The sequence below is a fragment of the Bombina bombina genome, chromosome 8 (genome assembly GCF_027579735.1).
Source record: "Bombina bombina isolate aBomBom1 chromosome 8, aBomBom1.pri, whole genome shotgun sequence".
Classification (NCBI taxonomy): Eukaryota; Metazoa; Chordata; class Amphibia; order Anura; family Bombinatoridae; genus Bombina; species Bombina bombina.
This window is the reverse complement of record NC_069506.1, coordinates 342,932,959-343,077,137: the sequence shown is the minus strand read 5'-3', so window position 1 is coordinate 343,077,137 and position 144,179 is coordinate 342,932,959.

Here is a 144,179-nt window from a genome sequence, read left to right as displayed (position 1 = left end):
GCTGGTGAATTTGGTCTGTATATTTTGCTGGGAAGGTGCCGTTCTGTCACTTTTCTATCAAAAGTGTATTAAAGGCCGGAACAGATATCATAATGTGGTTTCTGTGGATGGTTTGTGGCTGATTACACTTATAACATTTAGTCATGTGTGACTGGTGAATTTGGTGTATCTGGTTTGCTGGTAAGGTGCCGTTCCGTCACTTTTCATGAAAAAGCATTTTTCAGGCCGGAACGGGTATTGGAACGTGGTTTTTGTGGATGGTTTGTGGTTGATTACACTTATCACATCTAGTTATGTGTGGCTAGTGAATTTGGTGCATCTGGTTTGCTGGTAAGGTGCCGTTCCGTCACTTTTCAAGAAAAAGCGCTTTACAGGCCGGAACGGGTATTGGAACGTGTTTTCTGTGGATGGTTTGTGGTTGATTACACTTATCACATCTAGTTATGTGTGGCTGGTGAATTTGGTCTGTATATTTTGCTGGGGAGGTGCCGTTGCATCACTTATTATAAAAAAGTGTATTAAAGGCCGGAACAGATATCATAATGTGGTTTCTGTGGATGGTTTGTGGCTGATTACATTTATAACATTTACTCATGTGTGACTGGTGAATTTGGTGTATCTGGTTTGCTGGTAAGGTGCCGTTCCATCACTTTTCATGAAAAAGCATTTTACAGGCCGGAACGGGTATTGGAACGTGGTTTCTGTGGATGGTTTGTGGTTGATTACACTTATCACATCTAGTTATGTGTGGCTGGTGAATTTGGTCTGTATATTTTTCTGGGGAGGTGCCGGTCCATCACTTTTTATAAAAAAAGTGTATTAAAGACCGGAACAGATATCATAATGTGGTTTCTGTGGATGGTTTGTGGCTGATTACACTTATAACATTTAGTTATGTGTGACTGGTGAATTTGGTGTATCTGGTTTGCTGGTAAAGTGCCGTTCCGTCACTTTTCATGAAAAAGCGTTTTACAGGCCGGAACGGGTATTGGAACGTGGTTTCTGTGGATGGTTTGTGGTTGATTACACTTATCACATCTAGTTATGTGTGGCTGGTGAATTTGGTCTGTATATTTTGCTGGGAAGGTGCCGTTCCGTCACTTTTTATAAAAAGTGTATTAAAGGCGGAACAGATATCATAATGTGGTTTCTGTGGATGGTTTGTGGCTGATTACACTTATAACATTTAGTCATGTGTGACTGGTGAATTTGGTGTATCTGGTTTGCTGGTAAGGTGCCGTTCCATCACTTTTCATGAAAAAGCATTTTGCAGGCCGGAACGGGTATTGGAACGTGGTTTCTGTGGATGGTTTGTGGTTGATTACACTTATCACATCTAGTTATGTGTGGCTAGTGAATTTGGTCTGTATATTTTGCTGGGAAGGTGCCGTTCCGTCACTTTTTATAAAAAGTGTATTAAAGGCCGGAACAGATAATATAATGTGGTTTCTGTGGATGGTTTATGGCTGATTACACATATTACATTTAGTCACATGTGACTTGTGAATTTGGTGTATCTGGTTTTCTGGGAAGGTGCTGTTCCGGGCTGTTATGTTTGGTTCCGGACACTATTTTGGTAGTTAAAGGGTTAATTAATTATTATATCACAAATATTCTTGTTCCTAAAATTGTTCTCAAGAGTCTCTAACACATGCCATTATATTTTAAATCAATTTCCTACATAAAAGGCCTGTTCCGGCCTGTTCCGTTCCGGCTTTTACACCGTTCCTAGTTTATATACATAACACAGAACAACAAATAAAGTGGGTGTAATTAAACATATGCATTGACTATTCAGACTACTAATCAGACGTTTCTCCATTTTTATGTGCAGCACAAAAGATTTTTCTCTTAAAAGCAAAACAATACATTTCAGAATTTCCCATCACATTCTTAGAGATGTTAATCAGCTCTTGAGCATAAGATGAGTGTTTGGAAATACAGATGGATAATATAATCTGTTCTAATGATATGACATCAACACTCTCCAACATATAGAGATGGATGCTCTTATACATCAATGGGATAAAAAAAGCTGGCACATTATCTGACTAATTGGCTATCCGTTGTTAAGTACAATGATTCCCAAGGGACCATGCTGAAAGATTAAAGTGGAATAATTTGTTTTTGCATTGCCATCACCTGCTAGATTCTATTCATATCACCAAAGTGGTAACAATAGGCTCAAGAGATGATTGTGTTTCATTCTGTCTCTGCTCTAATTAGAGGTTATTATAAGTATCGGTATGCTGATAAAAGTCACTTGAAAGCATACAGATCTATGCCTCATGGGTGGGGGAACGGAAAAGTACTTTTATGAGGAGTCTTAGGTTTCAAACCATTTCTTATCACCAGTCAACTGTTTATCCTGAAGCAGTCAAGAGAGGCATTACACCATATTAAAAGGGGTCAAGTCCCTCCAAAAAAATCTCTAGTGACTTCTGTGCTGAGTATCTTTTGCTTGGTGTATAATTAAATCTGAGTACAATCAGGCTGGCTTGATATCTTAATGCATCACGTCTAGAAATGTTGTGACCAATACACGGCTGGAAACAATTCTTTGTATTAAACTATGCCTGCTCTGAGAATGTTTTGCATTATTAGTGATTTACCATCAGTTATAATGTTTAGATAAACAAAGTTCATTGACCAGAGATTAATACAGTAAAGGCTGGAAATGTTATGTATTCATATTTTTATGTTGCTGTTATACTGTATAAGCTATAAGCAGTTTTATATATTACTGACTGCTATTCTAATCAAATAATGTTTGCCAAGCAAAATAACGTATTCCTACTGGATGATTTTGTTTTCTGTCTCTTTTCAATCACTTGCAAATGCTGCCACTTATAGGCTAAAGTGATAGTAAATCCTATTGTTTGTGAAACGCTAGCATTTACCAGTGCAGCAAATAAATGGGACTTTCAATCATGAAGTATAAAATACTTCATGCTGAGAGTTCCTTTATTTGTCTGCAGCGTTCGCCCCACTGAGCACCTCAGGCCGCCCACGGCAGAACTCTATTTTATCACTGAGGTGATATTAGCCAATAGCGTGCTAGCTAACTGGTATAATGCCATCTGGGGCACACAGCTATTGGCTAAGAGGTGTAATTGTCACCTCATTGAAAAAATAGTGCTCTGCTGCGGGCAGCCTGAGGTGCTCAGCGCGGCGAATGCTGCAGACAAATAAAGGAACTTTAAGCAGGAAGTATTTTATGCTTCATGACTTAATGTCTCGTTTATTTGCTGCACTGGTAAATCCTATTGTTTCACAAACTCTAGGATTTACTATCACTTTAAACTGCCTGAATTACAAACACAGGCCTAGTTTACATTGAAGTGGAAAAGTTTGGAAACTGGTGGTAAAAACATTTATCTCCATTAAAGTATATGGATAATTTTTATGTTACCACCAGTTTCCAAACTTTACCACCTGAATGGAAACTAGGCAACAGTATATCCAGGTGATAAGCATAGTTTGGTGTCTGATTAGGTTAACAAAAAATAAGGATGAGGGGCATATTTATCAATGTGCGTGCAGACATGATACAAAGTAGCGAATCATGTCCGCTGCACATCGATAAATTCCGACAGCATACGCTCTCTGCATTTATCATTGCACCAGCAGTTCTTGTGAACTGCTGGTGCAATGCCGCCCCCTGCAGATTCGTGGCCGCTAGCAGGGGGAGTCAATCAACCCGATCGTATTCAATCAGGTTAATTTCTGTCCGCCTCAGAGCAGGCGGACAAGTTATGGAGCAGTGGTCCGGAAACAAGGGGCCTCAAGCTCCATACGCAACTTGATAAATATGCCCCTTGGTGTTAATTTCATTTTTAAGGGCTTTTTGTTCACTTTCTAAGTATTTTTTTGTAGATTTCACAAACCTTTATAAAAAATTACACAACATCCCTTACTTGCTGCGGGAAGTATCAACCGCAAGTATTCCTGGCTGATTACAGGAACATCTGTATCAGTTAGGGGACTCAATAAGGGGATACCTAGTTATAAAAAATAGTGTGCGCTACACTGACTCTTACGTGATTGACTTGTGTATCAGCTTATCCTTATAGAGGTGTGGGGTCTGTTGGCTTACTTATGCTACACAAGTAAGAGTATTTAACTGCAGGTAAACACCTCACTGGGGTACCTGGCACTGAAAAGGACAAAATGCATCTGCAGAATAGCCTTTTAACTGCTTTATCCTTTATTCGCTGTTTTTACTCCTGGTACCGAAGTTCCTGTAATCGGCAAGGAATACTTTAGGGAGATACTTTATACAGCAACACATTCAATAGAAAGTAAGAGAAGGTGTGTCATTTTTGTTTTCTTCCCCCTTTTCTATATATGCAGTAAATTCTCAGATTTTAAATTTAATAATAAAAGTAAAAGGGACATTAAACACATACACCTAGATTTAGAGTTTTGCGACCAAAGGGGTGCATTAGCTACGCGTCTTTTTTTTCTAGCGCTGCTTCTAAACAATGCTGGTATTGAAAGATCTCTGAAGGGCTGCGTTAGGCTCCAAAAAGGGAGCATTGAGCTGAATTTACCGCCACTTCAACCCTCAATACCAGCGTTGCTTACGGTAGTGGCTAGCTGGAAAAACGTGCTCCTGCACGATTCCCCCATAGGAAACAATGGGGCAGTTTGGGCTGAAAAAAACCTAACACCTGCAAAAAAGCAGCGTTTAGCTCCTAACGCAGCCCCATTGTTTCCTATGGGGAAACAGTTTCTAAGTCTGCACCTAACACCCTAACATGAACACCGAGTCTAAACACCCCTAACCTTACACTTATTAACCCCTAATCTGCCGCCCCCGCTATCGCTGACACCTGCATTACACAATTAACCCCTAATCTGCCGCTCCGTACACCGCCGCCACCTACATTATCCCTATGTACCCCTAATCTGCTGTCCCTAACATTGCCAACACCTACATAATATTTATTAACCACTAATCTGCCCCCCCCCCCACCGTCACTGCTACCTTACCTACACTTATTAACCCCTAATCTGCTAACCGGACCTCGCCGCTACTCTAATAAATGTATTAACCCCTAAACCGCCGCACACCCGCCTCACAAACACTATAATAATTATTATTAACCCCTAATCTGCCCTCCCTAACATCGCCGCCACCTAACTTCAAGTATTAACCCCTAATCTGCCGACCGGACCTCGCCGCTGCTATAATAAATGTATTAACCCCTAAAGCTAAGTCTAACCCTAACCCTAACACCCCCCTGAGTTAAATATACTTTTAATCTAACGAAATAAATTAAATCTTATTAACTAAAGTCTTCCTATTTAAAACTAAATACTTACCTGTAAAATAAACCCTAATATAGCTACAATAAAACAAATAATTATATTGTAGCTATTTTAGGATTTATATTTATTTTACAGGCAACTTTGTATTTATTTTAACTAGGTACAATTGCTATTAAATAGTTATTAACTATTTAATAGCTACCTAGTTAAAATAATTACCAAATTACCTGTAAAATAAATCCTAACCTAAGTTACAATTAAACCTAACACTACACTATCAATAAATAAATTAAATAAATTAACTACAAGTACCTACAATTACCTACAATTAAATAAACTAAACTAAATTACAAAAACACCCACTAAATTACAAAAAATAAAAAAGATTACAAGAATTTTAAGCTAATTACACCTACTCTAAGCCCCCTAATAAAATAATAAAGCCCCCCAAAATAAAAAAATTCCCTACCCTAATCTAAATTTAAAAAGTTAACAGCTCTATTACCAGCCCTTAAAAGGGCTTTTTGCGGCCATGCCCCAAATAAATCAGCTCTTTTGCCTGTAAAAAAACCACAATACCACCCCCCAACATTACAACCCACCACCCACATACCCCTACTCTAACCCAAACCCCCCTTACATAAACCTAACACTACCCCCCTGAAGATCTCCCTACCTTGAGCCGTGTTCACCCAGCCGGGCATCGATGGACCAAAAGAGGACATCCGGAGCGGCAGAAGTCTTCATCCTATCGGGTAGAGGAGGACATACGGACCGGCAGACATCTTCATCCAAGCGGCATCTTCTATCTTCATCCATCCGGAGCGGAGCGGAGCCATCTTCTTCCAGCCGACGTGGATCCATCCTTCTTCCCCAATGTCTACTCGCCGAATGAAGGTTCCTTTAAATTATGTCATCCAAGATGGCGTCCCTAAAAATCCGATTGGCTGATAGGATTCTATCAGCCAATCGGAATTAAGGTAGGAAAAATCTGATTGGCTGATTGAATCAGCCAATCAGATTCAAGTTCAATCGGATTGGCTGATCCAATCAGCAGATCAGATTGAGCTTGCATTCTATTGGCTAATTGGAGACAAAAAATAAATCTAAATACATCCCTCCGAATAACTTATCCCCACAAATACAGATATTCAATGAAGTAGTTTGCCAAAAAATAGAACAGCTACCTGAATTAAAGACAAAGTCTAATTTAACCAAAAAAGAACAAAAAGCTTTACAAGAAATCCAAACATGGCAAGATACCATAATTAAAACATCTGATAAGGGCGGAAATTTTGTCCTCTGGGAAAAAGATATGTATCTGGAAGAAGCAAAGAAACTAGAAAATCAACAATGCTATAAAAAAACTCTTCAGCAATCCAACTCAAATGTACTTGGAAAAATACATTAAAATAATTGAGAGAGCATATAAAGACAAAACTTTTTCTCATACAGCCACATCCAACTGTGGCAACATTTTATCTTATTCCCAAGATACATAAGGACATACACAAACCTCCAGGACGCCCAATCATCTCTGGAAATAACAGTCTCACAGAGAAACCAAGTCAGTACATTGATCAAAGATTGAGAGAATACCTGTATACCTTACCATCCTATGTAAAAGACACCATGGAGGTACTTCAGAAGTTCCAAAACTTATCATTGTCTCCAAAATCAATTTTAGTAACGGCAGATGTGGAATCTCTCTACACAAGTATTAAACACCATCTGGGAGAAAAAGCAATATCGTATTTTCTTGCAACAAATGCAACTGACAATCAGGATCACAATCAGTTGATAAAACAATTGTTACATTTTGTTTTACATCATAACTATTTTACATTCAAAGACCACTTCTACTTACAAACCCAGGGCACGGCCATGGGTACGGCATGTGCATTGTGCACCCACATATGCAAATCTATTTTTGCGATGGTGGGAGAACAATACTGTCTTCTCGGATACCAACGACATGTATATGTAATACATCCCACTATGGATTAGCTACATAGACGACATCCTGTTCATCTGGGAAGGACCCATGGAGATGCTGGAAAAATTTATGACCATCCTAAATGATAATAACATAAACCTGAAATTAACTTATGAATACAGCTACCACAATTTTCTGGACCTTGAGATACAAATAAACCAACTTGGAGAAGTCAGTACAAAGTTATACAGGAAAGCCACAGCTACAAATATCCTCTTACATCAAACAAGTGCACATGCCCCTAGTACCCTAAAAGCAATTCAAAAAGGCGAATTTATACGTCTCAGGAGAAAATGCTCGGACATGACAGTATACAAACAAGAAGCTAAAAAAACTTAGCAGCAGATTAGAAGACACAGGCTATAGTAAACGCTCAATCAAAAGAGCGAACACACAAGTAACTAAAATGGACCGGAATACCCTGTTGAAACCACATAAAAAAAAAGCTGATAACAAACCACGTCTAATTACAACATAAAATCCACAAATAAAACAAGTAACTAAAATAATAGATGACAATTGGCATATTCTACTAAACGATCCTCTGCTAGCTAGTCAAATAGGTGAAAAATATCAATTGGGTATAAAAGACCTTAAAACCTAAAAGACACTTTAGTTCAGAGTCATTATGTTCACAGACCTAGAAAGGAAAATCAATCTAAGGGCAGGTTCCAATGTGTCACATGCAGTACTTTCTGAAAAGTATGGAGAATCACTGAAATCCAAGATAAATACTACAAAAAACATCAACTCTCAGCTCACTATTCCTGTACCACAATAGGAGTAGTGTATGTCCTTCAATGCCCATGTAAAATGTTCTATGTAGGTATGACTACAAGACAAATAAGAACAAGAATAATGGTGCATAGTCGGAACATCTGCAATGTCAAGAAAGATCTAGAAAAGGGAAGAACCATAACAAGTGTGGCAAAACACTTTTCCCTGAGACACAATAGCAATGACCAATTGCTAAGGTTTGCAGTGTTACAAAAAGCAAAGCTTGGAATAAGAGGAGGAAATATAGAACAAAGTCTCCTTAAGATGGAGTGTAAATGGATACATCTCCTACAAAGCGTAAAACCATACGGACTGAATGATTACAATAACTTCAATGTATATCTCTAAATAAATAAACAATCAAAATATGATCCAATTAATCAAAATATATATACAAATAAAATATATTAACAAAAATTTTTAAATTGTATACCTATTATACATCAAAATTCATAAGCTAAGTTACAATTACTTAACAAATTAACACTATAAACAACCTGTACACAATTTATTATTCGAGCTCATAAAGGCACAGCCTAACTTATACTTCATTTGATACACTGATAGACTTCATTTTATCTTTATAGGTGGTAATATAAAAATCAAACCTAATCTCAACTTAATCCCAGTTAATATTAATCTATACAGGTATATAGTTTAAATAATAATCTAGCAACTATGTAATCCTAGTTAATATTAATCTATACAGATATATAGTTTGAATTATAATCTAGTAACTATATAGATAAAGATCCAATAACAATTTTAATTTAATACCACTAACAATGTTTTGGTACCCATTTACAAACAGTAAAATAGCATTTTCAGTAGCCTTCTATTTCAAAGAATTCCAGTTAATCGTTGCATTACACTTATGATTTGTTATACAATTCATCTTTTAATTCTCTGTTGATAACTATGCAACAAAGTAGGCAAAACATTGATCTTACAATGAGCAACAATAAGTAACACTCATCTCCACTACTATTGCTGAAAGATATTAACACTATACAATCTAGTAGAAGCGACACTTTGCCTTCACACAAGAATGCACATTTAGAACTTATTCCCATCACTATTTCTGAATATCAAGACACAATATAATCTAGTAGAAGCAACACTTTGTTTCCCAACATGTATGCCAACAAGTGTACTTATTCACATTTCACGATAATTTTAATATAAATACACACCTAGCCCGAGGTTCTGATAATAGATTTTATGTACAACTTTATAATATTCATCATCCCTTGATTTTATATTTTATTTAATGCTTTTATTTCACATAATCATTTTCACATTTTCTAACTTAACGTTCCTGGTTCATACTCCTTTGCTTAGATCACCTTACACTTTAACAATATTCACATACTTTTTCACGTAATAATTTTTTATTAAAACCAACAGGCAACCCCTTTTTTTTGTTAAACATTTAATATACCAGCTTCATCCAGTGTGAACAGTCATACTGCTAATGCGAGATACACATAAATATAATATTAAACAATGACAACTAAAATATCGCAATCCCAAGTCTGGATCCCCAAAATAGATAAGAGCATAAACAACAGATGTTGCGCTCGTAACACTGCAAAAAAATCTGCATTGTACAGTACCAAGCCTTGCCAATGATACGTATTGCCACCAATAAGATAAAAGGAATCAACCCGGCTTTTAGATTGACACCTGGTCTAACCAATGACAGAACTTATTCACATCCAATTTGAAAAAATAGGCGTGTACATTGAACCAATAAAAACTAGCATATTTGCCGCCTTGCCTAACCCCCTCTGAGGAAGCGTATGTGAAACGCAGCGTCAGGAGTTTCCAATTTTTTAATGTGCTCTCCTTAAGTTGTTAAATAAATAGTACTATATAATTATAAGTTGTTAAATAAATAGTACTATATAATTATAGGTTGTTAAATAAATAGTACTGTATAATTATAGGTTGTTAAATAAATAGTACTATATAATTATAAGTTGTTAAATAAATAGTACTATATAATTATAAGTTGTTAAATAAATAGTACTATATAATTATAAGTTGTTAAATAAATAGTACTATATAATTATAGGTTGTTAAATAAATAGTACTGTATAATTATAGGATGTTAAATAAATAGTACTGTATAATTATAGGTTGTTAAATAAATAGTACTGTATAATTATAAGTTGTTAAATAAATAGTACTATATAATTATAAGTTGTTAAATAAATAGTACTATATAATTATAAGTTGGTAGCATATAGAAAGATATGTTAAGTGCTTACGGTAAAAATTAAATAATGTGGAACAGTAATAGTTAAAGGCACAGATGTGCCCAGAGCTTGATAAGCAGTAAATGTGCATAGAAAAAGGGAAAAAAAGCAGCTTATAAAACAAGTGAATAGATTTAATGCAATTGAGTGGTAATCGCTAATGCAAACTAATATTCTCTTTGCAAACCGCTCAGAGCAAAGACAGTTTAAGTGATACTACTGAAGTTGCATTAGACAGAGAGTCATCAAGATAAAGCTGGTAATAGTTCAGAGTATCACACGCTTTAAGCCATCTTTAAAATAACACGAGCTATCTTGCTAATAATCAATACGAGTGAAGTAAATAAGGTTACTTTGTCAAGTTATATATTCTTCTAGCAAGTATAAAGCAAGTGAAGTATTTAAGGTTACTTTCTCAAGTTATAAATTCTTCTAGCAAGTATAAAGCAAGTGAAGTATTTAAGGTTACTTTCTCAAGTTATAAATTCTTCTAGCAAGTATAAAGCAAGTGAAGTATTTAAGGTTACTTTCTCAAGTTATATATTCTTCTAGCAAGTATAAAGCAAGTGAAGTAAATAAGGTTACTTTGTCAAGTTATACTGTATATTCTTCTAGCAAGTATAAAGCAAGTGAAATAAATAAGGTTACTTTCTCAAGTTATATATTCTTCTAGCAAGTATAAAGCAAGTGAAGTATTTAAGGTTACTTTCTCAAGTTATATATTCTTCTAGCAAGTATAAAGCAAGTGAAGTATTTAAGGTTACTTTCTCAAGTTATATATTCTTCTAGCAAGTATAAAGCAAGTGAAGTAAATAAGGTTACTTTGTCAAGTTATACTGTATATTCTTCTAGCAAGTATAAAGCAAGTGAAATAAATAAGGTTACTTTCTCAAGTTATATATTCTTCTAGCAAGTATAAAGCAAGTGAAGTAAATAAGGTTACTTTGTCAAGTTATATATTCTTCTAGCAAGTATAAAGCAAGTGAAGTAAATAAGGTTACTTTGTCAAGTTATACTGTATATTCTTCTAGCAAGTATAAAGCAAGTGAAGTAAATAAGGTTACTTTCTCAAGTTATATATTCTTCTAGCAAGTATAAAGCAAGTGAAGTAAATAAGGTTACTTTGTCAAGTTATACTGTATATTCTTCTAGCAAGTATAAAGCAAGTGAAGTATTTAAGGTTACTTTCTCAAGTTATATATTCTTCTAGCAAGTATAAAGCAAGTGAAGTAAATAAGGTTACTTTGTCAAGTTATACTGTATATTCTTCTAGCAAGTATAAAGCAAGTGAAGTAAATAAGGTTACTTTCTCAAGTTATATATTCTTCTAGCAAGTATAAAGCAAGTGAAGTAAATAAGGTTACTTTCTCAAGTTATATATTCTTCTAGCAAGTATAAAGCAAGTGAAGTAAATAAGGTTACTTTCTCAAGTTATACTGTATATTCTTCTAGCAAGTATAAAGCAAGTGAAGTATTTAAGGTTACTTTCTCAAGTTATATATTCTTCTAGCAAGTATAAAGCAAGTGAAGTAAATAAGGTTACTTTGTCAAGTTATACTGTATATTCTTCTAGCAAGTATAAAGCAAGTGAAATAAATAAGGTTACTTTCTCAAGTTATATATTCTTCTAGCAAGTATAAAGCAAGTGAAGTATTTAAGGTTACTTTCTCAAGTTATATATTCTTCTAGCAAGTATAAAGCAAGTGAAGTATTTAAGGTTACTTTCTCAAGTTATATATTCTTCTAGCAAGTATAAAGCAAGTGAAGTAAATAAGGTTACTTTGTCAAGTTATACTGTATATTCTTCTAGCAAGTATAAAGCAAGTGAAATAAATAAGGTTACTTTCTCAAGTTATATATTCTTCTAGCAAGTATAAAGCAAGTGAAGTAAATAAGGTTACTTTGTCAAGTTATATATTCTTCTAGCAAGTATAAAGCAAGTGAAGTAAATAAGGTTACTTTGTCAAGTTATACTGTATATTCTTCTAGCAAGTATAAAGCAAGTGAAGTAAATAAGGTTACTTTCTCAAGTTATATATTCTTCTAGCAAGTATAAAGCAAGTGAAGTAAATAAGGTTACTTTGTCAAGTTATACTGTATATTCTTCTAGCAAGTATAAAGCAAGTGAAGTATTTAAGGTTACTTTCTCAAGTTATATATTCTTCTAGCAAGTATAAAGCAAGTGAAGTAAATAAGGTTACTTTCTCAAGTTATACTGTATATTCTTCTAGCAAGTATAAAGCAAGTGAAGTATTTAAGGTTACTTTCTCAAGTTATATATTCTTCTAGCAAGTATAAAGCAAGTGAAGTATTTAAGGTTACTTTCTCAAGTTATATATTCTTCTAGCAAGTATAAAGCAAGTGAAGTAAATAAGGTTACTTTCTCAAGTTATATATTCTTCTAGCAAGTATAAAGCAAGTGAAGTATTTAAGGTTACTTTCTCAAGTTATAAATTCTTCTAGCAAGTATAAAGCAAGTGAAGTATTTAAGGTTACTTTCTCAAGTTATATATTCTTCTAGCAAGTATAAAGCAAGTGAAGTATTTAAGGTTACTTTCTCAAGTTATAAATTCTTCTAGCAAGTATAAAGCAAGTGAAGTATTTAAGGTTACTTTCTCAAGTTATATATTCTTCTAGCAAGTATAAAGCTAGTGAAGTATTTAAGGTTACTTTCTCAAGTTATATATTCTTCTAGCAAGTATAAAGCAAGTGAAGTAAATAAGGTTACTTTGTCAAGTTATACTGTATATTCTTCTAGCAAGTATAAAGCAAGTGAAGTAAATAAGGTTACTTTCTCAAGTTATATATTCTTCTAGCAAGTATAAAGCAAGTGAAGTATTTAAGGTTACTTTCTCAAGTTATATATTCTTCTAGCAAGTATAAAGCAAGTGAAGTATTTAAGGTTACTTTCTCAAGTTATATATTCTTCTAGCAAGTATAAAGCAAGTGAAGTAAATAAGGTTACTTTCTCAAGTTATATATTCTTCTAGCAAGTATAAAGCAAGTGAAGTAAATAAGGTTACTTTCTCAAGTTATATATTCTTCTAGCAAGTATAAAGCAAGTGAAGTAAATAAGGTTACTTTGTCAAGTTATACTGTATATTCTTCTAGCAAGTATAAAGCAAGTGAAGTATTTAAGGTTACTTTCTCAAGTTATATATTCTTCTAGCAAGTATAAAGCAAGTGAAGTAAATAAGGTTACTTTGTCAAGTTATACTGTATATTCTTCTAGCAATTATAAAGCAAGTGAAGTAAATAAGGTTACTTTCTCAAGTTATATATTCTTCTAGCAAGTATAAGGCAAGTGAAGTAAATAAGGTTACTTTCTCAAGTTATATATTCTTCTAGCAAGTATAAAGCAAGTGAAGTAAATAAGGTTACTTTCTCAAGTTATATATTCTTCTAGCAAGTATAAAGCAAGTGAAGTATTTAAGGTTACTTTCTAAAGTTATATATTCTTCTAGCAAGTATAAAGCAAGTGAAGTATTTAAGGTTACTTTCTCAAGTTATATATTCTTCTAGCAAGTATAAAGCAAGTGAAGTATTTAAGGTTACTTTCTCAAGTTATATATTCTTCTAGCAAATATAAAGCAAGTGAAGTATTTAAGGTTACTTTCTCAAGTTATAGATTCTTCTAGCAAGTATAAAGCAAGTGAAGTATTTAAGGTTACTTTCTCAAGATATATATTCTTCTAGCAAGTATAAAGCAAGTGAAGTATTTAAGATTACTTTCTCAAGTTATATATTCTTCTAGCAAGTATAAAGCAAGTAAAGTATTTAAGGTTACTTTCTCAAGTTATATATTCTTCTAGCAAGTATAAAGCAAGTGAAGTATTTAAGGTTACTTTCTCAAGTTATATATTCTTCTAGCAAATATAAAGCAAGTGAAGTATTTAAGGTTACTTTCTCAAGTTATAGATTCTTCTAGCAAGTATAAAGCAAGTGAAGTATTTAAGGTTACTTTCTCAAGATATATATTCTTCTAGCAAGTATAAAGCAAGTGAAGTATTTAAGATTACTTTCTCAAGTTATATATTCTTCTAGCAAGTATAAAGCAAGTAAAGTATTTAAGGTTACTTTCTCAAGTTATATATTCTTCTAGCAAGTATAAAGCAAGTGAAGTATTTAAGCTTAAAGCGGATACAACAACTTATACACTACAGAATTGTGAAGCAGAACATTCTGTTTCCTTTAAGTATTGAAGCAACAAATGTAGCAATATAATGAATTAATTAGACAAACAAAACCAGCTATCTAATAGTCACTTGTGTTGTGCAAATATTCCACTAGGTCTAAATACAAAAGGCTTTAATTCAATAAGCCTACATTCGATCCAAATATAACACCAATTGAGTGTAAGAGATACTATAGGGAGTAAATATTTAAAGTACAACAGTGGCCTAAAACAGGAGCATATCTCTCCCTGTCACATAATGTGACCAACATATCACATCAATTTATGCTGAATTTATGCTGAACTTATAGGTATGCACTTATAATCAAATCCTTCACAGGTTACTTTAATAATTATGTAACAAAGTGTGCACAAACATTATACCATAAGCATAATTCAAGTTGAGTTTATTATAAAAACCCAAGAACTCCCTGGTATTAGCTCTCTAGTGAATACTAACTTATAGGTATGTGCTTATAATCACAGGTTACTGTAATAATTATGTAACAAAGTGTGCACAAACATTATACCATAAGCATAATTCAATTTGAGTTTATTGTAATTCACTGCCTTTTTCTACAGCCACATTAGCCACATTATCAGTTATCATCCTCTAATTTATAAATCATGCTAATGATAAAAGTATGATACAGAAATTTCAAACTTATTTATAAAGTCTATAGCCAACATAGGCCTCGCTTCCATTGAGTCGTTAAAAATGGAGCCGTAAGCTACCGAAGCGGCCGACAGCTAAAAGTAATTTACGGCTGCATTTTAGTACCAGGTTTCCATTGAAAAGATTAGCGTGTTGCGCGCAGTCGCTCTTTTCGTGTAGCTGTAAGTTAACGTTGTGTTAACGCTTCCATCTGACGTCGGATTTCTTGAAAATTAATTAGTTGCTAAGGTAACCCGACCTTACGCTATAGAATTTACGTTTAACGTCCGTGCTTCTTACCTGTGATCGCCTCTCAAGAAAAATAAAAAAACACTTATCCATATTTTTAATAATCAAATACTATTTTCTAATATAATTATATTTAACACTTCATAAATATAAGTAATATTTATTGCTGCCCTAGGCATAGGTCTAGTTTGCATTCTGTAGATATGTTCTTGCATATATTATTATATTTAAATATATACTGATATTTCTATTAGAATATAAGTTCAACTATTTCTATACATGAGACAACAATAAATATTACTTATAACAATTTATTTCTACATTAAAACACTTGCATTATTTGCAAGTTTTATAATTTCAATAGAAAATAGGTCTCAAAAAGCACAATTTTCCTCTTTTACACCTAGTTGAGCTGGGGGTAATATTTCTCAATGTATCGACAGCCTCCGACAATGTATTAACGGTTAGCGCTTTCATTGGAAACCTGGTATAATTTATCGATTAACGGCTTCTATTACTTTCTATGGGACGCGAAGATCTTTTCGGCAGCCGAAGTCCGGCTGCCGATATTGAGGTATAATGCGCCATTGGAAACAATCGATAAACGATATTGCTTCCGACAGCATATTTATCGGTTTGTGAGTGCACGCAAACTGAATTACGACTCAATGGAAGCGAGGCCATTCTGTAATTTCTAAAACAAGCCATGTATTAGGCTAATAACCATTTAGAAAATACAACTCAGTAATTAATAGGCTTTAGATATTATATCTTACAGTTTCTATCACTGCACCCAACTTAAGAGTTACACAACAATATATGTCAATTTAAGGAGAAGTGTTTTTAACAAAAAGTGAGGACAGCAATATACTAAAATATATAAGCTGTCTCTTTTAATCAATAAGAATAAAAGTTATATTTTACAACTCAATCCAATTTTTTGATACTTGAGATAATTATATTACAGTGTATAAAAGCATACCCTTTCTAACATAACTCATATACCTGTGACTTATGTCATCCCAGTATGAACTTGAATCTGATTGGCTGATTCAATCAGATAATCAGATTTTTCCTACCTTAATTCCGATTGGCTGATAGAATCCTATCAGCCAATCGGAATTCGAGGGACGCCATCTTGAATGATGTCATTTAAAGGAACCTTCATTCGGCGAGTAGGCGTTAAGGAAGAAGGATGGATCCGCGTTGGCTGGAAGAAGATGGCTCCGCTCCGGATGGAAGAAGATGGCTCCACTCAGGATGGATGAAGATAGAAGATGCCGCTTGGATGAAGATGTCTGCCGGTCCCGATGTTCTCTTCTCCCCGGATAGGATGAAGACTTCTGCCGCTCCGGATGTCCTCTTTTGGTCCATCGATGCCCGGCTGTGTGAACATGGCTCAAGGTAGGGAGATCTTCAGGGGGGTAGTGTTAGGTTTATTTAAGGGGGGTTTGGGTTAGAGTAGGGGTATGTGGGTGGTTGGTTGTAATGTTGGGGGGTGGCATTGTGGGGTTTTTTTACAGGCAAAAGAGCTGATTTCTTTGGGGCATGCCCCGCAAAAAGCCCTTTAAAGGTCTGGTAATAGAGCTGTTAACTTTTTAAATTTAGATTAGGGTAGGGAATTTTTTTTATTTTGGGAGGCTTTGTTATTTTATTAGGGGGCTTAGAGTAGGTGTAATTAGCTTAAAATTCTTGCAATCTTTTTTTTATTTTTTGTAATTTAGTGTTTGTTTGTTTTTGTAATTTAGTTTAGTTTATTTAATTGTAGGTAATTGTAGATAATTTATGTAATTAATTTAATGATAGTGTAGTGTTAGGTTTAATTGTAACTTAGGTTAGGATTTATTTTACAGGTAATTTGGTAATTATTTTAACTAGGTAGCTATTAAATAGTTAATAACTATTTAATAGCTATTGTACCTAGTTAAAATAAATACAAAGTTGCCTGTAAAATAAATATAAATCCTAAAATAGATACAATATAATTATTCATTATATTGTAGCTATATTAGGGTTTATTTTACAGGTAAGTATTTAGTTTTAAATAGGAAGACTTTAGTTAATAAGATTTAATTTATTTTGTTAGATTAAAATTATATTTAATTTAGGGGGGTGTTAGGGTTAGGGTTATACTTAGCTTTAGGGGTTAATACATTTATTATAGTAGCGGCGAGGTCTGGTCGGCAGATTAGGGGTTAATACTTGAAGTTAGGTGGCGGCGATGTTAGGGAGGGCATATTAGGGGTTAATACTATTTATTATAGGGTTTGCAAGGTGGGAGTGCGGCGGTTTAGGGGTTAATACATTATTAGAGTAGCGGCAAGGTCCGGTTGGCAGATTAGGGGTTAAATACCAGCGGTCGGCCAAAAGCAGCGTTAGGAGCCCTTAACGCTGCTTTTGACGGCTACCGCAGAACTCTAAATCTAGGCGTAAATAAATGCTAGATAGAATGATGCATTCAAAGAAAAGATTAGGCAGAGAATAACATGCAGATGTATTTTTTAAATGTTCATTAGTTGTTTGAATATTGACAAAATAAGTGTAAATTTAAAGGGATAGATTTATTAAGTGTTGAGTGGACATGATTCGCTATAGGGAATCATATCCATTCAACATTGTTAAATGCAGACAGCAAACACTGTCCGAATTTATAATTGCACAAGCATTTCTGGTGTGGCTATGATGTATTACTTTATTGTACGTTTCGGCATATACATACTTTTTTTCAGGGCTATCATGTGTGCATTCTCGTCTCCAATTTATAATCTGCGTCCTATTACTGTACGGACATTTTGGAACTGGTAATCTCCCCATTCTTTGTAAATCCACATTGCTATCTTGCCATCTTGGAAATGGGCAACCAGTTTTTGCTATTGAAACATTTATTCTAGTGATCGTATTTATAATAGATATTATTATCACAAAGATTATCTTGAACACTCTTTAATTTAGTAGGGGGGGGGGTTATTTCTAGAAAATTATCCAATCTGAATACAATTGGCTAGATTACGAGTTTTTCTCGGTAATGGTGTGCGTGGCTAATGCACAGTTTTTCCTTACCGCTCACTTAAAGTAACGCTGGTATTACGGGGTTTTTTAAACCTGCCGTTAGCTGCAAAAAAGGTGAACGTAGAGCAGAATTTTGCTCCACATCTCACCTCAATACTAGCGCTGCTTACGGTAGCGATAAGATGGCAAAACGTGCTCGTGCATGATTTCCCCATAGGAATCAATCGGGCAGAGCCGGCTGAAAAAAACCTAACACCTGCAAAAAAGCAGCGTTCAGCTCCTAACGCAGCCCCATTGATTCCTATGGGGAAAAACATTTATGTCTACACCTAACACCCTAACATGAACCCCGAGTCTAAACACCCCTAAGCTTACACTTATTAACCCCTAATCTGCTGCCCCCGACATTGCAGACACCTACATTATATTGATTAACTCCTAATCTGCCACTCCGGACACCACCGCCACCTACATTATCCCTATGAACCCCTAATCTGCTGCCCCCAACATCGCTGACACCTACTTTTTATTTATTAACCCCTACTCTGCCGCCCCCAAACTACACTTATTAACCCCTAATCTGCCGCCGCCAACGTCGCCGCCACTATAATAAAGTTATTAACCCCTAAATCTAAGTCTAACCCTAACACCCCCTAACTTAAATATAATTTAAATAAATCAAAATAAAATGACTATTATTAACTAAATTGTTCCTATTTAAAACTAAATACTTACCTATAAAATAAACCCTAAGATAGCTGCAATATAACTAATAGTTACATTGTAGCTAGTTTAGGATTTATTTTTATTTTGCAGGCAAGTTTGTATTTATTTTAACTAGGTAGAATAGTTACTAAATAGTTATTAACTATTTACTAACTACATAGCTAAAATAAATACAAAAGTACCTGTAAAATAAACCCTAACCTAAATTACAATTACACCTAACACTACACTATAATTAAATTAATTACCTAAACTAACTACAATTAATTACAATTAAATTAAATAAACTAAAGTACGAAAAAAACACTAAATTACAGAAAATAATAAAATAATTACAAGATTTTTAAACTAATTACACCTAATCTAATCCCCCTAGTAAAATAAAAAAGCCCCCCAAAATAATAAAAATCCCTACCCTATACTAAATTACAAATAGCCCTTAAAAGGGCTTTTTGTGGGGCATTGCCCCAAAGTAATCAGCTCTTTTACCTTGAAAAAAAAATACAATACCGCCCCAACATTACAAACCACCACCCACACACCCAACCCTACTCTAAAACCCACCCAATCCCCCCTAATAAAACCTTACACTAAACCCTTGAAGATCACCCTACCTTGAGACGTCTTCACCCAACCGGGCAGAAGTGGTCCTCCAGACGGCCAGAAGTCTTCATCCGATCCGGGCAGAAGAGGACCTCCAGACGGGCAGAAGTCTTCATCCAGGCGGCATCTTCTATCTTCATCCATCCGGAGCGGAGCGGAGCGGGTCCATCTTCAAGTCATCCGACGCGGAGCATCCTCATCCATCCGACTACTAACACTAAATGACGGTACCTTTAAGTGATGTCATCCAAGATGGCGTCGCTTCAATTCCAATTGGCTGATAGAATTCTATCAGCCAATCGGAATTAAGGTAGAAAATTCCTATTGGCTGATCCAATCAGCCAATAGGATTGAGCTTGCATTCTATTGTCTGTTCCAATCAGCCAACAGAATGCAAGCTCAATCCTATTGGCTGATTGGATCAGGCAATAGGATTGAACTTCAATCCTATTGGCTGATTGCATCAGCCAATAGGATTTTTTCTACCTTAATTCCGATTGGCTGATAGAATTCTAAGGGACGCCATCTTAAATTTAATTGTAATTAATTGTAGTTAGTTTATGAAATTAATTTAATTATAGTGTAGTGTTAGGTGTAATTGTAACTTAGGTTAGGGTTTATTTTACAGGTACTTTTGTACTTATTTTAACTAGGTAGCTATTAAATAGTTAATAACTATTTAATAACTATTGCACCTAGTTAAAATAAATACAAAATTGCCTGTAAAATAAAAATAAATCATAAGATAGCTACAATGTAACTATTAGTTATATTGTAGCAATTTTAGGGTTTATTTTATAGGTAAGTATTTAGTTTTAAATAGGAATAATTTAGTTAATAATAGTAATTTTATTTAGATGTATTTAAATTATATTTAAGTTAGGGTTAGACTTAGATTTTGTGGTTAATAAATTTAATATAGTTGCGGCGACGTTGGGGGCGGCAGATTAGGAGTTAATAAATGTAGGTAGTTGTCTGCGATGTTATGGACAGCAGATTAGGGGTTAATAAAATGTAACTAATGTTTGCGAGGCGGGAGTGCGGCGGTTTAGGGGTTAATATATTTATTGAAGTGGCGGCGATGTCCGGTCGGCAGATTAGGGGTTAAAAAAATGTATTTAAGTGTTTGCGATGTGGGGGGATTTAGGGGTTAATAGGTAGTTTATGGGTGTTAGTGTACTTTTTAGCACTTTAGTTAAGAGTTTTATGTTACGGTGTTAGCCCATAAAACTCTAAACTACTGACTTTTAAATGCGGTAGGAGTCTTGACAGGAGAGGGTGTACCGCTCACTCTTTCCAAGACTCGTAATACCAGCATTAGGCAAATCCCATTAAAAAGATAGGATACGCAATTGAAGTAAGAAAAAAAGTGAGCGGTACCTGTACCTGCCAGACTCGTAATACCAGCGGACATTAAAACGCAGCGTTGGGACCTCTCAACGCTGCTTTTTAAGGCTAACGCAAGACTCGTAATCTAGGCGAATGTTAAGGTTTGTAAGCAATAAAAATGTATCTATCAGGTTGTTACATCTTCACATGCATTTGTTATACATAATAACCTTATACTAGAATGAGGAGATCTTTCTCTGTTACATATACATTTTTTTTTAAATGTCATTAAAAAAATAATTGAAAAATTCTCCAATTTGTATTGTGCAAAAACACTTTACACAGCACACATCTGCGTCTATGTGTAAAAGTCTGAGAAAAAAAACTTTGTTTAAACCATTTGGAATAAGTGTATCCAAAATAAAAATCCACTTTATGTCCCAAATTATTATTCCTATCTCTTTCCCTCCAAAGTGGATTTGCTTTTCTAATCCCTATAAATTCCAAATGAGAGGGATCCCTGACCATATCAAAATGAGCAGATACAGTATGTTTTTTTTAAAACCGCAGTTAATATGTATGTAAATGGTTATATACACATATAAATACATAAATACATATGTACACATATAAATACATATGTACACACATAAATTCATAAATACATATATAAACATATAAATACAGAAATACATATGTACACATATAAATACATAAATGCATATATACACATATAACTACATAAATACATATATACACATATAAATACATAAATACATATATAAATACATATGTACACACATAAATACATATATACACACATAAATACATATATACACATATAAATACATATATACACATATAAATACATAAATACATATGTACACACATAAATACATATATACACATATAAATACATATATACACATATAAATACATAAATACATATGTACACACATAAATACAGTACATATATATACATATACATATATATATATATATATATACACACATATAAATGCATAAACACATATATACACATATAAATACATAAATACATATATACACATATAAATACATATATACACATATAAATGCATAAATACATATGTACACACATAAATACATATATAAACATATAAATTCATATGTACACATATAAATACATACATACACATAAATTCATAAATACAAATATAAACATAAATACATAAATGCATATATACACATATAACTACATAAATACATATATACACATATAAATACAAAAATACATATGTACACACATAAATACATATATACACATATAAATACATATATACACATATAAAAACATAAATACATATATAAATACATAAATACACATATAAATACATATATACACATATAAACACATATATACACATATAAATACATATATACATATATATATATATATATATATATACACACATATAAATGCATAAATACATATATACACATATAAATACATAAATACATATATACACATATAAATACATATATACACATATAAATACATATGTACACATATATAGACATTTATATATACATACAAAGAGTTATGTGCGCTATAGGGAATTTAACAAATGCAACAAAAGTTGCATTATTTCACCCTCTATAGCGCAACTATTACAAGTTTTGAAACAGCCTATTTATGCGTGCAATATGATGGTTTTAAGCTCCATAGCGCACAAAATACAAGCGTTGTTTTGACGTGCTCGTGCATGCTTTCCCGATAGACATCAATGGGGTGAGAGTGTCAGAAAAAAACAACACATGAGTGAGGGAAAGACACTCTGGATAGGCTGGACTATTAGCACTCTCATCCTGGACTATTAAGTGGAGAGAAAACAACAAACAATTAAAATATAACTTTTATTAGGATTAAGCTAAAAATGGGGACCCAGTGTAGAAACGTATTAAAAACAACGGAAGACCAGTTGACATTGTTCCTGTTATTACATTAATGTTGTCTTTGTGATATAATAAATATCGACAGTAATTCACACAGTGCGGTAGCTACTTATATAAAGCCACCAATTGTATGATTGGATATGGAGAATACAAACTTGAAGGGTAAAAAATATATAATTCCAACTCTAATTTGTGGTGGGAGTATAGGAAGGTACTGTTGATATGGGTACATGTAGTATGTAATGTTTCAACATATGATTTGTGTATTAAACACACATACTTATCAAAATATTACTCATAAAAATATTAGCCAAATTATGTTGTTATCCCGCAACTTGTACACACCATTCTATCATTTCACACACTTTTTATACTGTACATATGTATTGCTCTATTGTTAGATAAAGAGAATGTTTAGTCAGGATTGGTTTTGTGTATTGCTCTATGCATATTATAATTCACACAACCCACGCATGATTCACAAGAGAACCCTTTTTTATATTTTTACATTTTCATATTTTTCACATGCTCATAACACTTAAATTAGTATTAATTAATATTAATATTTTACAATTTGGAATTTTTTGACTAGATCTATACCCCTATTCAACCACATTATATAGTAGAACTTGGTAATCGAACAGGATACTACCCCATGGATCATATGTAAATAACTTAGGGATATTCTACGAATATATTTGTGTGTATTATACAAACTGAAGATACAATTTCATAACAAGGACCATTACGTTATTCAAGCTCCGAAACAATAATACTAAAGGGGCCGTACATTAGCTCCTATGTAAAACTCCAATCTAATGTACAATTGGAAGAGCATCCTCTGTGAATGATAATTGTGATAATAATGGCAACTGTTAGATGAGTGATAGATCTATAGGCTAACATGAAACCACACACTAGATGGTTAACTATTTCTACCAGCGCAATCAGTCCTCTTCAAGCTCAGTGATAATTGCACATGACACAAATTCTTTTCGCTTCTCTCATTGAGCAAGCACATCTGATTGACAGGTAGCTCATCTGATTGACAGGTAGCTCATCTGATTGACAGGTAGCTCATCTGATTGACAGGTAGCTCATCTGATTGACAGGTAGCTCATCCAATCATCATGGAGAGAGTAACCCCTTACCGGGTTCAATCCATACCCGGTGGCTCGCCGCCTTTGAAAAGCCCTATATGGGCGAAACGCATCGGGGTTGGGAGCTAATGGGAGTTCCATAGTTTTAAAAAGTTTTTCTTTAGACCTGTTGACCACAGTGGCAGTAACTTAACAATAATTTAATGATAATTTTTACTTTATTATTTACATCTTATGCCTCCATTATGGGTGGTATTAGTAACTAGTTTGGAACGACCATTTAAATGCACGCTAGATTTACCAGTATCACACTGCCCAGCAATTACATTTGTGGCAGCTACGACTGAGCAGCTGTTAGCGTGATATTACACACGGCTGGGTAATGTGTGGTAGCACCCTTTAGGCTCGGAGAAACACTCTGACTATATAATACTGGCACATTATATAATTCATTATATTATATACAGCACCCTTTAGGATCGGAGAAACACTCTGACTATAATACTGGCACATTATATACTGCATTATATTATATACAGCACCCTTTAGGATCGGAGAAACACTCTGACTATAATACTGGCACATTATATAATTCATTATATTATATACAGCACCATTTAGGATCGGAGAAACACTCTGACTATAATACTGGCACATTATATACTGCATTATATTATATACAGCACCATTTAGGATTTTATGTGTTGGTGATTTGAAGCATTACCATACTAGTAACATACTACCATCAGACTACACTATAGTGTAACACTCTATTACTTTCAAGGTATAACATACGCTGCTAGTAACATACTACCATCAGACTACACTATAGTGTAACACTCTATTACTTTCAAGGTATAACATACACTGCTAGTAACATACTACCGTCACACTACACTATAGTGTAACACTCTATTACTTTCAAGGTATAACATACGCTGCTAGTAACATACTACCATCAGACTACACTATAGTGTAACACTCTATTACTTTCAAGGTATAACATACGCTGCTAGTAACATACTACCATCAGACTACACTATAGTGTAACACTCTATTACTTTCAAGGTATAACATACGCTGCTAGTAACATACTACCATCAGACTACACTATAGTGTAACACTCTATTACTTTCAAGGTATAACATACGCTGCTAGTAACATACTACCATCAGACTACACTCTATTACTTTCAAGGTATAACATACGCTGCTAGTAACATACTACCATCAGACTACACTATAGTGTAACACTCTATTACTTTCAAGGTATAACATACGCTGCTAGTAACATACTACCATCAGACTACACTATAGTGTAACACTCTATTACTTTCAAGGTATAACATACGCTGCTAGTAACATACTACCATCAGACTACACTATAGTGTAACACTCTATTACTTTCAAGGTATAACATACGCTGCTAGTAACATACTACCATCAGACTACACTCTATTACTTTCAAGGTATAACATACGCTGCTAGTAACATACTACCATCAGACTACACTATAGTGTAACATTGTATTACTTTCAAGGTATAACATACGCTGCTAGTAACATACTACCATCAGACTACACTATAGTGTAACACTGTATTACTTTCAAGGTATAACATACGCTGCTAGTAACATACTACCGTCAGACTACACTATAGTGTAACACTCTATTACTTTCAAGGTATAACATAAGCTGCTAGTAACATACTACCATCAGACTACACTATAGTGTAACATTGTATTACTTTCAAGGTATAACATACGCTGCTAGTAACATACTACCATCAGACTACACTATAGTGTAACATTGTATTACTTTCAAGGTATAACATACGCTGCTAGTAACATACTACCATCAGACTACACTATAGTGTAACACTGTATTACTTTCAAGGTATAACATATGCTGCTAGTAACATACTACCATCAGACTACACTATAGTGTAACACTCTATTACTTTCAAGGTATAACATACGCTGCTAGTAACATACTACCGTCAGACTACACTATAGTGTAACACTCTATTACTTTCAAGGTATAACATACTCTGCTAGTAACATACTACCATCAGACTACACTATAGTGTAACACTCTATTACTTTCAAGGTATAACATACGCTGCTAGTAACATACTACCGTCAGACTACACTATAGTGTAACACTCTATTACTTTCAAGGTATAACATACGCTGCTAGTAACATACTACCATCAGACTACACTATAGTGTAACATTGTATTACTTTCAAGGTATAACATACGCTGCTAGTAACATACTACCATCAGACTACACTTTAGTGTAACACTCTATTACTTTCAAGGTATAACATAAGCTGCTAGTAACATACTACCATCAGACTATACTATAGTGTAACATTCCATTACTTTCAAGGTATAACATACGCTGCTAGTAACATACTACCGTCAGTCTACACTATACAGGGAGTGCAGAATTATTAGGCAAGTTGTATTTTTGAGGATTAATTTTATTATTGAACAACAACCATGTTCTCAATGAACCCAAAAAACTCATTAATATCAAAGCTGAATAGTTTTGGAAGTAGTTTTTAGTTTGTTTTTAGTTATAGCTATTTTAGGGGGATATCTGTGTGTGCAGGTGACTATTACTGTGCATAATTATTAGGCAACTTAACAAAAAAACAAATATATACCCATTTCAATTATTTATTTTTACCAGTGAAACCAATATAACATCTCAACATTCACAAATATACATTTCTGACATTCAAAAACAAAAAAAAACAAAAAATCAGTGACCAATATAGCCACCTTTCTTTGCAAGGACACTCAAAAGCCTGCAATCCATGGATTCTGTCAGTGTTTTGATATGTTCACCATCAACATTGCGTGCAGCAGAAACCACAGCCTCCCAGACACTGTTCAGAGAGGTGTACTGTTTTCCCTCCTTGTAAATCTCACATTTGATGATGGACCACAGGTTCTCAATGGGGTTCAGATCAGGTGAACAAGGAGGCCATGTCATTAGATTTTCTTCTTTTATACTCTTTCTTGCCAGCCACGCTGTGGAGTACTTGGACGCGTGTGATGGAGCATTGTCCTGCATGAAAATCATGTTTTTCTTGAAGGATGCAGACTTCTTCCTGTACCACTACTTGAAGAAGGTGTCTTCCAGAAACTGGCAGGAGGACTGGTAGTTGAGCTTGACTCCATCCTCAACCCGAAAAGGCCCCACAAGCTCATCTTTGATGATACCAGCCCAAATCAGTACTCCACCTCCACCTTGCTGGCATCTGAGTCGGACTGGAGCTCTCTGCCCTTTACCAATCCAGCCACGGGCCCATCCATCTGGCCCATCAAGACTCACTCTCATTTCATCAGTCCATAAAACCTTAGAAAAATCAGTCTTGAGATATTTCTTGGCCCAGTCTTGACGTTTCAGCTTGTGTGTCTTGTTCAGTGGTGGTCGTCTTTCAGCCTTTCTTACCTTGGCCATGTCTCTGAGTATTGCACACCTTGTGCTTTTGGGCACTCCAGTGATGTTGCAGCTCTGAAATATGGCCAAACTGGTGGCATGTGGCATCTTGGCAGCTGCACGCTTGACTTTTCTCAGTTCATGGGCAGTTATTTTGCACCTTGGTTTTTCCACACGCTTCTTGCGACCCTGTTGACTATTTTGAATAAAACGCTTGATTGTTCGATGATCACGCTTCAGAAGCTTTGCAAGATATCTCACTATTTTTGACTTTTCTGAGCCTGTCAAGTCCTTCTTTTGACCCATTTTGCCAAAGGAAAGGAAGTTGCCTAATAATTATGCACACCTGATATAGGGTGTTGATGTCATTAGACCACACCCCTTCTCATTACAGAGATGCACATCACCTAATATGCTTAATTGGTAGTAGGCTTTCGAGCCTATACAGCTTGGAGTAAGACAACATGCATAAAGAGGATGATGTGGTCAAAATACTCATTTGCCTAATAATTCTGCACTCCCGTAGTGTAACACTCTATTACTTTCAAGGTATAACATACGCTGCTAGTAACATACTACCATCAGACTACACTACAGGGAGTGCAGAATTATTAGGCAAATGAGTATTTTGACCACATCATCCTCTTTATGCATGTTGTCTTACTCCAAGCTGTATAGGCTCGAAAGCCTACTACCAATTAAGCATATTAGGTGATGTGCATCTCTGTAATGAGAAGGGGTGTGGTCTAATGACATCAACACCCTATATCAGGTGTGCATAATTATTAGGCAACCTCTTTTCCTTTGGCAAAATTGGTCAAAAGAAGGACTTGACAGGCTCAGAAAAGTCAAAAATAGTGAGATATCTTGCAGAGGGATGCAGCACTCTTAAAATTGCAAAGCTTCTGAAGCGTGATCAGTCGAACAATCAAGCGTTTCATTCAAAATAGTCAACAGGGTCGCAAGAAGCGTGTGGAAAAACCAAGGCGCAAAATAACTGCCCATGAACTGAGAAAAGTCAAGCGTGCAGCTGCCAAGATGCCACTTGCCACCAGTTTGGCCATATTTCAGAGCTGCAACATCACTGGAGTGCCCAAAAGCACAAGGTGTGCAATACTCAGAGACATGGCCAAGGTAAGAAAGGCTGAAAGACGACCACCACTGAACAAGACACACAAGCTGAAACGTCAAGACTGGGCCAAGAAATATCTCAAGACTGATTTTTCTAAGGTTTTATGGACTGATGAAATGAGAGTGAGTCTTGATGGGCCAGATGGATGGGCCCGTGGCTGGATTGGTAAAGGGCAGAGAGCTCCAGTCCGACTCAGACGCCAGCAAGGTGGAGGTGGAGTACTGGTTTGGGCTGGTATCATCAAAGATGAGCTTGTGGGGCCTTTTCGGGTTGAGGATGGAGTCAAGCTCAACTCCCAGTCCTACTGCCAGTTTCTGGAAGACACCTTCTTCAAGCAGTGGTACAGGAAGAAGTCTGCATCCTTCAAGGAAAACATGATTTTCATGCAGGACAGTGCTCCATCACACGCGTCCAAGTACTCCACAGCGTGGCTGGCAAGAAAGGGTATAAAAGAAGAAAATCTAATGGCATGGCCTCCTTGTTCACCTGATCTGAACCCCATTGAGAACCTGTGGTCCATCATCAAATGTGAGATTTACAAGGAGGGAAAACGGTACACCTCTCTGAACAGTGTCTGGGAGGCTGTGGTTGCTGCTGCATGCAATGTTGATGGTGAACAGATCAAAACACTGACAGAATCCATGGATGGCAGGCTTTTGAGTGTCCTTGCAAAGAAAGGTGACTATATTGGTAACTGATTTTTTTTTTTTTTGTTTTGAATGTCAGAAATGTATATTTGTGAATGTTGAGATGTTATATTGGTTTCACTGGTAAAAATAAATAATTGAAATGGGTATATACTCTAAGTGGGTGTAACACTCTATTACTTTCAAGGTATAACATACGCTGCTAGTAACATACTACCGTCAGACTACACTATAGTGTAACACTCTATTACTTTCAAGGTATAACATACGCTGCTAGTAACATACTACCGTCAGACTACACTATAGTGTAACACTCTATTACTTTCAAGGTATAACATACACTGCTAGTAACATACTACCGTCAGACTACACTATAGTGTAACACTCTATTACTTTCAAGGTATAACATACGCTGCTAGTAACATACTACCGTCAGACTACACTATAGTGTAACACTCTATTTCTTTCAAGGTATAACATACGCTGCTAGTAACATACTACCGTCAGACTACACTATAGTGTAACACTCTATTACTTTCAAGGTATAACATACACTGCTAGTAACATACTACCGTCAGACTACACTATAGTGTAACACTCTATTACTTTCAAGGTATAACATACGCTGCTAGTAACATACTACCGTCAGACTACACTATAGTGTAACACTCTATTACTTTCAAGGTATAACATACGCTGCTAGTAACATACTACCATCAGACTACACTATAGTGTAACACTCTATTACTTTCAAGGTATAACATACGCTGCTAGTAACATACTACCGTCAGACTACACTATAGTGTAACAATCCATTACTTTCAAGGTATAACATACGCTGCTAGTAACATACTACCATCAGACTATACTATAGTGTAACACTCTATTACTTTCAAGGTATAACATACGCTGCTAGTAACATACTACCGTCAGACTACACTATAGTGTAACATTCCATTACTTTCAAGGTATAACATACGCTGCTAGTAACATACTACCGTCAGACTACACTATAGTGTAACACTCTATTACTTTCAAGGTATAACATACGCTGCTAGCAACATACTACCGTCAGACTACACTATAGTGTAACACTCTATTACTTTCAAGGTATAACATACGCTGCTAGTAACATACTACCATCAGACTACACTATAGTGTAACATTGTATTACTTTCAAGGTATAACATACGCTGCTAGTAACATACTACCGTCAGACTACACTATAGTGTAACACTCTATTACTTTCAAGGTATAACATACGCTGCTAGTAACATACTACCATCAGACTACACTATAGTGTAACACTCTATTACTTTCAAGGTATAACATACGCTGCTAGTAACATACTACCATCAGACTACACTATAGTGTAACACTCTATTACTTTCAGGTATAACATACGCTGCTAGTAACATACTACCATCAGACTACACTATAGTGTAACACTCTATTACTTTCAAGGTATAACATACGCTGCTAGTAACATACTACCGTCAGACTACACTATAGTGTAACACTCTATTACTTTCAAGGTATAACATACGCTGCTAGTAACATACTACCGTCAGACTACACTATAGTGTAACACTCTATTACTTTCAAGGTATAACATACGCTGCTGTGAAAATTGTTCCAGCAACATTCAGAAATATTAGGGGAAGGTGTTCCTTTACAAGATTAAATAGAGGGACTTATTATTATGATCATTATTATTTAGTTTGTTATATGTATCAGAAGCTGAACAGATACCATACTATAACGTTGTAAAAACAACTGATACTCAGAGTACTCCTGTTTACTAGCTATAATTTTTATTCACATATTAAATTTATCACTCTATTAATTATTATGGCTGTGAAATTGGTTCCAGCAATCTAAGAACATAAGTTATATCTATAATAACAGTTACTTAAACTTGAATATTAATTTGCTATGCCACAATGATGGCCGGTAGATAGCAGTCATAAATAGTACTGTTCACATAATCTGCCACACATTTTTAGCCTGCTTGGTATACAGTGGTGAACAACAATTTATTTGTTACAATTAATCGAAGCTGAATAGATACAATGTTATAACGTTGTGGAAACAACTGGATACATGGGGGCCTATCTATCAAGCTCTGAATGGAACTTTATGCCCCGTGTTTCTGGTGAGCCTGCAGACTCGCCAGAAACAGCAGTTATGAAGCAGCGGTCACAAAGACCGCTTCTCCATAACCCTGTCCGCCTGCTCTGAGCAGACGGACAGACATCGCTGGAATTCAACCTGATCGGGTTGATTGACACCTCCCTGCTGTCGGCCCATTGGCCGCGGGTCTGCAGGGGGCGACGTTGCACCAGCAGCTCTTGTGAGCTGCTGGTGCAATGCTGAATACGGAGAGCGTATTGCTCTCTGTATTCAGCGAGGTCTGGCGGACCTGATCCGCACTGTCGGATCAGGTCTGCCAGACTTTGTTAAATAGAGGCCATAGACTGTATTCGTGATTACACTCACACATTTAGTCTACTAATAAAATAACTGTTCCAGCTATTGGATGAAATTTATTTCAGCTCTAAGGTCATATATATGACCACAATAAGGCAAATAGGTCTTATGAATGCAAGAATTACACATTTGATGAGTATGTGTGTTTAATACACAAATCATAGGTTGAAACATTACATACTACATGTACCCATATCAACAGTCTGTAGTAGGGAAAAGGAAGGCGCCAATAGGGTAATAACGCTAAAACCCAGATAAAAATATAGAGATGGAAGAGACCAATACTCACAAATTATTATGTATATTAGTATTGGTCTCTTCCATCTCTATATTTTTATCTGGGTTTTAGCGTTATTACCCTATTGGCGCCTTCCTTTTCCCTACTACAGATTCTTTCACCGTGGACACACGTTACAGAAGAGCGGCCCTTCTATTGGATTACTCGGACAGACCTCCATTATTACTACCCTGGGCGCACCGCCGTCAGGAATAGCATCTTTGACTTTCTTCCATATCAACAGTACCTTCCTATATTCCCACCGAAATCAAGTGCTGCTTTGATGTGCTCGTGCACAATTTCCCCATAGACATCAATGGGGAGAGCCAGCAAAAAAAAGCCTAACACCTGCGATCGCGGAAACAAAAGCTCCGTAACGCAGCCCCATTGATGTCTAAGGGGAAAGAAAAAGTTACGTTTAACACCCTAACATAAACCCCGAGTTTAAAAACCCCTAATCTGCTGTCCCTAACATCACCCCCACCTACATTACAGTTATTAACCCCTAATCTGCTTCCCCCAATATCTCTGCCTCCTACATACAGTTATTAACCCCTAATCTGCTGCCCCTAACATCTTACAATAAAAACTAACATTACAATAAAATAAAATACATTAAATTATTAAAATACAATTTCCTAACTAAACCCCCCCCCACTAAATTACAAAAAATAAAAGAACCACATGATCAAAAATAAAAAATGAATTACCTCCTAATCTAATAGCCCTATCAAAATACCCCCCCCCCCCCCCACCAAAATAAAAAAAACCTAGCCTACATTAAACTGCCAATGGCCCTTAAAAGGGCCTTTTGCGGGGCATTGCCACAAATAAATCAGCTCTTTTACCTGTAATAAAAAATACAAACACCCCCCCCAACAGTAAAACCCACCACCCACCCAACCAAACTCCCCAAATAAAAACCTTTCTAAATAAACCTAAGCTAAACATTGTCCTGAAAAGGGCATTTGGATGGACATTGCCCTTAATAGGGCATTTAGCTCTTTTACATTGCCTAAAACCCTAAAAAAAACACCCAAAAAACCCTTAAAAAACCTAACACTAACCCCCGACGATCCACTTACAGTTATCGAAATCCGGACATCCATCCTTATCCAGCCGGTGAAGTCCTCCTCCAAGTGGCAAGAAATCTTCATCCATGCGGCCTCTTCCATCTTCATCCACCCGGTGAAGTCCTCATTCCAGCGGAAAGAAGTCTTTATCCAGACGGCATCTTCTATCTTCATCCATTCGGCGCGGAGCGGGTCCATCTTCAGGACATCCGGCGCGGAGCATCTTCTTCTTACAGTATTCGCTGGAAAATGAAGGTTCCCTTTAAGTGACGTCATCCAAGATGGCATCCCTTACATTCCTATTGACTGAAATATTTCTATCAGCCATTAGAAATTAAAGGGGGAAAAATCATATTGGCTGTTGCAATCAGCCAATAGGATTGAGTTTTCATCCTATATTTTTGGTAATTTAGTGTTTATTTTTTTGTAATTTAGTAAATTGTATTTTATTAATTTAATTTATTTCATTTTATCGCAATGTTAGTTTTTAGCGTAAGAGAGGTTAGGTTTTATTTTACAGTTAACTTTGTATTTATTTTAACTAGGAAGTTAGCAAATAGTTAATAACTATTTACTACCTAGTTAAAAATAAATACAAACTTACCTGTGAAAAAAAAAAAGTATGTATTTTGTTTTAAATAGGAATTATTTAGTTAATAATTGTATGGTTTATTTATATTTATTTTAATTATATAAGTTAGGGGGTGTTAGGTTTAAGGTTACGGTAGGGTTAGACTTAGGGTTAGGGTTACGTTAGGGTTAGGATTAGGGGTTAATATATTTATGTAGAGTTAATGATGTGGGAGGTCAGAGGTTTAGGGGTTAATTTATTTTAGTATATTTCATTGAGGGGGCTTGCAGTTTAGTGGTTAATAGGTTTATTATAGCGGTGGTGTTAGCGGACGGCAGATTAGGGGTTAATAATTTTATTTTAGTGTTTGCGATGTGGAAGGGCCTCGGTTTAATGGTTAATAGGTAGTTTATGGGTGTTAGTGTACTTTGTAACACTTTAGTTATGAGTTTTATGCTACAGCTTTGTAACGTAAAACTCATAACTACTGACTTTTAGATGGCCGTACGGATCTTGTCAGTATAGGGTGTACCCCTCACTTTTTGGCCTCCCAGGCAAACTCGTAATACCGGCACTGTGGGAGTCCCATTGAAAAAAGACTTTTTAAAAGTGCGGTATTTTCTGTATCTTTGTGTTAAAAAGATTTAAAAAGCCTGTGATAAGAGGCAACCCTCAAGGGCTTAGAAATTAGCATATGAGCCTACCTAGGTTTAGTTTAAACTAAGAATACCAAGAGAAAAAAGCAAATTTGATGATAACAGTAAATTGGAAAGTTCATTAAAATTAAAAGTCCTCTCTGAATAATGAAAGTTTAATTTATACTAGACTGTCCCTTTAATCCTAATAAAAGTTATATTTAAATTTTTCGTTGTTTTCTTTCCACTTAATAGTCCAGGCTGAGAGTGCTAATATTGCAGCCTATACAGTCTTTCCCTCACCCATGTGTTGTGTTTGATTGCTGCACAGCACTACTCCCCTTTCTGTATTATATATATGAGGCTATCTATGTCATAGTCCCAAAATATTTGAATAACAGGGGAGCTAGCCGCGTTGGTGCCACTGTATACGTAGTCGATCTCTGAAGTGTCAGAAATGATGTACAGTAAAGCACACGGACTTAGCGTCTATAATGGATAGCCAATGGGAAAAGGATAGACAGGCCAGACAACAAAAAAGAACCGCAGACTTGAATGATATATTTGATAGTAATAACACCTCATCTAATTCGGTAAACTATTCATCCCTAGACTCTATTTTAAAAGCTGTACATAAAACAATGTACAAACAGGATAAGGTCTGGTGGAACAGACATTTTTTTGAAAAATATATTGAGAAAGAATTGATACCTAGGGGCCTCCAAATACAACTCTTCCCGGCATTTGAGTTTAAAGATCATAACTTAACAATAGAATGGGAAAACAGGGGAGCTTGCCGGGTTGGTGCCACTGTACATTGGTGTGTATAAGTGTCAGAAAAAAACCTAACACCTGCGATCGCAGAATGAAAAGCTCCGTAACGCAGCCCCATTGGTGTCTATGGGGAAAAAAAAGTATGTTTAAACTTAACACCCTAACATAAACCCTAAGTCTAAACACCCCTAATCTGCTGCCCCGACATCACCGACACCTACATTATGTTATTAACCCCTAATATGCCGCTCCCGATATTGTCACTACCTAAATAAATCTATTAACCCCTAAGCTGCCGCTCCTGATATCGCCACTATACTAAAGTTATTAACCCCTATTCCTTCGCACCCCAACATCGCCCACACTATACTAAATCTATTAACCCCTATTCCACCGCTCCCGACATCACCGACACTAAATAAAGTTGTTAACCCCTAAACCGCTGGCCTCCACATCACTACCACTAAATAAACCTATTAACCCCTAAACCACCAGCCCCCCACATCGCACAACCTAAATTAAACTATATTAACCCCTAAACCTAACCCTAACGTAACCCTAACCCAAACACCCCCCTAACTTTAACATAATTAAAATAGAGCTAAATTAACTTTACAGTTATGAACTAAATAATAAGTATTTAAAACCAAATACAAGCTTACCTGTGAAATAAAACCTAACTAATAGTATAACTAATAGTTATATTGTAGCTAACTTAGGTTTTATTTTTATTTCACAGGTACATTTGTACTTATTTTAACTAGGTAGACTAGTTAGTAAATAATTATTAGCTATTTACTAACTACCTAGTTAAAATAAATACAAACTTACCTGTGAAATAAAATCTAAGCCGCCTTACACTAACACCTACCATTACAAAAAATAAAAAACACTAAAATTAAAAAAAATTAAAAACACTAAAATTACAAAAAATATAAAAACCTACCAAAATTACAAAAAATAAACGAAATTATCCAAAACAATAAAAATTATTCCTATTCTAATACCCTTTAAAAAAAAAAACTCCAAAATAAAAAACCCTAATCTATAATACACTAACAAGGGCCCCATAAAAGGCCTTTTGTGGGCTCTTAAAAGGGCCTTTTGTAGGGCCCTAAATATATCAGCTCTTTTTCTACAAAAGAAAGACAAACCATCCCCTTACAGTATACAAACCCCCAACTCCCCAAACCCACAAAATAAAAATAAAGTAAACCTAATCTACCCATTACTCTGAAAAGGGCATTTCTTTGGGCAGTGAGTGTAAATGTGTGTGTAGTGTGATTTAGTTGTGAGGATGGCAGGGAGAGGTAGGGCGAAGGGGGAGGAGGGGAGAGGAGTGGCAGGGAGAGGAGTATTGGAGAGGACAGGAGTAGCAGTGGGGTCCCGGTCAGGGAGTAAGTGGAGTGGGGAGAGGGAGAGCTAGAAGGGATGATGGGAGGGGAGATGCCTGAGAGCCCCAGAGACTAGGCACATCTAGGAGAGGGACAGAGGGTGCACATGTGGACAGAAGGGGGGAGGAGGGAGAGGATAAGGAGAAACCCATACCAGGGACATCACAGGGAGCAAGCCAGGTGTAAATGGAGGATGAGAGACTGAGATGTCCCAACTTCTCATTTGAGGAAAATGTTGCCCTAGTCCAGGGCCATCAGGGACAATTACAGTTCCCTCTTCAGGCCGGAGAAGGGCAAAGGCAGTGCCAAAAGGAGAAAAAACGGCATGGTTGGCGGTAGACAATGCCGTCAACAGTGTGGCCCACCACAGAGGAGACTGTTGAGGGCCTGAAAAAAGCGGTGGAATGACTGCAAGAGGCGGGTCAAAGAAAAGATGGGGCAGGAAGCTATGCACCAGAGGGGAACATGCGGTGGTCCATTCCTGGATATTGAGTATAACACCTGGCAGGAGATGATATGCAGGTCCCTGAGTATCACAGCAGTCCGTGGAATTCCAGGGGCTCGTAAATCAGGGGGCTGCCACCACAAGCACATCATGCTGGTGAGTAACATCCCACACATTTGAGATATAGCATCCTTTAATATAACACATTCATGCACACAATGAGGAGCATGGTATTTGGCCTACTAACAAAAACATCTACAATTATATTTGACATTAATGCTACTTAACACAATGCAATTCATGATATGAGGTGGAATAGTGCAATACTAACATGTCTCAGAGTAACAGAGGTCACAAGCCACATGTAGAGTTTTCAGTAAATGGACACTATAGCCATCACTATACTTTTAGCTCAATAAAACAGGTTCTGTGCCTACATCAGGCTAAAGTAAATTGGTGTGACCATAGTGTCACTTAAGAACACAGTTTTTTCCATCATTGACAATAATATAATATATTATAATAAGACCTGTGTGGAAATGGCAAAAAAAAGGTAATATTATCATGTTTATGAAATATTCATGTTCTATAACCCACATCACATAGTTGTGTATGAAGGGTACATATAGTAAATATTCACTTATAAGATGTAAATCAAGGGTTTCTCACATGCAATATAAATCGACACATGGGTATAATATATATATAAATAATAATGTATTTACAGAAGGTGTGAACATAAGGTATAAACATTCATTTTCATTCTTATTAATGATAGTCAATAAATCATAGTGACCTAAACATGAATTAAACAAATGAGACATTTTCAGTAATTAGGGTGGGTTAAGGGAAGCGGGGGTGGGATGTAGTAGTTTCCCTTACATGCAGTGGAAATCCGTTAGTATGTAATTCTGCACGACATGATATAATACACATGCAATGGTTGGTGAGGTACAGTCAAAAATCATAATACATGTGAATGTTACGGTTTACTGTATTTATGAACAAGTAACTTACAGGTGAAGATTCACGGATGACAAAGTCCCTCACTTCATTCCCCCCTCAGTGTCCCCCTGTCCACATCCTCAGTTTACAGGAACCAGCTGCAGATCTTGGTTTGGTTCTATGTCCCCCAATGTACGTGTGTCCACAGCAATGTTATGTAGAATACAGCATGCATTGACAATGGAACACACGGATGGGGGGGTAGTTTATCAAGCCGTCTACTTTCTGGCTTCGCCGGCCCAATACGCCCGCCTAAGCTCGCCTCAAATCGCCGCCGCAGGACCTGAAAAAATACGCCTAAGTTATCATATAAAGCTGTCAAAAAGCCGCGGGGCGATGAGCAGCGGACTGTGAGAGTTATCACTCATCCGATCTTGCTGCCCTTCGGCTTTTTCCCAGCTTTATTGCTAGCCTGTCACTAAGCACTCACTCACACTAATCTACACTGTTCTACCCCCTATAACCGGCGCCCCCGGGAGCCTCCCGCAACTAAATAAAGTTACTAACCCCTAAACCGCCGCTCCTAGACCCTGCCGCAACTCTTATAAATGTCGTAACCCCTAAACCCGCCGCTCCCTGAAACCCGCCGCAACCTATATTAAACCTATTAACCCCTATCCTGCCCCCCTACCAACCGTCGGCCACCTATTAATAAATTTATTAACCCCTAATCTGCCCCCCACTATACCGCCGCCACTGTAATAAAATTATTAACCCCTAAACCTAAGTCTAAACCTAACCCTAACGCCCCCCTAACTTAAATATTAATTAAATAAATCTAAATAAATTAACTCTTATTAACTAAATGAATCCTATTTAAAACTAAATACTTACCTTTAAAATAAACCCTAATATAGCTACAATATAAATAATAATTATATTCTAGCTATCTTAGGATTTATTTTTATTTTACAGGTACCTTTCAATTTATTTTAACCAGGTACAATAGCTATTAAATAGTTATTAACTATTTAATAGCTTACCTAGCTAAAATAAAGAGAAATGTACCTGTTAAATAAATCCTAACCTAAGTTACAATTACACCTAACACTACACTATACTTTAATAAATTATTCCTATTTAAAAATAAATACTTACCTGTAAAATAAACCCGAAGATAGCTACAATATAATTAATAATTATATTGTAGCTATCTTAGGATTTATATTTATTTTACAGGTAACTTTGTATTTATTTTAGCTAGTTAGAATAGTTATTAAATAGTTATTAACTATTTAATAACTACCTAGCTAAAAGAAATACAAAATTACCTGTAAAATAAATCCTAACCTAAGTTACAATTAAACCTAATACTACACTATCATTAAATTAATTAAATAAACTACCTACAAATAACTACAATTAAATACAATTACATAAACTAACTAAAGTACAAAAAATAAAAAAAGCTTAAGTTACAAAAAATAAAAAAATAAGTTACAAACATGTTAAAAATATTACAACAATTTTAAGCTACTTACACCTAATCTAAGCCCCCTAATAAAATAACAAACCCCCCAAAATAAAAAAATGCCCTACCCTATTCTAAATTAAATAAATTTCAAAGCTCTTTTACCTTACCAGCCCTTAAAAGGGCCATTTGTGGGGGCATGCCCCAAAGAAAACAGCTCTTTTGCCTGTAAAAGAAAAATACAACCCCCCCCAACATTAAAACCCACCACCCACATACCCCTAATCTAACCCAAACCCCCCCTTACAAAAACCTAACACTAATCCCCTGAAGATCATCCTACCTTTAGTTGTCTTCACTCAGCCGAGCCACCAATGGAACCGAAGTGGACATCCAGAGCGGAAGAAGTTAATCCTTTAAGGGACGTCATCCAAGATGGCGTCCCCTCAATTCCGATAGGATTCTATCAGCCAATCGGAATTAAGGTAGGAAAAATCTGATTGGCTGATGGAATCAGCCAATCAGATTGAGCTCGCATTCTATTGGCTGTTCCGATCAGCCAATAGAATGCGAGCTCAATCTGATTGGCTGATTGGATCAGCCAATCGGATTGAACTTGAATCTGATTGGCTGATTCCATCAGCCAATCAGAATTTTCCTACCTTAATTCCGATTGGCTGATAGAATCCTATCAGCCAATCGGAATTGAGGGGACGCCATCTTGGATGACGTCCCTTAAAGGAGCCGTCATTCGTCGTAGTCCATCGGTGAAGAAGGTGGTTCCGCGTCGGCGGAAGGAAGATTCAAGACCCGGCTTGGAAGATGACTTCGCCCGGATAGAAGACCTCTTCAGCGCCTCTTTGAAGATGACATTGGCCGGATCAAAGACTTTTCTTCAGCGCCGCCTGGATGATGACTTCATCGGATGGAAGATTTCTTCAGCGCCGCTTGGAGGATTAACTTCTTCCGCTCCGGATGTCCACTTCGGTTCCATCGGTGGCTCGGCTGAGTGAAGACAACTAAAGGTAGGATGATCTTCAGGGGATTAGTGTTAGGTTTTTGTAAGGGGGGTTTGGGTTAGATTAGGGGTATGTGGGTGGTGGGTTTTAATGTTGGGGGGGGTTGTATTTTTCTTTTACAGGCAAAAGAGCTGTTTTCTTTGGGGCATGCCCCCACAAATGGCCCTTTTAAGGGCTGGTAAGGTAAAAGAGCTTTGAAATTTATTTAATTTAGAATAGGGTAGGGCATTTTTTTTTATTTTGGGGGGGTTTGTTATTTTATTAGGGGGCTTAGATTAGGTGTAAGTAGCTTAAAATTGTTGTAATATTTTTAACATGTAACTTATTTTTTTATTTTTTGTAACTTAGCTTTTTTTATTTTTTGTACTTTAGTTAGTTTATGTAATTGTATTTAATTGTAGTTATTTGTAGGTAGTTTATTTAATTAATTTAATGATAGTGTAGTATTAGGTTTAATTGTAACTTAGGTTAGGATTTATTTTACACGTAATTTTGTATTTCTTTTAGCTAGGTAGTTATTAAATAGTGAATAACTATTTAATAACTATTCTAACTAGCTAAAATAAATACAAAGTTACCTGTAAAATAAATATAAATCCTAAGATAGCTACAATATAATCAGTGGCGTCACTAGGGTTGGTGTCACCCGGTGCGGTAAGTCATGGTGTCACCCCCCCCCCCAGAAAGCAGACACACACAAAAACACAGGCAAACACACGTACAAACACTCAGACACACTTAAAAACATACTCAGATGCACACACAAACACTCGGAAACACACTCAGACACACACACAAAAACACACACACAAAAACACTGAGACACACAAAAACTCAGACACACACATACAAAATATGTAAACTGCACTGCATTAATTAGGAAGCTCATGCCTAGAGCTGCTCCCTGGCTCAGCAGAACATCAAATGAAAGATAAACAGAGCACTCTAAAATAAATCACTGAAGAAAAGGTTTAGGCACGCAACCTATGAAAATTCTGCTCTCTGACTCTGTTCCAAGTCTGTCAGTGCACAACCCTGGGCCGCATGTCACTGAGCAGTGAGCACAGATAGGCAGGCAGGTTTAGGCTAGCAGCGCAACTTTGCAAGCCCCACGGGACACCCACAACATTCATAGTGAAATTGGGCAGGGGAGGAGCAAAGTACAAACAAGCAAAAGCAGCCGGGAAAACTATTTGTTTGAAATTGCAGCACTGGCTCAAGGGGCAAAAAAATTGTGTGTCTACAACTTCCCCAGTCCCACTAATGTTCACAAATGCCAGCCTCTAATAAAATAATCTATGCATCTCAACATTGTATTTCTTTGAATTTCAATAAAATTTAAAAAAAAAAAAAAAAAAAAAAAAAAATTTTTTTTTTTTTTTTTTTTGGTGTCACCCCCCTGGAGGGTGTCCACCCGGGTGCGGCCCGCCCCCCCCCCGCCCCCCCCTAGTGACGCCACTGAATATAATTATTAATTACATTGTAGCTATCTTCGGGTTTATTTTACAGGTAAGTATTTATTTTTAAATAGGAATAATTTATTAAAGTATAGTGTAGTGTTAGGTGTAATTGTAACTTAGGTTAGGATTTATTTAACAGGTACATTTCTCTTTATTTTAGCTAGGTAAGCTATTAAATAGTTAATAACTATTTAATAGCTATTGTACCTAGTTAAAATAAATTGAAAGGTACCTGTAAAATAAATATAAATCCTAAGATAGCTAGAATATAATTATTATTTATATTGTAGCTATATTAGGGTTTATTTTAAAGGTAAGTATTTAGTTTTAAATAGGATTCATTTAGTTAATAAGAGTTAATTTATTTAGATTTATTTAATTAATATTTAAGTTAGGGGGGCGTTAGGGTTAGACTTAGGTTTAGGGGTTAATAATTTTATTACAGTGGCGGCGGCGTAGTGGGGGGCAGGATAGGGGTTAATACATTTATTATAGGTGGCGACGGTGTAGGGGGCAGATTAGGGGTTAATAAATTTATTATAGGTGGCGACGGTGTAGGGGGGGCAGGATAGGGGTTAATAAATTTATTATAGGTGGCGACGGTGTAGGGGGGGCAGATTAGGGGTTAATACATTTAATATAGGTTGCGGCGGGTTCAGGGAGCGGCGGTTTAGGGGGTTAATACATTTATTATAGTTGCGGTGGGCTCCGGGAGCGGCGGTTTAGGGGTTAATATGTATAGAGTAGCTTGCGGTGGGCTCCGGGAGCGGCGGTTTAGGGGGTAATAACTTTATTTAGTTGCGGCGGTGTAGGGGGGGACAGATTAGTGGTGTTTAGACTCGGGGTACATGTTAGGGTGTTAGGTGTAGACAGCTCCCATAGAAATCAATGGGATGTCTGTCAGCAGCGAACTGTACTTTCGTTATGGTCAGACTCCCATTGATTCCTATGGGATCCGCTGCCTCCAGGGGTGGCGGATTGAAAACCAGGTACGCTGGGCCGTAAAAGTGCCGAGCGTACCTGCTAGTTTTTTGATAACTAGCAAAAGTAGTGAGAATGTGCCGCACTTGTGTGCGGAACATCTGGAGTGACGTAAGAATCGATCTGTGTCGGACTGAGTCCGGCGGATCGATGCTTACGTCACAAAATTCTACTTTTGCCGGTCTCGAGCCTTTGATAACTAAGGCGAACCAGCCTCGCTACAAATACGCTGCGGAATTCCAGCGTATTTGAGGTTGACGGCTTGATAACTAGGCCCCTATGTTGGGGTTATACTGTAAAGCTCCATCTGTCATATCCAGACACCTGAATCTGGATTTGAGTAGGCCAAAGCTCCTTTCTATGACATTTCTGGTACATATGTGGGCCTCCTGGTACCTGAGTTGGGGCTCTGTAAGGGGGTGCACCAAGGGGGTTAACAGCCATGGTATGCAGCCGTACCCTGCGTCACCTGTCATGTAACATATGTATTATGATTACTACAGGTTCATCATGTGCTTAAAGGGACATAACATGGATTTCATTTAAAATATATATTTTACAAAAACATTAAATTGGTGCATTGTAAGCAATCTACTTTTATGCCAGGATTAGTCTAGAAAAAATTCTATTTTCATGAGTCAGATAGAACATGCCATTTTAAGAAAATGTCCTTTTAAGTGAAAAACTATTTATAGTATTACTATCCCTTTAAAAGGAGATGAAAAACACATTTCATATTTCATGAGTTAAAAAGAACCTGCAATTTTATTCAACTTTAAAATTTACTTCTATTATGTAATTTGTTCCATTCTATTGATATCATTTGCTGACAAGTATATTAGATATGCTCATTAGCTGCTGATTGGTGGCTGCACATAAATGCCTCATATGATTGGCTCATCTATGTGCATTGCTATTTCTTAAACAAAGGATATCTAAAGAATAAATCAAATGAGATAATAGAAGTAAATTGTAATGTTGTTTAACATTGTATTCTCTATCTGAAACATGACATAATTATTTTGTGTTTAGTGTCCCTTTAGTAGAAATATACAGATAGAATGAAGGTAGTGCATACTCACCAAGCAGCCAACCTCCCAAGAGTGTTCCAGATTCAAAAAGCTGGAATAAGGAGGTCTGGCGCAGGATGTAGGAACCATGGGCACTCCCTGGAAAGCCTGCATACACATGTGTGAGTTTCAGAGTAGTATCGCAGACCATCTGGCAATTCAAGGAGTAAAAACCTTTCCTGTTAATATAGAGGAATGACTCCTCATGTGGGGCCACGATACCCATATGTGTGCAATCAATTGCCCCCATGACATTGGGAATACCCCCCAGTCGATAGAAGCCTTGTTTAAGACTGTTCCATTCCTGGGGGGGTACAGGGGAAATTAATGTATTGCTGTGTCTGGTTATCTAGTGCAGTCAAAACCTCCCCTAGGAGCCTGGAGAAGGACTGCGCTAGGCCAGACACAAGGCCCTCTGTTGACTGGAATGAGCCGGTTGCCAGGAAGTGTACAACACACAACAACTTCTGCATACCAGTCAGAGCTCGGTTCCTATTCGCTTGAGGGTCAATATCATCCTTCAAGACCTCATATAGGTCAATGAGGCTTGCAGAAGTCAAACAATACTTTTCCCTGACCTCCCCTTCTGTCATTCCAAACAGGGTGACCCTAGCCCTGTGCATCCTTGGTGCCCTTGCTCTTCCCCTCTGCTGATGCCGACGTCTTATATGCACAGCTGCCTCAACAACAGTAGCAGGGGCAGCACCAGGAACAGGGACAGCAGCGTGAGGAGCAGGGACAGCAGCAGCAGGAACAGGGACGGCTACAGAACCATAACCAGGGACCCCAGCAGCAACTATAGCATCAGCAGGTATATCCTGAACAACAGGGGCTTGTAGAGCTTCCAGCACCCCTTGTGCCCCTCGATGCTGTCTCTCTACGTATTGTAGGTAAAGCAGGAGAAACATGGTGGCTAATGAGGGTGTGCATAGCCAGGTGTTTTAAGGCTGCAGGTGAGAGGTTGTGCTGTTTGTGATTGGTTTGACACACTTGCAGGGGCAGGAATAATAAATGCTTAGAAGAGGTTTAACTGTTTGAGATTTGCGGCTGATATGTATGTGATTACGCATGCGTTTGTTAGGCCTTCAGGGAGTTACGTTGCTTTTTTAGTCAGTACAAGGGTTACTGCGCCTGCAATATGTGGCGAGATAAGAATGGAGTAGATTCTCTGAATTCTGCGTGCGTAAGTCCTTACGCTGTATATTGGATACCAAATTGCGCGGCTGTTCTATGTTAGTCTATGGGTAAAAAAAATACGTCCGGAGGGTGAAATATACGCACGTAACTTGTATGCTATGCCGTATATGTAATACCAAAATCGCTTAAAATCTGGCGGAGGAGGATTTTGCGGGCGACACTGCATATGTAATGGAGGCCTTAAAGAGGATAAAAATGCTAAGGAACAGGTACTGAGTACACAACTGTCTGAGCACTGAGTGCAAACAGCATGGAGGATTTAAAGCCCTAATGTCTGAGCATGTATGGTTTAAAGGGACAGGTTCCTGCATCAGAGAAGGGCACAGTACTATTTGTTCTACAATGCAAACTGCACTTTCTCCACATTTGCCCATCCCTAACTGCGCGCTAAACTATAGGAGCCACTACTTTTCCTTTTTGTTATTCTTTTTATATTCTAATAATTCTGTTCCATTTTATCTATTTCTTCTATTGCTTATGTGGCTTTAGAACCTCTGTCTGTAGTTTGTATTCTTCATTTTATTATTATTTTTTTACTCTCATTAATTGGATTTTTGGGCTATTTGTTAACCAGCATTTTTGGTTACAACTATTTATATTTATGAAATTATTAACATCCACTTTTTTTAAAAAAAAATCCTGTTTTCGATTAAAGTATTCTCTACATTTACAGTATGTCTAAATCAAGGAATTCCTTTTGCTACCTATAGTTTCATGAAAAACCAATATTAAACATAAACTGCATAAGTTGTATTTCAGTCCCTGAGCAGACAAAAAATAAGTCACCTATGTAATGGTGACAGGAAACCAGATACTGTGCCCATGTGAGTTAAACACATAAAGATCTTCCCAGTGTGCCATAAATAAATTCACATAAGTGGGTGCACCCTGCCATATTAACGGTTGATTCTGCCACTAAATACAATAAGTGATCAAATACCTGAGCAACTATATTTTGGGAGCAATATTGTAGCTATTTTTAAATTGTTTTTAATAAATATATATTTGATACATCACAAACAAAGAGTATTGCTGGGTGAACACCGGTTGCCTAGCAGTATAAAACCAGGTGTGCCCCATCTCCACAACCAATAAGGGTCATTTATACATGAGTTGCCCTTTGGCAGTTTAGGGTGAATTTGCATGTGTATATAGTACTTCACTATTATAAATATTTTTTCTTTGGGGCACGGATATTGCACATTGGACTACATACAAAAGTGTTTATAGATATACTCTCTTATTCATGGATCTACATAGAATTATCACATATCCTTATTGTATTTGGTTTTCAGCATTTTAGTTTGTATTATTCACTTTTTAAGTTATTTAATATCAAATTAATTAGCTTAAACCTGAACTTTTCTCATGAAATATTTTTTTCTTAACATCTAAAAAATGCTCCTTCCAAAGCATAATATATTTTTTATTGTTAAATGACCCTTTACAGTTAATGCATCACCTCTGTATAGTTTAACAAAAGCAGTAACTATGTCAGATATCTTTTTAGTTAAAAAGCAGCATAGGTATAATGATGTGAATCAATAGTATATTAAAGGTAATGAGTGTGCTGATCTACTGTACAAAGGAAGCACATTTCTTTCATTTAAGTATTTGAAATAGCAGTTAGAGCTATGTAATTTTTATTCATTTATTTCATATTAAACCTTATTCAAAATTTGTGAATTATGTTACAGATATACTCCAAAACTGTTCTTTATTGGAGGGGGTCATTCTTTCAAAATAACACAAACATAATTGGGTAGCTAAATGATATAATTTGCTTTAGAAATGCATTATTAATATGAAGACTAAGGAAATGATGTGTGAGAAAAATGTAGACAAAAACTGTTCCACTGCTTGATCAGTTCCTACCACTTAGGAGAGTAAAACAGGTCTCTGATCATATAAATGTTTGGAAAGTTATTATAAATTGCTTTTTAGATGGCATTTGATTCCCACTATACTTTCCAATATGTGTAATAATGTATCATGTATTGCTAGAAATGTAATAAAGAGAAAGGCACTTTAAGCAGATACAGTGGGACTGTTGACCTCTCAGAATATTTTTGTGGATGATTTTGCAGAACTGATGGGTAAATCCTTTCCTAATAAATGTGAGCTGCATCAGTTGTACATGAACTAAATTCCTTAAATTCAGAGTTTTTGTTAATAACTCACTTGCATTTTGATGATATATCACTAGATAAGTCATATATATACTGTATACAGTCGTCCTTCATTTTATTGTGCTTCGCTTTATTGTGTTTCGCAGATATTGCGTTTTTTACAAATTGAAGGTTTGTGGAAAACCTGCATCAAGTCTTTTGGCTCAATTTTTCAAACATATATATATATACACAAATATAAACACATAAATACTCATGTATAGACATATATGTATATATATATATATATATATATATATATATATATATATACACACACACAAACACACACACACGCACCATCAGAAAAGAGATTACCACTTGCTGTAAACGCAGATTATAGTTAGCATTTTTTTCAATAAAGTATTTTTTAATTAAGGTATGTACATTGTTTTTTAGACATATTGCTATTTAACATTTAATTGACTACTGTATAGTGTAAACATAACTTTTATATTCACGGAGAAACTGCGATATTGTAATATTCGCTTTATTGTGGTGGTTTGGAACCGAATCCACAAAATCTTTGAAATATGCCTGTATATATATATATATAAATAAATAAATAAGCAAAAAATCTTGCACTCACTGGATTTTTTAAGCCAAAATTTTGGCTTAAAAAATCCAGTGAGTGCAAGTTTTTTCGCTTATTTATTTATTACACTTCACTAGCACCATGGTAGCTGGACTTAAGTGAGAGTGCACTTCTTTTCTAATCTTATATATATATATATATATATATATATATATATATATATATAGCTCCAACAGGATTTTTCAAATGAAAGAGTTAAATTTATTGACGTTTCGGGGAATAAAACTCCCCTTCCTCAGAACATACTGTGTACACACAAAACCGTGCTTAAATACAGTGAAATAACAAATAGTTACCTCCTTCTTCCTGTTCAAAAAAAGCGCCAAACATACATCATTTCCGGTATAGCTTAAAGTGAACTCGGAAGTTAACAACATTCACTTCCGGAGTTAATATATATCCTAATACTCAGTCAAAAATACATCACTTCCGATTCCGGTCTTGTCGGAAATAGGTCATGTATGACGTTACTTCTGTAATGTTTGTTTTACAAACCTACACATGCTTACTAGTATTAAAGATTTCTCAAACATTGCGTCTATACCTAGACGATGCACATACAGAAAAACAGGTAGCTAGTAAATACAGAACAAACTCGTGAACAATATGGCGTGATAGAAACATATAAAATTACAAGGACAACATAGTGAAAATACAATTCAATTAAAACATAGAGGATGGGCTACAGCATAATATATCAAAGCTCATATATGTAGCTATAACAGTGACAAGAGGTCTAATGAACCAAATGGACATATCTCATAAAGCAATATAGTATAGGCAATACATACATCGATCAGAAACTGAGATAAAATCTTTTGAGGAGGTACATAAACAAACACTTGTAGAGGACACTAGAGAGGATTGGTTACACAAACTGGGTACAAAAATAGACACCTACAAAAACGAGTTGATAGTATTTAAAAATAGAAATTTTTTGACACTGTAAAATCTGATTACGAAAGGGGCCTGGTATATAAGTGGCTCACCAATTCTAGTGAGAGTTGACCACAGAGAAGAAATAGATCAAGATGGGTCAATTTCAATACAGTGGATTCTAGTGGAGCGGATTCATCTGATACAGAAAGAGAAACCATAGTTGGGGAGATTGATATCCCTGAGACACATTCTTTTAACCTTAGAACCAAAATTGATAATAGATCTTTTTTTAAGGGGTTCAAACCAGATTCCAGGAGGCAGGAGGTGGAAACGTCCACTTCTCAGGATGCAGAAGAGTCGGCCACAGATCTCCACGCAGGGACAGATAACTGAGGACTGCAGCATAATCATCAACTTAAGTTCACACATTCTCAATGAACATGAAAGTAGCCTGTTGAACAAAGGCCTTTCTTTTGTCCCCAATAAGAAGATGGGTGAACTTAACTTCATGATTGATATTAATAGGTTTTCAAGACAGCTGAAAGTTAAAGAATTCTTCCAACACCAGGAGAGGGAAATGGGAAGGGGGTTTCACATTTCAGGACGAGAAACTAAGTTTAATCCTGTCAATTACAGCCCAAGTATTAAAACATTTGTTAGAATGGTACAGGAGCAAGAATTGGATAGATTTCCCAAAATTAAATTATTTATTTATAAAATATTTTACCAGTTAAGATACTTTGAGATTTCTCTCGTTTTCAAGTATGTCCCAAAATTAAATGGAGGGATAACCTGACTAGAAACCAACATGATGCCATTAAGAGTCAGCAAGACGATAAAACCATAGTAATCTGCCCTGCAGATAAGGACGGAGCTATTATTCTACATGACTATGTTGACTATCGTGATGAGATTATGTTGCAATTGAATGACCCCAACACATATGAAAAATTAACCTTTGACCCAACTGATAAATTCACGAAACATTTGGAGGGGTTGGTTAACTTTGGAGTCTCACAGTGATATTTGACGGAATGATTGGGCAGGCAAATGATTACCAATTCTCCTTTGATTCCAATTTTATATTCAATACCCAAAATACATAAAACCCTGGACAAGCCACCAGGCCGTCCCATTGCTTCCTCTCATGATTCACTCTTACAATCAGTAGCACAATATGTTGATTTTTTTTTTTGCTACAACCGGTGGTACAAGACAATAGAGCATTCCTACTAGATTCCAGTAAATTATTAAGACTTGCCTGCAGGAGTGGTTCCAAGAATTCAATAATACTGACACTACTGTCAGGTTTAAGATGTCATTTAGTGATCATCAAATTTAATTTTTGGACCTACTGATTACAAAAGGACAGACGGGATTGGAAACAACTTTGTACTCCAAACCCACAGATCGCAACTCCCTACTAATGTCCAACAGTTGCCACGCCTCTTCCCTTGTTAAAGGGAAATCACAGTATATCAGAGCTATCACAAACAATTCTAACAGAAAGAAGGGGGAGTCACAAGTACGGGACATGCAAGATAGATTTGCACAAAGAGGGTACTCACCCACTGCCTTGAAGGGGTTAAAGAACAAATCAAGGATGCCACACAAGAGACACTACTACACAGGAAAGGTAAACAGCAAAACTCTGAGAATAATATTATCTTCACAACCACCTATGCCCCTAATACTTCCAAAGTTGGACAATCCATTAGAGAACATTGGCACATCCTACTCTCGGATCCGAAACTGAAATATCTCATCCTATAGTTGGATATAGACGCAATACTAATTTAAGAGACCTGTTGGTCATTTCAGACCCCATTAAATGCTATGCAGATGAAGATCGAAAGACCAGATGTAAGGGATGCTTTTGATGCCCTAATTGTACTACATGTAATGCTATGATAGCCACTAAAAAGTTCAACCACCATGGCAATCAAAAATACACCATCAACCATCCTATTACGTGTACTACAACACATGTTGTGTACATGATAATTTGTCCATGTGGCCTACATTATGTAGGAAAGATGCAAGGAACTTTCTGTGAAAGAATGGCTAACCATCAAGCCGCAATTAGACTGGCCATAAAGAAAGGGAATCCGACCAACCAGTGGCACATCACTGGTTGGTAGCAAAACATCCAGTATCTGCCATCAAAGTAATTCTCATTGACCACATCCCCAAATTACCCCTTGGTAGGGATAGGAAAAAACTACTTACAAGAAGAGAAGCAGAATGGATGTTTTATTGGAGACCATACACCCCAAGGGACTGAATTCTCTACCTGATTTTGGAGCATTGTCATAACGCAGTGTAGTTAAGTGTCATTGTAGAATGGAACACTACCAGGTTATGGATGGGGACTGGGTGGCCTTCCGCCTTTAGATGGCATACTTAGCCCACAACATAGTCGTTGATAGCATTGTGTGATTGCGTGGATTACTTGTAGTTCACGTGATCACTTTAATTACCCCCTAGACCTTGATAAGTGGTTTCCCTTTTCTACTAGTGATGCTCACATACACTATTGATAATGGACTGCACCATGTACTAAGTTGGGGTATCGTTATGTCCTAATTGGTAACAATGTAACAAGTGTGGAATTCTGATCGATGTATGTATTGCCTATACTATATTGCTTTATGAGATATGTCCATTTGGTTCATTAGACCTCTTTTCACTGGTATATCTACATATATGAGCTTTGATATATTATGCTGTAGCCCATCCATGTTTTTGCTATGTTGTCCTTGTAATCTGATGTATGTCTATCACGCCATGTTGTTCATGAGTTTGTTCTGTATTTACCAGCTACCTGTTTTTCTGGATGTACATCATCTAGGTATAGACACAATGCTTGAGAAATCTTTAATACTAGGAAGTATTATAATATCTCTCAGCGCTCAAATAAGGTTTCCTATGGCTCCTGGATAAAAGGGTACCTAGCTACCCCTAGATATGAGCAACTTATAACTAAAGTATCCAAGAAGCGCCTAACTAGAGAGGAAAACAGGTCTTAACAATTTACCCCAGAAAAAATAATACTCAATTAATAAAAATTGGTAAAAATTAACTGTATAATCGATATTAGGCAATATTTAATAACATATTAAACTGTGTGATTATATATGACAATTTCATTTAAAAAGACAATATGATTTTAAAAGGACAATATGATTTTAAAAACATGGATCCATGTAGCATACAATCGAAAAAATAAAAATAAAATTATAGTAACAACAATAGAAAAATAACAATAGCAATGAAATTACTTTGAAATTAGTTCAATATAGCAACATGTGGTATCACCAATTGTTTAGTGAGTGGATTGGGATAAGAATAAAGTGTTTGAAGTCCCTTAGTTTATGCGTTTCCTCTTCTTAATGTAAACTCTTCTTAGTGAAAAAATTAAATGAAAAAATTGATAAAAAATGAGAAAAAAATGAGAAAATATATATATTTTTGAATGTGAAAAATGGAGTTAAAAAATTGAATAAAAAACTGTGAAAAAAAAATGAAAAAATGATTCCAACATTCTGTGAAAAAACTTAAAATATGTGATATATCAATTGAGTGAAAAATAATTTCCAAAAAAATCAAAAATCAAAAGATAAAAAATGAAATATGTGAAAAATGTGAAAAATGTGGTAAACAAAAAGTTAGATATTTCAGAAGTTTAGTTGTATCCAAACATAAAGGTGGTGCAAATAATAAGTGCACAATGTGATGTGCTGGAAATGTTAGTGAATGAAAGCGTTTCCTTAGAGGTATATCCTTAGTGTGTAAATTGTAGCAATGTTTTGTTACTATTTGTAATTCTGTTTCATTATATAAGAAAGTGCTTTATATAAGTTCTTTTCACTGTTAGGTTGCTTGTAATAATCACCATAAGACTCTTTCGGTGGTTATCTTTGGGAGCGTAAAACCGGAAGTGACGTAATAATGTTCTACGGCATTTCCGGTATCAATGACGCTATGTCATTTCCGGTTTCGATGTTAAAAGATCATTCCGCTCCTTCCGGTTTCACATGATAGCGGTTAGCACATGCTCGCTTCATTGGGAACATCGATGTGATCTATTTCATATGATGTTGTGATTTATCTCAGCAAAGGATAAAATGAAATTCTTAGGCAATGGTAGCTATAAGTTAATTTAAAATAAATAACATTTTAAAAAATTAAATACTTTATAATTTTACAAAATAGCAATATAAATGGGGTTATAATACCTTCAAAATAAATGATAATTGTAAGTCGTAATCCTTATCATTTGTTTTAAAATTCTATAAATTTACATTAGTACAAAAGACAATGTAGGTGGAGTTATAATAACTTCAAATTCGATAATAGGGATTATATATACTAATTCATACTGACTGATTTAAAATTTTAAAATTTAAATTTTTTAAATTTTAAAATTCCAAAATTTCAAAAGAATATTATTAAAATATATGAGATTATATAAATTTAATGGTTGGTTATAATCCATAGTAAACTTAGATGAAATAAGTAAAGGAAAGGTTCTAAATGCAATCTTATACCTCTTATGGGTAGCCATATAGTCAGGGGATCCTAAATTTATTTTGGATCTAAATAAAATAGGCTGAAGTATGACTAGATAAAGAAATATACACACGGAAGGGAACTGCACTCTCATACCGGACCGGGTACACATCCTATGACCCTGCAACATGCTCAGCCCTGGGTGCCATTGGCACTCACAGGAAGCTGTGCTGTCCCCAGAGCCACAAGCAGTTAACCCCAGACAGGTCTGGGTGCAAGAACCATAGGGAAAATTACAAAACAAAATAATACAACACACAGAGAAAACCCAGCACTCACTTACAAGCTCTCAGCTAAGATTTAAAAGCAAAACTGGAAAGGTTAGTCACCGCATCTGGCCAAATTGGACAAGCTCAGGTACCACGTCAAGGTCCTCTCCAATACCTGAGACCCAAAAACAGCCACACAATGCAAGCTTTCAAATCCAAACAAACTGAAAACAAAAAAAAGGGTGCACAGGAATATGTAATCACCCTAGACATATACAAAACACGGTCCGGTATGAGAGTGCAGTTCCCTTCCGTGTTTTGTATATGTCTAGGGTGATTACATATTCCTGTGCACCCTTTTTTTGTTTTCAGTTTGTTTGGATTTGAAAGCTTGCATTGTGTGGCTGTTTTAGGGTCTCAGGTATTGGAGAGGACCTTGACGTGGTACCTGAGCTTGTCCCCATTTGGCCAGATGCGGTGACTAACCTTTCCAGTTTTGCTTTTAAATCTTAGCTGAGAGCTTGTAAGTGAGTGCTGGGTTTTCTCTGTGTGTTGTATTATTTTGTTTTGTAATTTTCCTATGGTTCTTGCACCCAGACCTGTCTGGGGTTAACTGCTTGTGGCTCTGGGGACAGCACAGCTTCCTGTGAGTGCCAGTGGCACCCAGGGCTGAGCATGTTGCAGGGTCATAGGATGTGTACCCGGTCCGGTATGAGAGTGCAGTTCCCTTCCGTGTTTTGTATATGTCTAGGGTGATTACATATTCCTGTGCACCCTTTTTTTTGTTTTCAGTTTGTTTGGATTTGAAAGCTTGCATTGTGTGGCTGTTTTAGGGTCTCAGGTATTGGAGAGGACCTTGACGTGGTACCTGAGCTTGTCCCATTTGGCCAGATGCGGTGACTAACCTTTCCAGTTTTGCTTTTAAATCTTAGCTGAGAGCTTGTAAGTGAGTGCTGGGTTTTCTCTGTGTGTTGTATTATTTTGTTTTGTAATTTTCCCTATGGTTCTTGCACCCAGACCTGTCTGGGGTTAACTGCTTGTGGCTCTGGGGACAGCACAGCTTCCTGTGAGTGCCAGTGGCACCCAGGGCTGAGCATGTTGCAGGGTCATAGGATGTGTAGCCGGTCCGGTATGAGAGTTCAGTTCCCTTCCGTGTTTTATATATATATATATATATATATATATATATATATATGTGTGTGTGTGTGTGTGAAGATAATTTAAAAATATCTAAAATGTATTTAAAACTATCTAAAAAATCTAAAAAAATTCCCAAAAAATTACAAAAAAACTTCAAAATTCAACGAGGACCTGGGTATCACATAGGACAATGAATAAGGTTGGGGGGATATATCCTTAAAGTACTAAACCTGTATCTGTGTGAACGACTAATATATAAGAGATTGAGGAAGGGATGGGGGACCCTATGTAGCCTATAATAATAAATAATTCATTCTTCATAGGTCTGACTAAAGGGGCAAATCACTAAATAGGCTAGTATGAAAATACATGCAGATTTGTTAGATGTCCTCTTAAACAGACTAGAGAATCAATAGTTATTTGAGACTTAATAGGTGTGAGAGATCCTCTCTATTATTCAGACCCCTAGGGTATATACAATCTACATTAAAAATCCATTTGGATTCCGCAGTTAGTAGACGTTTCTCGTAATCTCCTCCTCTCCAATTGGGTGTCACTCTTTGTATACCTATATAGTTAAAATCTTTGTGATTGGCTTGGTGGTGGTCAGTGAAGTGTCTATACAGTGCAGTCTCAGTACTTTTGTGTTTAATCTTTAGTAAGTGTTCCCTGCTTCTGTCTTTCAGGAATCTGGACATCTGTCCTATGTACTGAAGACCACAACTGCATGATATTAAATAGACAACTCCTCTGCTACTACATCTTATGAGGTCACTGATCTTATACTTTACTTGCTTATTATATGAGACAAAATCTATTGTTTTTATCCCCCTCTGACAGGCCTTGCAGTTCAAACATGGAAAGAATCCCCTGATTTCTTTCACAAATACATCTCTGATTTTGTTAGGTATCTTTCTCGGTATACTGGGTGACAGTTTGCTCTTTAAATTCTCTGTTTTTCTATATATGAAAATCGGACGGGATGTTAGCTTATCCCCTATTACCTCATCATTTTTTAAAAGTGACCAGTGCTTTTCTATAATCCTTTCCACAATGTGTCTATTCTCACTGAATTCCGTAATGAAAGGAATAGTGAGTTGATCTTTTTCGAGATTATTGTCCGCTTTCTTTGGTTTATATACCAGGAGATCCTTCCTGTCTCTTTTCCTGACTTCTTCTATATCTTTGTCTAGGGTTTTTTCGTCATAACCCCTTTCTAACAATCTTTCTTTGAGGGTGATAGCTTGCTCTTCCCACTTGTTGGAGTCAGAACAATTCTTCTTCAGCCTTAATAATTGTCCTTTAGGTATATTTGACTTCCATCAATTAAGATGACAACTTTCTTTATCAATATAATTTTTACAGTCCACTTCCTTAACCCCTTAATGACAACTGACGTACCAGGTACGTCATGCTAATACTAACAGTTAATGACAATGGACGTACCTGGTACGTCAGTTGTCTAACAGAGTGCTGGAAGTAATCACAATCGCTTCCAGCAGCTCTGAGGGTATTGCAGTGATGCCTCAATATGGAGGCATCCTGCAATACCCCTTTACAAGCCTCCGATGCAGAGTGAGCCACTCTGTGGCCCTCTCTGCACCAGTAGCGATGGTGCCGTTGTCCGGGTGGGAGGGAGCGTGCGCGCGTGTGCACGAGGCGCGTGCGCATAGTGCACGTGTACGGGTGTGCGCACGTGCACGCGCGCGCATTAGCCACACTGACACCAATGAGGGCAGAAAGGCAGAGTAAAGTAAAAAATAAAATTCAAATATAAATGGATCTGGGAGGGGGAGGGGGTGGGGGTATTGTGGGGGGGCTGCTACACTACAGAAAGAGTTAAGTTAAAAATAAAATACTTTGTTTTTTGGGGCCAAACTGGGTACTGGCAGACAGCAGCCAGTACCCAAGATGGCGGTAATTAGGTAGGGGAGAGGGTTAGAGAGCTGGAGGGGGGGATCAGGGAGGTTGGGGCTAAGGCAGGGGTCCATCACAGCTAAAATATTTTATTATTTTTATTTAAAAAAAAAAAAAAAAAACTCTTTTATTTAGTACTGGCAGACTTTCTGCCAGTACTTAAGATGGCAGGAACAATTGTGGGGTGGGGGAGGGAAGAGAGCTGTTTGGGAGGGATCAGGGGGTGGGATGTGTCAGGTGGGAGGCTGATCTCTAAAATTAACCCTGCAAGCTCCCTACAAGCTACCTAATTTAACCCCTTCACTGCTGGGCATAATTCACGTGTGGTGCGCAGCATCATTTAGCGGCCTTCCAATTACCAAAAAGCAACGCCAAAGCCATATAAGTCTGCTATTTCTGAAGAAAGGGGGTCCCAGAGAAGCTTTTACAACAATTTCTGCAATAATAGCACAAGCTGTTTGTAAATTATTTCAGTGAGAAACCTAAAATTGTGAAAAATGTAAAGTTTTTTTTTTTATTTGCTCGCATTTGGCGGTGAAATGGTGGCATAAAATATACCAAAATGGGCCTAGATCAATACTTGGGGTTGTCTACTACACTACACTAAAGCTAAAATTAACCCTACAAGCTCCCTAATTAACCCCTTCACTCCTGGGCATAAAACACGTGTGGTGCGCAGCGGCATTTAGCGGCCTTCTAATTACCAAAAAGCAACCCCAAAGCCATATAAGTCTGTTATTTCTGAAAAAGGGGATCCCAGAGAAGCATTTACAGCCATTTGTGCCATAATTGCAGAAGCTGTTTGTAAATAATTTCAGTGGGAAACCTAAAGTTTGTGACAAATTTTGTGAAAAAGTGAACTTTTTTTTTTTTAATCGCATTTGGCGGTGAAATGGTGGCATGAAATATACCAAAATGGGCCTAGATCAATACTTTGGGTTGTCTTCTTAAAAAAAATATATACATGTCAAGGGATATTCAGGTGTTCCTGACAGATATCAGGGTTCCAATGTAACTAGCGCTAATTTTGAAAAAAAGTGGTTTGAAAATAGCAAAGTGCTACTTGTATTTATTGCCCATAAATTGCAAAAAAGCAAAGAACATGTAAATATTGGGTATTTCTAAACTCAGGACAAAATTTAGAAACTATTTAGCATGGGTGTTTTTTGGTGATTGTAGATGTGTAACAGATTTTGGGGGTCAAAGTTAGAAAAAGTGTGTTTTTTTTCATTTTTTTCCTCATATTTTATTATTTTTTTTTTAGTAAATTATAAGATATGATGAAAATAATGGTATCTTTAGAAAGTCCATTTAATGGCGAGAAAAAAATGTAATATAGTATGTGTGGGTACAGTAAATGAGTAAGAGGAAAATTACAGCTAAACACAAACACTGCAGAAATGTAAAAATAGCCATTGTCTTTAAGGGTAAGAAAATTGAAAAATGGTCCGGTTATTAAGGGGTTAAAGAAAGTGGACGTTTCCAATTTGCCATTATCAACCTCAATCTTAAGATCCAGAAATGTGATTGCTTTGTTGCTCATTTCATATGTAAATTTAATGTTATAGGTATTGTTGTTCATGACTCTTATGGTGTGTTCAAGGTCCTCTATAGCAGCGGTTGCCAACCAGTGGTCCGTGGACCACTGGTGGTCCACGAGAAGATGTTGGTGGTCCCTGACACCATCATGCAGGAATTAATCTTCTCTGATGGTGTCACCCTCGTGTCTGAATGGACATCAGTGAAAGCCGACGGAGGAGTTAAATTACAATCTTCCTACACACGTTGCGTAGTACTGCACAATTTGTGTAGCTAGATTGTATATTTGACTCCTCCTGCCTGGTGCGCTGCTCAGAGAAGTTGATATAGTATTGGCTTGAAAAAGTGGAATTATAGCATATAAAAAAGGAAAATCTTATAAAAAAAATGTATTTCTTATATTTCATTTATTTTCCTCCCTTTACCTGTCTCTTTGTAGAAGTTTTCCTAATTCCTTCAGATGGAATTACATAACTGTTTGTCTTCCTCCCCTCCATTTTCTTTTTTTTAATTAAATATCAATTATTTTTCATTCTAATAATTTTCCAGCACACAAAGCCATTCTACCTGAATTCCAGTAATTGCCACCCAGCAGATCAGCCATATCCCACCAGTATTATAGTAATTGCCAGTAACATCAGTCATGGTTAGCTCACATCCATATTGAGAGCTTTCTGATATAAACTTAATTTATGTCTCCAATGTCTGTCCATGATCATAAGTAGTTTTGAACAATTCCTAACTGGGGAGGTAACTTGGAAGTCTTGTGGTCCTTTTGAACATAATTCTTTTTTCCCCACTTCTCTGTTTGCAGCTCAAAACTTGACACTCACCCTTCATCTGTCATTCAGTTCGTTAATTTCAAAAAATTATTCTTAAAAATTTGTTAATATATACATAATGTAAACTTATCTATGGTTAAATATACACACATTATACTGTACAGGTTTGTACCTTTTTAAAAAAATTCATGTTAGTGGTCCACGGGATTCAAAATTGTGAGTTTAGTGGTCCCTGAGGTCTGAAAGGTTGGCGACCCCTGCTCTATAGAACCCTTCCATATCATTATAATGTCATCTATTATTAGATAATTTTAAAAAACATTTTAGATATTTTTAAATTATCTTCACACACACACACATATATATATATATATATTTCTTTATCTAGTTATACTTCAGCATATTTTATTTAGATCCAAAATAAATTTAGGATCCCCTGACTATATGGCTACCCATAAGAGGTATAAGATTGCATTTAGAACCTTTCCTTTACTTATTTCATCTAAGTTTACTATGGATTATAACCAACCATTAAATTTATATAATCTCATATATTTTAATAATATTCTTTTGAAATTTTGGAATTTTAAAATTTTAAAATTTTAAAAATTTTAAATTTTAAAATTTTAAATCAATCAGTATGAATTAGTATTTATAATCCTTATTATCGAATTTGAAGTTATTATAACTCCACCTACATGGTCTTTTGTACTAATGTAAATTTATAGAATTTTAAAACAAATGATAAGGATTACGACTTACAATTATCATTTATTTTGAAGGTATTATAACCCCATTTATATTGCTATTTTGTAACATTATAAAGTATTTAATTTTTTAAATGTTATTTATTTTAAATTAACTTATAGCTACCATTGCCTATAAATTTCATTTTATCCTTTGCTGAGATAAATCACAACATCGTATGAAATAGATCACATTGATGTTCCCAATGAAGCGAGCATGTGCTAACCGCTATTATGTGAAACCGGAAGGAGCGGAATGATAACATCGAAACCGGAAATGACATAGCGTCATTGATACCGGAAATGCCGTAGAACATTATTACGTCACTTCCGGTTTTACGCTCCAAAAGATAACCACCAAAAGAGTCTTATGGTGATTATTACAAGCAACCTAATAGTGAAAAGAACTTATATAAAGCACTTTCTTATATAATGAAACAGAATTACAAATAGTAAGCCGGGTATTTAATTATTGGCCGAAACGGAAGGAAATCATGGGGACTACTTCCGGGTCATAATAGGATAAATTTTTGGTGCCAAAATTACGATATTTCTATTGGTGTATCATATCTTTAAATAAAGCCACCTTAGCTCACCTTAACATAGTCTTGAGAAAGGCCCAACAAAGGGGCTGAAACGCGTTGACAAAATTGGTGAGCATCATTTTAATATTATTAAGTTATTTTTAGCAATATTGCACTATTGTTATTTCTTTATTTACAGGAATTACTAAGGGATTGAACTTAAGAAAAGATTGAGTATTCTACCAAACAAAACATTGCTACAATTTACACACTAAGGATATACCTCTAAGGAAACGCTTTCATTCACTAACATTTCCAGCACATCACATTGTGCACTTATTATTTGCACCACCTTTATGTTTGGATACAACTAAACTTCGGAAATATCTAACTTTTTGTTTACCACATTTTTCACATTTTTCATTTTTTATCTTTTGATTTTTGATTTTTTTGGAAATTATTTTTCACTCAATTGATAAATCAAGTTTTTAAGTTTTTTCACAGAATGTTGGAGTAATTTTTTCATTTTTTTTTGACAGATTTTTTATTCCATTTTTTTAACTCCATTTTTCACATTCAATATATATATATATATATATATATATATATATATATATATATATATATATATATATCTTCTCACTTTTTATCAATTTTTTCATTTAATTTTTTCACTAAGAAGAGGAAACGCATACACAGAATGTTGGAGTAATTTTTTCATTTTTTTTTCACAGTTTTTTATTCAATTTTTTAGCTCCATTTTTCACATTCAATATATATATTTTCTCATTTTTTTCTCATTTTTTATCAATTTTTTCATTTAATTTTTCACTAAGAAGAGTTTACATTAAGAAGAGGAAACGCATAAACTAAGGGACTTCAAACACTTTATTCTTATCCCAATCCACTCACTAAACGATTGGTGATACCACATGTTGCTATATTGAACTAATTTCAAAGTAATTTCATTGCTATTGTTATTTTTCTATTGTTGTTACTATAATTTTATTTTTATTTTTTCGATTGTATGCTACATGGATCCATGTTTTTAAAATCATATTGTCCTTTTAAAATCATATTGTCTTTTTAAATGAAATTGTCATATATAATTACACAGTTTAATATGTTATTAAATATTGCCTAATATCTATTATACGATTATACAGTTAATTTTTACCAATTTTTATTAATTGAGTATTATTTTTTCTGGGGTAAATTGTTAAGACCTGTTTTCCTCTCTAGTTAGGCGCTTCTTGGATACTTTAGTTATAAATCTTTAATACTAGTAAACAAGTGTACATTTGTAAAACAAACATTATGGAAATAACATCTTACATGACCTATTTCTGGCAAGACCGGAACTGGAAGTGACGTAACTTCCGATTCCCAGATATGAGATATTGATGGTACGTTATGACATAGATGATAGACACGATATGTTTGGGCACAATATAATGTTATATCTGACGCCGATGGATTTGTAAATCTGATGGTAACCTGTACATTGGATAAAGAATCTCGGTTTTGTTTTTTGTATATTTTTGACTGAGTATTACGATATATATTAACACCGGTAGTAAATGTTGTTAACTTCCGAGTTCACTTTAAACTATACCGAAAATGATGTATGTTTGGCGCTTTTTTTGAACAGGAATAAGGAGGTAACTGTTTGTTATTTCACTTTATTTAAGCATGTTTTTGTGTGTACACAGTATGTTCTGAGGAAGGGGCGTTTTATTCCCCGAAACATCAATAAATTTAACTCTTTCATTTGAAAAATCCTGGTTTGTCTCTGTTTCTGTTGGAGCTATTATATTTACACGGAACAACCGGGTGGTTTACCCCAGGAGGGCGGCTTCATATTGGGACTAATATATATATATATATATATATATATATATATATATATATATATATATACACATACACACACACACAGTATTTCACAAAAGTGAGTACGCCCCTCACATTTTTGTAAATATTTTATTATATCTTTTCATGTGACAGCACTGAAGAAATGACACTTTGCTACAATGTAAAGTAGTAAGTGTACAGCCTGTATAACAGTGTAAATTTGCTGTCCCCTCAAAATAACTCAACACACAGCCAAAAGCGAGTACATACACCCCTAAGTGGAAATGTCCAAATTGGGCCCAAAGTGTCAATATTTTGTGTTGCCACCATTTTGTTTCCAGCACTGCCTTAACCCTCTTGAGCATGGAGTTCACCAGAGCTTCACAGGTTGCCACTGGAGTCCTCTTCCACTCCTCCATGATAACATCACAGAGCTGATGGATGTTAGAGACCTTGCACTCCAAAACCTTCCGTTTGTGGATGCCCAACAGATGCTCAATAGGGTTTAGGTCTGGAGACATGCTTGGCCAGTCCATCACTTTTACCCTCAGCTTCTTTTTCAATGCAGTGGTCATTTTGGAGGTGTGTTTGGGTCGCTATCATGTTGGAATACTGCCCTGCAGGCCAGTCTCCGAAAAGAGGGGATCATGCTCTGCTTAAGTATGCCACAGTACATGTTGGCATTCATGGTTCCCTCAATGAACTGTAGCTCCCCAGTGCCGGCAGCACTCCTGCAGGCCCAGACCATGACACTCCCACCACCCTGCTTGACTGTAGGAAAGACACACTTGTCTTTGTACTCCTCACCTGGTTGCCGCCACACATGCTTGACACCATCTGAACCAAATACGTTTATCTTGGTCTCATTGGACCACAGGTCATGGTTCCAGTAATCCATGTCCTTAGTCTGCTTGTCTTCAGCATACTGTTTGCAGGCTTTCTTGTGCATCATCTTTAGAAGAGGCTTCCTTCTGGGACGGCAGTCATGCAGACCAATTTGATGCAGGGTGCGGCGTATGGTCTGAGCACTGATAGGCTAACCCCACCCCTTCAACCTCTGCAGCAATGCTGGCAGCACTCATACATCTATTTCCCAAATGATAAGAAAAGAAAGGGCGCCTCCTAGTGTAGCCACTATGCAATAGGACAATTGTGATCAAGATAGAATTATACTCACAAATTTCAAAGGCAAAGATAATGCCAAGGTAAACGGTCTGGGAACTCAACAGTGTCCCAGTTGACTGTGCACCAAAGACAGGGCAGCTCCTCCTGAAGAAATGTTGTTGTATGTAATCTGGAAAGTGGAAAAAATACAGAGGGCGACTCCTAGTGCTGATGAGTTAGTAATATGCAACCCACTAACTGTTCCCAACAGATGGATACTCACAGATGGATACCTGCCTGAGGAAACAGCGTGGTTAGTGCAGAGAAACGCGCAGCGTGTTTTACTGATAGATTTTATCTATTTGTTTGTTAAATTGTTTTTATAATTTTAATCTAAAACTTTTTTTGTAAACTGAAGTCTCCATTCCTTCATTGATCACTATAAGGGGCCCATTTATCAAAGGGCTTGCGGACCTGATCCGACACTGCGGATCAGGTCCGCAAGACCTCGCTAAATGCGGAGAGCAATACGCTCTCCACATTTAACATTGCACCAGCAGCTCACAAGAGCTGCTGGTGCAACGCCGCCCCCTGCTGACTCGCGGCCAATCGGCCGCCAGCAGGGAGCTGTCAATCAACCCGATCGTATTCGATCGGGTTGATTTCCGGTGATTCCTGTCCGCCTGCTCAGAGCAGGCGGACAGGGTTATGAAGCAGCGGTCTTTAGACCGCTGCTTCATAACTTGTGTTTCTGGCGAGTCTGAAGACTCGCCAGAAACACGGCCCTTCAAGCTCCGTACGGAGCTTGATAAATGGGCCTGTAAGAATTTGGAACATCATGCAATCCTGGTTATGTGCGCTGGGCCACTATAATATACCCAGCATGCTACAATTGCACTATAGTGTGCTTTACACTTTGTGAGTATCCATCTGTTGGGAACAGTTAGTGGGTTGCATATTACTAACTCATCTGCACTAGGAGTCGCCCTCTGTATTTTTTCCACTTTCCATCTATTTCCCAAAGACAACCTCTAGATATAACGCTGAGCACGTGCACTCAACTTCTTTGGTTGACCATAGCAAGGCCTGTTCTGAGTGGAACTTGTCCTGTGAAACCACTGTATGTTCTTGCCCACCATGCTGCAGCTCAGTTTCAGGGTCTTGGCAATCTTCTTATTGCCTAGGCCATCTTTATGTAGAGCAACAATTTTTTTTTTAATCCTCAGAGAGTTCTTTGCCATGAGGTGCCATGTTGAACTTCCAGTGACCAGTATGAGAGAGTGTGAGAGCGATAACACCAAATTTAACACACCTGCTCCCCATTCACACCTGAGACCTTGTAACACTAACAAGTCACATGACACCGGAGAGGGAAAATGGCTAATTGGGCCTAATTTGGAATCACTTTTGTTGCCAACGGCTTAGACATTAATGCCTGTGTGCTGAGTTATTTTGAGGGGCAGCAAATTTACACTGTTATACAGGCTGTACACTCACTACTTTACAATGTAGCAAAGTGTCATTTCTTCAGTGTTGTCACATGAAAAGATATAATAAAATATTTACAAAAGTGTGAGTGGTTTACTCATATATATATATATATATATATATATATATAGAGAGAGAGAGAGAGAGAGAGAGAGAGAGAGAGATATTATATTATATATATATTTCTTGTTATATATGAAGATTTGAGGACACAAGGTTTTAAAATGGATATTAGGAACCTGGTTTCAGGATTCCTATTGTGAGTGCTGATAATTTCACAAGGGTGAGTTACAATATCCATCAATACCATGTCTGACAATGCTTCACATCTCCTTAAAGGACCATTAAATTCTGTATAATTGCATAATCCACAAATACATAACAAAAAGACAATTAAATAATACTCTGAATTTCAAATGAATAGACAATTTGTTTCCTGGTACATTTTAATTCTATTTACACTCTCCCTGTATCATGTGACAGTTAGCCAATCACAAAGTGTATATCAAATAAAGTTCTGAATCAAGGATATATCTGTGTCCTCTGGATTAGTTTTTCAGCTTGTTAGCATTCCTCAGTGAGATCCCATAAAAAAGGAAACAGAAAATTGCAACATAGTGTGAATCTGTAATGGCACTTTGAGGAAGTAGTTGTTTTGTAACAAATGACTACTCACATTTGTTGGAGCTTTCCACTAAGCTCAAGGATATGCGCACTCCCACTTTATACTGATGGGAAAACAGTACACTAGGCAAAACTTGGATACAAATTTATTTTAAAATATATAAAAGCGTCACATAAGCCTTGATAACACCACAATGTAAGGGTACAAAAGCAGATATGCTGTAACAAATGCTTCAAATCGCCAAACTTGCAAGGAAGCATACCAGCGAAACGTACGTCGGAACTGAACTGTTCTATATTGAGTTTTATTTCGTCTCTACACTAGCCAGGACACCTGGGGGCTTAGCGCTATTGTCTTGCTACTAAAAAGGTTTTGGTTTCAGCGGTCACACTCCTGCTGATCCATTTACCTCTTTGCAAGTTTGGCGATTTGAAGCATTTGTTACAGCATATCTGCTTTTGTACCCTTACATTGTGGTGTTATCAAGGCTTATGTGACGCTTTTATATATTTTAAAATAAATTTGTATCCAAGTTTTGCCTAGTGTACTGTTTTCCCATCAGTATAAAGTGGGAGTGCGCATATCCTTGAGCTTAGTGGAAAGCTCCAACAAATGTGAGTAGTCATTTGTTACAAAACAACTACTTCCTCAAAGTGCCATTACAGATTCACACTATGTTGCAATTTTCTGTTTCCTTTTTTATGGGATCTCACTGAGGAATGCTAACAAGCTGAAAAACTCATCCAGAGGACACAGACATATCCTTGATTCAGAACTTTATTTGGTTTTCATTTTATGATTTTTGTTATCGCATTTATTTCACATTTTTTTCTTTGTGATATTCGGTATATTTATTGTAATAACAAAGTGTATATACTCTTGCACATGCTTAGTAGGAGCCGGTATCTCAGAAACAGTACAAATATTGTGCTCATTTTGATACTGGAAGTAAATTGGATTTTTTTAAATTGCTGCTTTTTCTGAATCATGAAATTTTAATTTTGACATTAGTGACGCTTTAAGACATAGGACGCACCTATAGGTTTAATCCTTGTAGTGTAGAGGACATGTTGTTTTGGTTGATTTCTTGTTACAATTCTGTAGTTTAGGTGGCCGTATTCTTTCACATCACTTGTTCTGTTATTGTTGGCCTTATCATTACAAGTTCTGCTTGTTGTTAACCATACATTCTAGTCCATCACCGTCGCTCCTAGTTATCACGTCATTGCTTCTTGTCTCTGTTTTGGTACAATGACCTTCTGCTGGACAAATGGCCATCTGACTATAACAAAACATTGTATTGTTGTTCTGTTAACAGAAATGTGCGTTAATTCATTAGATTACATCAATTTGTGTCAACGTGCATATCTCTTTTTATCTTTCAGTAATGTTATTATACTTTATAAATAGCCACCCAAGAGCAAGATCTCAATCTTGTCTCAATTATTTGTGGCTGGGCAGTGTATACCAACCTCTGGTTTGTACCCATTCAAAATTGTATTGCAACCTTTTTAATCAATCCCTGATAATGCAATAAGTCTTATTACTAACAAAGATTTGTTTTGTTGTTATGCTGATTGTGTTCTTATCCGTAATGATGGAATAAAACATGATTTTTATTTTTACTTTTAATAGCGTGCAGTTCTTTTTTAATTTTGTTGTTCTGAGGGAAACAAAGAACCCTGTATTTTGATTTATCAAATATTTTTTGTAGTGGCCTCACTTAAAAGTTGTATTTTCTTGTATCTTTCTCATATGCACTTGTACAATGTCAGCTGCATAGAAGGTGAATACTCATTGCCAATGAATCAACCATAAGTATACATCATCAAAGGAACATTAAACCCACGTTTTCTTCTTTCATGATTAAGATAGAGAATACAATTTTAAACAACATTTCAACATTCTTTTATTATCTAATATGCTTTAATCTTTAGATATCCTTTGTTTAAGAAATAGTAATGCATATGGATGAGCCAATCACACGAAGCACCTTTGTGCTGCCACCAATCAGCAGCTACTGAGCCTATCTAGATATGCTTTTCAGCAAACAATATTAAGAGAATGAAGCAAATTAGATAATATAAGTAAATTAGAAAGTTGTTTAAAATCGCATACTCTTTCTAAATCATGAAAGAAAAAAATTGGGTTTCATGTCCCTTTAAGTTAACACTAGTACTTATATTGTATAGGTACAAGTGCTTCAAAGTACATTAAGGGGATCCAATGATCTCTCCTAAACTTCCCAAGATAATAAACGAGACCCCCACCACTATATACCCTAACTAGTTAAATGCCCTTACCCAGACTTCCACCCACTACTATTTACAGCAATGGATTGTCCCCAATTAAACCTAACCATATCCTTCCCCACAGGATTAACCCTACCCTTACCAGTCCCTGCCTCCCTACATGACATAAACCTTACTCTGTACCATAGCCTTTCTACGCTACCTCTGCCCACTAAGCAGCACTGAATGCCTCTTACATATGCTGTTTACTGAATTATTTTTTCTGAACAACCATAATGAGTTGCTGTTATTCAGTGACATGTAAATTGCATGTTGTCACTAAAGAAACATAACAATTGTGATACAGTCAAGTCCCCAAATAATTTTTTATATTCATTACATAATTTTTTACTTCTATTGAGATCTAGCCCAGATTCTGCAGCTGTACATAAAATTTGCAATAAACACATCATGAATACAAAACATCCTATAATATAAAAGGCCAAGTGTGTTTGTCCAAAGCTGTCATGCACAGTAGAGAAAGCGCAAGGACAAAAACACATGGCCGTACACAAACTGACCTGATCTGCTGTCCGGTGGGAGTGAGTGGGACCGGGGCATGGCGTGATGTGGGTGTGGTGGGGACGTGACCGGAGGGAGTGAGCGTGGTGGGGCGTAGTCTGTAGAGAGAGTGGGAAAAAGATGCGGGAGACAGAGCAAAAGAGAGGGGTGAGAGAGAGCAAAAGAGGGGGGGGGAGCACAAAAGAGAGGGGAGAGAAAGAGCTCAAAAGAGAGGGGGGAGAAAGAGCACAAAAGAGAGTGGGGAAGAGAACACAAAAGAGAGGGGGGAGAGAGAGAACAAAGGGGGGGCAGAAATAGCACAAAAGAGAGGGGGAGAAAGAGCACAACAGAGAGGGGGGAGAGAGCACAAAAGAGAAGGGGGAGAGAGAGCACAAAGAGAGGGGGTAGAGAGAGCACAAAAGAGAAGGGGGAGAGAGAGCATAAAGAGAGGGGGGAGAGAGCACAAAGAGAGGGGGGAGAGAGAGCACAAAAGAGAAGGGGGAGAGAGAGCACAAAGAGAGGGCGAGAGAGAGCACAAAAGAGAAGCGGGAGAGAGAGCACAAAGAGAGTTGGGAGAGAGAGCACATAAGAGAAGGGGGAGAGAGAGCACAAAGAGAGTTGGGAGAGAGAGCACAAAGAGAGGGGGGAGAGAGAGCACAAAAGAGAGGGGGACAGAGAGAGAAAACAAAAGAGAGGGGGGAGAGCGAGAGAGAGCACAAAAGAGAGGGGTAGAGAGAGAGCACAAAAGAGAGGAACACAGAGAGACAGAGAGCACAAAAAAGAGGGGGACAGAGAGAGAGCAAGGGGTGGAACCGCTATATTGCAATAAATGGCCCGTGTGAACGGGCTTTAGGACTTGTATTCCCATATGTGAAGAACATTGGATTGTGAAATATGTACAGTATATACACAGTTAAACACTTTGATCCAGATTACGAGTTTTGCATTATAAACGGCTCGGTAATAACTTGCAGGTTATTTCCACCACTTACCTTTAATAGCGCTATTACAAGTTTTCCAAAAACCTGCGTTAGTGGGCAATATGGCAGCGTTAATCTCTATACCGCACACAAATACCAGCGCTGCTTTGAGCTGGTTTTACGTGCTCGAGCACAATTTCCCCATAGACATCAATGGGGGGAGCTGGCTAAAAAAAAGCCTAACACCTGTAATAAAGGAGAGTAAAGCTCCGTAACGCAGCCCCATTTATTCATATGGGGAAATACATTTTATGTTTAAACCTAACACCCTAACATAAACCCCGAGTCTAAACACCCCTAATCTGCTGCCCCGACATTGCAGACATCGACATTACACTTATTAACCCCTAATCTGCTGCCCCCGACATTGCCACCACCTACCTACACTTATTAACCCATAATCTGCCACCCCCGACATCGCCGCCACCTCCCTACACTTATTAACCACTAATCTGCCGCCCCCAATGTCACCACCACCACTATACTAAAGTTATTAACCCCTAAACATCTGGCCTCCCACAACACTAACACTAAATAAATATATTAACCCCTAACCCTAAGTCTAACCTTAACCCTAACACCCCTAACTTTAATATAATTTAAATAAATCTAAATAAAACTTACAATTATTACCTAAATAATTCCTATTTAAAACTAAATACTTACCTATAAAATAAACCCTAAGCTAGCTACAATATAACTAATAGCTTACATTGTATCTAGCTTAGGGTTTATTTTTATTTTACAGGCAAGTTTGTATTTATTTTAACTAGTTACAATAGTTATTAAATAGTTATTAACTATTTAATAACTACCTAGTTAAAATAAAGACAAATTTACCTGTAAAATAAAACCTAACATGAGTTACATTAACACCTAACATTACACTAAACTTAAATAAATGACATTAATTAAATACAATTAACCAAATTACAAAAAAAAATAAACACTAAATTACACAAAATAAAAAAGAAATGATCAAATCATAGGCGTAACTAGAAACCTCAGGGCAACGGTGCAAGAATCCATGAAGGGCCCCCCACTTAAAATTTTTGATTTTTATACATTCAATTTTTCTCTTTTTTTCCCCCTAACTTGTAACAGTAAAAAAAAATTCTGTTAATCATGTCAACTTTACACTTAAATTGAGAAATGGGAGGGAGCGAGACACAAGGGAGGGAGAGAGACACAGGAGAGAGAGAGGGAGATAGAGACACAGGGGAGAGAGGGAGGGAGAGATAGACACAGGGGAGAGAGGGAGGGAGAGAGACAGGGGAGGGAGGGGGAGAGAGTGAGACAGGGGAGGGAGGGGGGAGAGAGAGAGAAAGAGGAGAAGGGGGGAGAGAGAGAGAGGGGAGGGAGGGGGAGATAGAGAGAGACAGGGGAGGGAGGGGGGGAGAGAGAGACAGAGGAGGGAGGGGGAGAGAGACAGAGGAGGGGATGAGAGAGAGAGAGAGAGAGAGAGAGAGAGAGAGAGAGAGAAAGGGGAGGGAGGGGGAGAGACAGACAGGGGAGAGAGGAGGGGAGGGAGAGAAAGAGGAGAGGGAGGGAGGAGAGACAGATAGAGAGAGAGACAGGGTAGGGAGGGAGACAGGGGAGGGAGAGACCCAGGGGAGGTAGGGAGAGAGAAAGAAAGAGACACAGGGGAGGGGGGGGAAGAGAGACACAGGGAGGGGGGGAAGAGACACAGGGGAGGGGGGAAGAGAGAGAGAGAGAGAGAGAGAGAGAGACAGGGGAGGGAGGGGGGAGAGAGTGAGACAGAGGAGGGAGGGGGAGAGAGAGAGAGACAGGATTGAGAGGGGGGAGAGAGAGAGAGAGAGAGACAAGGGGAGGGAGGGGGAGAGAGAGAGAGAGAGAGAGAGACAGGGGAGGGAGGGGGAAGAGAGGGGGGAGGGGGGGAGCAGAGAGAGACAGGGGGAGGGAGGGGGGAGAGACAGAGTAGGGAGAGACCCAGGGGAGGTAGGGAGAGAGAAAGAGACACAGGGGAGGGGGAGAAGAGATACATAGGGGAGGGGGGGAGAGAGACACAGGGGAGGGGGAGAGACACAGGGGAGGGGGGAGAGAGACACAGGGGAGGGGGGAGAGAGACACAGGGGAGGGGGGGAGAGAGACACAGGGGAGGGGGGAGAGAGAGAGAGAGACAGGGGAGGGAGGGGGGAGAGAGAGAGACAGAGGAGGGAGGGGAAAGAGAGAGAGAGACAGGGGAGAGAGGGGGGAGAGAGAGGGACAGAGGAGGGAGGGGGAGAGAGAGAGAGACAGGGGAGGGGGGAGAGAGAGGGGGGGGGAGGGAGGGGGGGAGACAAAGAGAGAGAGAGAGAGACAGGGGAGGGAGAGACCCAGGGGAGGTAGGGAGAGAGAGAGAGACACAGGGGAGGGGGGAAGAGAGACACAGGGGAGGGGGGGGAGAGAGACACAGGGGAGGGGGGGAGAGAGACACAGGGGAGGGGGGAGAGATTCACAGGGGAGGGGGGAGAGATTCACAGGGGAGGGGGGAGAGATTCACAGGGGAGGGGGAGAGATTCACAGGGGAGGGGGAGAGATTCACAGGGGAGGGGGGGAGAGAGTCACAGGGGAGGGGGGGGAGAGAGTCACAGGGGAGGGGGGGAGAAAGACACAGGGCAGGGGGGGAGAGAGACACAGGGGAGGGGGGAGAGATTCACAGGCGAGGGGGGGAGAGAGTCACAGGAGAAGGGGAGAGAGTCACAGGGGAGGGGGAGAGAGACACAGGGGAGGGGGGAGAGAGTCACAGGGGAGGGGGGGAGAGTCACAGGGGAAGGGGTGAGAGAGTCACAGGGGAAAGGTGGAGAGAGTGGAGCTCCTTGCTGGGTGACAACCCTATTATGTAGTTTGGGGTGCAGAGGCGTGATCATAGGTGATGAGACAGCACTGCCTGCTTGCCCATTGGGCTATTTTTTTTTTTTTTTTTAAATACTGCCTGCCCGTGCCCAGCACCCAGATCTTAATGTCACGGATGATACAGTTTAAATATAATGTGTATTATGTACACTGTCACACACTGTCTTCTAAACACCCATATACAGCTGCTAAACAAAGCTGTCACAGCACTAATGGCATTGCCTGGTTACAACGGCATCGTGTATGATCAGATGGCCTTCAGGGAAATGGTTTGGAGGATCTGTTTTGGGCGCTGGGCAGGAAATATTTTTTCTTAAATAGTCTGATGGCGGGCAAGCAGGGCTGCAGTGTCTCACCACCCAATTAATTCATTAGACCGTTTGGGAGCCACAAAACTCAGTTGCGGCTAACTGTTCTGTATCTACTGCACCTGCTCAGAGCCAGCCAAGAACACAGGAAAAATGTAGCACTTGCAGGAGAAGTCTATACATTCTTCACCACCAGCAGCAGCAGCACTTCTGTGTCTGAGTTTACATGACTGCTGCCGACACATCGCTAACAGTGGTCCAGCGCTGTTATTACAAATTTTTCCAAAAACCTGCGTTAGAGCGTGCAATATGGCAGCGTTAATCTCTATACCGCACACAAATACCAGTGCTGCTCTTGAGCTGGTTTTACGTGCTTGTGCAACGATTTCCCCATAGACATCAGTGGGGGGAGCTGGCTAAAAAAAAGCCTAACACCTGTAATAAAGGAGAGTAAAGCTCCGTAACGCAGCCCCATTTATTCCTATGGGGAAATAAATTTTATGTTTAAACCTAACACCCTAACATAAACCAGAGTCTAAACACCCCTAATCTGCTGCCCCCCCGACATTGCCGACACACCGACATTACACTTTTTAACCCCTAATTACTGCCGCCCCCGACATTGCCGCCACCTACCTACAACTTATTAACCCATAATGTGCCGCCCCCGACATCGCCGCCACCTCCCTACACTTATTGACCACTAATCTGCCACACCCAACGTCGCTGCCACCACTATACTAAAGTTATTATCCCCTAAACATCTGGCCTCCCACAGCACTAAAATTAAATAAATATATTAACTCCTAACCCCAAGTCTAACCTTAACCCTAACACCCTTAACTTTAATATAATTTAAATAAATCTAAATAAAACTTACAATTATTACCTAAATAATTCCTATTTAAAACTAAATACTTACCTATAAAACAAACCCTAAGCTAGCTACAATATAACTAATAGTTACATTGTATCTAGCTTAGGGTTTATTTTTATTTTACAGGCAACTTTGTATTTATTTTAACTAGGTACAATAGTTATTAAATAGTTATTAACTATTTAATAACTACCTAGTTAAAATAAAGACAAATTTACCTGTAAAATAAAACCTAAAATGAGTTACACTAACACCTAACATTACACTAAATTTAAATAAATTACATTAATTAAATACAATTAACTAAATTACAAAAAAAAAATAAACACTAAATTACACAAAATAAAAAAGAAATTATCAAATCCGAGGCGTAACTAGAAACCTCAGGGCCCCGGTGCATGAACTGGAATAAGGGTAAACAATCCAAGAAGCCCGCTGCTGCCCCCCCCCCCCTTAAAATTTTTGATTTTTATATATTCAATTTTTCTCTTTTTTTTCCCCTAACTTGTAACAGTAAAAAAAAATTCTGTTAATCATGTCAACTTAACACTTAAATTGAGAATTGGGAGGGAGCGAGACACGAGGGAGGGAGAGAGACACAGGAGAGAGAAAGGGAGAGAGAGAGAGAGAGAGAGAGACACACAGGGGAGAGAGGGAGGGAGAGATAGACACAGGGGAGAGAGAGGAGAGAGAGAGAGGAGAGAGAGAGAGGGGGAGAGAGAGGAGAGAGAGGAGGAGGGGGAGAGAGAGACAGACAGGGGAGGAGGGGAGAGAGAGAGAGACAGGGAGGGAGGGGGGAGAGAGAGACAGGGGAGGGAGGGGGGGAGAGAGAGGCAGGGGAGAGAGGGGGGGGAGAGAGAGATAGAGAGGAGAGGGAGGGGGAGAGACAGATAGGTGAGAGAGACAGGGGAAGGGAGGGGAGAGAGACAGGGGAGGGAGAGACCCAGGGGTGGTAGGGAGAGAGAAAGAGACACAGGGGAGGGGGGGAAGAGAGACACAGGGGAGGGGGGAGAGAGACACAGGGGAGGGGGGGGAGAGACACAGGGGAGGGTTGGAAAAGAGACACAGGGGAGGGGGGGAAGAGACACAGGGGAGGGGGGGAGAGAGAGAGACAGGGGAGGGAGGGGGGAGAGAGTGAGACAGAGGAGGGGGAGAGAGAGAGACAGGATAGAGAGGGGGGAGAGAGAGACAGAGGAGGGAGGGGGAGAGAGAGAGACAGGGGAGGGAGGGGGGAGAGAGAGAGAGGGGGGAGGGAGGGGGGAGAGACAGAGAAAGAGAGAGAGAGAGGGGAGGGAGGGAGATAGACAGGGGAGGGAGAGACCCAGGGGAGGTAGGGAGAGAGATAGAGACACAGGGGAGGGGGGAAGAGAGACACAGGGGAGGGGGGAAGAGAGACACGGGAGGGGGGGAGAGAGACACAGGGTGAGGGGGGAGAGACACAGGGGAGGGGGGAGAGAGACACAGGGGAGGGGGGAGAGAGACACAGGGGAGGGGGGGGAGAGAGAGACAGGGGAGGGAGGGGGGGAGAGAGAGAGAGACAGACAGGGGAGGGAGGGGGGAGAGAGAGAGACAGGGGAGAGAGGGGGAGAGAAAAAGAGACAGGGGAGGGAGGGGGGAGAGAGAGAGGGGGGAGAGACAGAGAGAGAGAGACAGGGGAGGGAGAGGAGGCAAGAGAGACAGGGGAGGGAGAGGACCCAGGGGAGGTAGGGAGAGAGAAGAGAACCAGGGGAGGGGGGAGAAGAGAGACACAGGGGAGGGGGGGAGAGAGGCATAGGGGAGGGGGGAGAGAGACACAGAGGAGGGGGGAGAGATTCACAGGGGAGGGGAGAGAGATTCACGGGGGGGGGGGATTCACACGGGAGGGGGGGAGAGAGAGTCACAGGGGAGGGGGGGAGAGATTCACAAGGGGAGGGGGAGGGGGGAGAGAGTCACAGGGGAGGGGGGGAGAGAGTCACAGGGGAGGGAGGGGGAGAGAGACACAGGGGAGGGGGGGAGAGAGTCACAGGGGAGGGGGGGGAGAGAGTCACAGCGGGAGGGGGGATAGAGTCACAGGGGAAAGGTGGAGAGAGTGGAGCTCCTTGCTGGGTGATTACCCTATTATGTAGTTTGGGGTGCAGAGGCGTGATAATAGGTGATGAGACAAGCACACTGCCTGCTTGCCCATTGGGCTATTTTTTTTTTTTTTTAAATACTGCATGCCCAGCACCAACACTTCGCTAACGTAGTCCAGAGCTCCCGAGCATTTGCTGCTCAGTGCTGTGAGGGCAGCAGCTATGTAAACTCAGACACAGAAGTGCTGCTGCTGCTGGTGGTTGTGAAGAATGTATAGACTTCTCATACAAGCGCTAAATATTTCCTGTGTTCTTGGCTGGCTCTGAGCAGGTGCAGTAGATACAGAGCAGTTAGCCGCAACTGAGTTTTGTGGCTCCCAAACGGTCTCCCAGCCCTGCTTGCCCGCCGTCAGTCTATTTAAGAAAAAATACTTCCTGCCCAGCGCCCAAAACTGATCCTCCAACCATTTCCCTACAGCCATCTGATCTGATCATACGCTAATGCCATATAGTCTGATAATAACAAGACACTTGCCTGCAGTACACATCTGGCACCGTGATTTCAGTAATTCCGACCACAGGTTGCCACTTTACTAGAAGTCGCTCTCAGCTCTGCTCTCCAGTGTTGCGCTGCAGACTCCCTGGGACTCACAGTACTAACTACATGTGCAAGTCAGTCAAGAGGAACCAATGTGTGCGCCAAAGCTGTGAAGTAGCGGGCGGCATTAAATAAAAAAAAAACACCCAAAAGGTTTTCACGTGCTTAAGCTGGGGCTGGGGCCCCCCCTGAGGGCGGGACCTCCTGGACCCAGTCGCAGTTGCGACAGCTGCACCCTCGGTAGTTCCGCCCCTTTATCAAATATTTATACTAATTACACCTAATCTAATAGCCCTATCAAAATAAACCCCCCCCAACTAAAAAATCCTAGCCTAAACTAATCTCCCAATAGCCCTTAAAAGGCCCTTTTGCAGGGCCATTGCCTCCAAAGAAATCAGCTCTTTTACCTGTAAAACAATAATAATACAAACAAACCCCCAACAGTAAAAACCACCACCCACCACAACCAACCCCCCCCCCAAAAAAAAATACCTAAAAAGCCTAAGCTCCCCCATTGGCCCTGAAAAGGGCCTTTTGGATGACATCTGCGCTTAAAGGGGGCATTTAGCTCTTTTACAATGCCCAAAGTCCCTAATCTAAAAATAAAACCCACCCAATAAACCCTTAAAAAAACTAACAATTACCCCCAAAGATCCACTGTCTAATGTGTAATGTAGATAGTATTATGTGTGTAACTGTACTGTGTAATGTATATTTATTAAATGGTGTTATTATTAGTGTAACTGTACAGTGTAATGTATATTTATTAGATGGTGTTATTATGTGTGTAACTGTACTGTGCTATGTATTGTTATTAGATGGTGTTATTATTAGTGTAACTGTACTGTGTAATGTATATTTATTAGATGGTGTTATTATGTGTGTAACTGTACTGTGCAATGTATTGTTATTAGATGGTGTTATTATGTGTGTAACTGTACTGTGTAATGTATATTTATTAGATAGTGTTATTATGTGTGTAACTGTACTGTGTAATGTATATTTATTAGATAGTGTTATAATGTGCGTAACTGTACTGTGTAAGATGGTGTTATTATGTGTGTAACTATATTGTGTAATGTATATTTATTAGATAGTGTTATTATGAGTGTAACTGTACTGTGTAATGTATATTTATTAGATAGTGTTAATATGTGTGTAACTGTACTGTGTAATGTATATTTATTAGATAGTGTTATTATGTGTTTAACTGTACTGTGTAATGTATATTTATTAGATAGTATTATTATGAGTGTAACTGTACTGTGTAATGTATATTTATTAGATAGTGTTATTATGTGTGCAACTGTAGTCTAATGTATATTTATGAGATAGTGTTATTATGCGTGTAACTGTACTGTGTAATGTATATTTATTAGATGGTGTTATTATGAGTGTAACTGTACTGTGTAATGTATATTTATTAGATGGTGTTATTATGTGTGTAACTGTACTGTGTAATGTATATTTATTAGATAGTGTTATTATGTGTGTAACTAATATGTAATGTATATTTATTAGACAGTGTTATTATGTGTGTAACTACTATGTAATGTAGTTTTATTAGACAGTGTTATTATGTGTGTAACTACTATGTAATGTACATTTATTAGAAAGTGTTATTATATGTGTAACTACTATGTAATGTTTATTTATTAGATAGTGTTATAATGTGTGTAACTACTATGTAATATATATTTATTAGATAGTGTTAATATGTGTGTAACTGTACTGTGTAATGGATTGTTATTAGATAGTGTTATTATGGGTGTAACTGTACTGTGTAATGTATATTTATTAGACTGTGTTATTATGTGTAACTGTACTGTGTAATGTATATTTATTAGATGGTGTTATTATGTGTGTAACTGTACTGTGTAATGTATTTGTATTAGATAGTGTTATGTGTGTAACTGTACTGTGTAATGTATGTTTATTAGATGGTGTTATTATGTGTGTAACTGTACTGTGTAATGTATATTTATTAGATAGTTATTATGTGTGTAACTGTACGGTGTAATGTATATTTATTAGACAGTGTTATTATGTGTGTAACTGTACTGTGTAATGTATATTTATTAGGCAGTGTTATTATATGTGTAACTGTACTGTGTAATGTATATTTATTAGATTGTGTTATTATGTGTGTAACTGTACTGTGTAATGTATATTTATTAGACAGTGTTATGTGTGTAACTGTACTGTGTAATGTATATTTATTAGGCAGTGTTATTATATGTGTAACTGTACTGTGTAATGTATATTTATTAGATGGTGTTATTATTTGTGTAACTGTACTGTGTAATGTATATTTATTACATGGTGTTATTATGTGTGTAACTGTACTGTGTAATGTATATTTATTAGATAGTGTTATTATGTGTGTAACTGTTCTGTGTAATGCATATTTATTAGATAGTGCTATTATGTGTGTAACTGTACTGTGTAATGTATATTTATTAGATGGTGTTATTATGTGTGTTACTGTACTGTTTAATGTATATTTATTACATGGTGTTATTATGAGTGTAACTGTACTGTGTAATGTATATTTATTACATGCTGTTATTATGAGTGTAACTGTACTGTGTAATGTATATTTATTAGATGGTGTTATTATGAGTGTAACTGTACTGTGTAATGTATATTTATTACATGGTGTTATTATGAGTGTAACTGTACTGTGTAATGTATATTTATTAGATGGTGTAATTATGAGTGTAATTGTACTATGTAATGTATATTTATTAGATAGTGTTATTATGTGTGTAACTGTACTGTGTAATGTATATTTATTAGATGGTGTTATTATGAGTGTAACTGTACTGTGTAATGTATGTTTATTAGATGGTGTTATTATGTGTGTAACTGTACTGTGTAATGTATATTTATTAGATGGTGTTATTATGAGTGTAACTGTACTGTGTAATGTATATTTATTACATGGTGTTATTATGAGTGTAACTGTACTAAAACATGGTGTTATTATGAGTGTAACTGTACTGTGTAATGTATATTTATTGGATGGTGTTATTATGAGTGTAACTGTACTGTGTAATGTATATTTATTACATGGTGTTATTATGAGTGTAACTGTACTGTGTAATGTATATTTATTAGATGGTGTTATTATGAGTGTAACTGTACTGTGTAATGTATGTTTATTAGATGGTGTTATTATGTGTGTAACTGTACTGTGTAATGTATATTTATTAGATGGTGTTATTATGAGTGTAACTGTACTGTGTAATGTATATTTATTAGATGGTGTTATTATGAGTGTAACTGTACTGTGTAATGTATGTTTATTAGATGGTGTTATATGTGTGTAACTGTACTGTGTAATGTATATTTATTACATAGTGTTATTATGTGTGTAACTGTACTGTGTAATGTATATTTATTAGATGGTGTTATTATGAGTGTAACTGTACTGTGTAATGTATTTTTATTAGATGGTGTTATTATGTGTGTAACTGTACTGTGTAATGTATATTATTAGATGGTGTTATTATGAGTGTAACTGTACTGTGTAATGTATATTTATTACATGGTGTTATTACTGAGTGTAACTGTACTAAACATGGTGTTATTATGAGTGTAACTGTACTGTGTAATGTATATTTATTGGATGGTGTTATTATGAGTGTAACTGTACTGTGTAATGTATATTTATTACATGGTGTTATTATGAGTGTAACTGTACTGTGTAATGTATATTTATTACATGGTGTTATTATGTGTGTAACTGTACTGTGTAATGTATTTTTATTAGATGGTGTTATTATGAGTATAACTGTACTATGTAATGTATGTTTATTAGATGGTGTTATTATGTGTGTAACTGTACTGTGTAATGTATATTTATTAGATGGTGTTATTATGTGTGTAACTGTACTGTGTAATTATTAAAGTGTGGACAGACATGATACAATGTAGCCTATCATGTCCGCCGCACGTCGATAAATGTGAACAGCATACGTTGTCGCCATTTATCATTGCACCTGCAGATTCGCGGCCAAACATTGGCAGGGGGTGTCAATCGACCGCAGCCTCAGAGACAGCGGATCAGTTATGGAGGCTCCTGCGGAAACAGGCATCAAGCTCCATTCAGAGGTTGATAATTAGCTCTCTAGGGGTAAGCTTAATATATTATATTGCTTATGAAGCAGAGAGTCTTTAAAAAATTGTTAAACATGTTATTTTAGTTAAGTATACAATATGTGTCAAGGTAAACACTGTAGCTTTTTGTCAAAGAAAAGTCCCTTGTATATATCCCTTGCCTTTGTATTATGCCAAAATAGTTTTTACGTAGTAAATAGCTTGATATATATGAGAATAGAAATGCTCACTCACCATATCATCCAATGTTTATGGGCTCTGTCCGTATTAGGAGTCTGTGATTAAATATCTCAGCAATTGAAGCTTATAGTCCCCTGCTCCTTTGCTGGTATTAGGCTCCTTAGTATTGTATGCCAATACCATCTTGGGGTACAATCCTAGGAACGCAGGTATTTTCAGCTTTATTTAACATCCGGCAGGTTGTGATGTGAGCGTGAAATGCCAGCTGGTAGCGGATATAGCCCTATTGAAATCCGCTTAAAAAAATAAAAGTTCAAGCATAGATTCACCAAAAGGTGAAAAATATCCAGCTGTCAATGGACCGAAAGTGGTAAAAGTAAAAATGAGCTTTTATTGGTAATGCAGATAAAACGACTTATCATAAAGTCTAGCAATAGCGTTATCAAAGCCAGTGGTACAGCCTACAATATATCATCTGCTCACACAACTTTTTGGATCAAATTTACATATAAGAAAGAAAACATTTAAAATTGTAGGCTGTAACGCAATCTGTGATAACGCTATTTGCTAGACTTTATGATAACTCATTTTATCTGCATTACCAATTAAAGCTCATATTTACTTTTACCACTTTCGGTCCATTGACAGCTGGATATTTTTCACCTTTAGTGATTCTATGCTTTAAATTCAATTGCACTCAAGCGAACATGTTTACTTTCAACTTGTAATACGCGTGATACTTCCTCAAGAAACCACTTATCGCCTACTCGCAACTATTAGTGCGACACTCGTAATCTAGTCCTAAATGTGGCATTAAGTATAGAGTATTTGTTATCTGCCAAATTGGACTGGTAAATGTTAAGTATAGGGCCTTATTTCACCAAAGATATAATGAAAAATGTGTTGCTAATAAGCAATGAAAATGGCTGATTCTGAATGTGTCAACATCAAAAATGAATAATCTGCAACCACTAACATATCAATAATAATCAAACAACCCCTAAACATAGGGTAATGATATAACAACCCCTAAACATAGGGTAATGATATAACAACCCCTAAACATAGGGGTAATGATATAACAACGCCTAAACATAGGGTAATGATATAACAACCCCTAAACATAGGGGTAATGATATAACAACCCCTAAACATAGGGTAATGATATAACAACCCCTAAACATAGGGTAATGATATAACAACCCCTAAACATAGGGTAATGATATAACAACCCCTAAACATAGGGGTAATGACATAACAACCCCTAAACATAGGGTAATGATATAACAATCCCTAAACATAGGGTAATGATATAACAACCCCTAAACATAGGGTAATGATATAACAACCCCTAAACATTGGGTAATGATATAACAACCCCTAAACATAGGGGTAATGATATAACAACCCCTAAACATAGGGTAATGATATAACAACCCCTAAACATAGGGGTAATGATATAACAACCCCTAAACATAGGGTAATGCTATAACAACCCCTAAACATAGGGGTAATGATATAACAACCCCTAAACATAGGGTAATGATATAACAACCCCTAAACATAGGGTAATGATATAACAACCCCTAAACATAGGGTAATGATATAACAACCCCTAAACATACAAACAATAATAGTTCTAAGTAATAGGTTATAGACCAGAAGGATACTGCAGATGTAACCATTTTGTGCTGCATTATTTGGCTTTCACGTATTTCTTTCTCTGACTGTTTAACTTAACACATTGCCATATTCAATGTAAAGTAATAAATGTAGGCTTTGTTGTGGATTGAATGCATTAATAGTTTCTAAGTATAATAATGCGTTTTCTATGTATTCATGAATCAATCTGAAGTTCAGAACAATGGAATGATTCCAGAACCTAAGCTAATAGTCTAGCCATTAATTCCTCTGTGTGCACAGACAGCCTCTTGCATTGTTTTTTTAATATTACATATCTTCCAGATATTTAGCAAATGCTGCTAACACAGAGATCCACCAGACATATCGAAAACTCATTTTATTTATTTTTAGATACCTGTCAGATTTTGACAATTACCCAAAGTCTGCGGCAAAATGCAGATGACAAATGGAAGGTGTTAGTGTCATTTCTCCGTTAAGTGTTTTGTTTGGCAGCACAAATAGTGAATTTGCAATGTATCTTGTGTCACATCTTCCTCGTAATTTTAGCATTTAAAAACCATCCATTAAGCTCTGTAATTTCCCAGTCAGAGCTTCGCATTCTGTCAGTACTATATTTCCACCGGTTTCTCAATGTACGGCTCCCCCGTGACTAATTTTTTCTTAAGAGCAGCAAGATAAATGTTATTGAATTACCTACATGCACATTTGTCATTGTACTCACAGGTTGGTGATACAGTTTAGGGGAATCATTCAGGAATGCTGAAATAATTTTGTATAACTGACAATCTAACAGATGTCAATTAACAACCATTCGGCTAGATTACGAGTTTTGCGTTAGGAGCTGTGCGGTGCTAACGAGCAGTTTATTCTCACTGCTCACTTACCTACAGTGCTCCATATCTCACTCCAATATCAGCGCTGCTTAAATGCAGCGGTGAGGCTGGTCATACGTGCTTGTGCACGATTTCCCCATAGACATCAATGGGGAGAGCCGGCTGAGAAAAAGTCTAGCACATGCAAAAAAAGCAGCGTAAAACTCAGTAACGCAGCCCCATTGATTCCTATGGGGAAACTAAAGTTATGTTTACACCTAACACCCTAACATGAATCCTGAGTCTAACACCCCTAATGTTATACTTATTAACCCCTAATCTGCCGCCCCCCCGACATCGCCGACACCTGCATTATACTTATTAACCCCTAATCTGCCTCTCCGGACACTGATATACATTATACTTTATGAACTCCTAATCTGCTGCCCCCAACATCACCTACATTATATTTATTAACCCTAATCTGCCGCACCCAATGTCGCCGCAACCTACCTACACTTATTAACCCCTAATCTGCTGCCCCAACGTCGCCGCCCACTATATTAAATGTATTAACCCCTAAATCTAAGTCTAACCCTAACCCTAACACCCCCTAATTTAAATATAATTTAAATAAATCTAAATAAAAATTCCTATCATTAACTACAATATTCCTATTTAAAACTAAATACTTACCTATAAAATAAACCCTAAGCTAGCTACAATATACTAATAGTTACATTCGCCTAGATTTAGAGTTCTGTGGCCAAAGGGGTGCGTTATCTACGCGTGCTTTTTTCCCCCGCACCTTTTAAATACCGCTGGTATTTAGAGTTCTCTGAAGTGCTGCGTTAGGCTCCAACTCTAAATACCAGCGGTGCTTACAGACGCGACCAGCTTAAAAAACGTACTCGTGCACGATATCCCCATAGGAAACAATGGGGCAGTTGAGCTGCAAAAAAGCAGCGTTCAGCTCCTAATGCAGCCCCATTGTTTCCTATGGGGAAACACTTCCTAAGTCTGCACCTAACACCCTAACATATACCCCGAGTCTAAACACCCCCTAACCTTACACTTATTAACCCCTAATCTGCCGACCCCCGCTATCGCTGACCCCTGCATATTATTATTAACCCCTAATCTGCTGCTCCAGATCAGCCAATTCGGAATTCGAGGGACGCCATCTTGGATGATGTCATTTAAAGGAAACTTCATTCGTCGTTAGTCCCGTCGGTGAAGAAGGATGGCTCCGCGTCGGCTGCTTGAAGATGGTCCCGCCTCCGCGCCGGATGGAAGAAGATAGAAGATGCCGCCCTGGATGAAGATTTCTGCCTGTCCGGATGTCCTCTTCTGCCCGGATAGGAGGAAGACTTTGGACCCTCTGGAGGAGCTCTTCTTGCCGGATGGGATGAAGACTTTCGGACCCTCTTCTGGACGGATCGGTGATACCCGGCGTGGTGAAGACAAGGTAGGGAGATCTTCAGGGGCTTAGTGTTAGGTTTTTTTAAGGGGGGTTTGGGTTAGATTAGGGGTATGTGGGTGGTGGGTTGTAATGTTGGGGGGGTATTGTATGTTTTTTTTTACAGGCAAAAGAGCTGTTTTCTTTGGGGAAAGCCCCGCAAAAGGCCCTTTTAAGGCTGGTAAGGTAAAAGAGCTTTTACAATTTTAATTTTAGAATTAGGGTAGGGCATTTTTTTATTTTGGGGGCTTTATTATTTTTTAGGGGGCTTAGAGTAGGTGTAATTAGTTTAAAATTCTTTGTAATCTTTTTTTATTTTTGTAATTTAGTGTTTTGTTTTTTTTTTGTAATTTAGTGATTGTTTTTTTTTTGTAATTTAGTTTAGTTGATATAATTGTAGATAATTGTAGATAGTTTATTTAATTTATTTATTGATAGTGTAGTGTTAGGTTTAATTGTAACTTAGGTTAGGATTTATTTTACAGGTAATTTTGTAATTATTTTAACTAGGTAACTATTAAATATTTAATAGCTATTGTACCTGGTTAAAATAAATACAAAGTTGCATGTAAAATAAATATTAATCCTAAAATAGCTACAATATAATTATTATTTATATTGTAGCTATATTAGGGTTTAGTTTACAGGTAAGTATTTAGCTTTAAATAGGAATAATTTATTTAATATAAGATTTATTTTATTTCGTAGATTAAATTATATTAACTTAGGTGTTAGGGTTAGGGTTAGACTTAGCTTTAAGGGTTAATACATTTATTAGAGTAGTGGCGAGGTCGCGGTCGGCAGATTAGGGGTTAATACTTGAAGTTAGGTGTCGGCGATGTTAGGGAGGGCAGATTAGGGGTTATATACTATTTATTATAGGGTTTTTGAGGCGGGAGTGAGGCGGATTAGTGGTCAATAACTTTTATATATAGTAGCGGTGAAGTCCGGTCGGCAGATAAGGGGTTAATAATTGTAGGTAGGTAGCAGTGACATTGGGGGGGGGCAGATTAGGGGTTAATAAATATTATGTAGGGGTCGGCGATGTTAGGGGCAGCAGATTAGGGGTTTATAGGTATAATGTAGGTGGCGGTGGTGTGCGGTCAGCAGATTAGAGGTTAAAAAAATTTAATAGAGTGGCAGCGATGTGGGGGGGGCCTCGGTTTAGGGTACATAGGTAGTTTATGGGTGTTAGTGTACTTTAGAGCACAGTAGTTAAGAGCTTTATAAACCGGCGTTAGCCCAAGAAAGCTTCTTAACTCCTGGCTTTTCTCTGCGGCTGGAGTCTTGTCGTTAGATTTTGTAACGCTCACTTCAGCCAAGACTCTAAATACCAGCGTTAGAAAGATCCCATTGAAAAGATAGGATACGCAATTGGCGTAGGGGGATCTGCGGTATGGAAAAGTTGTGGCTGGAAAGTGAGCATTAGACCCTTTCCTGACTGACTCTAATTACCAGCGGGCCGGTAAAAAACCAGCGTTAGGACCCCCTAACGCTGGTTTGGACGGCTAAAGCAGAACCTCTAAATCTAGGCAATTGTATCTAGCTTAGGGTTTATTTTTATTTTACAGGCAAGTTTGTATTTATTTTAACTAGGTAGAATAGTTACTAAATAGTTATTAACTATTTAATAACTACCTAGCTAAAATAAATACAAATTTACTTGTAAAATAAAACCTAATCTAAGTTACACTAACACCTAACTTTACACTACAATTAAATAAATTCCATACATTAAATACTATTAAATAAATTAAATTAGCTAAATCACAAAAAAACACTAAATTACAGAAAATAAAAAACAAATTACAGATCTTTAAACTAATTACACCTAATCTAATAGCCCTATAAAAATAATAAAGCCCCCCCAAAAATAAAAAAAACCCTAGCCTAAACTAAACTATCAATAGCCCTTAAAAGGGCCTTTTGCGGGGCATTGCCCCAAAGAAATCAGCTCTTTTACCTGTAAAAAAATACAAACACCCACCCCAACAGTAAAATCTACCACCCAAGCAACCTACCCCCCCAAAAAAAATACTAACTAAAAAAACCTAAGCTCCCATTGCCCTGAAAAGTGCATTTGGATGGGCATTGCCCTTAAAAGGGCATTTCGCTCTATTGCGGCCCAAAGTCCCTAACCTAAAAAATAAAGCCACCCAATACACCCTTAAATAAATCCTAACACTAACCCCCAAAGATTCACTTACCTGGAGAAGTCTTCATCCAAGCGGCAAGATGTCCTCAACGAAGCCGGCAGAAGTGGTCCTCCAGATGGACAGAAGTCTTCATCCAGATGGCATCTTTTTTCTTCATCCTTCCGGCGCGGAGCGGGTCCATCTTCAAGACATCCGACGCAGAGCATCTGCTTCAAATGACGGCTTCTTCGGAATGAATATCTCTTTAAGTAACGCCATCCAAGATGGTCCCTTAGATTCCGATTGGCTGATAGAATTCTATCAGCCAATCGGAATTAAGGTAGAAAAAATCCTATTGGCTGATTGGATGAGCCAATAGGATTGAACCTCAATCCTACTGGCTGATCAAATCAGCCAATAGGATTGAGCTTGCATTCTATTGGCTGTCCTATCAGCCAATGGAATACAAGATCAATCCTTTTGGCTGATCCAATTAGCCAATAGGATTTTTTCTACCTTAATTCCGATTGGCTGATAAAATTCTATCAGCCAATTGGAATCTAAGGGTCGCCATCTTGGATGACGTCACTTAAAAGTGATATTCATTACGAAGAAGCCATCGTTTGAAGAGGATGCTCCGGGTCGGATGTTTTGAAGATGGACCTGCTCCGCGCCGGAAGGATGAAGATAGAAGATGTGATCTGGATGAAGACTTCTGCCTGTCTGGAGGACCACTTCTGCCGGCTTTGTTGAGGACATCTTGCCGCTTGGATGAAGACTTCTCCCGGTAAGTGAATCTTTGGGGGTTAGTGTTAGGATTTATTTAAGGGTGTATTGGGTGGCTTTATTTTTTAGGTTAGGGACTTAGGTTAGGGACTTTGTACCGCAATAGAGCTAAATGCCCTTTTAAGGGCAATACCCATCCAAATACCCTTTTCAGGGCAATGGGGAGCTTAGGTTTTTTTAGTTAGTATTTTATTTGGGGCTTGGGTGGTGGGTTTATACTGTTGGGTGGGGTGTTTGTATGTTTTTTGTTTACAGGTAAAAGAGCTGATTTCTTTAGGGCAATGCCCCGCAAAAGGCCCTTTTAAGGGCTATTGATAGTTTAATTAAGACTAGGGTTTTTTTTATTTTGGGTGGGCTTTTTTTTATTTTGATAGGGCTATTAGATTAGGTGTAATTAGTTTAAAGATCTGTAATTTGTTTTTTTATTTTCTGTAATTTAGTGTTTCGCCTAGATTTGAGAGTTTTGCGTTAGAAGGGGTGCGTTAGTTACACGTGGTTTTTTCCCCGCACCTTTTTAAACAACGCTGGTATTTAGAGTTCTCAGAAGGGTGCTGCGTTAGGCTCCAAAAAGGGAGCGTACAGGCATATTTTCCGCCACTGCAACTCTCAATACCAGCGTTGCTTACGGACGCGGCCAGCTTCAAAAACGGTGCTTGTGCACGATTCCCCCATAGGAAACAATGGGTCAGTTTGAGCTAGGAAAATAACCTAACACCTGCAAAAAAGCAGCGTTCAGGCCCCATTGTTTCCTATGGGGAAACACTTCCTAAGTCTGCACTAACACCCTAACATGTACCCCGAGTCTAAACACCCTAACCTTACACTTATTAACCCCTAATCTGCTGCCGCCCCCGCTATCGCTGACCCCTGCATATTATTTTTAACCCCTAATCTGCCGCTGCATACACCGCCGCAACCTACGTTATCCCTATGTTACCCCTAATCTGCTGGCCCTAACACCGCCGACCCCTATATTATATTTATTACCCCCCTAATCTGACTGCCCCCCCCCCAACGTCGCCGCTACCTGCCTACACTTATTAACCCCTAATCTTCCGACCGGGACCTTGCTGCCACTATAATAAATGTATTAACCCCTAAAGCTAAGTCTAACCCTAACACTAACACCCCTCTAAGTTAAATATAATTTAAATCTAACGAAATAAAATAAATCTTATTAACTAAATTATTCCTATTCAAAGCTAAATACTTACCTGTAAAACAAACCCTAATATAGCTACAATATAATAATTATATTGTAGCTATTTTAGGATTAATATTTATTTTACAGGCAACTTATTTTATTTTAACTAGGTTCAATAGCTATTAAATAGTTAATAACTATTTAATAGCTACCTAGTTAAAATATTTACAAAATTACCTGTAAAATAAATCCTAACCTAAGTTACAATTAAACCTAACACTACACTATCAATAAATTAATTAAATAAACTACCTACAATTATTTATTTATGAAATATTTTACCAGGAAAGATACATTGAGATTTCTCTCGTTTTCAAGTATGTCCTGGGTACACAAAACATTGCATTGATACAATGGGTACAATAAGATACAAAACAATAATAATACATGATATATGCACAAAAATTTAACATAGAACAGGTAGGAAATATATAATCAACAATGACAGGTGCATTCTGTTTTGAGATATGTAGAGAGTGATCTCTTAAAGGATATTAGGCATGGGGAAGGTTTGAAAGTGTGCGGGAGGTCTTTCCATAATTGTGGTGCTCTGTAGGAAAAGGAGGATTGAGCTGCTTTCTTTTTGGGAATAATCGGTGAGAGCATACTGCTCAGGTACGGTGGGAGCTTCCATATCTACAATTAAATCAATTAAACTAAATTACAAAAAACAAACAAACACTAAATTACAACAAAAAAACCCCACTAAATTACAAAAAAAATAAAAAAAGATTACATGAATTTTAAACTAATTACACCTACTCTAAGCCCCCTAAAAAAATAACAAAGCCCCCCAAAATAAAAAAAATTCCCTACCCTATTCTAAAATAAAAATTTAACAGCTCTTTTACCTTACCAGCCCTTAAAAGGGCCTTTTGCGTGGCATGCCCCAAAGAAAACAGCTCTTTTGCATTAAATAAACATACAATACCCCCCAACATTACAACCCACCACCCACATACCCCTAATCTAACCTAAACCCCCCTTAAAAAACCTAATCTTATCTTCACCATGCCGGGGATCACCGATCCTCTCCAGAAGAGGGTCCAAAGTCTTCATCCTATTCGGGCAAGAAGAGGTCAAGAAGTCGGTAGACATCTTCATCCAGGCGGCATCTTCTATCTTCTTCCATCCGGCGCGGAGCGGGACCATCTTGAAGCAGCCGACGCGGATCCATCCTCTTCTTCCGGCGACTCCCGACGAATGAAGGTTCCTTTAAGTGACGTCATCTAAGATGGCATCCCTCGAATTCCGATTGGCTAATAGGATTCTATCAGCCAATCGGAATTATGGTAGGAAAAATCTGATTGGCTGATTGAATCAGCCAATCAGATTCAAGTTCAATCGGATTGGCTGATCCAATCAGCCAATCAGATTGAGCTCACATTCTATTGGCTGTTCCAACCTTAATTCCGATTGGCTGATAGAATCCTATCAGCCAATTGGAATTTGAGGGACGCCATCTTGGATAACTTCACTTAAAGGAACCTTCATTCGCCGGGAGTCGCCGGAAGAAGAGGATGGATCCGCGTCGGCTGCTTCAAGATGGTCCCGCTCCGCGCCGGATGGAAGAAGATAGAAGATGCCGCCTGGATGAAGATGTCTACCGGACCGGATGCCCTCTTCTTGCCGGATAGGATGAAGACTTCGGACCCTCTTCTGAAACTCTTATTGGCGGATAGGATGAAGACTTCGGACCCTCTTCTGGACGGATCGGTGATACCCGGCGTGGTGAAGATAAGGTAGGAAGATCTTCAGGGGCTTAGTGTTAGGTTTTTTAAGGGGGGTTTGGTTTAGATTAGGGGGTATGTGGGTGGTGGGTTGTAATGTTGGGGGGGGTATTGTATGTTTATTTAAATGCAAAAGAGCTGTTTTCTTTGGGGCATGCCCCGCAAAAGGCCCTTTTAAGGGCTGGTAAGGTAAAAGAGCTGTTAATTTTTTATTTTAGAATAGGGTATTTTTTTATTTTGGGGGGCTTTGTTATTTTTTTAGGGGGCTTAGAGTAGGTGTAATTAGTTTAAAATTCATGTAATCTTTTTTATTTTTTGTAATTTAGTGTTTTGTTTTTTTTTGTAATTTAGTGTTTGTTTTTGTAATTTAGTTTAGTTGATTTAATTGTAGATAATTGTAGGTAGTTTTATTTAATTAATTTATTGATAGTGTAGTGTTAGGTTTAATTGTAGCTTAGGTTAGGATTTATTTTACAGGTAATTTTGTAAATATTTTAACTAGGTAGCTATTAAATAGTTATTAACTATTTAATAGCTATTGTACCTAGTTAAAATAAATGCAAAGTTGCCTGTAAAATAAATATTAATCCTAAAATAGCTACAATATAATTATTAGTTATATTGTAGCTATATTAGGGTTTATTTTACAGGTAAGTATTTAGTTTTAAATAGGATTAATTTATTTAATAAGATTTATTTTATTTCGTTAGATTTAAATTATATTTAACTTAGGGGGGTGTTAGGGTTAGACTTAGCTTTAGGGGTTAATACATTTATTAGAGTAGCGGCGAGGTCCGGTCGGCGGATTAGGGGTTAATACTTGAAGCAAGGTGTCGGCGATGTTAGGGAGGGCAGATTAGGGGTTAATAAAATTTATTATAGGGTTTTTGAGGCAGGAGTGAGGCGGTTTAGGAGTTAATACATTTATTATAGTAGCGGCGAGGTCCGGTCGGCAGATTAGGGGTTGAAAAGCGTAGGTAGGTAGCAGCGACATTGGGGGGGGCAGATTAGGGGGTAATAAATATTATGTAGGGGTCGGCGATGTTAGGGGCAGCAGATTAGGGGCACATAGGGATAATGTAGGTAGATTTATTTTAATTATTTTTAAGTTAGGGGGTGTTAGGGTTAGGGTTAGACTTAGCTTTAGGGGTTAATACATTTATTAGAGTAGCGGCGAGGTCCGGTTGGCAGAGGGATTAATAAGTATAATGTAGGTGGTGGTGATGTTAGGGGCAACAGATTAGGGGTTAATAATATTTAACTAGTGTTTGCGAGGTGGGAGTGCGGCGGTTTAGGGATTAATATGTTTTTTCTAGTGGTGGCGATGTCCGGAACAGCAGATTAGGGGTTAAAAATTGTATTTTAGTGTTTGTGATGTGGGAGGGCCTCGGGTTTAGGGGTTAATAGGTAGTTTATGGGTGTTAGTGTACTTTTTAGCACTTTAGTTATGAGTTTTATGCTACAGCGTTGTAGTGTAAAACTCTTAACTACTGACTTAAGAATGTGTTAGGAATCTTGGAGGTAGAGGGTGTACCGCTCACTTTTTGGCCTCCCAGGACAGACTCGTAATACCGGCGCTATGGAAGTCCCATAGAAAAAAGACTTTACGAAGTTTACGTAAGTCGTTTTACGGTAAGGCCAAAAAAGTGTGCAGTGCCCCTAAACCTGCAAGACTCGTATTAGCAGCAGTAGTGAAAAAGCAGCGTTAGGACCTGTTAACGCTGCTTTTTCATCTTAACGCAAAACTCGTAATCTAGCCGATAGTGTTTACATTTTAAAGCTGCAATTACTGCTGGGACTGAAATGTACTAATGGTTCTGTTATGTTTAGGTCTCTGCTTTGACCTTCCTGTGCTAATGTCATGTTCTTACAGAAGAGACAAGAAGGAGTCACATTTGCTTTACACACAGCTCCCAGCAGCCATACATTTTGTATAAACCAACACTACTCTGAATCTAATACCATTCCCGCAACCAATTATCAATTAAACTACTTAACCATTAACTTTTAGCACAAAACCTTCAAAATGTTACAGAACAAATATAAAAACTGACTCCCTCAACAGAATTACTATTCTAACATAGGCATTAAAACAAAAGTTAAAGAGAAATAGAAGATAACCTTATCAGCTTTAAAATAGATACAACCATGACGTTCTTCACAAGGGAAATGGTCACAAGGGAAAATCATGTCCGTCAGACATATGCTGTCGGCATTTAGCATTGCACAAGCAATTCTGGTGAACTGTTTGTGCAATGCTGCCCCCTGCAGATTCGCGGCCAATCGGGGTATCAATGAACCCGATCATACCTGATCAGGTTGATTGCTGTCCGCTGCTCAGAGGCGGTGGATCAGTTAAGGAGCAGCGGTGTTAAGACCGCTGTTTCTTAACTGCTGTTTCCAGCGAGCCTGAAGACAGTAGGTAACTTTACCCCTGGTCGCTCCAGCAGCCCTTTGCCCCAGAGCTCCGCTCTTTTGGGGATTGGTAGCCCCTAAAGAGGACAAGAGCTGGGGGAATTATCAGAGGGGAGCTCCTTTGGCAACCAGGGTTTTGGACACCCCCTAACCCCATAACTTCAACGGACTGTAACTCCAGTCCCTAGTAACAAATCATGCTGATTGGACTGTGGCATCTGGGGACCGAGAGCTTTAAAATGACAAGGGTATCCATCACATTGTGTGTGCTATGTAACCCAGGAAAGTGATTTTAGCTGGAGCACACCTAAATAACTAGGCAGACTAGCATTCAGGTGAAACAGGAACTGATTTTATTGAAAACACACACTCCTTTTATATACACAGCTCATCTTGATAAGATTCTGGACAATCCCACTATTTTCCCGCTATTCCCGCCCCTCCAGACAGCCCGGCACCTCCATAGGAGCCACAGTCCCACATAATCCCATTACCTAGGGGTGGCGGTTTCATGGTGATCCCAGTGGAGTGGTGATCCTAGTGGAGGTTGTCATTTTATAGCTCTCAGTCCCCAGATGACACAGTCCTAAAATCAGCATGATTCGTTACTGGGGACCGGAGTTACAGTCTGTTGAAGTTATGGGGGCTAGGGGTTGTCCCAAAACCCCCTGTTCCAAAAGGAGCTCCCCTCCAAAAATTCCCCCAGCTCTTCCTAGGGGCTACCAATCCCCAAAAGAGCAGAGCTCTGGGGCAAAGGAGCCTGTCCAGCCTGAGAGGAGTTAGGCGGGTGTCCATTGTGAGGCGGCCGACTGGGAGTTCCAGGAGCCTGGCCAGCCTAGGAGGGTTTTCCTGGTCATACACCAGCTCTTTACAAAACAAGCAAACAAAAGCTTCCAGAGACTGTGGTTGCTCTGAGGAGCCAAAAACCACTGAGAAACAACAGGGGTGAGGTTGTAGGGGGGTGGGGGTAGCCTTAGCTGTCTGGAATCCTTGACATATCACACCAGGCTACAAGTTTTTTGATTCCCCCAAAAAACCCTGTTGAGGCATTGATTGAATGTAAAATAGAGGTAAAAACCCAACTCATTCATTTCTATGCTGTTTGTTTTAGGGGTGAGGAAACTTGCTCAGGTACTTGACCACAGAATGTATCCTACTAAGGATTTATACGTTCCTCAGGAACAGTTAATTTGTTTGCTTTTCTGTTTTGTTTTTTGTTTTTTTATATTTCAAAAGTTTTATTGGGTTTTATCCATCAATGGACAATACATGTACAGGTAGCCCTCAGTTTAAGCCGGGGTTAGGTTCCAGAAGGAATGGTTGTAAATCAAAACCGTTGTAAATTGAAACCCAGTTTATAATGTAAGTCAATGGGAAGTGAGGGAGATAGGTTCCAGGCCCCTCTCAAAATTGTCATAAGTAACAGCATTATAAACCTAATAAAATAATCACACAACACAGAATATATAATTAAACTAAGTTAAATGAACAAAAACATTTGCTAAACAGCATTATAAACCTAATAAAATAATCACACAACACAGACTTCACTTGCATTTTTCTGCAAACAGTTCTTTCTATGCATTCCAATCTGGACTGATTTATAGACAGGAAGATCTTTTTCCTTTGAAATCTGCTCGATAGCTCAGGTCTGATTAAACTGATTAATTTCAGCTTGCTTGGCTTTGCTGCAACACAAACGGACAGCTCCACCTACTGGCTATTTTAATAAATGCACTGCTTCTCAATGCTTTTCAATAGCAGTCACATGACTGGAAAAAAAGGTTGTTATTCTGAAACGGTGTAAATTGAACCGTTGTAAAACGAGGGCCACCTGTATACAATCATACATTCACTTTTGAAACCAAAATAACAATTCAACAGTTTAACATTTTAACTTACAATTTACACAATAGTTAGTGTTCTTTAATATTAACATATTATCTTATTATGTGCCACTCTATCTCCTTCTAAGATCCTTCTTTTGTCGTGTCTCAGTTACATCAATTTAACCATATAACTCGTGTCATGTACCAGGGCTGGTATTTGAATGGGTGTCATGTGTGTTTAAATATTCAGACCTAGTCAATTCCCAGTACATCTTGATATCTAAAAATACCATCTTTTTCTGGGATTTAAAGTATGCATATTCCTCTAATCTAATAGTATCCATGATCCAACCATTCATTTGGGGTAGAGGGTGTAGGTTGTTTCCATCTCTTAGCTAGAAATTTAGCTGAGTTTAAGGCAAACTGTAGTACCCTCTGTCTAAGTTTACATATATCAGGGGGAAGTGCATTCAACAGGGCCATTTTCGGGGACAGATTGAACTTTGGGCCTAATAAATGTCGAAGAAAGCCTTCGATCTCTCGCCAAAAGGAGCCTATGATGGGGCAACTCCACCACATATGAAGGGCAGAGCCTCTCTGGTTACATCCACTCCAGCAAAGATCTGAAGAAGCAGGATAGATACTTTTAAACGGGAAGGTGTCAAGTACCAACTTGATAATACCTTTTAATTGAGCTCTAATAGCTTTGTAGACGAAGATGATTTTTTAGTTAGGTTATATATGCGATTCCATTCCTCATCACTTATGTCAGTGTTAAGCTCTTGTTGCCACTTGTGTGCGAACATCGGTTGTTTTGTGTTGCTGTCAGCTATCAGAATGGATTTCGCAACAGAGAGCGTATGTCTAAGTGGGCCAGGGGAGGAGCATATATTTTCAAATTTAGTCATGGGTCTCGCCCAGTCAGTCTTATATTTGGATGTGTCCACTAGGTGCTGTAATTGTGTATACTTCAACCAGTGTGTAAATGTCCCACCCAGTATATCCTCCAATTCATGTCTTCCTTTCACCCGTCGACCATTCAGGAGTTTGTGAATCGGTTCTGTGTAGCCTATCTCACTGGGTGTCCTGCGTGTCTCTCCGTACTCCATTCCCCCCAAGAACTCAGCGTTTGGCAATACTGGGGTGAGTGGTGATTTAAGGGTAGAGATATGTGGTTGGGTGCGTAAAATCCCATCCCAGACTGTGAATACTGAAGCATATATATTAAAGGAGCCTGCTGTCTCTGGTCTATGTGTTTTTGGAATCCAGCATAGGGCCCCTACCTGAGGAGTCCTCAGTATGTGGGAATCAATTGTTGTCCATGCTTTTATTGAAGTGTTTCTGTGCCAGTCTAATATCCTTTGTATACATATAGCTTTATAGTATGTCTCTAAGCATGGGAGACCTAGCCCTCCCCCTCTATGGGGTCTGTATAGTGTATTTTGGTTGACCCTTGGTTTTATCGTGCCCCATACATACTTATTTATCAGTATTTGCAGTTTCTTTAGGAAGCTATTAGGGATGTGGATGGGGACAGCTTGCATTATATATAGTATTTTCAAAAGTGTAGTCATCTTTAGTGTTTGTATTCTTGCCCACCATGAAATTGGCATCAGCGATCATGTATTCAAATCATTTTGGGTGGTATTATATAGTGTCATAAAGTTAAGGTTAAAGAGTAGTTTCTTATTTGGGGTTAACTTGATGACTAAATATTTAATTGCTTTGGTTTGAAGTTGGTACTGGCAGTTCTCCATGAGCGAGGTTAACTCTTCCCTGGAGAGATTAACATACATTACCTCTGACTTGAGATGGTTTATCGAGAAATAAGAAAGTTTTCCAAATTCATCGGCATACAATGAGACTTTGTAGTCATTACATCCCAGAGGTATACCTTTTATTTGATCATTTTGTCTGATACACGCAGCGTCTCTATACCTAGCACAAACAAAAGCGGGGAGAGTCGTGTTCCATTTCCTATTTAAAAAGCGTCTGACAGTACGCCATTCAGTTTGATTTTAGCTGTCGGGTTATTATAAAGTGTTTGTATTCTTTTCAGCATTGTATTGCCAAAGCCAAATTTTTGTAATGTAGCAAAAATAAATGACCAATTAAGGCGGTCAAAAGCCTTTTCGGCATCTGATGTTAATATAATAGAACCTATTTTATTTTGACGTATATTTTCAGGTCGGTGTTTAAAAGCGAGATTGGTCGAAATTTAGTTGGGGAGTCTAATGCTTTATCCGTTTTGGGGATGACCGCTATATGTGCTTCCTTTGTCGCCGTCGGGAATTGTGCATCTCTATCTAGGGTTTGAAACAGTGATAACAGATGTGGCGTCAAAGTGTCGCAGAAAGTCTTATAGTACTTGTTAGTTAGGCCATCTGGTCCAGGGCTCTTGCCTGCTGGCAGTGACCGAATAGCTTTGATAATCTCCTGTGCTGTTATTGGCCCATCTAAGGCAACCCTCTGTTGTTCAGTCAGTTGGGGTAAATCTATGATATCTAAGTCCTATCTCCACTATTGTGGGGGGGGAGGTGGACCTTGAAAGGTTATATATATGGTCATAGAAATCTCTAAAACGCCAGCTATGTCTGAGCTTTCTTGTATTAAATTACCTTCGCTATCTTTTATGCTATATATATGATTTTTCACTGTCTTTTTCCGTAATGCTTTGGCCAGCAACGGGCCAGCCCTGTTACCCCCTTGAAAATATACTTTTCTTAGGAATAGCGCTTTCCTATGAGCTACTTTTACAAGATAATCATTCAGTGCTGCTCTGGCTGCCATGAGTCTTTTTATCCCCACAATAGTGGAGATAGGACATTACTTAGATATCATAGACTTACCCCAACTGACTGAACAACAGAGGGTTGCCTTAGATGGGCCAATAACAGCACAGGAGATTATCAAAGCTATTCGGTCACTGCCAGCAGGCAAGAGCCCTGGGCCAGATGGACTAACTAACAAGTACTATAAGACTTTCTGCGACACTTTGACGCCACATCTGTTATCACTGTTTCAAACCCATCATGCTCGTAGGAGTCTGTTTGTGGGCTGTCTCAGCCTGTTTGAGATCTGCTGTGAGTTTATTATATAGCGTGTTGAGTACCTTTTGTTTTTTTATGCTATGCTGAATGAAACTAACTCTAATCACCGCTTTGTGGGCTTCCCAAAGCATTCCAATACTATTCACTGAGTTCGTGTTATGTAGAAAATATTCTCCTAGTTGTTGCTTAATGTCGTGTACTATATCTGGATCATGTAGCAGTGAATCATCTAACCTCCAAAACGCTTTTTGGTGGGGTTTAGTTGGCCAATCTATTTCAATGACTACCGTAGCGTGGTCCGACCATGCTGAAGGCATTATCTCTGAATGACTAATAAGTGAGATGTGGTTGTGATCTAATAGGAAGTAATCTATCCTAGAAAATTATTTTTGTGAGTGTGAGTAAAATGAGTAGTTCCTAGAGCGTGCATGTTGCAATCTCCAAATGTCCACCAATGTGTTTGTTTTAAAGCTTTCTAACACACTTGTGCTGATATTAGCAGTTCTACACTTGCTAGTGGCAGTGCTGTCCATTACTGGATTCAGAGCCACGTTGATATCTCCACCAACTATTAGAAGACCTTTTTAACCTCAAGTAATTTGTCATTAATTCTTTTGATAAACCTGGCTTGTTTATTGTTAGGGGCGTATATGCACGTTAAGGTAACCTGTGAATTGAATATGGTTCCTTGCAAAATAAGAAGCCTACCCTCCAAATCTTCATACCTATCTACCAGCTGGAAGGGAACATTTTTGTGAAAGATTATTCCTACCCCCGAGACATTTTTTGTTGCGTGAGAGTGAAAAAACCTTAGAGGGTACTCCTGGGATGTTAGTTTGATAGGGCTATTTTTAAGGAAGTGGGTTTCTTGGATGAAGATTATATCTCCCTTCAGTTTGCGGAAATGATTTAGTGCAATAGATCTTTTTGTAGGTGAATTGATCTTGATTCTGATTGGCTGATTCCATCAGCCAATCAGAATATTCCTACCTTAATTCCGATTGGCTGATAGAATCCTATCAGCCAATCGGAATTCGAGGGATGCCATCTTGGATGACGTCCCTTAAAGGAACCGTCATTCTTCAGTTGGACGTTGCCGGATGAAGATGGGTCCGCGGTGGAGGTCTTCAGGATGGAGCCGGTCCTCATCGGATGAAGATAGAAGATGCCGCTTGGAAGATGATGGTTGCCGGTCCGGATCTACTCTTCTTCCCGGATAGGATGAAGACTTTGGAGCCTCTTCTGGACCTCTTCAGCCGCCGGATGATGGATCGCCAGCCCCCGCTTGGGTTGGATGAAGATTTTGGAGCCAGGACCGATCGGTGAACCTGGTATGGTGAAGACAAGGTAGGATGATCTTCAGGGGCTTAGTGTTAGGTTTATTTAAGGGGGGTTTGGGTTAGATTAGGGGTATGTGGGTGGTGGGTTGTAATGTTGGGGGGGGGTATTGTATTTTTTTTTTACAGGCAAAAGAGCTGAATTCTTTGGGGCATGCCCCGCAAAGGGCCCTGTTCAGGGCTGGTAAGGTAAAAGAGCTTTGAACTTTAGTAATTTAGAATAGGGTAGGGCATTTTTTATTTTGAGGGGCTTTGTTATTTTATTAGGGGGCTTAGAGTAGGTGTAATTAGTTTAAAATTGTTGTAAGATTTTTCTTATGTTTGTAAATATTTTTTTATTTTTTGTAACTTAGTTCTTTTTTATTTTTTGTACTTTAGTTAGTTTATTTAATTGTAGTTATTTGTAGGTATTGTATTTAATGAATGTATTGATAGTGTAGTGTTAGGTTTAATTGTAGGTAATTGTAGGTATTTTATTTAATTAATTTATTGATAGTGTAGTGTTAGGTTTAATTGTAACTTAGGTTAGGATTTATTTTACAGGTAATTTTGTAATTATTTTAACTATTTTAGCTATTAAATAGTTCTTAACTATTTAATAGCTATTGTACCTGGTTAAAATAAATACAAAGTTACCTGTAAAATAAATATTAATCCTAAAATAGCTATAATATAATTATAATTTATATTGTAGCAATATTAGGATTTATTTTACAGGTAAGTATTTAGCTTTAAATAGGAATAATTTTTTTTTTATCTTTTTTTTAAATTATTTTTATTGATTTTTCGAACAACAAAAAAGAAAAAGTTACAGCTTCCATGATCCATAACGGATCTTATCGGCTAAACAGAAAAAATGCATCAAAAGTATAATATCACAGTATAATCCAATGGGATACATTGGTTCCACTGGATCTCATTCAATATTTACAATATTTGCCAAGAGAAGGGAGGGAGAGAAAAAAAAAAAAAAAAAAAAAAGGGGGGGGGGGGAGGGAGGGGAAAGGTGGGGGGGGAAAGGAAAACAGGGGGAGAAAATTAGTTAGTTCTCCCCCCTCTCTCCGTCCGTTAGTCCATTGCCCATGATCTGGGTAATCTTCCTGTCTGTATCTGGTGTTGAAACCATTCAGACCTCTTGAAAGCTGACAATATTTGCCTCTGGCTAGTTCCAGAAAGGGATAGAATCATCTCCTTCCATTTGTTAAAAAATTGTCGAAGTTGTTTGTTGTTAAAAAAATTTATATTATGCTGATCCAGTAATATTTGGTATTGGGCTTTTCTAAGAAATTCAGACAACTTGAGGTCAGCTCTACTCTTCCAATTAGAAAGGATCACATTTCTCCCTACCAATATCATGGCATTCAGAAATTTATGGTTAACTCCCGGTTTACTACTATTGTATTGAAACAGAAGGAATATCTCAAGTTGTGAAAACCTTGTCTGGACTCCCATAACCTTATTGCACCAAAAATTAACTTTGTACCAAAATTGTCTGACTTTAGGGCATTTCCAGAAACAATGAGCTAAATCTGCCCTTTCTTGTCTACATTTGGGACACTCCCCAGATGTTATATCGCCCCTCCATAGAGCTATTCGAGCCGGGGGTAAATATGCCATGTTCAGTAATCTAGTGTGCGATTCCCACCAAGTGACTAGAGTTGTTGCTTTCATTGCCAGTCTGACACTATCGGCTATCCGTTCTTTCCCTATTAGGGGGAACATTTTATTCCATTTCCTAAGTAATCCCTCCATATGGGCTTCCCCTTGAATATTCATTAGCATTTTATATACTCTTGAAAAAATTTTAGCCCCCTCGGAATAAGCGCAAATTACACTATTAACTTCCCCCTTGTCTAATCCGATCCCTGTTTCATTTCTTAGATCTTCAATCCAATGTCTAACTTGTAAGTAGGCATAAAAGGATGACCTTTCTAAATTATATTTGCCTTTCAGTTCCTCGAAGGATCTAACTACCAATTGGTTTTCCTGACACAATTGACCTAATGAGTAAAGTCCTGCCTTTGCCCATCTGGAAAAAACCGATATGTTCAGACCTGGTGAGAAGCTTGGATTCCCTGTAAGTGGGAGGAAGACAGATTTACGAAAATTGCTCTTAGTTGCTAAACATACTTTCTGCCATGTCTTAACCACATCTTGAATGGTCACATATTGTGCTATATTAGATGGTAATTTACTCACTGGATTATGTATAATTGCTTTTAGATCAAAAGGAGCCACCATGTGCGACTCCAGGTCATGCCATGTAACATGGTCTCCTTCAGTGATCCAATCTAATGCAAATTTGCAAACAGCGGCATAATTGTAAGTTCTAATATTTGGGCATACAAGGCCTCCACTTCGTTTTGTCAATGTCAAAGTTTCAAAAGCTATTCGTGGCCTCTTCCCCCGCCAAATAAAGTTATTAAAAACCCTCTGGAGCGTCAGAATATCTTTCTTGTGTAACAACAATGGGAAGTTTTGAAGAAAGTACAGTAGTTTAGGGAATATAATAGTTTTTATGAGCATAACTCTAGCCGTCATGCTGAGTGGCAAGTTAACCCAATTTTGAACTTTTTCCTGTATTTGTTTGATTCATTTAACCAAATTAAGTTCATACCACTCCCTAGGATTACTACTTAGGCTTAAGCCTAAATATTGTATACATAAAGTTTCCTGGAACGGGTGGTTTATTGTTTGGGCTGGTTTCTGAATCCATAACAATTCCGATTTCTCGTTATTAATCCTGTAGCCGGAAAAGGATCCAAATAGGCCGACTATAGATAGGACTTGAGGTATGGAATGAGTTGTGTTGCTTAGAAATAATAAGAGATCATCCGCAAAGAGTGATAGCACCATCTCCTGTTGGCCTATTCTAATCCCCCTTACCTCCTGTCTTAAGTAGATTGCCAGAGGTTCTAAAGATAGGTTAAAAAGTAGTGGGGATAGTGGGCACCCCTGCCTTGTCCCCCGTCTCAAAAGGAATCTGTCTGATGTTTCACCATTTACTATTATTGCTGATACAGGATTTTTATAGATTTTCTGTATGAATTGATAAAATGCCCCTGTCAGGCCGAACCTCTCTAATGATTCAAAGAGGTGGTCCCACCCAATCGAGTCGAACGCCTTTTCGGCGTCGACTGTAAGGATCGCCAGATCAGGTTTACTATGGGATTTTTTATGCTCTTTATTGGCAAAATAATCCAGGACCAGCTGTACTCTCCGTATGTTTTTAACTGGTTTCCGACCTGTCATAAAACCAGCCTGATCAGGATGTATCATATAACGCAGGCTTTCCTTGAGACGGTTGGAAATAATTGTTGTTAGCAGTTTGTAGTCCTGATTTAGGAGGGAGATTGGTCTATATGATGAGGGGGAGCTCGGATCTTTTCCCTTCTTTAAGATCAGGACCACATTTGAAGCTGTAAACAGAGGGGATTGCGGTTTATTTCCAATGAAATAATCATTAAATATTGCCTGTAAAAGAGGAAGAATTGGTTCTAGTAATAATTTATAAAATTCGGCCGGTAGAGCATCCGGTCCCGGTGCTTTACCACCTTTGAGGTTGGTTATGGCGTCTGATATCTCTTTTATTGTAATTGGTTCATTCAACCTTTGTAGGTCTTGCTTTGTAATCTGGGGTGTTTTAATCTTCTGCCAGAATTTCTCTTTTTTGTCCTGATCTATTATGGTGGGGGAATACAGCTTTTGATAATAGTCAAGAAAAACTTGTCTAATTTCTGAGCTTTTGTTGAATCTCCTGTTCTGATATGTAATAGTTGAAATAAAGTTTTTCTGTTGTCTATTTTTAACCATTTTCGATAATATTTTAGCTGAAATACCCTGATTCCCTGTGAAGAAAGCTTTTTGCTTCCTGTCCTCTTCTACCATCATTTGATTAAGAAATAAGTCTCTTTCTCCTCTAATCTTCCTATATTTATCCCAGTTCAGTACAGTTTTATCTTGAATGTAACGCTCATATGCCTTTTTAAGTGTATTGGCTAGTTGTTCCTCTCTCTGGTCCCTTTTTCTCTTCATCCTAATTAAATATGCTTTTATTTCACCCCTGAGGACTGCTTTTGCGGTCTCCCAGAGGATTTCAGGTTTGTCCAAATAGTCTTTATTATGTTTAAAAAATTATTTCCATCTTTCTTGCAACCAAGACCTAAATTGGATATTCTGTACCAGATATTGGGGGGAAAAGAAACGCGCATTGCTGTTCCGAGCGGAGGCCCCGTATTGAATCTCTAATGAGATAATTGCATGATCAGATACTTTGACATCCTTAATCTCCGCTTTTATGTCAAACTTCATCAGTTGACTGGAGACTAGGAAAAAGTCTATCCTGGAAAAGGATCTAAATGACCTGGATTCGCACGTGTAGCCCCTCTGATCGGGGTGTTGAATTCGCCAGATGTCCTTTAGTGCCAGTCTTTGGCAAAACTTGTGGAGAATTCTGGTCTCCCTGGTTCTCCTATCCCTCGCTCTACTGTTAAATCTATCTAGGATGTGTGAGAAGGTCATGTTATAATCTCCCACTACTATTATGTTATTTCCTAAAAACTGAAAAAGTTTCAATCCTAATGTTTCCCAAAAATCTCTATCAGTTTTATTAGGACCATAGAGGTTACAGAAGATATAAAATTTCCTGTCTATTTTAATTTCCAAGATTTGGTATCTACCCTCCGGATCGTTATAAACTGATAAGATTTGGTAATTTAAATTCTTATTTAACAATATAGCTAACCCTCTTTTCCTCTGGCTATAAGGTGTACATATAACCTCCCCTACCCATTTAGTTTGTAATTTAGCAGCTTCTACCGGGGGTAGATGCGTTTCCTGAATAAACGCTAAATCCGGTTTATGGGAACCCAGAAGTTTTATCATTAATTTCCTCTTAATGGGTGAGGAGATTCCTCCTATATTCCAAGACAACAGATTTAATCTATTCATCTATATTTACCATTATCTTTCTGTCTACAATCAACAGTATTTTGGAGAGAGAGAGTGGGCAACACTGAACGGGGAAGAAAAGAGAGAGGAGAAAAGAGAAAAAAAAAAAAAAAAACCCCAACTCTTGACGAAATTAGCCAGTCCCATGTCCCGGCGATCTGATTATCCATAATACAAAACCTATATTTCACAATCAAAATTCCAATCTCATTAATCCAAGTCGAGCATTGTTGGGGGAGCTGCCCTCCCCCAATGGTACTAGCCCCCCTTCCCAACATAGTTAGATACATAAACATCAGGGGAAAAAAGGGAGGGCTAAGACATGCATTAAAAGACAACATAAACTTAACCAAAATAGCCTTTTTGGCTTTTTGACCACCTTCCATCTCATAATACCACATTTCCGCCTAGGGTATTCACTAACTCCACTATACTCCATTTTTCTGACAATAGGCCTTGACCTCTTCAATTTTTGAAAAAGTAAGCATGGCGCCATCCTTCTCCAGTACAATTTTGGCCGGATACAGCAATCTAGCCTTCAAATTCCCATTGATTAATCTGGAGCAGTATGGCGCCATTTCCCTCCTCCTTGCCTGTGTTTCTGTGGAGAAGTCCTGGAACAATAGCAATCTTGTCTGGCCTACCTTAATCCCCCCATTCTTGCGATTTAGTCGTAAAATGTGGAACTTATCCTGATAGTTTAAAAACTTAATTATAACTGGTCTGGGTCTCTGTGTGACCGTAGAATTATCACGTATTGGCCCTATTCTATGTGCTCTCTCCACAGGGATCACCAGATTCTCTATCTGACTGCCAACCATTTGAGGGAGTGTGGTAGAGGCAAATTTTAGGAGGTCCGCATATTCCGCAGATTCAGGAAGCCCAATAACCCTAAGGTTATTGCGCCGTGACCTGTCCTCTAGGTCTTCTAGCTTAGCTTGTAGTGTATGTATGATCTTTTCTTGCGTCTCATTTATAGCTTCTTGGGTAGAGAGCTTATCCTCTACATCTGAAACTCTTGTTTCTAGTTCTGTGAGCCTGGAGGAGAATTGCTTAACTTCTGTTGACAGGTTGCTTATCTCTTGTTTTAAGGCGTTGAACTGAGGCATAAATAACTCAGACATTTGATTCAGTAATGTTGCAGTATCGATACTGCTCAGGCTTATGTCGCTGCAAGTCTCCGGGTCGCTAGGCTTAGTTTTTTTATCCTTATGTTTGGGTGGCATCGCGGGTGAATTAGCTTTAGAATGGGACATGTATTTGTCCATGAGTAGGGAAACAAAAATACTTGTTTCCAGTGATGTGAAGAGAAGAAAAAAAAAAAAAAAAAATTGAAGTGAATCTGTCGGGTGTGAAGGCAAAACCAATTACAAGTAAAGTGAGTGGGCAGTGAAAGTGTGAGGATAGGGTTAGAGATGGAAAGAGTGATCTAAGAGGGGGAAAACACACTGAAGAAGCCCCCAAAACCAACCCAGGTGTATATACAAATGTGGTTATAGCGTGTTACCACCCAAAATTGGGACCTCAGAATCAGGATTACCTAAAACACTTAGCCCAAGTATTCCAGCGAATTGTCTGCCACCTAACTTAGTTTTAGCAGCTTGGTCTGATAACTGCGACCGTAAACACTACAGTGTATCTCTCACTACCTCTAATAGGTTTTAGACTCCTAAGTTTCTAAATGATGGTAAATGAGCTTTCTATTCCTAGATTAATAACATGACAGGATAATTCTCTAACTAAACAGACTCAGTCTTAATTGGTTACCTGTCTAGCAGATCTACTTATAACATTGTCATATATCTCTATTTGCTTTAGATTATTTAAAGTTTAGGCCTTTGATCATTTAGCCGATATTTAGGCTTCTGGCCAGACTCCAATTTTTTAGGGGGTTTTCCTTAGGATCACTGTGTCAACATGCAGACTGTCCTCCTAATAAGTTAAACATGTCAACACCAGCCTAATCCTAACGTAAAATAAAATAGGACCATAAGCTACCAATATCTGTCTCCTGTAAAGCCTGTAAGAAGATTAATTTGTAGATAGAGCATATATCGACAATATCCTTTTAAATAAAAAACTCCACTATCAGTTAATTCCAAAAAGCAGTAGAAGGAAAAAAAAAAAAAAAAAAAACAGGAGACACACAAAGAGACAACTTAATAATCAGCACAGCTGTAGCTGTTATATAGCAAAACCCCTTTGCTGGGCCTGAGTCACTGTATCCAAGCACTGGGTCTCACGCCCAATTACTAGCCAGCATTTGTTCACTTGGAAGAGTTTGTCATTAAATCCAGAGTTACTTCTCTTAATAACACTGTATACCCAAGTATGTCTTTTCCTGGCAAGGTTGTAGTTAATCCCCTGCTTGTCCTCTCTCCAGCTAGAGAAACTTTAGATATAGCCTAGCTGGTCTGTGTCCACCAAATATACTCCAGGCAATATTCAGTGTATGCACTGCCAAGGTTTCAAGTGTAGAATGAGGCTGTCATTTTATTTTAAGAGGATCAAACATAATATACGGCCCAATACCGTTGCTTGCAGGAGCAGCCGTTCCTCAGAAGGTATCACAAATCAAACGGCCTTACCGGCCTCTCTCACTATATTTGCTGCCAAGCAAGATCCACCTCTCAAGCTCTAGCCCCAAAATAGTAATAAATACTGGCCTGTTGATTTTATCGGGGTTTATTCAAGAGACCTGTTATGTCCTAACTCCTCATGTATATCCGGACATAAGTCTCTGGACAGTGTAAGGCACAAAGATAGTTCAGCATGTAACTCACCGCTTGCTGGGTACCTCTAGCGGCTATCTTTCTATTGTCTCCCAGGGGCCACTGTCTACTCGTGTAACTGCAGGCCGCCTGTCTTCAGCGTGTTTCAGCACACTCCTCCGGTGTCTCTCAATGTCCCGGCTCACTTCCGCTCTGGTATGTCTCACTCCGCTGTAGTTCCGGCATCACATACAGCAGGTACTCGCCTTGACAGCAGGAGAGACATGGCTCCAGGCGTCCCAGTCACACACGACACCCCACCGAGACCTCAAGTATCCCTGTGCATCCGCGGCCCACAGGTAAGACTCCCGGGAGCCCGTACACTCGCACCGCCTGCGGGACCGCTCCTCCGATACAATGCTTCACTAGCTCCTCGGCAACCTCACACATATAAACTTCGGGCCACTTGATATGTCTCAGCTTCCCAGTATCGCACCGGTACTCTTCCTCAGGCCAGGGTATAAACCTAGGCGGGCTCTTCTATATTCATCTGTAGTTATGCCCTCACCGACAGGGCCAGTAGGTATGGGTGGCTTTCCAGCGACGTCCTGCTGTATCCGGACCCCTACCAGGCTGGGTCAAGGAAAATAGTCGCTCAGGTTGCTGGAAGTTAGCTCTTTCCCATAGAGCGTCGTGCTAGCATTCCCTCTGCTAGCTCCGCCCTCACCGGAAGCCACAAATGAGGAATAATTTATTTAATAAGAGTTAATTTATTTTGTTAGATTTAAATTATATTTAAGTTAGGGGGGTGTTAGGGTTAGACTTAGCTTTAGGGGTTAATACATTTATTAGAATAGCGGTGAGCTCCAGTCGGCAGATTAGGGGTTAATGTTTGAAGTTAGGTGTCGGCGATGTTAGGGAGGGCAGATTAGTGGTTAATACTATTTAATATAGGGTTAGTGAGGCGGATTATGGGTTAATAACTTTATTATGATAGTGGTGCGGTCCGCTCGGCAGATTAGGGGTTAATAAGTGTAGGCAGGTGGAGGCGACGTTGTGGGGGGCAGATTAGGGGTTAATAAATATAATATAGGGGTCGGCGGTGTTAGGGGCAGCAGATTAGGGGTACATAAGGATAACGTAGGTGGCGGTCGGCAGATTAGGGGTTAAAAAAATGAAATCGAGTGTCGGCGATGTGGGGGGGCCTCGGTTTAGGGGTACATAGGTAGTTTATGGGCGTTAGTGTACTTTAGAGTACAGTAGTTAAGAGCTTTATGAACCGGCGTTAGCCCAGAAAGCTCTTAACTACTGACTTTTTTCTGCGGCTGGAGTTTTGTCTTTAGATTTCTAACGCTCACTTCAGCCACGAGTTACCGGAGTTAGAAAAATCCCATTGAAAAGATAGGATACGCAATTGACGTAAGGGGATCTGCGGTATGGAAAAGTCGCGGCTGAAAAGTGAGCGTTAGACCCTTTTTTGAGTGACTCCAAATACCGGAGGTAGCCTAAAACCAACGTTAGGAGCCTCTAACGCTGGTTTTCACGGCTACCGCCAAACTCCAAATCTAGGCCTAAGACTTTTGAAAACGTACAACACCAATGCTTGGCGAATTAAAGAATATGCACAAGTAGTAAGAAGTGAATACAGCGCCAACAAGAGGCCAAGGGATAAATATACTCACAGAGAGATAAAAGAAGATTATTTAATGAACCATGTTAAAAATCATCAGTAATAAAAGACTATATATAAAAAATGTAAAAAGCACATATAAATAAAATTACAAATACAGGAATATCTTACAGAAGCTGCTCAAAGGGCCAAAGCTGATAATTACAATAAAAACAGAGGTAATAACAGGTGATCAGTGTGAGTGGTACACCAGAATAAGAGTGTATACTGATAAAACAGAATTAGCCTAAGTACAACTGTAGCAAGTGCATCAAGCAAAAAACTAATAAACAATAATACAAACAATAGTGTTCAAAATTAGTGTTACAAAAATAGTGTTCCAAAAAATAAAAAAATGCACTGCAGTGCACAAAAAAAGGGGGGTAGCAAAATAATTGTATAGATACGATCAAATAGTGAGTGAGTGCAAATGGATATAAAAATGCTAGCTACTTAATCCAGTGAGGTTAAGATATAATTAAATAAAATACACAATATGCAATAACATAAAAAATAAAATACACAATATGCAATAACATAAAAAATAAAATATAAAATATAATCCAAAAAAGTGTTCAAAAAGTTGATCAACAAATGTTAGTGAAGAACAAAAATAAGTCAATCAAAACTAAAAAATGGAAAAAATGGGTGATGAAAAGCAAGGTGAAAGTGAGGAAATTTATTCCTTCCAATGTTAGTTACTTTAACAGATCCAAATTCCTGAGTGTGGTTGCTGAAGTAGCTGATTGGATCCTAGCACCTGTCAGCTGCTCCTATGGTATCCTAAAAAGTGTCCCTGTAAAAAAAGAAATTCACAACATAGTGTATCCAATATGAGAATGAAGTAAAGATTAAAGTAATGCTTACCAATATGTCAACGCGTTTCTGCCCTCAAAAAAGGGCCTTTCTCAAGACTAGAATATTGGTAATGGCAGCTGGCCTTATATACAGTTTAGAAGTAGCCTATATGGTAGTTTAATTGATTAATTGTATTGTTTGGGCGCCAAATCCCTCCACTTCCTGTGTAACATCTAAAAGATTCCCCCATAAAGTGTAGCATCACTTCCTGTGTAACATCTAAAAGATTCCCCTCCACTTCCTGTGTAACATCTAAAAGATTCCCCCATAAAGTGCAGCATCACTTCCTGTGTAACATCTAAAAGATTCCCCTCCACTTCCTGTGTAACATCTAAAAGATTCCCCCATAAAGTGTAGTATCACTTCCTGTGTAACATCTAAAAGATTCCCCTCCACTTCCTGTGTAACATCTAAAAGATTCCCCCATAAAGTGTAGCATCACTTCCTGTGTAACATCTAAAAGATTCCCCCATATGGCAAACCGGAAGTATATAAATTTTCCCGGATTAATTTTATACATATCTAAATATATAGGTAATTCAAAAGGCATGTATATGGCCTTAGATTTATCCAGTTGTTTCTTTCTCAATTGCCGGTATCTTTGTTTTGGCTTACCAGTTTCAAGCCCAATATCGGAGCTACCCGGTAGTGACGTAACCATTGACGTCACTTCCGGTCCGGCGATATTACATAGACAAGCCGCTAGCAACATTAGCATGCTGTACAATGCTAATATATGCGGCTGTCAGTTACGCCTCCCATCTAGTATATTAAATCCTTAGAGAGCCCTGGGGATAAAGATGTCAGAACAATGCCCACCAATGTGTCAATAAAGGGGATAAGTGTCAAGGCACTATTGGCCCCCAAACGTTATAACGATAGATTAAGGCTATGTAATCACAAACATTGAGATTTACAAAAAACTAACACATATTTTATGTCAGTGGGACAAAGGAAACAATAAAAACAATAACGGCAAGTATTTTTGGAAATTAAATAACGGTTTTGTTATCTATTTCTCTTAAGTCCAAAGGGGTCAGATAATATTTTCTTTCTATAGCCATATTTTATATATCCATCATTATACTAGTAGATGGATTGAATGATCTCAAATATTATAATATGTGTTAACATATTGTCAAAGTGTGTTTAAGATACACTGGTAGTGGATTAAGTGATCTTAAATATTATAATATGTGTTAACATATTGTTAAAATATTTTGAGATATGTTTGACATTTCATAAAGAGAAGAGACGTTGTATATACTTTTATGGATCCTTCAATGTCATTGAGCCATGCTCAGATGGTAAGATCTCGCATATTTATAAGAAATAAAGTTATTTTAATTTATTTTATAAAAGATCAGAATCATAGTGAGAGGAGGAAGAAATTAACATGTGATGAATTATTTACAGAGGGCAAACTGCTTAGTTATTAAAAAATTCCTAGAATGTATTTATATATATATATATATATATATATATATATATATCGTTTGCTCCAAAATTTGAGCATAGAGAATACAAAGTCCCAATAGAAACAATTTGGACTTAGTTGTCCATCTATCTGATATGTAAAATTAGTTATATGTATATAAAGATATAGATAAAACCAGGACATGGTATCTCATATTTAGCGAGAAATAAAAGGGATATGTACCTGATTCTGGTCGCATAAATATATTAGATTACAACGCCATCATAGTAATTTAATAAGGAAACTAGTGATAGCTGGACAAGTCCAGTGAATAAATTTCTATGTCAGAGAAAGAAACATTCAAGTGTATGCTCATGAATGTAATTAAGGGTATATATATAAAAGGGTATATAAATAGGAAACAGTCTACATTTGCTGTTTAATAGTTGAGAACTAGAGCAATAGAGGAAAATAGAGGAAAAAGCCTTCTTCTTATGTTAATAGGATAACTGTATAGATGTCCACACTAATTGCTTTGAAGATTGAATCTGCAAAACCTACTTTTAAATCATTCTAACCCACAATTATATAGTATTGTGGAGCTTAGATTTTAATGGTGATCAGAAGATCAAACAGAAGATGGTAAACAAATATGTGGTAGGGTGAACGGTAACCTTAAGCAGACAAAAATTGATACGCAATTAATGAGTAAAAATGGATGAACTTCTATATATTTGGGTGGAGGGCTACAATGCCTATATAATGAGACTTTGGATTGGATATATACGATACAGGACCTTCTATAAATTTAGGTCTTTATAAAGGCTAAATTGTGTAATAACCCAGAAGCTTTAAAACAGCGGGTTTATAGAATTCTAAATGATACAGCACTATCTTATAAGTCTAGCTTGTGTCTTTATATAGACTAGTTGTTCAATAGCCCAGATAATTCAAAGGTCTTTTTGTTTTTTTAAAAAATCTTTGGAGAGGAATTTTATACTGTCCTATGAGGACATTGGCAGATACATATCATAAATTGAAGAGGTAGGTAAGATCCTCCCTATTATTCAGACCTTTCGGGTGTAAGCAGTCTAATAAGAAGATCCATTTGGATTCTGCTTTTAAGAGGCTCTTTTCAAAATTACCCCCTCTCCAGTTCTTGGCAACTTTTTGTATACCTATAAATTTCATGTCTTGTATTCTACCATTGTGCTTCGTGGCAAAATGTTTATAAAGTGTTGTTTCTTTATTTTGTTTTTCGATCAACAGTATGTGCTCTCTGAGCCTATCTCTGAGGCTTCTAGAGGTTTGGCCGATTTGAGGTTATGAATTAAAGAATATCATATTAAGCCAATTAACTAGGGAAAAATGGGACATGATGGGAGATCCAAACAAAAGAACTAAAAAATTAATAGATAAGTGGGAACCTTTCATATTGTCACTAGATGAGGAAATATAAAAACAAATCATTTACCCACTTAGAAACACAATATTCATTTTAGAAAAACAACTTACAGTCCAATGGACCTATGACTGGGGAAACTGAAACAAAAGATTACTTTTCTGATCCAAGACTAAAACACAGGAAAAAAAATATTTGTTCCCGTCACTAGATTCCCATCACAGTGGTATAGTGAAATAATTAACAGATTATAATAATAATTGATACTTGTATAGCGCACAACCTCGGACTTCCTCGACTTGCGGCGCTGATAACAGGTGTTATTATTACCCAACTCAATGGTACTCATTTTACCGACCAGGGAAGGATGAAAGGCTGAGGGGACCCCATCAGGATCAAAGCTGCAACCCTCGGGTTGCCACAGATCAGTGCAACAGTTAGCACAATGAGCTATCTGTCAGGGTAAAAGGATGCTAAGGAGGCCTATTAGTAAACTATAGTTCAACATTGTTTAATGGTTAATTGTATTTGAAAGTTTTTTGAGAACTTTTTGTTAATTTAAAAAAAATGTGGAAAATGGCTGAAGAAGAGCAGAAGAGACCTCTAGAACAGGTTAAAACCTGCTAACATGGACTGTCACAAGAACCAAAGAAAGATAATGCAAAAATGTTTTCTTCCTTTTGTATGTCAATGTTTGCTCTCAAAAAGGAAAACGGATCCGCAATCTTCAAAAAGTAAAATGTCCTTTATTAAACAACGATTAGAAGGTACAAACAGGATGCATCCAAGGAAAACCGGGAGGGAGGATATACCTAGACTAGGCATACCCTCCCCCCGGTTTTCCTTGGATGCATCCTGTTTGTACCTTTTAATCGTTGTTTAATAAAGGACTTTTTACTTTTTGAAGATTGCGGATCTGTTTTCCTTTTTGTGTACTATTACCAGCTTGAACACCGCATCAATATGTTCCCCCTGTTTTGCCAGGCACCAGGCACACACACACTCACCCTCACCCTTTCCTTGTTATACATCAAGAGTGACGTCATCATCTGTGGCAGTTGGAGTTTCTACAGTGCGAGAGGAGGTTATGGTCAGGACACTGCTCTGGAGGCCGGCTAAGCAATTTCTCAGCCCGTGTAGAGCATGGAGGGTCTTGGAACCAGCAAGTATATCTTGCAGCCCCTGCAACTGTGAATAAGGACGAGATTACCCAGCTTCTCAGGTATTGAGTTTATGAACATTTCACTTTGGGATATCTACGAGGGTGAGTAGTGCTTAGCCCGCAACTATACAAGGCTTGTTTTATTTATTTGCATTACTATTTCGATAAGAATTCTTTTCTTGACTCTCTCAATGTTGGCTCTCATACAGCTTTAATAAAGAAAGTTTGAGAAAAACAATTGAACAGGACGTCTAGGAACAAAAATGAGTAACGGTTAGGGGTTGTTACCTTAGTCAAGTAAAAATTTAAATACTAGCTGTGCTCAAAGGCATAATAAAAATTACATTCCAGTGTCTTCAATGAAAAAGGTTCTGCTTTGCCTGAAATACAATTTTACAATACAGTGTCATTTCAAAATATACCCACCTTGGAAGCAAACTTAGTGAAGGGTGCACATGCATGTGATCTGGGTGTGACTAATGCTATACTTAATGACATTGGCACTTACTATGTGAACATGACTGCACCAAGTGAATATGGCTGCTGACTATTGGATTTAAATTTTAAACAGCATTATACAGGAATTTTTTATACAATGTATAATTATTTATTTTCACCCATAAACTACAGTTGTCGCTATTGATGAAAAACCAAGTCCTGGACCAGTGACAGTATCATATTTCTATTTCATATTGCCTACATTTGCCCACATACTAAAACTAATGACTATGGTTAAGCTGATGTTAGGGGTCCTTTTAGGGGATGGATACACCTGATCACTGATCAGTATTCTGCACTTCACCTGGAGCAGAGAATTACACCGGATGCGATATCTCGGAGAACAGAATGCAGACAAACACTAGATAAGTCCAAGAATTATTCCGTTTATTACACTGCTTTTATATAGTATAAATCACATACATTGTAAATTGACACAGAGGGTCTTCATACACCCTGCCTTATTGCAACATAATAAGTGGAAAGCTACAAAGTTTCAGACATAAGATTGTTTATGGGAAGATCTAGAAACTGTGAAGCTATGACCTTGGTACAAAAATAAGACAGTATGTGATGAGACCATTTTTATACTAGCAGGTGACTTAGCATAACAAAAGGTCACTATTAGTTCAGAATGGCTGAATATGTACAAAATGGAAGAATAGAGATAAGATGGAGGCAGGTTGATTATATAATCGCACAGCTGACAATTGAACAATACAAATGAAGTACTACTGTCAGGGTATCTGTGAAGATTATTAAATAATATACTGTATATATATATATATATATATATATATATATATATATATTATTTAATATATATATATATATATATATATATATATATATATATATATATGGTTGTTAAGACCACAGTATTCATTATACATGAAACTGGTTACAGCAGTTGTATTTACTCTGCCAAATGATTCTTGGCTGTGTAAACCAGCCCCCCCCCCCTCTCTCATTCATCAATTAAATTATTTGCATAGTTATTTCAGAAAGAACAAAGGCTTAGACTGTTGTATAAATAAAACCAGTGGGCTACTTCAAAGTGAATATTAGCATGATGGAGCCTCAGAGGAGTATGCCCATATATGGGCTTCCTGCCCAAGATGGGTAATGAACTCACAGGCCCCCTGTGGGGAATAGACGGTCCGTCTGTGGGAATGATTGAATCTACAAACATGTTCAAGGAATTGTAGCTTTCACCATCTACATGTTAAATGATCCCCTGTTGGGCTATATACGCATCCTTCCCAGCCATGTGTTCTTTGGAAGCATAGACGCCAAGAATTAAGATTTCAAAATATCTTAATCTATATACTTTTGATAACAAATTATCTAAATAAATTTTCATGTAAGCTTCAAATATCCAAACGAACATGTATATTCAGACACATATTAAATATGAACATAAAAATCTGGGAGATTATCTATGCCTAGGAAGTTGAAAGCCTGATTGTTAAGATTTTAACATGTCTTAACCTATGTATTTATTTTTTTTAATCATAGAAGTCTTAAGGATCCAAAGTTTAGACAAATCATATATATAGTTTTCAAACATTAAATATGTGCCTCAGACTATTAAATAATAGATACGAATAAATTGATATGAAATTGTCTGTTCGTATAATATTAAATGTGAATGTCTGCATAATGAAAAATATAAATAACCTATTCTTTTTATTTTTCAGGCATCTAACAAATACACGTGTGGTTGTCCCATAAATTGTGTCATATGTTTTACGCACTCAGAAAAAGGTGTACTGAATGTGAAATATGATGTGTTTTTATATGAATATAAGATAATAATAATATGATGTTAGAAATAATACTGATGATTCATATTAAAATAATCAGGAAAAATTACAAAATATGATCAATGTATATTAAACATATGACCAGACAGGTTTATTAATATAAAGAAAATTGTATTTGATAAACATTTTATAGATTAGATAATTCAACTGTAGCAATATTTGAATTAAACTGTTTGTCTCTCTCTCTGCTGCCCCCGATGGCTTAAATCCAGTATTACAGCCAATAGACATTTGGCTGTTGAAAATTAAATTTCCCAGTAGCCAATCAGGGAGGTGTCTCCCAAATAACCAATCAGGGACAAAATTCCGAAGGGCCTATCATCCTAATTTCACTAATGATTAGAATAAAAAGGGGTGGGATTATATCACGTGATGTAACCCCAGGCAAGAGAGAAAAAAGGGGCTGGCTGACTATTTGCTAAACTTTGGACTGATAACTTGCTGTGTTGGGACACAGTCACTATAAGCAAAATTGGGCTACCTTTTTATTATCCATATTACAATTAGTGATGTCGCGAACCGCCATTGACTTCAATAGGCAAGCGAACTTTAAAACCCACAAGGACTCTTTCTGGCCACAATAGTGATGGAAAAGTTGTTTGAAGGGTACTAACACCTGGACTGTGGCATGCTGGAGGGGGATCCATGGCAAAACTCCCATGGAAAATTACATAGTTGATGCAGAGTCTGGTTTTAACTCATAAAGGTCCTAAATCACCTAACATTCCTAAATTGTTTTGAATAACATGCTTTAAAACATCAGGTATGATGTTGTATCGATCAGGTAGAGTAAGGGTTACGCCCGCTTCACAGTGACAGACCAAACTCTCCATGTAACGCACCACAAACAACCGCAAACAGTCCATTTGCACAACCACGAGATAGATAGATTTGATAGATAGATACATAGATTGCATAGCTCAATAGATGCAATATACATATGATAGGTACAAATTACATAGATCAATAGATGCAATATACATTTGATAGATACGAATTACATAGATCAATAGATGCAATATACATTTGATAGATACGAATTACATAGATCAATACATGCAATTTACATTTGATAGATACGATTGATTGATAGTTAGATAGATTCGATAGATAAATAGATAGATTTGAAAGATATATAATTTCCCTGACAGAGTATAACAATAAGACATGCGGTCTGGGACCTGTGGTGTGTTAAGTAGTACTATTCTTAGCAGTTTACTGCTACCTGTTACTCCCCCTATCGGGGGAGGTCTATATGGCCTGCATTTTTGGAACAGGGAGATGGAAGAAGATGATTGGTCTGTCCTCCTACTTCAAATTTGTCCTAAACACAAGTGGCTGTCTCAAAACAGTCCGGCCACGAGATAGATAGATTTGATAGATAGATATACATAGATTGATAGTTAGATAGAATCGATAGAAGATAAATATATAGATTTGATAGATATACAATTACCCTGACAAAGTATAATAATTAAACAGGCGGTCTGGGACCCATGGTAACTAGGTTGTGTTAAGTAGTACTATTCTTAGCACTTTAATCCCTGTTACTCCCCCTATCGGGGGAGGTCTATATGGCCTGCATGATTACCCTGACAAAGTATAACAACAAGACACGCGGTCTGGGACCCATGGTAACTAGGTAGTGTTAAGTAGTACTGTTCTTAGCAGTTTAATCCCTCTTACTCCCCCTATCGGGGGAGGTCTATATGGCCTGCATGATTATCCTGACAAAGTATAACAACAAAACATGCGGTCTGGGACCCATGGTAACTAGGTTGTGTTAAGTAGTACTATTCTTAGCACTTTAATCCCTGTTACTCCCCCTATTGGGGGAGGTCTATATGGCGTGCATGATTAACCTGACAAAGTATAACAACAAGACACCCTGTCTGAGACCCATGGTAACTAGGTTGTGTTAAGTAGTACTGTTCTTAGCAGTTTAATCCCTCTTACTCCCTCTATCAGGGGAGGTCTATATGGCCTGCATGATTACCATGACAAAGTATAACAACAAAACATGCGGTCTGGGACCCATGGTAACTAGGTTGTGTTAAGTAGTACTATTCTTAGCACTTTAATCCCTGTTACTCCCCCTATCGGGGGAGGTGTATATGGCCTGCATGATTACCCTGACAAAATATAATAATAAGACATGCGGTCTGGGACCCATGGTAACTAGGTTGTGTTAAGTAGTACTGTTCTTAGCAGTTTAATCCCTCTTACTCCCCCTATCGGGGGAGGTCTATATGGCCTGCATGATTACCCTGACAAAGTATAACAACCAAACATGCGGTCTGGGACCCATGGTAACTAGGTTGTGTTAAGTAGTACTATTCTTAGCACTTTAATCCCTGTTACTCCCCCTATCGGGGGAGGTCTATATGGCTTGCATGATTACCCTGACAAAGTATAACAACAAAACATGCGGTCTGGGACCCATGGTAACTAGGTTGTGTTAAGTAGTACTATTCTTAGCACTTTAATCCCTGTTACTCCCCCTATCGGGGGAGGTGTATATGGCCTGCATGATTATCCTGACAAAGTATAATAATAAGACATGCGGTCTGGGACCCATGGTAACTAGGTTGTGTTAAGTAGTACTATTCTTAGCACTTTAATCCCTGTAACTCCCCCTATCGGGGGAGGTCTATATGGCCTGCATGATTACCCTGACAAAGTATAACAACAAAACATGCGGTCTGGGACCCATGGTAACTAGGTTGTGTTAAGTAGTACTGTTCTTATTAGTTTATTAATACCTGTTACTCCCCCTATCGGGGGAGGTCTATATGGCCTGTATGATTACCCTGACAAAGTATAACAACAAAACATGCGGCCTGGGACCCATGGTAACTAGGTTGTGTTAAGTAGTAGTATTCTTAGCACTTTAATCCCTATAACTCCCCCTATCGGGGGAGGTCTATATGGCCTGCATGATTACCCTGACAAAGTATAACAACCAAACATGCGGTCTGGGACCCATGGTGGTACTGGTATAACTAGGTTGTCTTAAGTAGTACTATTCTTAGCAGTTTAATCCCTGTGATTGGTCTGTCCTCCTACTTCAAATTTGGCAAAAACACAAGTGGCTGTCTCAAAACAGTCCGGACATGAGATAGATTTGATAGATAGATATACATAGATTGATAGTTAGATAGAATCGATAGAAGATAAATAGATAGATTTGTTAGATATATAATTACCCTGACAAAGTATAATAATTAAACATGCGGTCTGGGACCCATGGTAACTAGGTTGTGTTAATTAGTACTATTCTTAGCACTTTAATCCCTGTTACTCCCCCTATCAGGGGAGGTCTATATGGCCTGCATGATTACCCTGACAAAGTATCACAACAAGACATGCGGTCTGGGACCCATGGTAACTAGGTAGTGTTAAGTAGTACTATTCTTAGCACTTTAATCCGTGTTACTCCCCCTATCGGGGGAGGTCTATATGGCCTGCATGATTGCCCTGACAAAATATAATAATAAAACATGCGTTCTGGGACCCATTGTAAGGTTGTATTAAGTAGTACTGTTGTTAGCATTTTAATACCTGTTACTCACCCTATCGGGGGAGGTCTATATGGCCTGCATGATTACCCTTACAAAATATAATAATAAAACATGCGCTCTGGTACCCATGGTAAGGTTGTGTTAAGTAGTACTGTTCTTAGCATTTTAATACCTGTTACTCACCCTATCGGGGGAAGTCTATATGGCCTGCATGATTACCCTTACAAAATATAATAATAAAACATGCGCTCTGGGACCCATGGTAAGGTTGTGTTAAGAAGTACTGTTCTTAGCATTTTATTACCTGTTACTTAGCACTTTCATCCCTGTTACTTCCTCCTATGGCCTGCATGATTATCCTGACAAAGTATAATAATAAGACATGCGGTCTGGGACCCATGGTAACTAGGTTGTGTTAAGTAGTACTATTCTTAGCACTTTAATCCCTGTAACTCCCCCTATCGGGGGAGGTCTATATGGCCTGCATGATTACCCTGACAAAGTATAACAACAAAACATGCGGTCTGGGACCCATGGTAACTAGGTTGTGTTAAGTAGTACTGTTCTTATTAGTTTATTAATACCTGTTACTCCCCCTATCGGGGGAGGTCTATATGGCCTGCATGATTACCCTGACAAAGTATAACAACAAAACATGCGGCCTGGGACCCATGGTAACTAGGTTGTGTTAAGTAGTAGTATTCTTAGCACTTTAATCCCTATAACTCCCCCTATCGGGGGAGGTCTATATGGCCTGCATGATTACCCTGACAAAGTATAACAACCAAACATGCGGTCTGGGACCCATGGTGGTACTGGTATAACTAGGTTGTCTTAAGTAGTACTATTCTTAGCAGTTTAATCCCTGTGATTGGTCTGTCCTCCTACTTCAAATTTGGCAAAAACACAAGTGGCTGTCTCAAAACAGTCCGGACATGAGATAGATAGATTTGATAGATACATATACATAGATTGATAGTTAGATAGAATCGATAGAAGATAAATAGATAGATTTGTTAGATATATAATTACCCTGACAAAGTATAATAATTAAACATGCGGTCTGGGACCCATGGTAACTAGGTTGTGTTAATTAGTACTATTCTTAGCACTTTAATCCCTGTTACTCCCCCTATCGGGGGAGGTCTATATGGCCTGCATGATTACCCTGACAAAGTATCACAACAAGACATGCGGTCTGGGACCCATGGTAACTAGGTTGTGTTAAGTAGTACTATTCTTAGCACTTTAATCCGTGTTACTCCCCCTATCGGGGGAGGTCTATATGGCCTGCATGATTGCCCTGACAAAATATAATAATAAAACATGCGTTCTGGGACCCATTGTAAGGTTGTATTAAGTAGTACTGTTGTTAGCATTTTAATACCTGTTACTCACCCTATCGGGGGAGGTCTATATGGCCTGCATGATTACCCTTACAAAATATAATAATAAAACATGCGCTCTGGGACCCATGGTAAGGTTGTGTTAAGTAGTACTGTTCTTAGCATTTTAATACCTGTTACTCACCCTATCGGGGGAAGTCTATATGGCCTGCATGATTACCCTTACAAAATATAATAATAAAACATGCGCTCTGGGACCCATGGTAAGGTTGTGTTAAGAAGTACTGTTCTTAGCATTTTATTACCTGTTACTCACCCTATCGGGGGAGGTCTATATGGCCTGCATGATTTCCCTTACAAAATATAATAATAAAACATGCGTTCTGGGACCCATGGTAACTAGGTTTATTTCATGCGGTCTGGGACTGGGACCCATGGGTAACTAGGTTGTGTTAAGTAGTACTATTCTTAGCACTTTCATCCCTGTTACTCCCACCTATCGGGGGAGGTCTATATGGCCATCATGATTAGCCTAACAAAGTACAACAATAAAACATGCGGTCTGGGACCCATGGTAACTAGGTTTATTTCAGTAGTACTGTTCTTATTAGTTTAATACCTGTTACTACCCCTGTCAGGGGAGGTCTATATGGCCTGCATGATTACCCTGACCAAATAAAACAACAAGACATGCGGTCTGGGACTGGGACCCATGGGTAACTAGGTTGTGTTAAGTAGTACTATTCTTAGCACTTGCATCCCTGTTACTCCCACCTATTGGGGGAGGTCTATATGGCCATCATGATTAGCCTAACAAAGTACAACAATAAAACATGCGGTCTGGGACCAATGGTAACTAGGTTTATTTCAGTAGTACTGTTCTTATTAGTTTAATACCTGTTACTATCCCTATCAGGGGAGGTCTATATGGCCTGCATGATTACCCTGACCAAATAAAACAACAAGACATGCGGTCTGGGACTGGGACCCATGGGTAACTAGGTTGTGTTAAGTAGTACTATTCTTAGCACTTTCATCCCTGTTACTCCCACCTATCGGGAGAGGTCTATATGGCCATCATGATTAGCCTAACAAAGTACAACAATAAAACATGTGGTCTGGGACCCATGGTAACTAGGTTTATTTCAGTAGTACTGTTCTTATTAGTTTAATACCTGTTACAACCCCTATCGGGGGAGGTCTATATGGCCTGCATGATTACCCTGACCAAATAAAACAACAAGACATGTGGTCTGGGACTGGGACCCATGGGTTACTAGGTTGTGTTACGTAGTACTATTCTTAGCACTTTCATCCCTGTTACTCCCACCTATCGGGGGAGGTCTATATGGCCATCATGATTAGCCTAACAAAGTACAACAATAAAACATGCGGTCTGGGACCCATGGTAACTAGGTTTATTTCAGTAGTACTGTTCTTATTAGTTTAACACCTGTTACTACCCCTATCGGGGGAGGTCTATATGGCCTGCATGATTACTCTGACCAAATATAACAACAAGACATGCGGTCTGGGACTGGGACCCATGGGTAACTAGGTTGTGTTAAGTAGTACTATTCTTAGCACTTTAATCCCTGTGATTGGTCTGTCCTACTACTTCAAATTTGGCCTAAACACAAGTGGCTGTCTCAAAACAGTCCGGACACGAGATAGATAGATTTGATAGATAGATATACATGGAGTGATAGTTAGATAGAATCGATAGAAGATAAATAGATAGATTTGATAGATATATAATTACCCTGACAAAGTATAAAAATAAAACATGTTGTCTGGGACCAATGGTAACTAGGTTGTGTTAAGTAGTACTATTCTTAGCACTTCCATCCCTGTTACTCCCCCTATTGGTGGAGGTCTATATGGCCTGCATGATATATAATTACCCTTACAAAGTATAACAATAAGACATGCGGTCTGGGTAAGGTTGTGTTAAGTAGTACTATTCTTAGCAGTTTAATACCAGTTACTCCCCCTATCGGGGGAGGTGTATATGGCCGGCATGATATATAACTAGCCTAACAAAGTACAAGAATCTGACATGTGGTCTGGGACCTACGGTAACAAGGTTGTATTAAGTAGTACTATTCTTAGCAGTTTAATCCCTCTTACTCCCCTTATCGGGGGAGGTCTATATGGCCTGCATGATTACCCTTACAAATTATAATAATAAAACATGCATTCTGGGACCCATGGTAAGTTTGTGTTAAGTAGTACTATGCTTAGCACTTTCATCCCTGTTACTCCCACCTATCGGGGAGGTCTATATGGCCATCATCATCTATAATTATACTAACAAAGTACAACAATAGGACATACATGTGGTCTGGGACCGTCTGATTCTTTCAGGTATACCAGTTGCAGTGGTTTTGACCCTGCATTCTTTCTGTAACTCTACCTGCAAGAGAGATCTGTTACAGAATCTGTGGGCTGGTATGCAAAGAGCTAGCCTGCCTGAAAGGAGCATCGATTTTAGGAACCCGGAGATAATTTTTAGGGACCAGGAGATGGAAAAAGATGCTTTGACATTCAGTACAGGTCGTTCTCCTTCAGCCTTTTGATATGAGTGTCCCGGACCCTCAACAGAAACAACAGAATGAAACACCACATATGCCATCCTTTAGCACAATAGAGTACAGGTATAGCATCAATTATAGGAACCCAGAGATAATTTTTAGGAACCGGGAGATGGAGAAAGATGCTTTGACATCCAGTACAGGTCGTTCTCCTTCCGCCTTTTTAGACGAGGGTCCAGGACCCTCAACAGACACAACAGCATGAAACACCACCTATGCCATCCTTTTGCACAATAGAGTACAGGTATGGCATCGATTATAGGAACCTGGAGATAATTTTTAGGAACCGGGAGATGGAAAAAGATGCTTTGACATCCAGTACAGGTCGTTCTCCTTCAGCCTTTTTATACGAGTGTCCCGGACCCTCAATAGAAACAACAGAATTAAACACCACATATGCCATCCTTTAGCACAATAGAGTACAGGTATGGCATCGATTATTGGAACCCGGGGATAATTTTTAGGAACCGGGAGATGGAAAAAAATGCTTTGACAGTACACCCAGTACAGGTCGTTCTCCTTCAGCCTTTTTAGACGAGGGTCCAGGACCCTCAACAGAAACAACAGCAGGAAACACCACATATGCCATCCTTTTGAATAATCCAGTACAGGTATGGAATTGATTTTAGAAACCCGGAGATAATTTTTAGGAACCGGGAGATGGAAAAAGATGCTTGGACAGTACACCCAGTACAGGTCATTCTCCTTCAGCCTTTTTATACAATGGCCCACGACCCTCAACAGGCACAACAGCATGAAACACCACATATGCCATCCTTTTGCACAATAGATTACAGATATGGCATTGATTTTAGGAACCCGGAGATAATTTTTAGGAACCGGGAATATTGAACAAAAAACGTGCTTGGACAACCAGTACAGGTGGTTCTCCTTCAGCCTTTTTATACGATGGCCCACGACCCTCAACAGGCACAACAGCATGAAACACCACATATGCCATCCTTTTGCACAATAGATTACAGATATGGCATTGATTTTAGGAACCCGGAGATAATATTTAGGAACCGGGAATATTGAACAAAAAACGTGCTTGGACACCCAGTACAGGTCGTTTCTCCTTCTGCTTTTTTATACGATGGCCCACGACCCTCAACAGACACAACAGCATGAAACACCACATATGACATCCTTTTGCACAATAGATTACAGATATGGCATTGATTTTAGGAACCCGGAGATCATTTTTAGGAACCGGGAATATTGAACAAAAAACGTGCTTGGACAACCAGTACAGGTGGTTCTCCTTCAGCCTTTTTATACGATGGCCCAAGACCCTCAACAGGCACAACAGCATGAAACACCACATATGCCATCCTTTTGCACAATAGATTACAGATATGGCATTGATTTTAGGAACCCGGAGATAATATTTAGGAACCGGGAATATTGAACAAAAAACGTGCTTGGACACCCAGTACAGGTCGTTTCTCCTTCTGCTTTTTTATACGATGGCCCACGACCCTCATCAGACACAACAGCATGAAACACCACATATGACATCCTTTAGCACAATCGAGTACAGGTATGGCATCGTTTTTAGGAAACCATAGATAATTTTTCAGAACCATGAGATGGAAAAAGATGCTTGGTCTGTCCTCCTACTTCAAATTTGGGGCACTGTGCGTGCAAACTACTGTGCCACCAGATATGAGTGGTGTGTTAATGACTGAGTACTATTCTTAACAGTTTCATCACTGTTATGTGCTGTTTTTTGATTTGGGTTTTGTAGCCACAGTGCAGCACCAGAGGCCAGGAAAATTAGGCATGTCCAAATGCCTGAAAAATTTGGTATTAATGCAGGCGCTGCTGTAGCAGCGGCCAGAAAAATTGATGTTTGTAAAACAGTTAGAAAGTGCCCTAAAACCTTGCGGCTTGAACACTAGTTGTTGGCGGATAAGTCACGCAAGTCATCCTCCATTCTAAGAAATAATACGCCAGCCTGTGTACCATTTGTAGCCCAAGGCAGCTCATCTCATCATCAGGCCTTTTTTACTCAAATGTATCACCCAATGTCAGTCCCTTCGGGATCCATCCCTCATTCATTTTAATAAAGGTGAGATAATCAAGACTTTTTTGACCTAGGCGACTTCTCTTCTCAGTGACAAAACCTCCTGCTGCACTGAAGGTCCTTTCTGACAGGACACTTGAAGCGGGGCAGGCCAGAAGTTCGATTGCAAATTGGGATAGCTCAGGCCACAGGTCAAGCCTGCACACCCAGTAGTCAAGGGGTCCATCGCTCCTCAGAGTGTCGAGATCCGCAGTTAATGCTAGGTAGTATGCTACCTGTCGGTTGAGTCTTTCTCTGAGGCTGGATCCCAAAAGGCTCTGGCGATGCATAGGAGTTTAAAAGGTCTGCATGTCCTCCATCAACAACATGTCAGGAAAGCATCCTGTCCTTGCCGCCTTGGTCGTGGGAGGAGGAGGAGGATTACTTTCATCTCTTCCCCTGTTAGATTCCCGTTGTGCTGTGACATCACCCTTATATGCTGTGTAAAGCATAGTTTTTAATTTATTTTTGAACTGCTCCATCCTTTCCAACTTGCGGGAATTTGGTAACATTTCAGTCACTTTATGCTTATACCAAACGTCTAGTAGCATGGACACCCAGTACAGGTCGTTCTCCTTCAGCTTTTTTATACGAGGGTCCCTCAACAGGCTTGAAAGCATGAAAGACCCCATTTGCACAAGGTTGGATGCTAATCATGCCCCGTTCCTTGTCCTCACTGATGTCACTGAAGGTATCTTCTTCCCCCCAGCCACGTACAACACCACGGGTACCAGATAGGTGACAACAACGAGCACCCTGGGATGCCTGTTGTGCTTGGTCTTCCTCCTCCTCCTCCTCAAAGCCACATTCCTCCTCTGACTCCTCTTCCTCACAATCCTCTTCCTGCGTTGCCGCAGGTCCAGCAAGCGATGCTGATAAGGCTGTTTCTGGTGGTGATGGACACCACAACTCTTCCTCTTCCTCTTCACGCTCATCTATGGCCTGATCCAGCGCTCTTCGCAGGGCATGCTCCAGGAAGAAAACATATGGTATGATGTCGCTGATGGTGCCTTCAGTGTGACTGACAAGGTTTGTCACCTCCTCAAAAGGACGCATGAGCGTCCAGTAATTTGGCAAAAAAATCCCCAGCTCCCCAGAGGCTGTCCTAGCACCCCGGTCATACAAATACTCATTAACAGCTTTTTCTTGTTGGAGCAGGCGGTCGAACATTAGGAGGTTGAATTCCACTGTGTTGGGCTGTCGAAAATCAAGCACCTCACTGGCAGGTTGTTTCGACGCTGGATATCGGACAAGTGCGCCATGGCCGTGTAGGAACACCTGAAATGGCCACACACCTTCCTGGCCTACTTCAGGATGTCCTGTAAGCCTGGGTACTTATGCACAGAGCGTTGTACAATCAGATTACACACATGTGCCATGCATGGCACATGTGTCAACTTTCAATGCCGCCACCAAATTACTTCCATTGTCAGAAACAACCTTGCCAATCTCCAGATGGTGCAGAGTCAGCCACTGATCCACCTGTGCGTTCAGGGCGGACAGGAGTGCTGGTGCGGTGTGACTCTCGGCTTTCAGGGAAGTCAACCCCAAGGCGGCGAGACACTGCCATATCCGGGATGTTGACTCAAACCTGGGGAGCTGGGGGGGTGCCGTTGATGTGGAGCAAGATACAGAAGCAGAAGAGGACTCAGCCAAGGAAGAGGTTATGGAAGAGGATGGAGTAGGAGGAGTAGAGGAGGTAGCAGCAGGTCTGCCTGTAAGTCGTGGCAGTGTCACCAACTCCTCTGCAGAGCCACGCATTCCATGCTTGTCAGCCGTCAGCAGGTTTACCCAATGCACAGTGTAGGTGATATACCTGCCCTGACCATGCTTTGCAGACCAGCTATCAGTGGTCATATGGACCCTTGCCCCAATGCTGCGTGCCAGACATGCCATTACTTCCTTTCACACAATGGAGTACAGGTTTGGGATTGCCTTTGTGAAAATAAATTTCTGCCAGGTACCTTCCACTGCGGTGTCCCAATAGATACAAATATTTTGAAAGCCTCAGACTCCACCAGCTTGTATGGTAAAAGCTGGCGGGCTAAGAGTTCAGACAAGCCAGCTGTCAGATGCCGGGCAAAGGGGTGACTTTGGGAAATTGGGTTCTTACGCTCAAACATGTCCTTGACAGACGCCTGACTGTGGGCAGATGAGCAGGAACTGCTACGTAAGAGAGACTGAGTGGAGGATGGTTGAGAGGGGGCAAGGAGGACAGCAGTGGTTGACGTGGCTGAAAAAGCTGGAGCAGGAGGAGGAGGGCGGCTTTGAGTTTGTGTGCTGCTTTTACTCATGTGTTCTTCCCATCTGCGTTTGTGATGTGAGACCATGTGCCTTCGCAAAGCAGTTGTACCTAGGTGGGTGTTGGACTTTCCACAACTCAGTTTCTTTTGGCACAGGTTGCAAATGGCAACGCTGTTGTCAGAGGCAGACACACAAAAAAAATGCCACACTGCTGAGCTCTGCGATGATGGCGTTCTGGTGGTGGCAACAGCATGCGTTGATTGGCATCGGCGTGCTGTCTGGCTGACCCCGGGTGCCGATGCATGCTGTCTGACTGTGCCACTAGCTCCTTGTGATGACCCCTGCTTCCAACTCATCTCCTCCTCTCTGTCTCCCCATCTGAACTTTCCCCCTCTTCTTCTTCTCTTCTAGCAGGCACCCACGTGACATCCACGGACACATCATCATCAACTGCTTCACTTGTATCTGACACATCAACAAAGGAAGCAGCAGTGGGTACAACATCATCATCACACCGTACTTTGATGTCTGTAATGCTGCCTGACTGAGACATATCACTGTTATCTACATCCTCTGTCAATGATGGTTGCGCATCACTCATTTCTTCCAACTGATGCGTCAATAACTCCTCTGACAGATCAAGTGAAGCGGCTGTGGTGCTAGTGTTGGTGGTGGCGACAGGTGGGCGAGTGGCACTGGTCACTTGAGAGGTGCCCAAAGCACAGCTGGAGGTGGATGGTGCGTCAAGGTTAGGACTAGGAGCGGAAGCTGTAGAAGATTGGGTGTCCTGTGTTAGCCATTCAACTAGGTCCTCCTCAGAACTTTTCGCGTCCCTGGCACCTGGCTGAACAATGTGCATATTTGTAGGGTCTAAAGGAATCACAGCACCATGACCACGACGGTACCTGAGGGGTGGCCTGCCTCTGCCTGTCATTTTTTTTAAAATGTACACTTACAATACTATTAAACAAATTATGAGTGGTGGCACTGGGCAAGTGTGCACAATATACGCTGTGAGCCTGACACCAAAATAACAGACTGATGTTTCAAAGTCAAAAATGTTTATTTTTTAAATATTAAAAGTACTGTGACGGGGGGCGGAGCCAGCAGCTATGGAGAGAAGTCGCATCTCCCTTGTGCTCTAGACATGGGCCGCATATAACATGCAAAAAATCACCAAACCACCCTCTTTAATAGACCCACTTTAAACTTAAAGGTAGTGAAAAAGTGGATAAAACCCCTGTTTTACTTTTTGGGGCCAAACATTCTTTATTCACTACATAGGAAGACGCTGAAATCTGGGGCCTATGCAATATCCACGCTGACATTTTCTGTATGGAGACCCAGAAGCCCAAATCCCATTTACAGTCGGCTGTTACAACATCTACTCAGGATTGAGCAAAGAACACGAAATAGCATGGAAGCCTCTTACAACCCAGCACGCCAGATGGCCGCTCAGAAACTAATTAATTATCTCCTAAAGCAAATGACTACCCGGCTGGACCGTCATCATGCAGGGTGCATAGCCATCTTACAATCTACAGTTAGTTCACCCTCCCCCCTACCTACACACATCTATCCCGACAACAGCCTGGTAGAAACTCTGAGAGTCAGGCACATCCAGCACAGTGCACGTAGTTTCCATGAGACCGCGAAGGGGAGTTCACGGTCGGGTAATAAAACCCAATGTGTCAAGCGTACTACGAATGATCCTGCAATGGGAGGAAAGAGGTGGAGGTCTATGGGGACACAGCTGTCTTTGAGAGTGACCGGAGCATATCGGAAGAAGTATATGTACAACCGCACACTTACTCACTCTACTCAGCGGCTGTGAAGGGTCAGGACCTGTGTCTGTGTAGCAACACGGCTGACGCTATTACAGAGAGCACAGCCGAAAGTCGGAAGGAGCTCACGCTCAGGAAGAGTACATATTTTTATCAAGGCAAACTCTAAGCAAGGAGGCAGAAAATCGAAGCTTCCTAGAGCTGGGATCTCAGGGGGCAGGACACTCCAAAACCGGTTGCAGGGAATGAGCACTGATAATGGCAGATATCATAGATGCAAGGAGACCCTGCTATATTACAGAGTTCTGTTGCTTAGCTCTCCTTTACAAGGTGCTGTGCTTAAATGACCCACATTAGGTTTCTTACATGGTCAGAGACTGCAACCCATTGATCCCCCCTCAGGCCTGCCTGCAACAGGAGTCGGGTAAAATCTCAAGATGTACATCGGCTAAACTATCCTTAGCTGTTCCCAAACTAATCACTAATTTTTCGCTGCTACAGTAAGAACTTGTCGCCTACCATTCTAAAGACTTGGTCGTAAATGAAAACTGAACAGTTTGATACCACGGGCTGAGCTTGTCCCTCTATGAGAAAATGTATTGTAACACTTGCTTGTTTCTTTTAATTTCTATATTAATGTCATTCCATTTTCTTACTTACCCTGTGCCTGAGCAGTTTTAGGTATTAGGCTGTGAAATGTTGGTTTTACTGTTATCAGATCTTATTATTTATTATTTCCTTAAGTGTTATATAATATTATATACTTTCTCATACACCTATCTAACCTGCTGAGAGATGGGTTGCTATTTAGTTTTTTTTATGTAAGAGCGTGATATTGTAGCACTAGCGGTCTCAAGAGAGCTCTTACTTCTTGAAGAGGTTATGTAGCCCCAACAAATTTACAGGAGTGAAATTAATAGCAATATACTCTAATTTTCATTATGTTTCTTATGAGCTAGTCATAGCTTTTTGTAAACCTGCATATTCACAAATGCTTCCCTCTATAGATGTGATTGGAGAGCTGTCTTAGGGAGTTAATTGTTCTATAAGTCTATGCTAATAGTACTGTTTTTATTTTTTTTTATTTTTTATTTTTTTGTGTACACCTGAGATAGCATTGGGATAATCCATACGCTTTGCCTGAGATAATATGATACCTGTTGCATCACAGTATAGAAAATAGATGATTAAGTTTCTAGATACCCTGGTTATCTCTCATCTAAGTATTTTAGTTCCATTGTCCAGTTAATATTGTCATATGTCTGTTGCATCTGTGCTATTACCTAATTCTCCTAAACCCCTAGGTGCCCTAGGTATAGTAATAATGTCTTTATATATATATCGCAGCCTCACCCTAACTAGCAAAGTGTATAGCCTATAAAACACTCATACACATACTGTCAAACAATATACACTGCTAGAGATATTAGGGTTTATTTAGATATATTTACTCTATCTACTTCTTTAATTGATAAGAATAGGGGGCCTTTGCAGTTCACATAGATCTGAATGAAATTTCCTGATGTCCATCAGAGCCATGCATTTATATTACAGACCTATTGGACATTTTATGCAGCCATATACCCTATAATTTGTTAACAGATGCTGGTTCACTTATATATTGGCAAACAACGCTTAACAGCTCAAAGACATGCTTACTACATGCCACAGTTTTTTCCTGACGGATGGCCTTATGTATGATAATGTCATATATTACAGGTGACTTTTCTTTACTTGCTATCCCTGCAGGCAGCCTAGTTCAATATTATCTCCTCTGACTATGAGTCTTTTTTATGATACCTGTTATATCACATTGTAGAAATTATGCGGTTGAGTTCCTAGCTATCTCTTATTTAAGCATTATAGTTGAAAGGTCCAAATAACACTCTCACATGCCTGTTCCATGGGTGCTACTACTTAATTCTCCTATACATTTAGGCGCCCTATGTTGGGTAATGTTGTTTATTTATCTATATCCCACCACTTCATCCTGATTAGTAAAGTGTATAGCTTATAACACACTCATACTCAAACTGTCAAACAATGTATTCAGCTGTAGATATTAGCTTTTTCAGGATATAGCTTTCTTGAACACCCCCATCTCTATCTGCCCCTCTCCTCCCTTTCCCGCCGGCGATTATTACCTGCGGGTCATATCCCCACTCCTTTTACCTGCATTGCCTATGGTTGGCACCTCCCCAGGAGAGGGGCTCACGTAGTGGCCCCTAACTTTTTGAATCTATAGAAATATCCCCACCTGTTTGTTTCCTCTCTGGCAATTTATTCTTACCTACACATGCCCTAGTCTTAATATACCAGAGGTGTTATCCAGGAGTATACTCAAAAGCCCTGAGATCTAATCCCATTCCATTTCACATAGCCCTGTAGTTTGTATTTTCATAACAATTTAACTAACTCCGCCCCCCCTCCTCCCTTTTCCCCTCTTGCCCGCTGCATCCCCCACCCCCCCATACACTCAGGCCTACGGGAGGCCTGATAGAAGCCAGTTTCCTTCCTCTCACTATTTTCAGTGTATAGAATGTCCCTTATCTGGGAGTAGGGACCACTCGTTATCTGTATTATAAAATCGAGACTTCATTTCTATATGTCCCAGTCACACATGTTTTGTTTTCACTGTTTGCACTTCATATTTAAGGTCATAAAGCTGGTGCTATAACTTATGTCAAATGTTATCCCTTTGTTTTCCACCTAGATACCTTCCATGTCATTGACTCCTACTATTATATAAATATTGAGCTCCTATTGACTAGATACTATTATAACAAATACTATATTAGCACACTAATGTTTTAATCCTTATATACCTTCCAAATATGATATGTATCAGTTATTTATTTTTGTATTTGTCTCGTGCTGGGACATACTTTCTTTCCTGTTATTTCCATTCAATGTCTCAATAAAAATTTTATTTAAAAAAAAAAAAAAAGTACTATGACAACAAATATGATTGGTGGCACTAGTTGGCAAGTGGGCCTGGCACACACGCTGGGAGGAAGGCAACTGCAATTAGATTACACTAGCTAACTGATGCTTCATAGTCAAAAAAGTTTTTTTTAAATATTTAAAATACTGTTATAAAAAATATGATTGGTGGCACTAGTTGGCAAGTGGGCCTGGCACACACGCTAGCAGGCAGGCAACTGCAATTCAATTGCACTAGCAGACTGATGATTCACAGTCAAAAAAGTTTTTATTTTAAATATTTTCAAAACTGTTATAACAAATATGATTGGTGGCACTAGTTGGCAAGTGGGCCTGGCACACACGCTGGGAGGAAGGCAACTGCAATTAGATTACACTAGATGACTGATGTTTCACAGTCAAAAAAGTTTTTATTTTAAATATTTACAATACTGTTATAACAAATATGATTGGTGGCAGTAGTTGGCAGCAAGTGGGCCTGGCACACATGCTGCCAGGCAGGCAACTGCAATTCAATGGCACTAGCAGACTGATGATTCACAGTCAAAAAAGTTTTTATTTAAAATATTTACAATACTGTTACAACAAATATGATTGGTGGCACTAGTTGGCTAGTGGGCCTGGCACACACGCTGGCAGGCAGGAAACTGCAATTCAATTGCACTAGCAGACTGATGATTCACAGTCAAAAAAAGTTTTTATTTAAAATATTTACACTACTGTTATAACAAATATGATTCGTGGCACTAGTTGGAAAGTGGGCCTGGCACACACGCTGTCAGACAGGCAACTGCAATTAAATAACAATAGCAGACTGATGTAAAAGTTTGTTTTTAAAAAAGTTACACTAATGTTACAACAGATAGGAGTGATGGCACTCAGGACAGAAGTAGGCACAGTATGTGCTGGCAGCCTGACACACAGGCTGGCACTAGTGGCAGGCTGGCCTGGCAACTAATATTAAATAACACTAGAAGAGGACTGATGTAAAAAAATGTTTTTTTTTTTAAATTTACACTAATGTTACACCAGATATAAGTGGTGGAAAAAAAGAGCTATTAATCACACTATATGATGTGGGCCTGACACAAAGGACTGATGGAAAATGAAATTAGATTATACTAGCAAAATGATTTAAAAGTTTTTTATTTTTAATTTACAATAATGTTTAGCAGATATGAGTGGTGGCTGGCACAGCAATTAACCACAGTATATGCTGTGTAAGCCTGACACACAGGCCTGATAGAAAATGAAATTAGATTGCACTAGCAAAATGATTTAAAAGTTTTGTTGTTTAAATTTACACTAATGTTAAGCAGATATGAGTGGTGGCTGCTGGCACAGAGCAATTAACCACAGTATATGCTGTGTGAGCCTGAGACACAGGCCTGATAGAAAATGAAATTAGATTACACTAGCAAAATGATTTGAAAGATGTTTTTTTTAAATTTACAATAATGTTAAGCAGATATGAGTGGTGGCTGCCGGCACAGAGCAATTAACCACAGTATATGCTGTGAGCCTGAGACACAGGCCTGATAGAAAATGAAATTAGATTACACTAGCAAAATGATTTAAAAGTTTTGTTGTTTAAATTTACACTAATGTTAAGCAGATATGAGTGGTAGCTGCCTGGCTGGCACAGAGCAATTAACCACAGTATATGCTGTGTGAGCCTGAGACACAGGCCTGATAGAAAATGAAATTAGATTACACTAGCAAAATGATTTAAAAAAATTTATTTTTAAATTTACACTAATGTTAAGCAGATATGCGTGGTGGCTGCTGGCACAGAGCAATTAACCACAGTATATGCTGTGTGAGCCTAAGACACAGGCCTGATAGAAAATGAAATTAGATTACACTAGCAAAATTATTTAAAAGTTTTTTGTTTAAAATTTAAAATAATGTTAAGCAGAGATGAGTGGTGGCTGCTGGCACAGAGCAATTAACCACAGTGTATGCTGTGTAAGCCTGACACACAGGCCTGATAGAAAATGAAATTAGATTACAGTGGCAAAATGATTTAAAAGTTTTGTTGTTTAAATTTACACTAATTTTAAGCAGATAACAGTGGTGGCACTAATCACAGTATATGCTGTGAGCCTCACAACAGGCTGAAAGCCAGGCAAATGCAAATAAAATTACAAATAATAAAAAAAAAAAACGACTGAAGTTCTAGCCTTAAAAAGGGCTTTTTGGGGTGCTGTCCTTACAGCAGAGATTATATGAGTCCTTCAGGACTATAGTGGACACTAAATACACTAGCCTAGCTATCTATTTCCCTATAATGTCAGCAGCAGCAACACTAAAGCTCCTCTCACTAAGAAAGCAAGATCGTAATGAATCTAAAATGGATGCTGCCCAGGAGCTGGGAGGGTCTGTGAGGGAGTGTCTGCTGCTGATTGGCTCAAATGTGTCAGAAGGCTGTGAGATACAGGGTCAAAGTTTCCTCAATGATGACAAATAGGGGGCGGATCGAACATCACATATGTTTGCCCGCAGCGGCGAACACGAACAAGCTATGTTTGCCGGGAACTGTTCTCCGGCGAACTGTTCGCGACATCACTAATTACAATATCCTTATTTAATATGAGAAATTCTGGAATCTGAAATATCGATTTGGTTATTTTTGGTGAAGTATACACGATTGATAAATATATGTATAATATTTAAATCAAAGGTATTTGGTAACTATAACTAATTGCAGTTAGTAATTTTAAAAGGACACTATGACCTAGATTTGGAGTTTGGCGTTAGCTGTGAAAACCAGCGTTAGAGGCTCCTAACGCTGGTTTTAGGCTACCGCCGGTATTTGGAGTCACTCAAAATAGGGTCTAACGCTCACTTTTCATCCGCGACTTTTCCATACCGCAGATCCCCTTACGTCAATTGCGTATCCTATCTTTTCAATGGGATCTTTCTAACTCCGGTATTTAGAGTCGTTTCTGAAGTGAGCGTTAGACATCTAACGACAAAACTCCAGCCGCAGGAAAAAAGTCAGTAGTTAAGAGCTTTCTGTGCTAACGCCGGTTTATAAAGCTCATAACTACTGTACTCTAACGTACACTAACACCCATAAACTACCTATGTACCCCTAAACCGAGGTCCCCCCACATCGCCGACACTCGAATAATTTTTTTTAACCCCTAATCTGCCGACCGCCACCTACGTTATACTTATGTACCCCTAATCTGCTGCCCCTAACACCGCCGACCCCTGTATTATATTTATTAACCCCTAATCTGCCCCCCACAACGTTGCCGCCAGCTACCTACAATAATTAACCCCTAATCTGTCGACCGCAAAGCGCCGCCACCTACATTATAGCTATGTACCCCTAATCTGCTGCCCCTAACACCGCCGACCCCTATATTATATTTATTAACCCCTAATCTGCCCCCCTCAACGTCGCCTCCACCTGCCTACACTTATTAACCCCTAATCTGCCGAGCGGACCGCACCGCTACTATAATAAAGTTATTAACCCCTAATCCGCCTCACTAACCCTATAATAAATAGTATTAACCCCTAATCTGCCCTTCCTAACATCGCCGACACCTAACTTCAATTATTAACCCCTAATCTGCCGACCGGAGCTCACCGCTATTCTAATAAATGTATTAACCCCTAAAGCTAAGTCTAACACTAACACCCCCCTAAATTAAATATAATTTAAATCTAACGAAATTAATTAACTCTTATTAAATAAATTATTCCTATTTAAAGCTAAATACTTACCTGTAAAATAAATCCTAATATAGCTACAATATAAATTATAATTATATTATAGCTATTTTAGGATTTATATTTATTTTACAGGTAATTTTGTATTTATTTTAACCAGGTACAATAGCTATTAAATAGTTAAGAACTATTTAATAGCTAAAATAGTTAAAATAATTACAAATTTACCTGTAAAATAAATCCTAACCTAAGTTACAATTAAACCTAACACTACACTATCAATAAATTAATTAAATAAACTACCTACAATTACCTGCAATTAACCTAACACTACACTATCAATAAATTAATAAAATACAATTACTACAAATAAATACAATTAAATAAACTAGCAAAAGTACAAAAAATAAAAAAGAACTAAGTTACAAAAAATAAAAAAATATTTACAAACATAAGAAAAATATTACAACAATTTTAAACTAATTACACCTACTCTAAGCCCCCTAATAAAATAACAAAGACCCCCAAAATAACAAAATGCCCTACCCTATTCTAAATTACTACATTTCAAAGCTCTTTTACCTTACCAGCCCTGAACAGGTCCCTTTGCGGGGCATGCCCCAAGAAATTCAGCTCTTTTGCCTGTAAAAAAACCCATACAATACCCCCCCAACATTACAACCCACCACCCACATACCCCTAATCTAACCCAAACCCCCCTTAAATAAACCTAACACTAAGCCCCTGAAGATCTTCCTACCTTGTCTTCACCCTACCAGGTTCACCGATCCGTCCTGAAGAGCTCCTCCGATGTCCTAATCCAAGCCCAAGCGGGGGGCTGAAGAGGTCCATGATCCGGCTGAAGTCTTCATCCAAGCGGGAGCTGAAGAGGTCCATGATCCGGCTGAAGTCTTCATCCAAGCGGGAGCTGAAGAGGTCCATGAAGTCTTCTATCAACGGCATCTTCAATCTTCTTTCTTCCGGATCCATCTTGCAGACCTCCGACGCGGAACATCCTCTTCTCCCGACGCCTACTAGCCGAATGACGGTTCCTTTAAGGGACGTCATCCAAGATGGCGTCCCTCGAATTCCAATTGGCTGATAGGATCCTATCAACCAATCGGAATTAAGGTAGGAATATTCTGATTGGCTGATGGAATCAGCCAATCAGAATCAAGATCAATCCGATTGGCTGATCCGATCAGCCAATCAGATTGAGCTCGCATTCTATTGGCTGATCGGAACAGCCAATAGAATGCAAGCTCAATCTGATTGGCTGATCGAATCAGCCAATCGGATTGAACTTGATTCTGATTGGCTGATTCCATCAGCCAATCAGAATATTCCGATTGGCTGATAGAATCCTATCAGCCAATCGGAATTCGAGGGACGCCATCTTGGATGACGTCCCTTAAAGGAACCGTCATTCGGCTAGTAGGCGTCGGGAGAAGAGGATGTTCCGCGTCGGAGGTCTGCAAGATGGATCCGGAAGAAAGAAGATTGAAGATGCCGTTGATAGAAGACTTCATCCGGATCATGGACCTCTTCAGCTCCCGCTTGGATGAAGACTTCAGCCGGATCATGGACCTCTTCAGCCCCCCGCTTGGGCTTGGATTAGGACATAGGAGGAGCTCTTCAGGACGGATCGGTGAACCTGGTAGGGTGAAGACAAGGTAGGAAGATCTTCAGGGGCTTAGTGTTAGGTTTATTTAAGGGGGTTTGGGTTAGATTAGGGGTATGTGGGTGGTGGGTTGTAATGTTGGGGGGGGTATTGTATGTTTTTTTTTACAGGCAAAAGAGCTGAATTTCTTGGGGCATGCCCCGCAAAGGGCCCTGTTCAGGGCTGGTAAGGTAAAAGAGCTTTGAAATGTAGTAATTTAGAATAGGGTAGGGCATTTTTGTTATTTTGGGGGTCTTTGTTATTTTATTAGGGGGCTTAGAGTAGGTGTAATTAGTTTAAAATTGTTGTAATATTTTTCTTATGTTTGTAAATATTTTTTTATTTTTTGTAACTTAGTTCTTTTTTATTTTTTGTACTTTAGCTAGTTTATTTAATTGTATTTATTTGTAGGAATTGTATTTAATTAATTTATTGATAGTGTAGTGTTAGGTTAATTTTAGGTAATTGTAGGTAGTTTATTTAATTAATTTATTGATAGTGTAGTGTTAGGTTTAATTGTAACTTAGGTTAGGATTTATTTTACAGGTAAATTTGTAATTATTTCAACTATTTTAGCTATTAAATAGTTCTTAACTATTTAATAGCTATTGTACCTGGTTAAAATAAATACAAAGTTACCTGTAAAATAAATATAAATCCTAAAATAGCTATAATATAATTATAATTTATATTGTAGCTATATTAGGATTTATTTTACAGGTAAGTATTTATCTTTAAATAGGAATAATTTATTTAATAAGAGTTAATTAATTTCGTTAGATGTAAATTATATTTAACTTAGGGGGGTGTTAGTGTTAGGGTTAGACTTAGCTCCGGTCGGCAGATTAGGAGTTAATAATTGAAGTTAGGTGTCGGCGATGTTAGGGAGGGCAGATTAGGGGTTAATACTATTTATTATAGGGTTAGTGAGGCGGATTAGGGGTTAATAACTTTATTATAGTAGTAGCGCTCAGGTCCGCTCGGTAGATTAGGGGTTAATAAGTGTAGTTAGGTGGAGGCGACGTTATGGGCGGCAGATTAGGGGTTAATAAATATAATATAGGGGTCGGCGATGTTAGGGCAGCAGATTAGGGGTACATAGGGATAATGTAAGTAGCGGCGGTTTACGGAGCGGCAGATTAGGGGTTAATAATAATATGCAGGGGTCAGCGATAGCGGGGGCGGCAGATTAGGGGTTAATAAGTGTAAGGTTAGGGGTGTTTAGACTCGGGGTACATGTTAGAGTTTTAGGTGCAGACATAGGAAGTGTTTCCCCATAGCAAACAATGGGGCTGCGTTAGGAGCTGAACGCGGCTTTTTTGCAGGTGTTAGTTTTTTTTTTCAGCTCAAACAGCCCCATTGTTTCCTATGGGAGAATCGTGCACAAGCACGTTTTTGAGGCTGGCCGCTTGCGTAAGCAACTCTGGTATCGAGAGTTGAAGCTGCGTTAAAAATGCTCTAGGCTCCTTTTTTGGAGCCTAACGCAGCCTTTATGTGGACTCTCAATACCAGAGTTATTTTTATGGTGCGGCCAGAAAAAAGCCGGCGTTAGTTTTTCGGGTCGTTACCGACAAAACTCCAAATCTAGCCGTTAGTATTTTAGCTTGCATTCATAATCCTGTGTAGCTTAAACTAATCTTTAGTTTGCCAAGTAATTTATAATTGTAGCCATATAAATATATTTTAGAATTTGCCTTATTGCTGCTAAAGAATTTATTTCAGCTTAGATAAATTGGCATATAAATTGGCTTTTTACATTAAGAATATATATAACTTGGCACGATCGCTCCTCTTCTTCCGGTTCTTCCGGCTACTCTGTCCTGTGCGTTACATTGCTTAGCAACACTGCGCACATTCTGAGCAGTCCTCCTTTGTTGATGTCAGGCGGGCTTCTTATTCCGGCGGCCTGATCTCCTGGTGCCCGTTTGTTTTTCTTCTGTGGCTGCTGTGAGTACTCGCATCTCTCTGTTACCGGATTTAACCCTGAACTGCCTGATTTCAAGTTGCCAACCTCTGCTACACTGACTACGGTATTGTTTAACCCAAATCTGCCTGATTACAAGTTGCCAACCTCTGCTGAACTGACTACTCTATTGTTTAACCCTGAACTGCCTGATTACAAGTTGCCAAACTCTGCTGAACTGACTACTTTGTTGTTTAACCCTAAAACTGCCTGATTACAAGTTGCCAATCTCTGCTGAACTGACTACTCTATTGTTTAACCCTAAACTGCCTGATTACAAGTTACCAATCTCTGCTGAACTGACTACTTTATTGTTTAACCCTGAACTGCCTGATTACAAGTTGCCAAACTCTGCTGAACTAACTACTCCATTGCTTAACCCTAAACTGCCTGATTACAAGTTGCCAAATTCTGCTGAAATAACTACTCTATTGTTTAACCCTAAACTGCCTGATTGCAAGTTGCCAAACTCTGCTGAACTGACTATACTATTGTTTAACCCCAAACTTCCTGATTACAAGTTGCCAAACTCTGCTGAACTGACTTCACCTATCCTTGATCCCACACCTCCTTCTATCAAGTGTCCTAGTACTACTATCCTGTACCCAAAGAACCACTTGACCCCCTGTGTGAGTACCTTGTTTTATAGAAGTTGTCGTGGGGTCACGTCCTGGGTTATACTCAGTGTGCTAGAGTGTTATTTGAGTTCACTCTAGCATTTGGGTCTGATTCCGGACCTTACCTAACCTGACATAACTTCTGGTGTTTTTATTAGAGTTGTATAGAATCATTTGTGGGCTAAATAGCTTAAGTATATTTGTCTGGAAGTTAACAAACCATACCTTGGTATCTCATTGTGATATTTAAATGCTGATTTGGGAGATTATTGTGAATAAGGTCATTTTTATGATCTTTGTATAGCATATTATAACAGCATAAACATGTATAGTTTGATTCATAACCTGGTTCCTATAAATATAATTCAATGTGTCTATAAATTGTAACTATTATAAAGAATTTAGGAATTTACATTAATTTTAATTGTTTTGTATATGCATTTTTATTGTCCGTTTATTTTAAAGAATAATTATTAAATATATTGTATTATAACCCGGCCATATACTGACATATTATTTGGAGGCACACTGCTGAGATCATATTAATATTTATCACATTGATATGATATATTTGTAGTAAATAGAAATAATAAAAAAAGAGAAAAAAAATTATTAATTTTTTTGTGATTAAATATTTAAAAATTAATATTAATATCTTGAAATATTATTAAAACATTTTTTTAAAAAAAATTGATAAATTGATTGTTCATATTTCAGAATTAATATTAATATTTTTGAAAATATAATTGTTTTGGTCAAAATTGTATTAGCGTTTTAATCTAACTAAATACTAAGCCAATATAATAATGTATATTACTAGAAGTGAATAAATTAATTCTAAACATTGCGTTTAAATATGTTCCCCAAAATTACCCCGCACTCAGGGCGATATTCTTAAGATGGACATTATAGGCCACATTAAAAAGAGGTGTAATATTGCAGGTGATTTAAATGATTATATGGATATGTTCACAATTTAGTCTAAAAGTATTGCTATTGATGATGGAAGGTGGAATGAAAAAAGTGAATTAATCCAAAAATTATTAAAAATTAATCAATGCAAAAATCTCAAAAAAACGGGATGAACTAATACTAAAATCTTGGCCCCTGGTAATATGCATTATTGACGAAATGTCCCTCCTCTGTATAGAAAAGGAATTGCAAATACAGGGGCTAGAAGTTAGTATTCACTCCTCACGCAGATGCAAAGAGAATTTAAATATAGCCGAAAATAAAATTGATGAGTTTGCCCAAAACATGGCCACCTTACAAAAATATAACCAGAATTTTTGTAGCTCAGATAGAAGATTTGCATAAGAAACTCGCAAGAAGCCAGAGAGAATTAAGTGGTTTAAAAAGATTGTATCATCATAATGAAAACCCCTTTATTAGCAATGAGGATAATGCAGATAATTCTAAATCTCTTAAAGAATACATCAGAAATGAATTGCAGAAATTTAGGGAAAAATTTAAACAAAGGACCCCTATTGGGTCAGAAATAAACTTCCCACATAGACAATCACCTCATGTTTTAAATTCAGAGAACTGCTACACTTTAGAGGGGGAGGACAGTGATTATAGTGAGTTAGAGGGCAGAGCTAGCTACCCAAATTCCCCCATAATATTAAGGATTCTCCCCATAGTAAAAGGGAAGATAGGGAATTCTCCAACCCCAAAAATCAGTCTCCTAGGAAAGCCCAAGATATGTCTAATAAGGTATATGACAACCCTAAAATAATTACTTTCTTAAAGGATGCAGTACTTTAATTTTCCAAAAACGGAACCACTTCTTTAATTGACCACCTAGCGACTTATGAAAGTGAGCAGTCAAAAATTGAATTTTTGCCCTGGGTATTTGAAGGTAAATATCACAAATTCTTTGCTTCACTAAAAGATATGAATATTCATTCCTGGAATGAGACAAAACATAAAGGAATTCAGGCAATATCACACTAAAACTGCAGCGAAAATAGCTGTATACAGTTTAAAATGTAGTGCGAATCAAAGCCCTATAGAATTCCTTTCTGTACTAAAAAGTGTGTACAGTATGGCTGAAGATTATCCCATATTTGAATGCTCGGAATTCGTGAATTTATTTTTCGAAGCATTGCCCGCGCCCATTAAACTTAATTTAGCTAGAGATTTTGATGAGCTCTGCTCATTGGACTGGCTGAACAAAGAGAGTACAAAGTCATACTCTATTAAGCAGTCCGGTGAACAGGGGGTTAAAAGGGAATCAAAACCTAGTCACAAAATTGTGGCAGAAACTAGGGTGTCACTTAGCCCCCTCAATTTGGAGTCTAAAAAGAAAACCTATGCAGGGGTAGCCCAAGAAAACAGGCCATCCCCACAAAGTTTTAACTCTGCCCCTCCCCCAACACGGGCTGAAGCGCAGAGAGACTATACTAAAAATGGGGGGCATACACAGTTAAATAATTATTCCCGAAGAGATGAAAACCCACAAGGTTATCGGTATCCCCATAAAAGTAAATACCAAAAGTGGCTAAAATACTCTCAGGATAACACCCCAAGTAAATAGTGCTCCCCAAAATGCTAACACTGAACAAGTTGAACCCCAAAGACAACCACATGAAAATAGGAGAAATAGCTATGATTCTGAGGGATCCCAAGGATCCAGGAATCAATACCCTGGGACATCAAAAAAATCGGTCCATGGGTAAAGATAGCTTGTCCATTCAAGTGGGCCAACTCAATACGCAAGTTAGTCAATTATGTCAATTAGCTTTTATGGCCCAGCAACCTAACAATCCTTTTTTAGGGGTGCAACCAGTGGCCAGCATTGGGCCACAGGCACAGTCATAAATACTGCAGTATTACCTGAGAGAGAGGGGAGAGATATACCAAATAAAATGATAAATGTCAATAACTGTACTAATCATATTCTCTCCCTTCAGACCGGAAATGGATGATTTAGCTGTGATGACGAGCAACCTCAGCCTGAAAGCTCTAACAAATATCTTCCTTTGTAGCATTCTCTTACCCTTATTTCCACAGATGCAGTACACAAGAACCCTGTTGATCCTATTACCAAGGGATGGACTGGTAAGAATGAAGTTTCTTCTGCATCAGGTAACGTGGCAGATTCAGGTAACACGTGGCGAAGCCTACAGATGTATGATAATGCCAATTTTATATATGAAATGGTAGAAACTGCAGGGAGATATTATGTATTAGCTGAGCTCCAGGATTCAGTTTCCAACCCTATCATGGGATTAATTGATACTGGATCTCAGGCAACTATTTTATCCCACAGGTACTACACACAGCTAAATGAGCTAACACCCCACAAACCTGGATGATCAGACTCCTTTAAGTGGCTCTGATGGTAATACTTTTAACATTTTGCCTGGAAAGATATCAAATATTTCCTTAGGCAATGTATTAACCATATCTCTCCACAAGGGGGATGCTAAGTTCCCTAAAGGGGAGGCCAAACTCAATACCTCGCAGGAATTGAGAAAGTTAAGGATGATCTATGTATCCATATACAAGTGCATAACCTTGGGAAAACCAAATATGCTAAAATGAATTTAAAACAGGACGCTAGCTATATAAGCAAAGGCTTGTTAGCACAGATAGCTGAACCTAAAGTGATTAAATATCTTTCTCCCCAAGACCACTGTGTCCATTGCCTTGATGACAGGTCTGAAAGCTATAATGTCACAGCTAAATGCTTATTATCTATCTCCATAGGTAATAAATCGGCGAAGCACCTGTTTTTAGTTTTAAATACTCCCCATAATCAAATATACATTGGCAATGATCTCTTACATAGATATGCCATACAAATAGATTTGATTAACTCTTGCCACTGGAGTAGGTTAAAAGGGGACCATGAAGCATTTCAGGGGGAAAATGCTGCCCTGAAATCAAACCAGCAATTGCCATATGCTGTAAATATGCAGGTGTCTAGCGATGTTATAATTCCTGCTGGGTCTGATAAATTTCTTTTACCCTTACAGGTAAAAAGAGGTCAGAAATTAAAAACTTCTGAAACACTAATTTGCCTCTTCCATAGAATGCAAGATCTGGGTATAACAATGACCTATACTACTATGGTAAATATTGGAACTATTCCAATACATGTTATTGTGCATAACATGACCCCACAGTATATAACCTTATCCAAGGGAACTACCATAGGATATGCGCTGGAATCAAGTTATTACACTTTTGGATTCCAGAATAATGTAATTGGGCTAATACCTGAAGGATACTTTACTGAAGAACAATTAATAGAACAATCCTTTGCATCTATGCCAGAGGGACTATTTACAATTCAGTCTATTTATCCCTTCAGCTCAGGGGAAGGCATCTGTAAAATTGAAGAAGCCTCTCTAGTATTTGATCAGCCGATCAAACAGCAAGAATACTCCAATACCCAGAGTCATGGGGGCAATATAAATTATAATCAAGGGGACCTCACCTCTAGGTTGGAAGAAGCCTATGAAATAGGACAGCCTGAAATCTTTCCAGGATTTCAGCAAATAGTCGAAGAGCAAATATCTTTAGCTAATGGCTGTACCAGTGATGATAAACACCGACAGCTACAAGAACCCCTAATGGAGTACAAGGATATTGTTGCTAGGGATTCTTATGACTGTGGGACTACAGACTTGCATATTGCAAGAATCCAAACAGACCCCAATGCACCACCTGTCTTTGTTAAACAATACAGACTTCCTTTAGCCTCATATGATTCTCTTGCAGAAATCATAAGGAACCTGGAAGAAAGGGGTATTATCCAACAGGTGCACAGCTCTTATAACAATCCTATTCTAGGTGTTCTCAAGCCCAATGGACAATGGT